The following is a 102032-nucleotide window of genomic DNA, read 5'->3' as shown; positions in this document are numbered from 1 at the left end:
TCATAGGATGAATTGAAAAGGTACTCAAAATATGATCCTACTTTCTTTTCTTTTCCTAGGCAAAGTTGTTAATGGTGGTAACTTGTACAGGTGTGGCTGTTAAGATTTTTGTTGATTATTCTTCTTATTAGGCATAGTTTGTTAATGGTGGTAACTTGTACATATATGGCCGTTTTGATCCTCTTTTTTCTACTTATTATTATTATTACACGTTATATCTGGTGTCCTGAAATATATTTTTCTTCTGTTATGCAGTTTGGAATTTCTAGTGAATAAAATGATAACTGGGCGGTGGTCAAGCCCTACACTTCATGGGAGGTTTTCCTGAGATGGGTCTCAGAATAAGATGACAGTCAAGGTCGTTCATTAGCATAGATTTCACTGAATAAAATAACCCAGATTGATTGCCAATTCTCATTCTGAGACGTGTATCAAAAAATCTCCAGGAACCATGCACTCTATGGTTGGTTTTGACTCCATCAATAAGGTGTTAGAGGAGTAAACCCCATCTTGGGACGAGGCAGATAATTGGATTTTATTCATTTAGTTCCTGTGTCTTTGTTAAGGGTCACTTTCTACTACCCTTTTCGTATTAATTTTCTAACAAGATTGAGGAGGTCCTCTAGCAGAAGCTAAGTTTTCAATGTAACTTGTCAAACACTTTCAGCGTACAAGATATCTCATCAAATTGTTGATCTTGACAGTCAGGTTTATGTTTTCATCCTGAGGCAAATCAGCTGCAAACGAAGAGGGATGTTGTTGGTAGAGGCATCAAGAAGAGTGGGAGAATCTGTTGGATTGAGTTGTCTTCCGAAGAAATCAGAGGGGGAAATCCGTCATGGTTATCCTCCTAGAGATTTTAGGAGGAAATCTTGTAAATTTATGTATAGCCATAGATAGGCTTCTCAGTATATAGATAAGGATTGGTGTAAACGAAGAGATGAAATATACGAAACAATTTTTTTTCTCCGGTGAAAGTTATCAAAATCAATCACTGGATGAATGATTTCAATTGAAAACAGATTGACAAATATTTTTAATTCTTTATCTTATCCTTCCAATATCATCGTATAGGTTACATAGGTTACATGATAACAGGACTTAGTTTGTTAATGGTGGTAACTTGGAGTGATTACAGGTTTGTTTTTATGGGGAAAGATTTTGAATAGAATGAGTTGGTGTAAATGAGCTATTCACTGAGTTAGACAAACCTGGAGTCTGGTGTGGCAATAATGATGTATCTTGGTGATGAGATGAGTCACTAAGTGAAGCCTGATCATATGACTTTATCATAATATCTCCCAACAAGCTGAGCAGGTAGTGAACGAGGCCTAAGCTTGAGCACTAAGCATGAAAAAGTGTTTGATGAGAGGCTTTGTGAATAACCTAACAAGCTGGTGAGTAGATGGAAGATAGCAAACCAAGTTTACTATGAGAATGAAACATTAAATTTGCAGAAAGATAGTTTACACTTAACATTATCACACAAAGTAGAGGAGGAATGAGAGAAATACTTTAAGTGTTTTTGAGTTTGAAGACACATAAGTTCAACACATGTGTTGACTTAAGTTGACTCAAGTCTCTAATTTTGATGACAACAAAACTTAAACTAGTGAACTAATATTGTAACAGGAAGAAGAAATGCATATTGCCTTCAAAAGATACTCAACACAATTAAATCAACACAAGAGACTTAATGAAAAGGAAGAACAAATCATCTTGAAGAAGCACATACAAAGAATAGAGATTGAAGGATTAGGGATTTGGAGTCCAAGTGTCTTAGAAATTCTCAAAAACTCGAACCATGTAAGTAGATAACCAGTCAATTTCCAAGACTTGAGTAAAAGTATGATTGGAGCATTAGGGCATCAGTTTTTTTTTTTAAATCATGTTTTAAAATATCAAATTAAATTAGAAATAATTATTTTAGCCCTTCTCATGCTTAGAACTTATTTGAATTTTTTGCCAATAAGTCTGATCAATCATTGTTTTAAATGTAAGATGGATCATATAGAAAGCAGTTAACCTTCAAGCACAATGCATGATCGATCATACAAAAAACAACAAACCTTCTAGCACAATGCATGATCGATCATACAAAAAACAACAAACCTTCTAGCACAATGCATAATTGATCATCCAAAATACTACAATGCATGTTTTGTAAAGCATGATTGATCATCTATAATGCATGATGTATCATACATAATGTTGCACATTAGGTTTTTAAAGTCTGATCAGTCATTATATATAAAGCATGATCGGTTATTGTCTATAAAACATCATTGATCATCAAGATTTGCAAAAAATTATAAAATGCATGATTGATCTCTAATCAATCATTAGGCCATGGGGATTCAAAAAAATATAATCGTTGTAGCTCAATGATCGATCATTTGAAAGTTATGATCTATCCTCTTATTAAAGTAGATTTTTTTCTAACTATGTAAAGCGATGAGTTTTGCTAGCAAACGTATATATAGATGATGTAAGCACATCCCAAGGCATTGAATGAGCTATCCTAATTTCTACAAGAGAATATGCTCAATCGTCCAACTTTTTCAAAATCTTTGCATTCCATCTTGGCATTCATAATTTCAATAATCTCCACATATTTTATTAAATGTTGAATTTATGAAAAAGAGAAATATTTTATTAACTTATTATAATTAGAGTACACGAAACTCTATTTATAATAGAGGAAGGTAGTAGAGCCCAATTATAATAAAGCTACCTTTGTCCCAATTATACCCAAACTCTAACACTTAAAGATAAGTCATAGCATAATTAAATAACTCAATATAGATAAAAGACAAACATAACTCAAACTAAAACTCTTCTAGGACGTAACCATAGGATAAAGATGCCTTTGTGAGTCTTTGATCTTCCAACTTATATGATAAGGATGCCAGCTTGTGGTAATCATGGTGGGTCCTACTTCTTATGTGCTTGGGCCCATCTTGTGGGCTTTCCTTGGTCGTGTGGCCCATCTTGTAATACTCATAGATATGTGGGTCTTCCTTGGTCATGTGGCCATGGACCTATCTTCCAACACTTCCCCTCAAACTGGGGGTGAGAGAACAACATGAACTCCCAACTGCTGTAAATGATGTATAAAATCTATTTGTATAAAATGACACATCTTCTAATATGCCTTCATCTTCCAACACTCCTCCTCACGCTGTTGCGTCCTTCCATGAGGTCTTGCTAGCATAATATAAGTGAGAGTAAAAATCACTCCTAGCCGGTAAGACATTGCTCCATACTCCAGTCCTAATGCTGGATGTAGGGCACACTCCGTCTTCTGTAGGTAGTGTCTATCGACATTGCTCTGAAGTGTCCACCACTGTGTCCCTCCACAAGACAACAACTCTCAAGTGGTAGGAGTAATAAAAGCCATTACAAGGGGGGGGGGGTGTTATTGGGTTTATTTATAATGGTGTCCCAATTCGGACACTGACTCTCATGGTATCCCAACTGTTATATTTTTTAGAGCTAAATTTATCATGGTGTCCCAACCGTGATTATTTTTTAGAGCTAATAAATTATGGTATGAGAAAAGGTACTGGGGCCACCTCTTTTTCAATAATAATGTCTCATCCAAATAGACATAATACCAGCAACTGTAATGTAACACGACCATATTTCAACACATATAACACGAACCAAAATAATAAACCTTGTAGAAGGACCCATGAAATAATCATAATCCGATATAAATATTTTTTCTTAGATGCAGAAACTTCATCTTTTATGTACCATCTTTCTTGAATATTTTGGTCACATAAACTTAACCACAACATATGGAATAAAATACTCTTTCTTGTACTTCTTCTACTTCTCCCCCTCAAGCTGGGAGGTAATGGCAGTGATCCCAACTTGAACCAAATATCATAGATGTAGCCATAAGCCCAAATAACAGAGATGTAAAGATAAACCCTCAAACCAGGGAGAAGTGAGATATTTTCCTGATATATCAACTCGAAAAGTGATGCAAAACAATGGGCTTAAATTCGGATTTTTCAATGCAGCAGAATACCATCATGACATTTGATTCTTCCAATAATATATCTTTAAATATAGATCAAATGACATAAAATTTTCTTCGTTTGAAACTAGACTTCAATAGATTTCATCCAAGTATAACTTCACTTCATAAAATATAATTTTTAGAAGATAAATAATCTGATATATTTCGGTCTCTGTCATCTGGCCGAACTAAGTACTGTTTCTCCCTTTTTTCCAGAATGATCATTGACTCTTCCAAGATCAATGTCTCCTTATAAAAAAATCATATCGAGAATTGGTTGAATAGTTAAGAAAATAGACTTACATATATTTCTTTTGATATATAATTCTCCATATAAAATCTCTTTGTTTATAGCATAAAATACTTTAGAAGTTGAAGTTTTCTATTGCTGCTCGAACCTCTTCTCCAATCTGACCTTTTCTGCTTTAAATATCAATTTCTCTTTGTAGATAACTCAGATAAAAAGTTGGTTGAATAGGTAAAAGAATAGACTTACATATTTTTCTTTGGATATATATTTATCCATAGAAATTTTAGTTCTTGATAGCATAAAAAACCTCGGAAGTGGAAGCTTGTCACTGCTGCTCGAACCTTTTTGAAATTTGACATTTGATCATTCAAATATCGATATCTCTTTGTAGATAACTCCGATTGGAAAAAATCATTTTTCCTTGAAAATTAGACTCAAATATATTTCCATCAATATATATTTTTAAATATGAAAATCTAAGTATAGAGGTAAAAAATGCAAAGCAAACTACAGGTGTAGGGACTGAAAAAAAAATAACTACAAACGTAGACTTAGGGTTTAGGGTTTAGAGAATAAAACTCTTGAATTATTCTCTTAGGACAGTTTGAGACTTATTTTTTATTGTCAGTGTTATAGTCCAAGATACTTGTCGATGCATTTCGAATGCATCTTCCTGATTTCCCTGAGTGTTATATTGTATACTCTATTAACTAGTATGCATTATGTCTGGTGATTGAGAATAATGCAAGCACATCAAAATATCACATGAGGGGTGTAGGGATATGTTGTCGAAATTTTGACAAGTGTCATAAATTGTAACCCCACAATAGTAAACAATTTTGAGGCTTGAATTGACGAGGTGGAATCACAAATTCAAGTGATCAAAAAAGTTGGATGTGGTATAGGACTCATAGTTAGAGACTTCTCCCTTAAAAAAATAAGGATCTCAAAGTTGGTTCTTCTTTCGTATAGATGGTTGTCACTGACGACTAATTTGTATGCAAAACGTATTAGTGTTAAGTAGAAAATAGACAAGTGTTGGACGAAGATTGTTCACAACAAGCCCTTGAGTGAAGAATACAAAAAAGGGTTAGAGGTTTTCATTCAAATGATTTACAAAAAATCTATGGTAGGTTAATATAACAAGATTTGTTGTCATTGTAGAGTATGTGGTAATAAGGCTTTTTCAGGATTTACGCCAAATATATAACCACCTTTACTTTAATGACCTACTATCAAGTTAGACCCGATGAATATTTCATGGGGAACAAAGTGATAGCTATGAGGGGAGTCACCGAAGGCGGCATTCTATAGCCTATTCTAATCATTGAATAAGAAGTGAATGTAGTATGTATGATGGAATTCGTGATGTCATTCATGTTGTAATACAACTTGAACATACCTTCCTTAATGATAGTCAACCAAGGCCTAGTAGTCATACCCAATATTCCGGAATTAAAGCAAGTAAGGTTGATAAATTTACTCACTTGTTCATGGATGCCAATGGGGAGTTATATCTAGGTTGTTACTTTAACCTAAAGTTTCTTGTTTTTTCGTTCCATATCAAAATAACATGTAACCTGATTAATAAACAATGAATGATACACTTTTTATTATGAAAAATAATTTTGTCTAGATGAGTCATTGCATCACAACTACTATGAGGCTAAAACTCTTTTAGACTAGTTGGGATTTTTTTATGAGAAGATACATGTCCATACAAATGATTGTTTATTATTTTAAAATAAATAAGTGAAGGAAGAAAGTGCTCACAATGTCATGAGCCTAGGTATGTATGATACAGTAACAAATGGAAACCGGTCCCTCACAAAGTCTTATGCTATTCCTGCTCAAGCCACCACTATGGCAGATGTTTACATCAAAAGAAGTAGCTAAAGCAATGAGGTGGTATGTCAAGATGCATGTGAATAAAACAAATACATTGAGACATCCGACATATTTAGAACTTTAGTATGAATTTGACAAAGAGTTCTTGTGGTTTGTTGTGGACTTATGGAGTGTACATCTAGACATTGCAAGAGATTGTTTCAACCCATTTGGTAATATGAGTACGTCCTACAACATATAATCATTAATGTTGATGTCTATGTCCCCATGGAAATGTATGGTAAATCATTATTTTATGACGAGTTTATTAATTTGGGGCCAAAGTCTCTAGGTAACAATATTGATGTCTATTTACGCCCTTTGGTAGACAAGTTGTAAGAGTTATGGGAAGAAAGTTTGCATACCTTTGATGCTTATACAATAGAGGTTTTTACAATACATGTTGGACTTGTTTGGATTATAACTATCTAATTGGAGCACTAAAAAAAAATTGGCATGTCCAAAGTGTACGAATCAAACCTCTCTGTAAGGTTGCAACATGGAGGAAAATAATGTTATATGGGTCAACAACATTTTTTATCTATGGAGGATAAGTAGCAAAGAGATAGAAAGTTTGATGATAAAAGAGATAGAAAGTTTGATGATAAAAGGAGCACCAACCCCTCCCCTCCCCAGTTTAGCTATCTAGATGTCAGATTGAGAGATACTTGTAGGATCTCCCCTATATGTTGTTCCAAAAAATACAAGCCAATAGGAAGAGAACATGATCTCCGACTGAATTGAATTAGAAGAAGACTAGTATCTTCTTTGAGTAATGTTATTTGTGAAGTTAAGATTGAAGCACAATTTGGATATCATGCATATTGGGAAAAACATGTGCCACAGTATTATAGATTTTTTTTTGAATATCAGCAAAATGAAAAACTGTGAAAGTCATGCTTGACTTGGAAGACAGGGGGATAAGAAAGGAACTACACTTAAGAGATGCATATTCAATTCACATACCTTTTGCATCATAAACAATGTCTCAACAAGAGAAATAATGATTATGTGTCTAACTTTGTAGCACTAAATTTCCAATGTTTTTGCTTCAAATATATCATGATGCATCAAGGCCTCCATATGTATCAGGTCTAAAGAGTCATAATTGCCACATAATGATGCAACATTTGGTTCATGTGAGTTTATGTGGTTATCTATCCAATAACATATCAACACCAACTATTGGCTAGGAATATTCTTCAAAGAGTCATGCGGCAAAACACTTTGGGTTGATGTATTGAAAAAATTACATGGCGACATTATGGTAATTTTGTGTAAGATGAAAAAGATTTCTTCACCATCCGTTTTTATGTGATTGTCTATCTAGCAATATATCTACCCTGTGAAGCATTACTCTGTGGTTTAGTACAATATCGATGAGTACACCTAATTGAGAGGTTCCTTCACAAATTAAAAATAAAGCCCGTCTAAGATGTTCAATTGCCAAGACATATATTGACAATAAAGCTTTGACATTCTACTTGTCAGCAATGATTCCCGACGGTGAACCAAGACCACTGATTTGCTACGGCCAGAGTTTACACTCTGGTTTTCACGGGAGCGAGAACGAAGTGCGTCGGATGGCAACTGAAGGCACAGCGAGAGCTCTCAGCTCTTATGGCGGTGGACGGAACCACCACCACCTCACGGGACTGATGGGACAGTCCAGACAGAGAGCGTCGCGCTCTCTAGTCTCTCGGCGAAGACGACAGCGTTGGAGAAGATGCACTGTCTCTCTTAAATGCTTTTGTGCCTTCCTCTCTCTTCATTAGCTATTTAAGCTTAGGTTTTAGAGATTATTACAAACTGGCCCATGGGCCCAATACAATGCCCCCCACCCATTAACCCTACTCTAAATACCCTATTTACATAACCCAAATTGTACAACAATTATAATCATAAATTCTATCTAAAATACAATGCAAGATATGGTAACACTACTCTATGTTATTGGATGAAGTTAAGACAAGATTTAAAAAGACAAATTAGAATGATGGAGATGTCAAATGGCTCAAGGATAAAATGTATATTTTTGCACACACTGCTCATGAGCTGAGCAGAATAACAAAATTAATTCTTTACCATCTTAAATATAACAATTGTTGTGGGTTATTTTGAAAGACTGCAGCAAAATCGAAGATTATCTCTTGTGAGTATTTGTTGACTTTCTCTTTAAAGTTTAGTTACTCGGTTTGACTTTTAATTATTTAGTATTTATGACAAACAATGAATAGAAAGATTTTTTTTTGCTAAGAGAGGGTACAACAAATCTTAAGCAATGAGCAAAGAAGAGATCACCCATTGGTTTAAGGATAAGGTTTGTTGTGTCCATAAGTATATGTGGGTTTCAAATGCAAGGTCAATTGCTTGTTAATGTCCTTAAGGGTATCTAGTCTATTACATGTAAAAACTTTAGCGACTTATTGCCAAGTTGATGTAAACTGTGACATCAGCCACCTTGATATTTGTCCTATATTAAGCAACAACTAAAAAATTTGTATTGTTACCGGCATGCACATTTGTATCGAGCTATTTTAAAAAAAATTGTATGACATAAAACAATGACATCATTGTAAAGGGGTGCAACAAATACAATTACCTTGATTATATGTAGTTGTCACAACAAGAAAATGGACTTCAACCAACAAAATTTTCCAACGAAAGTCTAAAATTTGATGGGAGAACATCTTCCTACGAAAAAATTGTTGGAAGAATCCACTTGTGCATTTTCCACTGGTAGAACATCTGCTAGTGAATTTGTAAATTCATTACTAGAAATTAAAATCTCTTCCAAAAAAATTTGAAAATTCATTGGCAAAGAATTTAAATATTTGTAATGAATTTATAAATTCGTAGAGAGAAAGTATCCTCTTTGTTAGAAAATTTTCACTTTCTCCCAACGGATTTTTAAATTCTTTAGTAGATGCTATTTTATCAATTTTTATAATACTTACAAAATTTCCAACGAAAATTTGAATTTAATTGGGAAAGCATAAAAAATATAATTTTTGATTTTTTTAAATTGATATTTTCTCTATTTAATATATCATAATAAAATAAAAATAGTAATAATAATCACTTGAATTATAAATTAAAATATATAACAAGAAAATGTATACAATAAAATCCCAAAAGTTTTACGAATTATATAATTTTTTTAATATTACACAAAAAATTATATAAATTATATTAAAATTTTAAAAATTACACAAAAAACTATACACCATTTGTTGGAAGATCTGGAGGAGTTTGAATCTGAGTGTGCATCTGCCAGAAGAACCAATGCATCTTATCCTTGATGACCTTCATCTTATTTTGTAGTCATTTCGTAAATTATTCAGTCGCTCTTCAACACGATGCTCAGAGTCCTTAGTTCGACATTGTATATCTCTCAGTTGCTTATGTGTTGGGGTCAATGCCTCTTGAATCTATCCCAGTTCCTCCTCCATATGTGTAGTCAACAAAGAATAAGATAATCGAGCCATTTTGGGAACATGAGGTTGATCTAAACACAACCCCTTAATATACCTAGACCTAGCTCCACAAATGCTTAGCAAAATAGCATTGCTCACCAACCTATTATGCCTCTCATATCAACCACTACATTTGCTTCTGTCAGAAATAACAAAATACAGTTATAATTATTTTAGCTTAAATAAAATGTATTTTTATAAGAAAGTAAAAGTTATAATTTTACTTACACATTATTGTTCTGATCTCACAATTCACCCGTACTTGGACTAATGAGTAATGTAAAATTGCTAAATATATATCGAAGAAATTTTTACGTTACACATTTAAAAGTATATATGCATGTAAATGTATTACATTAGTAATTTGAAAACAATAATACTCCAAGTTAAAAACACACCATCTCCTCTCATACACATTAAAGTCTTTGATCATGTAGTATGTCGAACCATTTGTTTGCTAATATTTTTTTAACTCAAGAATGTCTCTACAAATGAAAATTAGACATTAATAAAATAAAGATAATTACAACTTTGAAACACAAACCCTAGAAATTTAATCACTTGTAACATGATCCCCTGAAATATGTTCACACAAACCACTGCCAGCCCTCTAGGGAAACCCTTATGTAAGGAGTGGACAATGATGTAGAGTAACCTCCATGCTCTTTGTACTAGGTATGCATGGTAGTCCGTTGTTTTCAAAATGCAACATTCCATATATAACACGACAACTTAGGCAATGGCATCACTCTGGATATCAATATCAAACTTCTCCTTCAAAAAAGGAAGTTAACATTATTGAACTTAACATTGTAAGCTACTGAAAACTTTTAAAAAGTCTGATTGATCAATTTGTAATATAGGGATACATAGAAGTTAACTCATTATTAGTATGGGCCTTGAACTTATCTACCTATACCTCTAAGTGATTCTTAAAGATATGGCTCACCTAATGAGTGAAAAGTGGACTATAGTATCCCAACGCCCTCCTATACGAATCTCTAAAATCCACTAGGATCCTCCTACTAAGCCCTCTCATAACATTATCCACCATGGAGCCCTTGGTCAAGGCACATGCTAGCTTGTCAATGAGGGAGATGACATGAATGGAGATGATGTGGAAGGAGAGGGTGTGGATGGATCTATACACACAACGTAAATAAGTTACTATAGATATAATTTAACATAAACGAGGAATCATAATTAGTTAACTTTCATACCCTGACTCTGGGACTTGTCCCTCGAAGTAGCTCATTGCCCTGCATCTCCGATAGTGGGCTCCATTGAATCCACGTGCTATGATGATGTGAGATGTGAGACTGGTGGTTGCCTAGGTGGGCAAGGAGACATGATATCAAATGAACTTGCATAATATATTCCTAACATAAATGAGTGAGTTGGGAAGAGCTAGATGTTTGTTTCACAAAAATATTCTTTAAGAGTGCCATTTATTATGTCAAACTGAAGATTGACCAACCATTCATAATAGAGAAGGTGACAACTAAAAATTTGTTTGTAATCTTACAATAGGATAAAATATTTCATCATAGTCTATACGACCAAGTTGGCAACAATGGGAGCTCTCTCCTACATGTTTTGTTTTTTTAATTTTTATTAGTCTTATTTTAAAATATAATTTTATTATAAATTTATAAAAATATTTAATAAATTATTAATTTTGGTATTATGATAATTTAAATAAATAATTTTTATTAATTTTAAATTATTTATTTTATGAATTGATTTTTTAATATTTTATTCATCTTTTTAAAAGTCAAAATTTATGTTTTAATAATTTTACTTGTTGGAGGGTCTTCTCCTTCCTTTTTTTTTCTAAAAGAAATTTGAATTTAACTTAGTTTTATCTACATTCTTTAAAGTGCTCAACAACAAAAAAATTATTATTTTATTAAATATCAATATTTGTGCATGACTTAAATACTTTATAAATCGTGAATATATTTTAGATATTATTTAAATATTTTAAATCTTTAAAATAAAATTAATTAATTTATTAATATAATTTTTATATTTTCCTCTATCAATCTTTATTTTTAATAATAAAATTTATTATAAAATATTATTTTTATTTAATTAATAATTATAATAAAATATATTTTAACTTTTTAATATAATATGTGTATAATTGACTATTGCAAATCAATCTTCAGTCTCTATTTTTTCAATGTAGCAACTGACTAACTACATCACTAGAGCAACTGGCTTGCTCCTATGATTAGTGATAAGCATATGTTATCCAAGTTGCATAGAACAAATAGAAAGCTTTCCATTTTTTACCATAATCTTTGCCCCATCTCTAAATGATCAGGACTATACATTCTATTTTAAATAGAACTTTTAATAACCGAGCTAAAAGAATTATTAGTAAGACCACCTTCATATTCGTCAGTACCAATGTGGAGAAAGAACACCCTAAAGTACAATTTTTATTGTAAAAGAAAATAGTAGAAAGGGCACCACAACAAGAGGGACACAACCAAACTTCCAATGAAACACCTCTTTGTTTATAACATTCAACTAGTGGAGGGTAAGAAGTTGGTAATAGCAAGACCGATTCGACAAAGCTGTTCAAGATTAAAATTTTCACTCGACAACAGGGAAGCATGTCCTGCGTCTTCCTTCCACGAATCTTCACACGTCACTGCACTGTCTAATGCATTTCCCATATGCACATTAGCATCATACAAATTGTTCGTCTTGAAAGCAAACTTTGCTTGTTTTGTTGCAGAGAATGCTTCCATGTACAACTCCTTACAATCGTCTTGCTATGTCATATGGATTCTGTTGCTTTGCCAACAATGCATCAATTTTTATCTGTCCATACGCTGCTTTGGCCTTGGCTAAGCTCGTTATGATGATCCCTAACCAACGAAGATCTGCAATGGCACTCTTTGGGGAAGCATGTAGAGATTTGACACAGAAGTCGTAGTTTAAGGTGGGATTGGATTGTGCGGCTTTGTTACAGGTTTCTGTCACTAATGTGTTGTCAGTGGCACCTTCAGAAGCAATGGTTTGGTAATAGAGGACAATGATCAAAATGGAAAAGGAAATTTTCATCATAGAAGACCTCATTTCTTTTCTTCTCTCCCTTCCTCTCTTCTACCTCGACTTGATGGGTCTACACCAAGGATTTATATATATGCAACTTGGTTGAAGATTGTCTACTTTTTTATAGTTTAGCAAAAAAATTAGGCAACTACATAGGATCGGATTGTTTGATGGCTATAGAAAGAAAAAGTAAAAACCCAAATCTTATTCTTGATTCCCTCTTTTTGCGATAGAGATACTCTAAATTTGGCCAATTGATGCTAACCTTTTTTTATTGATAGTTTTTTTTCGCAATATTGTTATCATCCAATGGCCCCAATTCTTGAAAATGAAATCATGCCCGAGTCTCTTGTTGTCACTTTGGAAGAGAAAAGAAGGATAAAAATAACACGAGTCTGCAAACTTGGCATAAAACCACACAAACTCTTTTTCATCCCATTATAAGATAAAAGTGTATTTTTGATAATATGAGGGAGATTGATGCAATATGAGGGAAAGGCCTCTATTGCCCATCTTGCCATCTCCCTCATATCGAAGGGAGATTGATGCAATAGAGGGGAAAGTTTACCTTCTAATGGAGCCATGAGAGCCCTCTCCTACCTATTTTGATTTTTTAGTTTTTGTTTTTGTTTTAATTTATTTTATTTATTTTATAAGTTTATACAGATACATGATTAAATATTTAATTTACGCACTAATAATAACATGCAAGAAATAAAAAATTTAATAATAAAAAACTATTATTTTGTGCAATTAAAATAATTTTATATTTTATTCATAATTTTTTAAAATTCAAACTTTATGTTTTTCATCATTTTACTACATGGAGGGTCTTCTACGTCTTCTATTTTTATAAAGGAAATATAAATTTGATTTATTCTTTGTTGGAAGACATCTCGAAGTAGCATCAAAGTAAATACCTTTCCCACATCAATGAGGTGGCAAAAGAGGTATTTAAAAGGATTTCTCATAGGGATGACACAAGGGTGTAAATAAAAAAGATATTGTGTGTCTACTTTTATTTTTTCTTTTACAAAGTTTGTTGCTCTAAGGGCTTTATAGTCATTGTAAATCTCTTTCCATAACTATAAGTAGAGGCTCAAGGTATGAGAAAATCATTAAGTCTTCCCTCTTCTCTCTCAAATTCGTCCTTAGACTTTTCTATTTTCCCAAGCCCTCTCTCTCCATCTCCTTATTCGTCTCTCTTCTTTCTCTTTAATGTTTTCTTCATCTATTTTCTTCTCCTCTTATTCTTCCTTTCCTCTCTCACCACCTTGGTCGAGGACCATGTCATGGGATCCTGAATGTAACATTCTTTAAAGTACTCAACAATACAATGTTTTGTTACTTTATTTAAATATCAATATGTGTGCATGATTTAAATAATTTATAAATTTTGAATATATTTTTAGAAATTATTTCAATATTTTAACTCTTTAGTATAAATAAATTAATTAATTTGATATTTTTATTTTAATAATATCTAAATTAATTATTTTATTTTTTTATGATTCTGCAATAAGTTGGGACTTTCGGATATAAACGTTCCAAGTTGAGGAGTGTTAGAAAATACATTCAAGGGTATTTTGATTATTTGACTCTCCCAAAAGTATTTTGGTCATTTTACTACTTCAGTGGTTAATTTTCTTTATATAATCTTATTATGCATATTAAATTATATCAATAGTTAATTTTTTTATGCACATAGGATGTGTAGTTAGGGAGATATACGAAAATTAAAGTTTATAAAGTGTATAAGAGTATCTTCATAATTTGTAACTCAAAACACTTATTTAAGAAGTTTAGGAATTCATGCACAATTCATAACGAAAACCTTTCAAGTTCTTTAGAAAGTTCTATTTCTCCTTTCTCATTTTTCTTTCAATTTCTCTTCCTTCACCTAAATCTTGATTTTTACAGACATAGTTCAGTGTTGGCCTATTTAAAAAAAAAAAATTGACTGGTATTACAGCTGATGAATTCATAGATGATGCAGCTACTAGGTACCTGACACCATTACAGTGAATTTATTCCACACCTGAAATATTGTTTTATATGTCCTCAGTCTTTTGGTAAAGAAAATGTTTGAATGATAAGAAAATTCAAGTTGGATTCATTTGTTCTAAAAGCAGATCATAGATATCAGCAAATATACTGAAAGACGACAACAATAAGAAATTGCTTACCCCCATTAATAGTAGAGTGTTCTTGGTAAATAATGTATGTGTAACAATCATAATCAAAACTCGAAACTGGCAAAATTTGCTGAGGCATGGCTCACTTCCCATTCCTCATTTGTCTCTCTCTTCTCTCTCTTTACCTTTTTAACTACTGAGATGCTTCGTCTCAACATTTTAAGCCACTCTCTACTGATAAAATTCAGTAACAAAAAGACTGCTCGACTCGTTATTAATGTTCTCCGTCGATCACCTCTCCAGCTCCTGAAGAAGGGACGGCCTTCTTACAAATCTACCCTGCGACGAAAACATAAGAAAGAACAATTTTAGAATCTTAGCACGGTTCCTGTTAGAAACAATTCTGTGAAGGTAAAGAGAAAATCTAAAAGAAATCTTACTTGCCTTCATTCTGGGCCTTCTATCGGCGTTCATTTTGCGAACTTGGTACCGGATTTTCTTGGAGAAAAGCCTGGTTCTTCTCTTCTCCCTGTACCGCAACACGCTCGCCTCTCTCACCCCTCCATTTTCTTCCCCTTGTCTCCAATCTGGACTTAAATCAATCTGCGACAGCCTGGCCTGTTAAACATCCAAACGTTAGTCCACAAAAGCCTCCATCACCGCTTCTCATTTCGATCAGAAGGTCCAAGCAACCACGCTTAACGCGGGTCCCCAAGACAAACGACTTTAAAAGGGAAGACGCAGGCGCAGCTCGCGTCATCTGGCTGCATCCCCAGTTCAGAAGAGCTCCTATTTTGCTTCGCAAATAGGAACAGTCAACTGAGAATTCAATCAAGGCGTTGACACTGAGAAAAAGCGCTGGTTGTTCACAGCACGGCGAGCTTGTTTCTCTTTTGAAGCTGTACGATGTACTATCTTATCTCTAAATTTTCTATCCATCCAATCCCTGACGCCCTTTTATGGCCATTTTTCAGTGCCACGATTGAGGTACTAGAGAAGGAGCTTTCACAGACTGACAGATTATGTTTGGGGAACCAGAGCCCCAACGCTGCCCTCTTCAATGGACCCATCGGGAAGCCTTGTATGAACCCGGGGACCATCAATAGTTTCCGACTAGGAAACCATCTCACCTATAAAACTGAGACGAGCAAAAATTTTCCTGGTTTTTAGTTTTTTAGTTTTTACTTCATTTTGTGACGCTATCCCATGGCGGCAGATGGGGGCCATGGAGCGATTCTCATTTCTCGCTTCATTGTAATTTATTAAACTGATGGAATCGTTGAACTAGATTAAACTATAAATGGAGGCCGGCTCTGGCGAAACCGGTTTGTCTTTTCGCCAGGGAGGTGAAAAAAAGGGCTAATAATATTTCTTTATTTGTTAGAGGGAGTTAGAAACGTACAATTGCATCGGCGGGAGATTCCGGTGAGAAATCCTCGGCGTAGGGGGAGCCTCGAGGGGACCACTCGTCCAAGACCTCCTCGTGGTTCAACTTCAGGCCCAATTTCTGTCTCTGGTTCTCTACGGGGTAGCTAGCTTCATTCGGGCCTTGTGACTGTTCGCTTTCCTTGGATGCCCGTGCAATTTCCTCGACCTTTTTCTTCTTCTTCTTCTTCTTCTCCGCCGGTTTGAACTTGGGAGTGATGTTTAAAACTTCAACCGTTGGAGCTCTCCACCATTCCCCATCGTCTACGCGCCTCAAAGCCCTCACATTCGGCAATACAAACGCGAACTCGAACATCCCACCTAGACCCAGACCCATTAAATTGGCGTAGTATCCGGCGGATTGAGGCTTTTGGTCATTCGCTTCGTCGTAACAATCGTTGTCCACGCTCAGATTACCCATGATGCTGTCGATACCCCCTTCAATCTCCTCGTCGAGGATTGATTCAGCATCGAAGTCGTCATCATACTCGGTACATTGGCTCGGCGAATTCATTTGAAATTCGTTCTCAATTGGACTGCGGCAAGTCTTTTCATAAGCATCGACATGCTTGGCCACAGATAGGGATATGGGTTTTTCAGGGATTCCCTCGTAGAGTAAAAACCCGGCATTATCGAATGCTGGAAATGTTGGTAACAATTCAGGTGACTCAACGAAAGAATCGTAGGATTTAGTGCGCTTACAGAGCTTGCGCAAATTCTTGGTGGAGAAGATGTTTGGGTAGATTGTGGAGAGTAGTGCCGCAGCTTCGGTGTAGGTTTGGTTGGGCCGTTTGCGTGGGGTCCGTGGTTTCCGAGTTGTGATTGTCAGAGGAGAGTTGCTCGACTCAGAGAGGGTAGAGGAAGGAGAAGACTGGGACGAGCGAGATGAAGTAGATGGGGATTTGACAATGTCGAGGTCGAGGCTGTAGGTTCGCCCCGCACTAGTAAGACAAGTAGACATTTCGAGCTGAAGCAGTAGCACAAGCTTCAGAACTGCGGAGACCTAAGTGGAACTCTGACGTCAATCCCAATTCCTACCCGCAGTGTTTCAATTGCAGCAACAAGAGGGGAGAAAACAGAGTAACCGATGCCAATGCCTAGAAACGAAGAAGATTGCACCGGATTCAGAGCAATAATGAGAAGAAGGAGGCTTCGACTCTGAATTCAAATACAAAATGGAAAAATTCCTCAGAGTATCTAAAACCCTAAAACCCTGAGCTGTGTAACTTAAAATCACACACAATAAATTTCGGTGTCAATACAAACAAAGGAAAATCATTAAATGATTGAAGTCGCTTCGATTCTAAGAGAATCTTGCAGAGAAAAAACTAAACCCGAATTCGGAATGAAACAGAATAATACTCCACAGTCCACATAGAGAGCTCACGCAAACGAAGAACTCCTATTCTAACTAAACGAAGAACTGCCGTTCCAGAAAACTCCCATCAAAAGCTCAGCTCCAATTTCTCACAGAACCGTACCATCTAAAAGCTACTGAACTGCGAAAAACACACCATTTAGACCTAAAACTCCTAACAGTACCCAAAAACGTACATAGTCTCAGAGGAATCCCAGAAAACTATCGAAAAACCGGTGGACCAACTGAAACAAAACTCGAACCGAGGAATGACAGAATGACAGAGAGGCTGCCAAAATGGGCACGAACTTGAGCGAGCTCCAAACCCAAGTTATAGAAATGGCATCCTTTGAGAAAGTTCACGAGTCGAGAGCAGACGAAGAAGTCGGGTTAAAATCTGAAGAAATCGCAGAAATCTGTCGACCGGTTCAAGAAATGTGGAGCTACTGAGAAGACAACAGCGGAAGCGACAACGTTCGTTTTCACCGTCTCCGCTCTGCAGTCTGGACCACTGATTTACCGTGCACCCAAAAATTTTAATTTCAATTTCAATTAAAAGACAACGGCGTCCTTCAAAAAACTCCCGTGCTTCAGCGGTCGCTCAAGGGTAAATTAGTAACTGCGAAATGCCGCTCCTCATTTACTGGATTACAGGTTGGACTTTTGCTTATCTGCTGATATGGCGTTCTCCGATTGGAAAACATGGATTTTTTGACAACGTGGCATGACCTTTATTGGTTGTCGGATTTTCACGTGAACCCAGGGAAAAAAACGGGTGAGTAATATATTAGTTTTGTGGGATCTCGCGTGGCGCAATGATTGAGGCTCTTTTGGACTTTTCCACGCCCTCTCTCTGTGGCTGATAAGCGTTCTACGTTTGGCATTTTAGGTTCAATCGCTCCTGATCAGAAGGATTTGACAATTCCTTCTCCGTAAACTCTTTTGCTTGGACTCTTTTCTCTTCGCCTTTTTAGCAATTTCTCGGTAATCATCTTGAATCGAGTAGATCATCCTGATGTGATTTGATGTTGGATTGATTGTTAATGGGACTGACATTCAGATGTCGTACGTGGAAGATTTTATGCCATTTGTTAATGGTGCAGTAAGTGGGCTTTGTTCTTATCGTTCATCTAATTCTGTTTTCTCTTTTCTTTTCAGATTCTGGTGTATTCTCTGCTGTGTAAGCGATTCAAACTGCTGGAAGTTTTGGGGGGGTCTAATAAGAATCTTATTAGGCTGGAAGATCGGAGCTATCTTATCCTTTCAGAACCCAGCAATCCTTTCTGACCGTTCGTGACTATTGGTACCGGACAAAAATTTAGGAGAGAATTGCATGGATAAGATTGTTAGAAGAGGATTCAGCCATAAATGATGAATGCCTGCTTTCAAGACGAATGGGCAGGCCTTATCCTCTTAACGATCAGCAGACTTGGAAGCTTGGTAGCCTGTTAAATCGGATAAACTCGAGTTGAGTAGAGCCGCATTGGTGAGAACTGGAGTGTACAAGCCTTTTCACCTTTTAACAGCTTTACGGAAATCTCCAGAGGTATTCTCTCGAATGGAAGAGTACCCATCATCCCTAAGCTTGTACACACTGAGACGGAGACGTCCAATCTTACCATGAGACGTGGAGTGGCCCATGCCTGTTAGAAAGGGTGTGTCTTATGGGAGACTTATCCTGTATTTGGAGCCGAGTGTGCTGCTGAGCAACCAAAACAATTAAAGAAGAGTGCACCAGTAACATCACCAAAATAAAGTTTCCAAAGTAGTAAGGCAGCCCCAGTCACTATCGTCACTATAATGCCCACTCACGGGTTAGTAACACCGGCTCAGAAACACAAAACAGCCAACGCTTAGGCCGTAGCGAGGTATTGCAACTTCTGGTAGTTGGCTGGATAGCTAGCTGTTCATTCGAAATTTTAATTTTGAAATGAGACTCACAGAAATAGATTGAGATGATATCTTTTTTGGATTTTTGAATAAATGGGTGATTATCTTGCTCAGGTGGTAAGATCACATTGGTCATCGTATGATAAAAAGGATAAGGGAGTTTTATCCTTATTTTGTTTATAAGTAAACCTTGTAAACTATGTAAACCATCTCATTTTTTTTTGCGAATGAGTTCCCTTTACATTTCAAGAGTTTGTTTCTCTTCAGTTGCTTTATTTTTTTTCTTGTTCGTAAAGGCTAACTAGCCAACTTTTCTTCTAGAGTAAGCTAAGGCGCATGTTGAGGGTCTAGAAATGATTCATCACTCAATCTAATGGGTAACAATTGGTATCAAAGTAAAAGAAGTCCAATGATGGCATTCTCATAACCAACTTTGGAAGTACAACATACTAAAGGCAAGAAGAAAGTATTCAAATTTGAATCCTGTTTTGCTTCTTTGGAGTCGAAGCACAAGAAAGTGGAGTGTCAATGCTCGAGTTGGGAGAAGAAGATCCAAGAAGTGGTGGACGTCCAATAACATAACCTTGGAGATTCATGAGCCAAAAAACGATATTCATAGCATGATTGCAATGCTAAAAATGGACACCTACAACAACTTAGACGAGATCTGGACCAAGTTGGAAGAGATGCATATGAGAATGGTGATTTTTTAGAGAGTCATTCAGAATAAGGGAAGTCTTCCTTCACAAGTAAAGATTAAGGTGTCAGAACCTAAAGTGTAAAATGGTTTACGAAAGTCAAAGGTGTTAAAAAATTTCTACAACAAGTAGATCAATACTTCAAAGTTTCCAAACTCACAAATGAGGAAGTAAAAGTTAATACCACTTTGATGTTTGTTATTGATGATGTTATCTTATGATGGAATCGATCCGCAAGTCAACTGAGTTCCTCCTAGACTTACTAAAAAATGATCTTATGAGACACGAGTTCATTTTCCCGTCACCCACAACTTTTATACCACACAATCACTTGGCATGGCCACAAACGTGCCAACTTTGGAAAACCAGTCCTTTGTTTGCCAAACGATGATGTGAAGAGAAGGATGAATCCATTTTCATCCACTCCCTCAACCTGCATCTAATGTTCTTCAAACTCCTTTGAAGCAATGGAAGGTGATGCCAATGTGTGTAGTCTCACATTGATCACAATCAAATGATCATCCTCCCTGTATGTAGGTAAACTCTTTTTCAACTCCTCTGACAAGAAGTCCTAGAACTTGTTGCGAAGTTTCTCCTCTTCATCTAGCACAAACTGACCATTAGTCAGTTGTTCGTCTCTTGTCAAAGAAACAAGAAGAATAAGCTACTCTCCACACCTAGGACCCTTCTTAAGCTAGAAAGTTGAAAGTATAACAACTTTCCCTTGTACATAACCCCCTATTGTGGAAATCATACAAGGAGCCTTCTCGTCAGTAATCCCTACCATTTCCATTAAGGTATTAAAATCGTCCTTTTGAACTACCATGAAATCAAGAAGATGTGCCCACCTTACAATGTTGACCTAAGTGTGCTAGGCTACATCAAACACTATTTAGCTTTAGAATTGGTAGCTTTCATGCGATTCTGATCTGGTTCCCATCTCAAGTGTTGTCGCCTCATCTTTTTCTTCGAGAAGAAATTTTGGGTTGCTCTCATATCGATCATAACTTCACTTTACTATCATCCAACAACACATCAAGATAAAATAGCTCTAGTTTAGGTCTTATTGATGATGTCATAAACTTTTTGACAAGGGCTTAGACAAAATCGAGTAGAATTATCAAACCCATCCTAGGTTAATTACTTGGTTGTTTAATAACTTCATCCCCTTTGATAGTGTTTAGTACCTTCTTTTTTGGACAATCTCGCATTATATGATCTCCATCACAAATAAAAAGATTTGAGCTTTCGGTTGGTAGAATTACCTTTATTTGAATGGCTCTTTTTATTTACTTTGTTTTTCAAGTTCTGATCGTCATTCTTGGAATTTCTATTCCAAGAAAATCTTCTTCTTGTGGCAATCATTTTATTGTGTGGACTTGGTGGCACTTTCATCAAATTTCTTCTTGAAATCACGTTACAATATCGTGGCTAAGGCTGCTTCAAGTCTTGCTCAACCTAAGGAAGGAGTCCTGCGAAAAAGGTGAATAATTGATCGTCATCTATCATGTTAGGAGCACTAAGCATTAAAGAAATAGAGAACTGAATATACTCATGGATCATCTTTTTTTTTTTTGTCTTAATGCTTGCAACTCCTTCCGCATTTAATAATCATCATCTTCGAGAAAGAAGTGACACTTCAACTCGTGCTTGAAATCCTGCTTAATGTCTACCATCACAACCTATCAAAAGAGTAACGTGATGATGATGTCTATATTATTTTTGGGAGACCATGATACACCGACGGTCTCGACATAGGTGGCACAACCAAAGAGGGGTGCATCAACATTGTCACCAATGCAGGGTTTCCAAAATGGTATGACCACCCCAAGTCACTAAAATGCTCACTTAGGGTAGTAGTTTAGAAATGCAAAACAATGAGTGTGTGGACGCTTGGCCCATTAGCTGGCTGACTAGTTGTTTGATTTGAAATTTTATATTCGACTCATCCAAATGGATTAGGATGAGGTTTTTTGAAAGATCTTAGTCTATGTCTAATAATGTAATATTTAAATTTAAATAAAGGGATAAGTATCTTGCTTAGGTGCATGATTTCATTGATGACTGTATGATAAAAAATAAGGGATTTTTACCCTTTTTTTGCCTATAAATAAGCCTTGTAAACTAATATAAGTCTTCTCATTTTCGTACAAAAAATGTTCCTCTCATATTCTAAAGGTTATTTTTTTATTTACTTTTTTTTTCTTGTTTGATAGAACTCCTACTTTTCTTCTAAAGCTAGATTGCATGTTGAAGTTATAAGAGTGATTCCTTACTCAATTTAACGTACTATAGGGAGGGTTAGTCAACATTGAAGTTGAAGTTGAATTTAGACTCCAAATTCAAGGTAATGATTTGATTCAACTTCAACTCTTCCTTGGGTGTTAGTGTAGACGAGTTCAAGTGCACTTGAAAACAAATTCTAGTGTTAGTGGCCCAAAATGAAAAATATGATATAAACAAGAGAATAAGTAATTTTTATCATATACTTAAATAAAACATATACCTAAACAGATAATTAACTAAAATAAACATGGTTACTACACAAATAAGTGATTTAATGTAGTATTAAAAAATATTAATATACTAATTATGAAATACTATATTATATGAATTAATAATTACAGTTTATTATAAAATAATATAATAATTACGTGTGATTGCAATAAATTATAAAAAAATAAAAAAGTGAAAAATAATAGAAGCGAATATAATAAATAAATAAATATTATTTTAATAACATAAGATATATTTTAACATTAAAAATCACTAATTTAATACAATAATAAAAATAAATAAATAAACAATTTATTTTATCAATAGCATAATATATATTTTTACCTATTATTAATTAATAATATATTACTAAAAAATTTAAAACCATTGGTTTAATTAATTATAGCAATGGGATAATTAAACCAAAATAATTGATCAAATGTTTACTTTAATAATATTTTAATTAAGACTATTAAATCACTAATTTAATACAGTAATTACAAAATGAATATACTGAATAAATAAAAACAATTATTTTATTATTAAAAGAAGATGAATTTTTCACGTAGTATTAATTAATAATATATTTTTACAAAATAAAAGATAATTAGTTTAATTAATTATAAAAATGGGATAATTAAACCAAAATAATTGATCAAATGCTTTCTTTAGCAATATTTTAGTTACCAATCTTAAATTTCTAATGGCTGGAAAATAGGTTTTATTAAACCAAAAATAAAAATAGGTTAATTAAAACAAAATAATTGATCAAATGTTTGATTTAATAATATTTTAATTAAAACTATTAAATCACTAATATAATAAAGTAATTAAAAAATAAATATAATATATAAATAACACTAGTTTAATTTTTCCTAACTTAGAAAAAATTAATCACAACGTCGTTTTCCTCGCAACATCGATAATGGCAGGGAGACAAGCCTAGATTCAAGCAGATGAACACAAGGAATCAGCTGTCCCTGACATAAGACATTTTTAATGCTTCAAACAAGTTGAAACCCTTGATTTTTTTAGGCTCTCCCCTCCTTAGAGCGTCCCTCGCATGGGCCTCTCCAAGATCCTTGCATCTCTGTCACTTCCTGTTCTGAGGGTCAAGATGAATCAGGAACTGTAACTCTGACTAGCAAACAACGGTGACAGAGGCGGCGCTTTGACAGTACACCAGAGGCAACGGTATGTCGGAGGCCCTGCAACAGACGCTCTGCGACGAAGGCTCGGTGATAGCGATTTAGCGATGAAGGCCGAGAGAGGGAGAAGGGAGAGGGAGTGTGAAGACGAGAGGAAGAAAAAAATAATTCGAGGGAGGAAGACCGAGAGGGAGAAGAAAGCGGGAGATAAAAAAAAAAATTTAAGGTGTCCTGAACGATGGCCTCAACTGAATGATTTAAAAAATTGGGCTGAATCACAATTCTACCATTTTAGCATGAATAAATTACCTGCGATTTTCATATGATACTGTACTCATTCACCACTAACCACCTAATTAAATTAACTAGCGCATGAACTTTATTTGAACTTAATAGTTGACAAACCCCCCCTATAATAATAGAAAAATAAAATAACTTAGAATTATTTCCTGTGAGGCCAAGATTTTTGTCGAGCATCAGGATCTTAAAAAGGAGGCGGTGTTGTGCAAAAGGCACGTGTCCTGCGCGCGCTTGGAGTGGCGCACTGCAGGCAGGAAATCGGGAACTCCATGGATGCCACTGACAACTGTAACCTCCAAAGGCAACGGAGTCACCGCCCAACTTTACCACCGGTGGCAATTGAAAGGTGGGTGGGCTTCTTCCTTGTCGGAGCAACTTCACGCTAACAGTGAGCAATCCACCAAAACCCACTCGGCTCTTTGTTAACGATCCATTATCATGTTGGGCCTATTTATCAACATATATTTTTTTATGAATTTGACATGAAATGCGCCTATTTAATTTAATTTAATTTAATTATATTGGTATGAGCTAAAAAAAAAGTTTAAAAGGATAAGGCCTGGCCCAACATGGGTGCAGGAGTGAGGGATAAAAATGTTATATCCACCCATCTGGACACTCTGCACATGGAGCAGCTCCTCTGGACAGAGCTTCCATGTTCACCATCATAAATATTGTGTCAAATCGTGAAAGGTAATGAGAGTTCAGGCTTCAATAATATGTGGTTTGTTGCTGTTCCTCGCTCCGGCAGCTTTCCCACCGCAAGTGGCTTCAAACAAACAATCTAAGCCCAACTACTACCTCCCAAAAGCTGGTCCAGCCATTGGTTCTCACGTTCTGTGTCCAACCTGCCGGTTACAACAGAGCTTTCTTTCATCTAATGACTTCTGTGCTCTCTTGTTAAAATTGATTGGAAACATGATATGATCATCGATTCAAAGGCTTAGTTGGGCGTCGCTGGCCAAATCATAATAAATATTACATGCTTACATGGGTTTGTCTCCCTGACTTGCGCGACCACATGTCTTTGGCCTCGTCACTGTCATGAGCCAACCTTCCGGGTCAACCCTTGAATCCGGTCTTAAAATATAAATTAAAAAAAAAACAGCTACCCTTCTCCGTTTGAACTTCTGAGTTCTGAGTGTGTCACAGTTGAGGCAGCCATGGGAGACTGGAAAAATGCAAGTACTTTTAAACTGAACATCGTCGTCTTTGTTTATTGGTTCAGAAAGATCGTGGGGACGTGAAATGCTATCAGTAATGGCAGAAAAGAGGATCTCTGCAACGACTGAAAATCGCACAAGGATAGAATTATCAAATCCTATTGGCTTCCACTGGTACAGCTATACGCTTGTCACATCACTTCCCTCTTCCTAAACACCGCCGAGAAGGAGATCGGGTAGGGCCTTTCTATTCCTGAAATGAAGACTTGATGGTTGATACCGCCTGTCACGGCATTGTTTCCACTGTCTTCCCTCATCAGTCTCGTCATGAACTGGGATTTACAGGTCTAATGGATTGGTTTCTTTCTTTTATTTTAAATTATCTAGTCAAGACACCTTTGCTGCTCTCTGGAGAGCATCTTTCGACTTTAATGGAGATACTGGTTTTATTCATTTATTAAACAAAAAAATATGTCACCCATTTACACCCATTATTCCACCTCCGCTCAATATCATAAGGATTATTATCATCCCTGGTCTTTCCTCCAAATCCCTTTCTCCCTCACTCTCATCTTCCCAATCTTTCTCATCCAGTCACTGGAGCGGAGACATTAACTACTGAAACTGGAAATATCGTTCCTGCTTCCCTTATCGAGTGCCCACACTTGTAATATCCCATAATGACAACAAAAGGCCAATTCTAGTAAACCCTCTGCTAAAGCAATCTACTGAAAAAGCAAGGAAAAGACACTGAATGCAATGGAATACCATAACTGATCCCTTCGCACTGAAGCTTTCTCTCCTCTGCAGAACGCGCCCCCCCCTTTTAAACGGCAAAAAACTAGGGCTTTCTCCGACCCGGCCCTCGTCAAATTCTTCGACAAATCCCGAGCGCCGCTCGCTGTTGCAGAAAAAAAATTAAAAAATGACGGCAACTTTGATTTTCGTGTGGGATGTTTTTCTGAGTTTCTTCATTAAATGCCAAATATTCCTCTTCGAGTCCCTCCCATTAAATGGGGCTTGAGGGTGATATCTGGAATTTTCGCCGCTCCACCTGCTCTTAACAGTTGGAAAATGACTAGGCTACTAATTTTTCATGGGTGGGTGAGGATGAGATGAGGATCGCGACGGTGGAGCTTCAATCCGTTGGTGAAGAATAGCAAAGCCTTGCAGAACAGGTCAAGTACTTGTGCTCAAATCTAAGCACCAATTGAAACTTCTTTATCTGGAAGTCAATCATTAGTCTTGTGTTGACTGTTTTCATATTAGGAACAACCTTTAATCTGAGACGCTCATAAGACTTAGAATTTTGTACCCTATAGCGGAATATATATATATTTTTATTTTATTTCAATTTCTTTGTGTTACTATGAAAATTTAAACTCCGCTACATTGGCAAAAGTATATTTTGTTGCTACACAAAAAAATAAAAAATATAATAAAAATCAGAATTTAAAAATTTGAATATTGATTCTATTACTTTGGTATGTCTAAAATTCGAGAATCTCACGCGCTTCTCACGTTAAAGCCGAGGAAGATAAACCGTCTGAACTAAGTAACTGGGGATTAATCGGATGCGGCCGTTCTCCCATAGAGCTTGGTTAACACATCGTTATCTTGTGGGGACGACCCAACGGCGGTGGCGAAAATCAATTGTCCAGAGTACCCTTATCTAACTTAACCCAGGTTCGATTTCCCCATCTCAGGCGAAATTACAAAATCACCCTTACCATAACCCAAGCGGTCAGGGGACAATAGAAAATCTACTTCTTCTATTAATTATTACTTTCTTTTAAGAAGTCCTTTTTAAAAAATTCATGCAATAATTTTTTATGATTTGTTCTCTAGTGAAACACTAACAAGTGCAATTTCCTCTCTGTAAGTGCAGAAAGAAAAAGGTGAACCAGACCCGCTCTAAGCCGTCCTCCCAAAAAACGTGAACCGGCCCAAAGCAAGGGTGTCTCTGTCATAACACATTATTACTTTCGATCGAGTTTCCTCGATCCAGCGACAAACCCAAAGTTACGAGGAGCCCGAATCTGAGGAAGGAATTGTATTTTAGGAAAAGTTTTAGGGTACATTTGTCATTTCGTTCGTAATGTAGAAAATGGAGTAAGGAAGGTGCGGGGTGTTTTTCGCTTTTTATTTTTTTCTTTTCTTTTTAATTTTTAAGTTTTTAATTTTTCGCTCTCTTCTCTTCTGAGCTGTTGCAGGTGGAAAATACGCAGTGGAGGAGATCTCGCTGCGATGGCGATCGGTCGCAACTTACAGATACTTCTTTCTGTTATTTGATCTGCCATTTTCCAGACTCGAATGTTTTCTTGTTTGCGGAAGGTAGGGGCATATCTGCTGGCGCGCTCTTTCTACTCCTCTTGTACTGCTTCCCCTTGGTCACTGAAGCTTGAACTAGGGTTTAGATCCCTGTCACTTCCTGCGGTGTTTGAAGGAAAACGATAATGTGGTCTTTTGTTTCGGTACTCGTGTTGCCGTCTGTTTTCGGCTTGTGATTCTATGAGTCATATGGTTTGTCGTTTGTTTTTTTTTTTCTTGGGGGTGTTGGACCCGGACGGAACGGTTGCTTTGCTTGTTCTGGTTGCTTTCTAAGGTAAATTATGAAATGTAGGTTTTGGGGGGTTTAAGGTCTGGTCTCGCTCTCCTTTTAGTTGGAAATGGTAGGGTTTGGGTTTCTTCTGTTGCAGGAACGCTGATTAGCACTGGGATCTTCTACATTTGACTTTATTTGGTGGCCATGAGGCAGAATGTCGAAGTTAGGCTTTGGAGTAAGAGTCGTGTGGTCTACATGTTGAGAAACATAGGATTTCTGGGTTTTCTCTGGAGTTGAATCTGCATTGGAGTGCAGATCTTTTGCATTTTGCTTGCTTGAAATGCAACTGAATTTTGTTTAACGTAATCTGGAATTTGGACGAGGAATGCTCATAGGTATTTGATTATGACGGTTTTGTTCTGAATCGCCATTTATGGTTTTAGATCTTCTCACATAAATTTAGGGGGCGTTCGAAGTCTATGACCAAGTCGTAATATTGATGGTTCAGTATTAGATCCCAAAACTTTCGACGTTTTAAATTTAGGTGTCGAAGTGATAAGTGAGAGTATTAGATCCTTTAGCTTCTTTGTTTTAGAAATTAGGTTACTTCCTTCTCATCATTGTGTCTCACTTCCGTTTTTACTTTTTAAGTGTTGGCTCATGTCAGGGACCGTCCAACTGATTTTGGTTTTCCTACCCGTCCAGGATTTATTTTTCCTGATGATGTGTATGGAAATCAAAATATGGCATGTTAGCACAGATGGGTGTTGTGCCTGACCTGGAATCTGGATCCATCGGACAATAGTTTTTTCCGATTTTCTTACTGTTCACTTTGCGTGTTGAATTTTAGATGTAGATTCCATGAAATTATATTTTTCTTCCTTAAAACCCATGATCCCTGTTAGGTTCTTTAAATAAAGAGGTTAACAAAATCATTTAATTACTATCATTTTTAATAGTTTTAATTAATATTATTAATTGCAATTCTGAGAGATGCTTCACCGGTTTTATCATTTGATTTTAATTATGGCTTGGCATGACTGTATTTTGGTTTATCTTTTGGAGTTTTGGTTATTGGTATTTATGTTTCTGTGTGGGAACTGCTAGGAATTTTGCTTCTCTCTCTCTCTCTCTCTCTCTCTCTCTCTCTCAAGTATTTAGGAGTGTGATGTTGTGACTTTCTTTTTACTTCTGTTCTGATAGGTGAGTCCGGAAGGTTTCTGATCTTTGTGTTCATAGACCACTGTTGTTTAACAGTTCCAGTTTTGTCTGTAAGGAATGTGGCCACCTGGGGGTTTGAGTTGATATTATGTCTCTCTAGGTTTTGATGCCTACTAAAGGATTAAATGGCCTTTAAAGGGTTGTGTCATTGGTTTAGTTCAACCTGCCTGTTGTTAACGTATTGTACTTTCACATTTCTTTCTTTCTTATAGTCTGTTAATATTAACCAATGTGATTGCTTTTTTTCTCTGATATTTGAGCTGTTATGAGTGTATATCTTGCAAATTCTGGCCTTGAAATAATCTTTATTTTTGTGCCAGATCCACCATGAGTGTGCCATGGTTTATTGGTGTTCTAGCAAATTTTATTTTTCTTTCCTTCACTTTACCTGATCTTTGGTTGGTTCACCATCATTTCCTTCATGTGATGAAGTTGCACATTTGGGTTAACATCAAAGATATGTCTTACTAATTATGAGCATCTGAAAAGTATGAATTTAGTAGAGATTGAACTTTCATCTAAACTTTCTTCTGAGAATTGCAAAACTATTTGACTGACAAAGGTACTGAAAAGTTCCCTAGATTAGCTGCTGGATATGCCTGTGGCTTCTTTCAACATAATTTAACTACTGCTTTGTAAAAATCATTTATCATTTTTTATATATATATATATATATATGTCAACTGATGATGTTTATACGTTTTCATCTCCAGAATGCCTCTGAGTGCGTTTTTTCTGATCTGACAGATGCACATTCACATTGCTGATTGCTGGAGTTTTACATAATACCATATCTAAATACCATCTGGATTTTGAGTTATTAAAAGATCTTTTTGGTATCTGGTGATCATATTCAAAAAATTCAGATAAATCAAGGCCTCGGAGGTGTCCGGTTCATCTAAGAGCCTCTTGATCTTTTAACGGCACCTGATGGGTTCCCGATTTCCCTCCCATCAGCTCAGCAATGGCCTTTACGTTTCTGGCCGGCCTGAACAACCAAAGGAGAGGCCTGCCACCATGAGCTCAATTGCTATGCCCTATACAGGTGGAGATATAAAAAAATCTGGGGAGCTTGGAAAAATGTTTGATATTCCTGTTGAAGGCTCAAAATCAAGAAAGTCTGGACCCATAACTGGTGCTCCATCTAGGACAGGATCATTTGGTGGGGCGGCTTCTCACTCTGGACCCATCAATGCTGCTGCTCGGTCTAGCTATTCCACTTCTGGTCCTGTCTCAGCTGGTGGAATTTCAGGCTCTGCTTCAATGGTCACTGGAGGTTCAAATAGACAGAAGTCCAATTCTGGCCCTCTTAACCGTCATGGTGATTCTGTTAAGAAGGCATCAGGTCCTCAATCCGGTGGTGTTACCCCAGTTGTTCGTCAAAATTCAGGCCCTCTTACACCAGTACTCCCAGCCACAGGGCTCATTACATCAGGGCCAATTTCTTCTGGCCCGCTGAATTCATCTGGGGCTCCAAGAAAGGTGTCAGGTCCACTTGATTCTCATGGGTCAGTTAAATTGCACAGCACTTCTATTGTTCACAACCCTGCTGTGACTAACTTGAGTCAGGAGGATGAGTATTCCTTCAAGAGGAGCTTCCCAAAACCCATACTTTGGTCTGTGATTCTTCTGTTTGTGATGGGCTTCATTGCTGGTGGATTTATACTTGGTGCAGTCCACAATGCGATTCTTCTTATTGTGGTTGTGGTGCTTTTTGGGATTGTTGCTGCGGTTTTCACATGGAACACTTATTGGGGAAGGAGAGCTGTCACTGGTTTCATTGCTCGTTATCCTGATGCTGAGCTTAGAACGGCAAAAGATGGACAATATGTCAAAGTTTCTGGGGTATGTGACATGTTGACAAATAGTCTTGATCTTTCTAGTCTGGAACACTTATTTCGTAAACTGATTCTCAGAGGGTATTTAGATTTTGGTTTCATGTACTGAAATAGCTGCATGTGCCAATTGTGAAGCCGGTGCAATCCTTCCCACTCACTGAAAATATTGTGAATAGTGAGCTTAGCATACTGTGGCTGCTGGCCAGATTTCTTACCTTGATGTGACAAAATTTAGAAAAAGATGACAAACATGGAAAAGTTGGAAGATCAGCAATCATGTTTGTTCCATTAGAGGCTTAGCCCTGGAACTTGTCGTTTAGTTGGTGATTCGTGGTTCTTATGATGCCCAACTCTATTTCAGAAAAAAAAAAAAAAAAGGATGTCAAACCTTTTTTTGCCTTGTTATAAGTGTTCTTTTCCAAACAAATAATTATACTCTAGGAAATGTGGTGTATGAAGGCAAGGAAAAATAATAGATCACTTTCTGAAACTCACTGCAATGTCTACAATCTGAGATTCAGTGCTCAGCTAATGAAATGAGAAAGATTAAAAAAATTGATGCATGATTTGTAAGATAAAACTGAGAGGGAAGTCTGCTTCTTGCAGAGCAGTTTTATGGAGCATATGTTTGCTCAAAGTTGTTTCATTTTCTGTTCCCTGTTGTGTATGTACTTATTTCGGCAATGGATTCATTAATTAATTGTGCCCAAAATGTATGCTCTGTAATTCTAAGTAGTGTAGGCTGTAATGTTTCTGAAGTGCTTTTACCCTTTTCTCAAGTTTCCTCTTACCTTGCCTTTGCTTTTTAAGTTTTGCATCTTTAAAAATACAAAGAATTTCATTTTCTTTCCAGGTAGTCACTTGTGGAAATGTTCCCCTTGAATCATCCTTCCAGAAGGTCCCTAGGTGCGTGTATACGTCGACCAGTTTATATGAGTACAGGGGATGGGATTCTAAAGCTGCCAATGCTACACATAGACGCTTTACATGGGGACTCAGATCACTGGAGGTGTGTCTCCTTTATGTAGACATCTTTTGCATTTTCATGATGAGAAAAGTGAATATCCTGTAGTTGTGTTCTTGATGGGGGACAAGAATGTTGGTTTTATATTTTTGGTCTGGGTCACCTGAGTTTGTGATACCTTAACTAGGACTTGCTGATGTAATGGTATCTCTTTTTAATGCAGCGGCACGTTGTTGAATTTTACATCTCAGATTTTCAATCTGGACTGCGAGCATTGGTTAAGACTGGCTATGGTGCTAGAGTGACTCCATATGTTGATGAATCAATTGTTGTTGACATCGATCAGAAAAACAGAGATATGTCTCCGGAATTTGTCCGTTGGCTGGGCGAGAGAAATCTTTCTAGTGATGATCGAGTTATGCGTTTGAAAGAAGGGTAAAACTTTGCAAAATCATATTTAATATATAATATCTCTCAAATGTCCTCACATGAAGGCCTGATTTAGTTTCAATTCGTTCATAATTCTAGCAAAATAACTATACTAGCTTGTGGATGAACGAAGGTTTCAAAACATTTAGGTGATGTAATACTGTTTTTGAGATGTTTCAATGTTCATCAAACTTTCAATTTTCAATGGGTTTAGATACGGATATTTTGGTTTTGGCAGGTACATCAAAGAAGGAAGTACTGTTAGTGTGATGGGAGTTGTTCAAAGGAATGATAATGTACTTATGATTGTTCCGCCCCCTGAACCGCTCTCAACGGGTTGTCAATGGGCTAAATGTATCCTTCCGGCGAGCCTTGAGGGTATTGTTTTGAGATGTGAAGACACATCAAAGGTTGATGTGATACCTGTTTAGGTGGGGATCAGTTTGTGTTGATTAGATATGCAATTTGCAAATTGTTTTTGTTCGGTTATGATGATGGGTTTAGTTGGTTGAAGGTGGTGTTTTCCTTTTTTTTTTTTTTTAATTCCTTTTTTTGTTTTCTGAAAACACTTCTGTTGTATAGCTTCTGATGCTTTCTTTTTTAAGCTTTGAAAGCCCTTGTAATGAGGATTGTTTGATTATTATAGTTGAGGGAATGTTGTGTTGGAGAGGAGGCTAGGACTGCTTTTATCTGTGAAGAATGTCGAGGTCTAAAAAGAGTAAAATGATTTGAAAAAATTGCCACGTTGGTAAGTCCTATGCTGGTCTAGCACTAAGGTTGCTCTCAGATGTTTGGCCTGTGTATGTTCTTTTCTCAGGAGGTTTCGGTCTTGTGATGGGAGCTTGTTCTTTTCCATTTCAGTTATTGAATTCATTCTTTCATGTGTCGTCTTATATTAACTTTCGTTGATTTTGGAAGATGAAGAAACATCAAGCATGCAGGTAGAACTAAAGTTGAAGAACAATCTAGTATGATACAGATGCTAAAAATAAATTGAATTCAAGTGTGGACTGTGATGAAGGCGCGGGAGCGGATTACCTCATAGGCTTAAATCCTCTCAAACTCATTTAAGTAGTGGAAACACAGCAGACGTGCGACACTACTGTTGAGCTCAGTCGCTTCTTGTTCTTTCTGAAGCATGCCCACATTAAATCTGTTTACAAATGTTTCAGTGGATGCCATTGTCTCCTTTCAGTCGCTTTTGCCAATGTAAAACCGTTTTAGGAGAAACTTGTTATTTCATTTCGTGATTGTTCTTATTATTTGTATTGTTTTCTTTTATTTAGCATGCTTTCTTTTTCCACTTCCGTTTGATGGTTCAGTATGTCATGATTTTGTTGAATGGAGAGTTCAGTTTCCATTGGGGGGATAGGCCCCAGTTTGAACGGCAAACTCACTTCTGCCCTTGCTGATATTACCAAACTCTCCATTGAAAGCTCCAGGATCCATATCAAGTTTTATGAAGTTGAGTTGAGCTCTGGAACAATTTGAGTTTATTATTGCCTTGATATCTTTGTCTTTTGTATTTCATACTTGTATTAGCTAGAGTCTCTTGTTGTTTCTAGATGCTTCTATAAGCAATTTATTCCCATCCCTTTAAGTAGGTGAAGTGAATAGAATCTGCTCTTAATTTGTGTTTTTTTTTTTCAGTGCTATCTGTCTATTATCATTTTTATTTAATTTTCGAAACTGAGGCCAAACGTCTGTGGAGTTGAATAATAAAGGCAATTCTGTAAAATACAGAATTTTAGACGATACTGGTTTCTGTTGCTCTCTTTCTAGGCAAATGAATAGATTTGCTGGACAATCATTTACCAATTGGCCACACTTGCTAGTTTTCTTTTCTCCGTAGTCCAATTTTTCAACAAATTACTGTTCACGGTGGTATAGTTTTTAAGAGATTTGTTGAACAATAGACAATGGCTACAACCAAAACTAGAGTGGGGGCATACTGGTAGGACATCACTGCTGCTGTTTGTTGGTCCCTCCTCCGTGGGATCCAGAGACCCTTCCATGCTTCCCTTAGCAGCTTGAATTCCCATTTTGCTTCCTCTATTGTATACCCGAGTTATCAAAGGTCTATCAGAATACTTCACAGTTTGAACATCTTTGTCACTTTGTTAAGCTTCTGAAATCTTAAACTAATGAGGGGAGGTGAAAGTTTTTGCAGTATTAGATTATTATTCTTGCCTTTGATGATTAAGTAACAGCAGCCATTTCTGCTTAAGTACAAGAAGGTAAAATTCTGATACTAGTTTTTTTTTATTGTATTTCATACGTATTGATAATGAGTACAAACACAGGTAATACTTGCCTATCAAGACTTTTCATTGCCTCATTTTCCATGTAAATATCAAAAGGAGATAAAATTTTTAGTTCATCTTTGAGTTTGAGTTTTCCTATTTTCTATCTTATTATCTCTCTAAGCATTGATGTGAATTGAGCTTCTTTCTCCTAAAATTTGAGTTTTTTAGCCAAATTTGTCTTCTAATCAAAGAATTTTGGTTCGACTTAACCACTCCATGATGTGCTCATTTAAGATATGTAATATATTACATCAATGTTGTTTTCAAGTTGTATCTTTGTTACTTGGTTGTATATCTTCCGCATAGATAACTCCGAAAAATTGTAGTCACCTAAAAAAAGTTATACTTAATCAAATTTGTTTAGTTATTTAATTACTACCATTACAATCTCCTTTCTTATTAAGGTGGTGGTTGTAACCCTTTACTTGGTAGCCTTTCTCCTACTAGTTTTTTTTTACTCTCGTTTATCCTCTTTTTTGCCTACCTTTGGGTTTTTATCGCCGTCTTGTGAGTGACAGGTAGTATCCACTTTAATGATTATTATCATTATTTTTGTTCAAAATCCTTAGTGTTGGTTTTGACTTATGTTTTTATCACTCATTTTTTACTTTTGAGAATTTGTATTCAATTTTATACTTATCCTTGGGACATCTTACTGGAGGAGATCATTGCAACAATTATTTTTTTTCTTTCTAGTTAGGATCATGGTCATTACCTCCCAACTTGAGGGGGAGAATAGAAGGAAAAGTATGAGGATGAGAATGAAAGTTAGTGTTACAATAGTTGTACCTCCTTCTAAATTCCACGTTTGAGAAGTAGTATAATCTACAAGAAATAATTCTACATGATGCGATAACTTTTATGTGACTAAAATATTCAAGAAAGAGGGAGCATAAAAAATGAGGTTTTTGTATTTATGAAGAATTTTTCAGCAAAAGAAAATTAAAAAAATCATTATCATTGCAAGTTGAAGTTATAACTTTAGTTTGAGGGGGAGTGTTGAAGAGTAGGTAAAGTAACGAGTCACATGACTCTCACAACGAGAAGTTTTATAGTGTCAGAATTATTATGGAAGAAGGTCTGATAGAAAAGTTTAATTGTAATTAGATTCTACTTGTTTTCTCTACTATAAATAGAAGTTCATGTACTCAAATTACATCAAATTAATGAAATTTTTCTCTTTTCCAAAAATTCAACAAAAGTTTAACATTTTAGAGGTGATACATATACCAAAGGTCTACTAAGTATGTTTGATGTCTGTAATTTGTGATAACTTGTCTGGACACGGTGGTTCGCAAGTCAGGTACATCTGCCTTCATGGTTTTCGAAGTAGAGGAACTATCCTTAAACGAAGGCTGCCAATGACTTTTTTTTTGTACAGAATCGACTTCTCCAGTGAATTTCACTTATTTACTGTCTTGATGACCTTGTAGAGGGGGAAAAGGGAAACTCGGAGATGGAGAGGTTGGAAAAAAGTTTTATTTTCAAAATTCAAAGTGAAGGAACGAGTGTGATTCTAAATTGGACGTTCTTTTCAATCTTCAAGCATTCTAGAAAAAACCAGAGAACTTTGAGGAACAGAAAACCGAAAAATATCTGTCAACTTCAGTGATTGTATAGATATCCCAGTTCAATTTCAGCGTGGGAAGATGTATAATATATGATCCTTTCAATCCAACAATGTTAAATCTTTATAAAGGATTTAGCTTCCAGAGCTCATAAAATTCCCACGCAGATAATCTTAACACTTGACTGAACTTGCAGAACAGCAGTTCTCATGGAGAAAAACGTAAAATCAAGAAAAAGATTATAATAAAGTTTCTCTGCAAGTGTAGAAACTATAAAGGGAAACTACGTTATTCCCTTAATTTTGTTACAAGCATATGCAACTCCAGTAACAGCTAGCTTCTCAATCAAACGCCTGAAAATAAGTTTACTTATTGGAGCAGTTGGACTGGACAAATTTCGTCAACACTGCTCCTCCACAAGAGAATTAGAGATTACGCGTAACTGTGACTCCTAACTGAACAGTAGCAAAGCATTCACAAATTCTTGCACTCCCATTCATGGTAGAATCACCTCATTTCACAAGCAAAGCTAATATCCCTCTACGATACACTAGAGTATGATGCTTCCAGGTAGCTTTCTTGGTCCCCAATAAGAAGAGAAGACCATTTCTAACTTCTATCCATGCCGATGACAACTCTGCAGACTAATAAACTAAAGCAGCAGCTTTACCAGATACATGTCTCCATCAAATCTCAACCCAACTGCTTCTGCAAGCTGAGTCGGACCATCCACCATACCCCCATAGAGATATATACTCTGTCCAGATTGATTTGCACAAGCTCTGTGGAATGATCTACGACTTGGCAGGTGGCCCTCGATTTTCAATCTTTTCCACATCTTTCTTGACGATCTCTTCAAGTTCAGTGCATGGGATCGTGTCCTGATAGCCAGTATAACACTAGGATCCAGCACCCAAAAGTCATCTTTCCGGTGCATCTGGGAATCTTCTCCTCCATAGATTAGAACTTGGCCTCCTAAAATAAGTGTTGCCGAGTGTCCAACTCGAGGATCAGGCATAGCCACAGGCACATTAGATGTGTCACACACAAGTTTCACCCATTCAGGATATTCCCCTCCAATGTTAAAGAGCCATAAATCATTATGCACTTCATAACCATTTCCTCTCCCTCCAAAGAGGATCACCAGAGTACCACCAATCCATGTTAGGGTATGCCCTGATCGAGCTGGGGGTGACACAAGAGCAATAATCTCATGCCAAGTGGCTGACCTCCCACCATCTCTCAGATCCAATAACCATGTATCATTTAGACGGGATCCATCGATGTCAATTCCCCCGTGTATCACCATTTTCTCACCAACACAACATCCCGCATGGGCCCCACGGGGTGGGGGTGCATTAGGGCCCACATCCAATAACTCCCATGAGAGGTTAATTGCTTGCTTTTCATTACAAATGACATGGCCAATCCATGTATCATTTTGCCGCTTTCCCTTGTCATTTATCCCACCAAAAAGAACTAGTCTGTCACCAATGACACTGCAACTCTGTCCAAAGCGTCCTGTTGGGCCACCTGAATTGATCTGTTGCCAGAGTAGTACATGCTGGAAGCCATTCCCAGTGTGTGTTATCCATGTGTCATCTAGATGACGTCCTGCAAGAATCAATTTCAGTCTTGAGAGAAATCTACATACAATGAGCAGAAATATCCCCTTGGAAGTTTCCCAGATCAACAGAATAGCAAAAAGAAGGACAGGCAAACAATTTCACTCGAAGAGGGGGAAGATAGGAAGATAATGGGGTCCTGAACCTGCAATCAGGCTTCAGATCAGGTCCTTCCCATAGAGCAGACGAAAGCTCAATGCTGTGCCGATTAAGCAAGTTTCTGCAACTTCTCTCCACAGAAAATATGAAGTCAACAATAACAGGTCTCAAGAGTATAATCATCTTGAGGACCATTCATCAAGTCATTTTATACCATCCTCAATTTCTCTGACATCATTTTTGCAGTTTTTTGCTTTCATCATAGTATGATGTAATCAAAAGAGAAATGTTGCAAAATTGTAGAAATTCAGGGTGATGATAACCTTTAAAAGTATATGTTACCATCTTTCGAGTGCATGCAAAAGAATCTAGAAAGCAACCATTCCATTAACAAAGTAACTTCTCCATAACACTACTCATCCGTTACAAAGACTTCATCACTTATGTGCTGGCCTTGGACAACTTTCAATGTTGTTGTGTGGCACTATAGACAAGCAGAAACCTCTGTTACTTCAATGAGGGTTCTCCTCCCTCTTTGCCTTTAAAGTAGAACTAATGTAACATAGCAAAAAGCTAAGTTAGATGCAGTAAGGTTCAAGCCCATTTTTCATGTTATGCATAAAAAAGTTTGAAACTTGTCTGTGCAGTCTGTGATCCCTCATAGATGAAAGAGTGACATGCTTCATGGCATGTGAATATTTTGTGCAATCCTCAAGTACTAGATAAATATGGTCTCGTTTAAAAAGCTATTATACTCATCCCTCTCAGATTGGATAACAGATTCTATGAGATAGAAACTCGTGAAAAATCTCACTTATGCTCTTCTTAGCATTCCCATGAATGATAGGCCACCTCTAGTTTATCTTACAACCTAAACACTTGTACTGCCATATCAGGTCTCACTTTTCAGTATTTACTTGTGCTACAAAATCTGGATCCATGAATATGATACTACAATTTTAGATTTTCACATTCTCTGGTAACCAGCATTTGATACACGGTTTAGCCAAATGTAGAAGATTCTTTCCAAGGCCAGCAGTTACATTTCTTCATTTTTCTGTACTAGCTATATTCGTTATGTTTTTACTCTTCTCTGGAAATTGGAAGTAGTACATATTTCTCAAGCCCTGAGGGGATAAGAAGTGGAGTCAAGTTTCATTTTTTTTTTTAAAGGATCACACTAATAAATTTTTTAAGTTCCTTAAAACCAAAAGCAACACAAAAACAAATTTGAGACTTCAACATCCTCACAGCTGTCCTTCTCCCCTTCCTCTACAACCCCATCCGAGCTATGCAAGCATAAGCACGGTTGGGGAAAGTTCTATGGTTTTGAGAATTAGCATACGCATTGGCCTACTGTATCCCATATTCTCAGTGGAAACAAAATAAAAACACTAATCCAATAGCCAAGACAGACCATAACACCAGGCAGATACTAGATTTCTTGACCGATGGAAAAGCAAATAATCAAACAGGTTGCAGGTGGTCTGATCAACACCTGACGCGTGCCCCACTCCACAAGAAACTTCCATGAGGAAGAAACATAGCCAGAATCTATGCGGTCAAAGCATGGAATCTCTTAAGATTCCTAGTACATAACAAACGGAAAAACCATAAAAAATACCTTTGCCAGCCAGCGGATGGGTTGATCTTCAGAAAAGTTCATGAGAGAGAAACAACGATATATACAAAAAGCACATGGAACCCATCAATGAATTACAAAGAAAATGTAAGACTTAAAGAATCAGAACAAGAAATCAACTTTGATCTCGTACTTCTAAGATAACATCGAGGAAGAACAAAGAAAAAAACCAAATTAGAAGCTATACTGAAAGGAAACATGCGAAATACTTGGGGAGCTCATCAAACCGGCGATATGATTTCTATATATAATGAGTGAAAATTGATGGTAGAATTATCATGCGTTGATCAAATAGACCAGAGACAGACCCAAAAAGAAGATCAAGTACATATAGATTCTTTATCCTATACTTCTGTCTTCTAGTAACTGTAGATAGACATAATTCATTTGACATTAGAAAAGGAAGAAAAAATAATAATCAAGCAGAGCCGCATTAAATAATTAAAAAAAGAAAAAATAAAAGAGACACGAATTCAAGTCGAAACTCATTGCATCTTCAATCCACTCTCCAATCCAATGGGAAGAAGAGAGAAAACACTAATAAGAAGATTGGCAAATAGAAGAGCAGAAGATGGGTATTGCAGAAACTGACCTCCTTCACACCCTCCACCAAACAAAACTAAACAATCTGCGACACAATTCAACGAGTGGGAAGCTCTTGGTATCGGAGAAATCCCATCTTTACCAGCTAACCTGACGCAAGAGACGGAACCGAACTGTGAAACCTGCTGATATAGTTGCTTCCAATGTATTATTCTGCATTCAGCCGCATAAGAAGCTAGAAGACCATCAACGGAGCTGCTTCCGAAATCTCTCCTACAGATTGACTGCCAGAATCCGTCAGAGGACACTGCAGTTCTGAATCTTTTGCAAGTCATAGAGAAAGAAAGGATCGACTCTATAGGAAGCAGGTGGAGGATGTAGAAGATGTGGTCATGTGCAAGGCGGGTTATGCAGGACTTGATGTTTTTAGCTTCAGCCATGGAGTTCAGCAGTATCGTCTCTGGAGCTGGTACCTAGTGATGCCTTGACTTACTGATGAATTCATGAGAACAAAATAGCAACGTCCTCATTATGATGAATGTGAGTTGGTGAGAAAAGAGAGAGGGACGACATGGGTAGTTTCGACATTGCCTTCCGGCATTCAGAGTGATCATGAAATACCCGACAGAGACTGCACGGGTAATTTGGCCCGCCTCGGAGAGAACAGAAGTAATGGTATCTAATAAAGACTTGGATTATTGTAGAGCGAATTGTCGCATGCAGAAGAGAGTAAATCGACCCTGTTCCGTCCGAAAAAAAATAGGCATTTTCTGTCATCCTATTGGTACCGGAATAAATCGGATAAGCAAGGTAACTGAGTTCTTCAACCATACGGGGTGGAGACGGTGAACAAGTAGCGCAATAACCGATGAGCGAGAGGAGGAGAGAAGAAGTGGGTAGGAAGGTAATTTAATTATATACAGAAGACAGAACAGCCAAGGATGAGAGTAGAAGCAGGAAACATTCAAAACATGGTTTGGCAGTTTGCATCATTTTCTGCTCCACGTCGGAAAGAACAAATTTCCTTCTTTCTCTTTGATTGGTTTATTCCACGGAAGATAGGATTGGCACCATCCTCTCGCTTCAGTAATCCTTTCCAGGATCTTACCAAAAAAATAAAAGACCAATATTTTTCAGGTTTGCATCAAATGATATGATCTGTTCATCATATGGTCATTGACATCAGTGCATTCGTCATCTGAAGAAGCTTTTTTATTTTTTATGATCAATCTAAAACGAACTTTTTGCAGTCCTCTCCTCCCCTGATTTCTCCAGAACGCAGCTTCTGATGATTTCTAATGCAACAGGAGAAGAATAATACTCCTAGCCCGAGTTAATTGAAAGCGAGCATCAAAGACGAGTAGATTACACAAAAAATGTTAAATATCTCAACCAAAAACTGAAAGAAATAACAAAAAGTTTGATTGTAGAGGTGGGCAGAAACCGCAGAACCGCAAGACAAATTTTATGTTGGAATTTTTTTGTTGTTCTGGTTCACGGAACGATTAAATACTATTATTCAGGAAATGATAAAAACACAATTGATAAAAAATACATATTCGGACCAATTACACAGCACATAAATTTGCTGTTTACCTCAAGTCAGCATAGAAAAGCAGAAACGTATGATCCGTGGAGACCCCGGCCACATCAAACATGGTTTATCTCATTCAGAGCGCTTTTCTTGTTGAGCTTTTGTAAGATAAGAACAGAGGACAGTGGCCTCGTCATTTGAGAGCTCAACAGAAGCCCTTCTTCACTTTTGATGAATCGCCTCAGTAATTTCAGGACATGCATTAAACACGAACAGATCACAGAATTGGAATTCATATAAATAAAAGGTCATAAATAAGATAAAGAGATAGGACCAAACTATATGTTCCACGGCCTTTCAGAACAGAGATTTTGCTGCACTACCACACCGACAGCTTGTTTCAATTGGTGGAACGATTCTTTCCTGCTTGCTATTCACAAAACTTGCAAGACCACCGCATAGTCTCATTAGTACTTTTCTTTTATAGGTTAAGAAGCACCTTTAGTCCACATGAAATCAACTACATTTACGACAAGGAAATACAAGCTTATTGCAAGTCTCATGCACCACAGCCCCCACACATTAACTAAAAATGGCCTCACACAGATAATCAAAATGAAAAAAAAAAATTATACACCTTGATCTACAACTCATAAAGAAGTACTGAAAAAACAACTTGAAAATTAGTAATGAACTTTTTAATTCACAAAGTTTGACAATCAATTCTCCTTTTCTCCAATTTCACATGGTATCTGGAGGCAACCAAATTTGGCAATGTCTAGTAGGTTGTTTATGATTTGATCTTCTATGCTGTGTTAGAAAGGAAAGGAGAGCACTGAGAACCTTGTAAGTAATTCAAAAATTTTGCCTGGACCCCTTGCGTATTAGTTTATGAAGGGCAGCCTTTGCTTCCTCTAGGGTTTCAACAGAGTGACCCACATCGAATGACAGCCTCTGAATGTTGATCTGAAAGACAGCAAAATTTAGATATGCAAAAACACCCCAACTGGAAAGATTGGAGGAGAATGGAAATGGAGAGAAACCTGTGCTCCCTGTCGAACTCGAATGTCAGTACCCTTGCTATCAATTGATATGAGTGCTGCATCATCTATCTCTGTCTCGCTAGATAAGAGTTCTTTAAGTGGCTTTGAAAAGATAGCATTGAGTTCCTGGGCATATTTTATGAGTAACAGATATAACTTTCTTATCTAAGAGTCCCCCTTCAAACAGTTTCTGTCGCATCATTTCATAATATCAAGCACAAAATGAGAAGCAGTATGACCAGGTGCTCACCTTCAAGTACTGTTCCCCTCCATCAACTGCAATTTTGTCTGGCCTAAGGGCTTCATACTTCTTGACATCCACCCAGGCAACAGTACCAAAACCTCCAATGAAGTATATGTCACTGATCATAAAAAAACAGATGAAACACTCTCCTTTCATTGGCCAAACAGAACAACATGTATTGTAAATCCTTACCAGTTCACTCTCCAGACAAAGAAGTAAGCAATCATGGATTATACATTCTTAGATGTAGTTGATCTTCTCATACATTCTTAAATAGTTGATCTTTTCTTCAAAGAGAGCACAAAAAAGCTAGAAAAGAAAAAACAAAAACTCTGAATTTTTTCCATAAAAAATAATAACATATTGTACATGTAAAGTAACGATGGAATATATTCAATACAATTATTGCATTTAGAAAAGAATTTGGAAAAAACAAAGATATAAACATTAGCACAGTGCTCCAATAAAAACCCATAGGCATCTTTCAAGTGCTTTTCAGTGACATAAACATTAAGAACTGATGGATGACAATATTCTACATATTTAATATTTCACCCTTGCAATTTGCTTCAAGAAACATATAAAGTAAAATTAAAATAGGATAGAATTTTTTGGTAAAATTAAAATGAAGGTTCTCATGAATCTAAGAACCTTGTTGTTTACTAGGGATGGACACAGGTCGGGTCGGGGTTGGGTTTCCTGAAACCTGCACTCTAACCCAAAAAAACCCCGAAATATCAAACCCGATCCCGACCCGATTACTTTCCCTGCAAACTCGTCCCCGACCTTAAATCTGAAGGGTTTTTTTCCCCGCCCTGTCCCTGACCCTTGGGGTGAAACCCAAAACCTGAACCTGGGGTTTTCGGGTCGGGTTCCTCATGAAATCCAATCCTATGCCCACCCACATTGTTTATTTTGTTTTGCTCGATTCTTTTACATGAAATATTATCAGTTCATGAGAACAAAACTTCAAACTGGAAACCAAGCTCAACTTGCCCACCACAACTGCTGTACTTACAAAACCAACCTGATGTTTTCCATCCTGAAGTAGTAAAAGTTGCCCCATTGTTGGGATGGCCCCTGCTGGTGTTTAGCTATGTACTGTTTGTGGGCCCATTCCTGATCATGAAAACTACAGAATATAAGGTCTCAAACATATTAGGCTCTAGGTAAAAGTTATACCAGATTGAGAATGATCCATCACACTTTTAAGTGAAAACAAACAGACAGTTTTTTCACAAGATGTGTGATTGTTGCATCTCACTAGTCCATCTAAAAAACTCTAGTACGTTCAACATCTCCAGGATATGCTCATCGTATCAAGTGATAGCTCTATGAGGTATCTAACATGACCAAGACAGATCCAGATTCAAAGACATCCAAGAACTAGTAGTCAGACTTACGGAACAAATAATATCATTTTTTCTACAATGACATTTTATAAAGATACTGCACACTGTCTAAAAATTTCTGTTTATGAAGCTTGACTACCATCAGGTAAAAATTCATGACTAACATAATTTTTTTGAAAAACTATAGTTCTTTTCTTTATAAAATGGAACATGGATCATCTGGCTAAAAGAAAGGTCCATAAAACAAATTAATTACATTAGTTATCTTATTTAAAAAGGAGTAAATACAAAACACACACCTGTTGCTCCTCAGGGAGTGGAAAAACATCACCAAATATTGTCACTCTTGCGTTCGACAATCCACTCCATCCTGGTATCTACAATTGCGAGAAACTATCAAAGAGGTTATTTTGTGTTAAAACAATGAAGAAGAAGAAGAAGAAACATACAAAATAACAACTAGAAGGCTAAGAAAAGACCTGCACAACAAGCGTGCATCTTGGATCTTCCATGAGATTGCGAGTGTGGATAGCCAAAGGTGAAAATGAAAAGATTGGATCTGAAACATAAAAAATAAAGCACAACGGCACAACATTTTATCCCAGATTGTTATTCGAAGAGAAAGAAAAACTCTCCCAAACACAAATTAAAATAATGACTTACGGCCCATAGAATCAGGAGCAAAGTCAACTATGGAACCAAATGGATAGCCCATTCTGCGGTGATGCATCCGTGACATTACTGTTGACAAATGGGCAAACCTGGCCTTGAATCATTCACAAAAACAACAACCACCAATTATGATCTAGAAAGCTAATTTAATGGAGACATTCTTTCGCTTGTCCTAAGAGAATATAGTATTTCTATTTTTTTTAATTACTCATTGCACCTTAATAGAATAACATACCTGCTCCATCAGATTCCGGACTGCCAGGGCTGGGTGAGGCAGACCATGAGCAGAGGTTGCACTCTGCACCCCACCAGAAATTGGAGTTCTAAAAAGACCAGCCCTGGTACCACCAGGAATTCCATTTACACTGATCGATATTGTGTCCATCTGCATAATTTCATGTGTGCGACTTCTTCTACTCTCCTTCTGGTATAAATTACTCTTCAAATAAAAAAATAATAACTGTAATGATAATATCATAACAAGGCCAAAATATACAAGCTAGGTCATAGTGTGAGTCAACCAGATCTTTTGCTTGTTGTTAACTTGAGGGGAGCATGGCTCAAAATAATGCCAGTCTCACTATCAATAACCTCTCCTACTCATATTCCACATGGATAGATAATTTATTTTACTGAAAAATGATTAAACTTGTATAAACCAACAAAACAGTCGAGCAAAAAAGAAAACTTAATGGAAAATTGAGATCAATAAAAAAAGTATTCCAGTACTGTTCAGCACACAACTAGTATAGAGAAAAAAATTGGTTAATTATAGAGAAAAAAATTGGTTAATATAAAATTAAAAGACGTAAGTTCACATAATATGTTCAAAATAAAAAGTAAAGACAAAGTTAACATAAATTAACAATACAATATCAGAAGTTAGATGTTGTGGAATAAAACTAAAAACAAATGCTAGGACATTATGTTAACAGAAACAAAGTACAAATCATTGGCAGTTGGTTGATTGGGTTTGACTTGACACAACTGATCTATAAAGCTGACGCCTAGGTTAAATATTAGAGTATAGCCTGTAGCATTATCGAAGTTCACACAGAAAAATAAGCAGATGTCTGTTTTAGGAAAAAATTCACTTCAGATGATTCTATATTTGACTCATCATGTCTTCGTTATCATTTGCCATCAGCCTTTGGGTATTGAATTGATTGTCTTCTCGTTTTATTCCTCTTTTTGTTCAACAAAATATCGACATCATAGAAAGAAAAAACCTGGGCTACTCAATCCGTTGAGAAACATTTGATGCAACCGACGTAAATGCGAGCTCGAAGCTTAAAGCAAATTTCAAACAGTACCACTCTTAACGCATTTAGAGGTGAGCTTCAAATATACCGGTTAATGTTTTCTCAATCGAACTATAGCTCAAGGATATGTGCAAGCAGGGTCCGATGCAAGTTTTCACTATTCAATCAGATGCATGGAAGGTGAAAACACGGAAGGCCCCTGTGGCAACAACTACAGGAAACACAAAATAACTCCTAAAAACAAACAAATATATCACTAAAAATAAAAAGAATTGTAGAATTCTACCTCCAACGAAGATGAATCCTCGTCAGAAATCAAACGAAACCCGTTACCCGAAGTCCCTTCTTCTTCACTACTATCTGAAACTTCACGTGCTTGCGCACGAACTCTAGGACGGCATATAAAAAGTTTCCGAGACTCCAGATTCTCATTGATTTTAACATGCATGCGTAGTTGAACGGATTTTTTTATGGCACAAGGAGGTGTCTGAATGACAGGGGAGGTTTCCGTTAATTTGTTATGGATAAAGGAGCTCGGAACGACTTCCATTTGTGAAGAAGGAACAAAGTGGAAAAGAGAGGAGGACGGGCAGGGTTTTGACGGGGTTCGGAAGGGACAGCTGGTCGGCCGCTTTTAGGAAGAAAAAAATAGTTTTTTTTTAATGAAAATAAAATTAATAATATTTAAAAATAATAATTTCTCTTCCATTTTTTTTTTCTTGAAAGTTCTCTAATCTTCACGGATTAATTGATTTAAATACTGTATACTCGAAAAGTAAAACCACTAAACCGCACGCGAGCCCAACAACTTCGGTCGGATTCAGGCCCACTGGACAGGTTCACCTACGACCACCTCTCATTGACTAAACACTATAATATGCTTGTGTGTGTTCCTGCTCTGGCCCTTGCTTTTCTTCAACGCCTAGTGCTCCAAATCATCTCCTCTACAGCGGAAAATTCTCGCATGTGGCCATGTCCGACGCAACGGTTGAGTTTAGGGTGCTCGTCGCCATGTTCGAAGCCATGCAAAGGAGCAAATCGTCCGTTGAAAAGCGAAAGAAATTCAGAAAGTTTATCGATTACTGTTATCAGTCCCGTGAGTATTTCACCGCTATCCGTCTCATCCTCCCGTGGCTTGATCGTGAGCGTGGTTCCTATGGTTTGAAAGAGTCCGTTCTGGCGACCTGCCTCATCGATGCGCTTGGGATGTCACGAGAGTCCGAGGACGCTTTACGACTCATTAATTGGAGAAAGGGTGGTGCTAAAACGGGGGCTAATGTTGGGAACTTCGCGCTTGTTGCTGCTGAGGTATAGCACTGGAATTTTAACGTTGAATTCTATGCGCAGCTGGGATATAAATGTGTTCTTCTTATTTTCTTCACATTTCTAGTAGATTTTTATTTTTTTTCTTTGTACTCCGTCTACTTGGATGTCTCTTGCTGTCATGAAAAATGAGTTTCGTAGACTATCTTCTACTTGATAGTTTCTTATGTTCATTTTCTGGATCGTGATTCCTATTCCTGTTTTTTGCTCTGAGCGACGGGCATGTTTTGCTGCTGCATTTATTCCGGTCAAAGACGAGTGGTAATAGTAAATAGTTATATCTATATACATGTGTATATATGTTTTAACCAATTTAAGTATATATTGGACAATGCTGTTCCTTGCTTTTGGACAATGCACTCTATATAACCTGTTTTTGGCCTTAACTATTATACATAGAGACCGGGACTTGGTTTAGCTTTGGCATTCAGCGTATCCTTTGCCTCCGGCTGAATCTCTAGATCTTCTCATTGAAGCAAGTTAATCGTGAGAGATAAACAACCGCTTTCATTGCTTCACTTTCGGTTGTAAACTTCAATGTAGGTGCTGATAGCACCTGTTTTATTCCTGAAGACATTCTAACCAGAAGACACTTTGCTACAAATAAAGAACTTCCTTTCCTTTATTCATTCACCTCATTATTTTTTTTCTGTCAGTTTTATATTTTTCTGGTATTGTGTTCATTGTGTACAGGTGCTGCAGTGCAGGCAAGGGACGGCTTCTGCTGGATTAAAGATTAAGGAACTAAATGATTTACTTGATCGGCTAGCTTCTAGTGAAAATAGGTATGCATGGCATTGTAGCTTATTTTATTGTTAGCATCTTGATTGGCAACACCTCATGATGATACGTAAAGATGAAATAAACTGTGTCTATCTTTGATTTTCTATCTATCGATCAACTTTATATCTGTGGGCATGTGTTAACGGGCATCAGTCCAATGCATTTACAGTATTGGTTCAGTTGTATGTTTTAATGGTATCTTCAAGATTGCTCTCTTCATTTGCTTCACAGTCTCTGTCATCTATGCCCATGCAAGGATCTGATTATGGAATGTCATGAGCTTTTCTTTTCCTTTTAGGTTATTAGAGTGAGTAACTTATCTGTAACAGGGGGGAAAAGATTTCTATCCTATCAGATCTCATAACGAAAACGAATGCAAGAGAAATGAAGTGGATTCTCATGATCATTCTCAAGGGTGATGCTTTTGTTTGACATGCACAGTGATTTTTTAAATTTATTTGAAGTATTTATTTAGGTTTTTCTTTCTTGGCCTCTTTTGTGGTTTGAATCTTCACACTATGTTGCAGATTTGAAGTTGGGAGTAAGTGAAAAGACCCTTTTTCATGAATTCCATCCAGATGCTGAGGACTTGTTTAATGTAACCTGCGATTTGAAGTTAGTTTGTGAAAAGCTAAAGGATCGAACTCAGAGGCATAAGCGGCAGGTGTGGCAAAGGATCTTATTTTCAATCTTTGCAAGCAAACATTAACCCGCACATGCCTCCATAGGATGCATCTTTCTTTTTTGGTTATATTTTTTGTTACATGGAGACCCAGATGAGTCATTATTGTCAATGTCTGCCTGTGAAGAGTTACAAGCTTGCCGTTTTGCTCATGCTATTTCACTATTGAGGGGCAGTAGAGTAAATGCCATGATCAAGTAGCTTGTAGTCTGGCATGGCAATTTGTGATAGGTGATCAGCTAGTTGAAACCCCTGCCTTGTAAATGTAACAGATTAAGTTTTCCCATGTTTTTGTTAATAATCAAAAAGGCACACTTTGGTGTTGAAATAGCAGGCCTGGTTTTTGGTAGTTAAGACTAGTAGTACATTTTCAATGACCAGCTTTCTTCAATTATTAGGATAACTTGTTTGCTTCTCAGCTCATAACAAGGTTTTCAAACTTGACCCAGTGATCGACCTGGTCAAGCTATCAGAATGGGTTCAACTGATATTGTATATTTGTAAATACATAAACATGTATATAATGTATAAAATGAATTTAATAATCTTATCATCATAAAACTAAGATATCAAAAACACAGTTACATTTCTACTTATTTTACAAGACTTATGATGACTGATACATTGCTTATGCTTATGGCTGGTACTTGACTGCCTATTGTTAACTTCTCCTATTGACTGCTGCTTGTGTTCATTGCTTTTGAAGTGATGTTGTTATGAAAACAGGTCATTTTTTCAAAGCATGATAAAAAAACTACAAAAGTGTAAAGTACAAGTGTGATTAGATAACCCAATCCTTGCTGAAGTTGCTTGGCAAATGTTTTGGTAGGGAACTTACATGTATATGTTATTTAGTGTTGTATTCCAACTAGAGTTTGGATGACATCAAGTTTAATAATTTTGTCATCTGTAAAAGTAAAGAAAGGTAAAAAAGTGTGGGAAATGATTAATATGATATATTATTTAGTCTTTTAGGTCACATGAAGTTCAATGAAGTTTGAAGAAGGAAAGCTAGGAAAGATGAAGAGAAAAGGAACTGGTGAATACTATATATTACTTAAGCTTTAATGTTACAATCCCAATTGATGACGTCAGGGTCATTTAAGTTTGGAAAAGAAGCTCGCATGAGCCAGCGGGTTTGATTTGCTGGATTTTGGTTGGACTGCACGGTCAGGTTCATCAGAAAATAGAGAAAATGGACTATCCAGTACTAAAAAATCCAGTCTTGGTTCCGGGTCCCACACAAACCAGTTATACCAGCAAAACTGGACTCAGTTGAAAACTCTAATTTGTAATGCTGACTAGCTTTCACCTATGAGTTGGCAACTTCCATGATATACATGTTATTGCAATTATTGAGTGGCATTCACTGTATCATATGATTACTTATGTTTTTTTATTGTTTATCTGTTGAGAAGTTCAGTTTTCTTTCAACCTTGCTGCCCATGCCTTAGTGCCACAGACATACATGCTCATACCATCATCACAGAAACGCCAAAAAAAAAAAAAAAAAAAAAAGTAAAATTGACATAGCCCTCTGTGCATCTTTCATCTGTGCAGGACATAGAAGTGGGGAAAGCTGTGAGGCCTCAACTTGCCATGAGAGTTAGTGATGCTGCTAGTGCATGGAAGAAGGTGACTGGGAACCCAAATGCTATAGTTTCTAATCTTGGTTTCTTTGCATTTTTAAAAGAGACATGAAAATCTAAACATGTAGAAGTTGAAAAGTCTAGGCTATTGTGCTCATCTATGGTTTTTTTTTGGGCATATAGATTAGAATGGTGTCATTGCTTGCTAGGTGTAGAGAATAAGCCAAGAAAATCTCTTTGATATCCTGTTATTTTGCCAATGTTTTGTTTTCTTGAATTGTTAGTCGTCATCATTCTTGCCTTATCCTAAAAAATGGGATCTGATGAGTACTCCATTCTGCCTTGTAATCATTTTGTTATTCGTCATTTCATTATTCAACGGTAGATTTTTCTTTTTTTGGAGAGCAATGAGAAAGATAATTCATTAAGTAGGCCCATATAGGGCTACAGAGGTGCACAAGAAGGGGCAATACAATTGAGGAAACAAAGCAAAAGCAAACACAAGGAGGATCTGCCCAGTAGATATGCTATTATACAGAAGAAAAAAAAATTCCACGAGTTCTTTCCTGGTCAACATTTTGGAGAAGAAATGTGGAGATCTCTGAAACTTTTGTGAATTGATTGGAATAATCTGTTGTTCTTTTTACCTTAGAAACTTCTTATTGATGATTCTTGTTATTGCCTTATACTCAGGAGCTTTTTTGAGTACGTACATGCACCAAAAAAAGAGGAAAAAACAAACAAAAGACAAACTTTTTCTGTTTAATATTGTATTTATGTTAAAAAAATTATTCAAGTATTGTCTATAGCTTACTTAGAAATTAGTGAGTGCTTGGCACTGGACTTTCTTGTTTATATTTGGAAACTTTGTTAACAAATTATTGGTTTACATATTCTTTTTCCTAATTTCCAGCTCCATGGGAAACAAGTAGTTGTTGAGTGTAAATTCGATGGTGACCGTATTCAAATACATAAGGATGGAGCAGAGATACACTTCTTCTCAAGGTATGGCATCTAGATTTGTAACTTTCACGTCAATGATACAAAATATTTCTTATATAAAGCCTAACTTGGATTGTTTTCAGATGATTCTTCACGTATTTTGGCCAGTTATGGATAAACAGGGTATATACCAGTAATTATTGTTTGAGCTTTTCTTTGTCCATATAGGAACTTCATTGACCATCCTGAGTATGGGCATGCTCTGTCAAATATAATTCTTCAGAACATTCTAGTTGACAGGTTAGCATTTTTATATTATGTCTTCCTGCATCATATTTTTCTCTTATAAGGTGATAGTGTTTTCATAATGCTTCTACAGTTTGAGGAGAAAGGTGTGGAGTACATTCTCGCATTAATTGCTTGGCAGGCTTTTGAACAGCTGATTGATACTTGACTCGGTAATTTTGCAGATGTATACTTGATGGTGAAATGTTGGTCTGGGATGCTTCTTCTAATCGTTTTGCGGAGTTTGGTTCTAATCAAGAAATAGGTTTCAACAGTTATTATTTTATTGGTCTGTACTTTGTTATTATGGGTTTCTCCACTTGCCTAATAGTTTTGTTTTTGCCTCTTCTCTAGCAAAGGCAGCGAAGGAGGGACTACAGACAGATCGACAGGTTGTCACTACTGTTTGTTTTTGTATTTGAGATTTTGTTTCATATTGCTTGTTTGCTAATTCATTTGTTGTCTGCTGCAGTTATGCTGTATCCTTATGCTCACTCAAAGTGCTTGGGAAACTGGGAAAACCTATTAGTCTGAGTGACAACTTGGGAAAGGACATTCATGTGGCTTATGACAGAACTGATGTTTATTGTGGATCTTGACAACTGCCGTGTTCAGATGTTGCATTTGATATTCTTTATGTGGGTGATACTAGTGTTATTCACCAGACTCTGAAGGAGCGGCACGACCTTCTCCGAAAAATCATAAAACCTTTCAAGGGTCGATTTGAAATTTTGGTACCTGATGGTGGTCTGAATACAACTCGCCTTGTCGGTAAGATTAGGGGTGGAGTGGTTTGTTATATAACTAGTTCAATGGTTTTTTTCTTTTCCTGAAAAATTTGTTTTCCTTCACAACATATACATGTTGTTGGTGCTGGAGTGGCATTTCTATTCTCAATTGCATGCTCTGTAATTCTCCAAATTTTATGTGATGGCATCTTTGTTTTGTTCTAGGTTTGATTTTGTTGAGATTGCACTCAGTTCCATCCCAAAATGACTAGCTTTTTAGGAAGCCTATTGCCCAATTTTATAACCAAATTACTAGTCATTTTTAGATGTGGGGCTTTTTATCCACACTAACACCCTCTTACTTCCAGTTCTTATGGAATGGACAGAGAAATGGACCTGCTAAGTAGGTTGAATAGATGGTGTACAGAAAAGGTTAACAGATGGGTTTAGGCTCAAATTTAGCTCTAATTTTGTGTTAAGACTGGGTTTTCATATGTCTTGTACCCATCGAATAGACAGATAAATGAACCTTGTTAAATTGGGTCCAAGGCCCTATCGCAAAATGACTAGCCAACTTAGGAAACCTTTTTCCCAACTAATAAACTCAAGATCTTTGTACTCACTAATCCTTGTGGGACTATTCCTTAAAACTCCCCTTCACGTGTAGACCATCTTTTGTGGCTCTACAAGTGGATAGTTTTAGGTGTAGGCCCTTTTTTGTGGCTCTATAAGTGAATAGTTTTAGGTGTAGGCCCTCTTTTGTGGCTCTACAAGTGAATAGTTTTAGGTGTAGACCCTCTTTTGTGGCTCTACAAGTAGATAGTTTTTAGGTGCAGGCCCACATTTGAGTACCTGCTCTGATACCATATTAAATTGGGTCCAAGGCCCTATCCCAAAATGACTAGCCAACTTAGGAAACTTTTTTCCCAACTAATAAACTCAAGATCTTTATACTCACTAATCCATGTGGGACTATTCCTTAACAAACCTGATATGTGGGCTGTATAGATGGGTACAAAAAAGACAAATGTATGGGCTTAGGCTCAAATTTAGCTCTAATTCCATGTTAAGATTGGGCATAGTGCCATTCCAAAATTACTACTCACTTAGGGGCTTATTACCCAATCTTATAAATCAATGGAATCTTTAGGCCATTTTCAAACATGGAACTTTTTATCTCTATTAATAAATTGAAATATAACATTTTGTTGGCAGTTGTGCTATTCTTTTAGATGAAAGAGGAATCTCATGTGTCTTTTTTAATGCCTCAAATTTTTTTGGTTTACAGGGGAACCGTGCTGGTCTCTCATTGCATATAATGTGGAGGATGTTGAAAGATTCTTTAAGGAAACAATTGAAAACAGGTTGTTGACATTTTTGCTTTTTTATTTTCCTTCATGTGTTACTGGTAAAGTTTTAAGCAATTTCAATTTTTCTTTTTTAATTTCTTCTTTCTAGTTTAGGTAAAAGGTCTTTACTTATGTTGGGTTGAGCCATGTTCCATCCTAAAACGACTTGTTACTTAGGAGGCCTATTGCTCAACCATATAGCATAATCACTTTTTTTAGCACTTACTAATGTGAGACTTGTAGGTTTACACTTAACGGGCATGAGATGTGGCCACAAACTCCCAACGGAGCCCACAACACGCATACTCAACACTCCTAACCATATGACAATGCTCCATAGCACCAGTCAAAACGGTCAATAGTCTGACAATGTTTCGCTCAATTCAAAGGTGGAAAAATGACCGAATATTAGGACACAACAAAGAGATTATTTACTTTTTAAGGGTAGCTTAAACACAAATCACCTCTTGGGTGAAGAATAAAAGATTTGACTCGAATAGGATGTTGGATGCACTCCTAACCTTTTAGGTAGTGGGTCTAAGCATTACTCTAAAGTGATGACAACAAAAGATGATAAATTGAAGAAGTGCCAGACAAAAACAACTTTAACCTGTAGGAGGTGACTATGCAATACTCAATACTTCTAAACGAATCTAGAATTTGACCTTCTTTTTTTAAGAAAAAATAGGGGAGTCTTGTAATAGTAGAACTGTAAAAATAACCTAACAAACTACTTTGACCAAGTATGACCTCAAAAAAATTCTGGGGGTGAGCATAATTTTTGGAGATGACAGTGCAAAAGATGCATAACCAAGTAACAAAAATGCAAAAAAATGATAACAACATCCAAGTAAGATATAACATACCTTGAATAAGCTCATCATGGAGTGATTAAGTCTGATCAAAACTCTCTGATTAGAAGAAATTTTTGCCTGAAAAAACTAGGACTCTAGGAGAAAAAGAAACTCAATTCATGTCAATGCATGGAGAGGTAATATGAGAGAGAATAAGAAATGGAGAGATTTTTGGCATAACTGACTTTTGGTACTTCTAATATCGATATCTCCCACAATATAGCTCCTAATCACAAATTGTTTGTTTCTCAAGAAACTAGATTCAAATATCTTTGATTTGATACCTAATTTGAAATAAAAAACTCCATTTGTCAATTTGTTGTGACTACTTGATTTGCTTTGTTTTGTAACATGACCATTGCCGAATCAAATGAGAATATCTCCTTACATATAATCAGATTGACATGAAAGTTGTTCGTTTTGGAAATAGAATTCGATATCTTTCATTCAAGTATAATATTTATTCATGAAATATATTTTTCTTGAAAGAAAGAATCTGATAGATTTCAAACTCTGCAATTTGGCCGAATTGGGTACTCTTTCTTCTTTGGCCAGGATGATCATTGACTCTTCTGATACTAATATCTCCCTTTAGAAAACTCAGATTGAGAATTGGTTTGATAGGTTAGAAAATAGACTTATAGATCTTTCTTTTGACATATAATTCTCCATATAAAGTCTCGTTCATGATGGCATTAAGTGCCTCCAAAATCAAAGTTTTTTGTTGATGCTTGAACCTCTCCTACTGTTTGACCTTTGTTGCTTCAAATATCAATATCTCTTTGTAGAAAACTCTGATTACCAAAATTATTTTTACGCTGGGAAGTAGATTCAATGATCTTTCCATCAATATGTAGTTTGCCATATGAAAAGTTCGGTATGGAGGTGCGAACGCCAAGGAAACAATAGTTACTGGAAAAAGAAAGGAAGAAAAAGGTAAAATAAGAATCTAAACTACTAGAGATGATAAATCAGAAAGGGATTACATTATCTCTGTGATTTAACTGAGTCAACTCACAGATACCGCTCTAATACCATGTTGAATTTATGAAAATGATAAATACTTCATTGATTTGTTGTAATTTGAGTACAATGAGTCTGTAATAGAGGATACTAGTAGAATCCAATTACAATCAAACTACCTTTGTCCCAGTTATATCCAAAGTCAAACATTAAAAGATAAGTCTTAGAATAATTAAACAACTAAACGTAAATAGAAGACTAACATAAATAAAACACTTTTAAATGACTCTTTTGTGAGACCTCCTTCCATGAAACTTTTCTTAGACTTCACCATATTAATTCTAGCTCTGTGAGAGTCATGTAAGACTCTTCCATTCCTGCTTTTCAATAATACTCATACCAGTTACAGCCATGAAACTGTAATAAAAATGATAAAAATTACATCATTGGACCTTCCTAATTAACATCTTGCTAACTAGAAGACCAAGACATAATGCATCATAATCAAGTTACTAAAATTCCCCTGAACTCCAACACTTTGAATAAAAAAAAAAATCATGGGAATGGATCCTCTTGTGTGATATGCTTTTGGCTGTAATTTACTATTCTTTATCTTATTTATATGTTTAGTTAATTTCTCTTTGTTATTCATTGCATGCAGGCTTGGCTTGTACATAAAACTTGATTGTATGATCTTTACCTTTGATTGCTTATCAAACTTTTTTCTGGCCATTTCATCTAAATCTTTAAATTATTGTAATGTGTTTTGGATCTCTTTAGAGATGAAGGAATTGTACTAAAGGATCTGGGCTCTAAATGGGAACCGGGTGATAGAAGTGGCAAGTGGTTGAAATTGAAGCCTGATTATATACGTGCTAGTTCTGATTTGGATGTTCTGATCATAGGTACGGTTGAATTGAGTTTTATGTCATACATTTTGGTAGACTTCTTGAGTTCGTTTGTTTTTTACCTTGTTTTGCTGCTTCTAATAGGTGGATATTTTGGTTCTGGGCGTCGTGGAGGAGAGGCAAGTCGCTGATTGTTTTTTGGCTGACATCATAATTAACTCATCTCTAAACTTTATCTTTGCTAAGATCAGGTGGCTCAGTTTTTGGTCGGTCTTGCTGAGCGGTCAACTCCTAATTCCTATCCCAAAAGGTGACTAGAGTTTGTAGAGCATCTTTCAAACAGAAAATTTCAGTTCCTATATTTTGGTTGTGGGGAATGTATTTGTATGCTTAGATATCTGTAGAAGCTCCAGAAATAAAACTTTGTATTCCACCTAGCTGTACCAATTGATGTTTTGATGTTCTTTACGAATTTGCATCTGTGACAGCTGCATTAGTTGACATTCCTTCTGCTTCTTTTCCTGTCAGATTTATTTCATTCTGCCGAGTGGGTACTGGTCTCTCTGATGATGAGCTTGATACACTAGTTTCCAAATTGAAACCTTATTTCAGGTACTAGTTATTGCAGTTAGGATCTTGCTCTTGAACATAATTTTACCCTGAAAATAATATGAATCTGTGCCATTTTAGAAGAGTTGAACATTCACTGCTGGTATTTTATGTATTTTTCGCTGGAACTGAAGCTAAGATTAAATTTGCGGTGGATGCTCTATATTTAACTACATAATACCTTGTGTTCTATCACTTCAGGTGACTTTGTAAAATTTTAATTTACCCATGGATTTGAGTGGTGAAAAGCACAATTATTGTGTGTGTGCAAATCTAATGACTGCATGAGAAAACTGTTCCACCAGAATAGCAAATTCAGATGAATCCTTTGTTTTTGCAGGGATTCATTTCCATTTAGTACAAAAGAATTGAATGTCAGTGACTCTTTGGTTACTTATAACCTCCTAGCTGCATATCTCCCCCCCTCATACTTTATTGCACCTGCTAATATGAAGACTTGACCAGTTTATTTTTTTCAAGATAAGGTTTCTTATGACAATCTTATTTGTTTTCTTCATTCATTAGGGGTCATTATCTAATATGTGTGTAAGAATTGATGTATTTGGATTGTTGTTTTTTGTACAATTTATTAAAGTCAAAGTTAGTATCATTAAAGAAAAGAAGTTAGTTGTAAGAATTGATGTATTTGGATTGTTGTTTTTTGTACAATTTGTTAAAGTCAAAGTTAGTATCATTAAAGAAAAGAAGTTAGTTGCCAACAGACATGTTTTGGCCTTGTACAATCTCAAGGGATAATTGGGTGTTGAAGCAAAATGTCATGGAAGTACCTGTATGAAGTATATGGATGATAGAGAAGAAGTTTATTCATTGAAAATGGAAGTTAAAGATGTATTATTTTAAACCATCCACTAAACTTGAAGCTTCTGCTACCATCTGCTCTTATAGAAAAAATAAATAAATTAATATTATATCAGTCTACTATTTGGAAGGAGGCTAAATGATCAGATCTGAGAATTGCATGAATTAGACTGTATGTCTACCTTTGGATGGTTGAAGTGTTGAAGGTTCTAACATATCCACTGTGTCCACATGATAATATATCAAGAAATCCCGATGTGCTTAATAGAGTTGATGAATGTCATGAGTGAAATTTAGACTTGATGTGAGAATAATAAATTTTCAGTTTTGATGATTGATAGTCTATATATTCTATACTTTCAAAAAGAAAATTTATATTTCTGGCTGCATTTTATTCAAGTTCATGCACTTCTGTTATGGCAGGAAGAATGAAAACCCGAAGAGGGCTCCAAGCTTTTATGAAGCAACAAATAACTCAAAGGAGAGACCTGATGTTTGGGTTGACAGCCCTGAAAAGTTAGCAGCATGTCCTTCTCTTGTATTTTTATATTGAAAACACAAGATAAACATGATTGAAAAAACTAATTTGTCATTTTATAAATTTAATTTTTTAAACTTCCAGATCAGTTATTCTTTCCATCACCAGCGATATCCGCACAATTAAGTCAACGGTAAGGATCTTCGACTATTTGACAAGTGATTGAATAATTTTCAACTCATTGAACTGTAACTGACCATATGATTATGCTTTAACATGTTCTTTGAAATCCCCCAAAAATCATGGTAATCTTCTCCAAGAATGCAGCTGCTTATTTTGTTATGTATGACATCTTCAGGCAGCCTAAACCCACGTATCATGATTTTTGGACTATTTTGCTGGTTTAAAATCTTAGCTGTTACATTCTCATAACTATTGTTATAAAAAAAAAAAAAAAACTTATAACTATTTGTCACTCTTATCTGAATTCTCTGCTTAAGAAGTCATTGATAAGTGAATTGGTTAAAAATCTAAAGTCCCCGATGATTGGGGGAACTTTTATATGTCATTGGCTTATGGGTTTTTAAATAGTTTGAGTCTTCCTCTTGGTGCAATTCCTCTTGGGACTGACATGTTATTCCCCTCTTAGCGCCCTTTTGTGTTCACTGAGCAGTTTTAAGTCATGCACCTTGTGTTTCTTAGGTTTTTGCTGCACCATACAGTTTGAGATTCCCTCGTATTGATCAAGTGAGGTATGACAAACCTTGGTATGAGTGCTTGGATGTGCAATGTAAGTGTCCTTTTTGGTTCTAGACAAACTCTTTACAATGAATCTCTTTTGCTTTGTTTTTTGTTTTTTGTGGAAACATAATGAGACTGTTGTATTCAGTAGAATATTTTTTTCATGTTCCAGCCTTCGTAGACTTGGTGCACTCAAACAATGGGAATGCACAAAGACCAACAGATCATGGAAGATTGCAAGATCATAAAGCAAAGCATGTAAAGGCTTCAAACAGAAGGGGGAAACAGGGTGTTTCTGTGGTTCCTTCTCATCTCATTCAAACTGACGTCTCCAGTATTAAAGGGGCAACAAACATATTTTCAAACATGATCTTTTGTATCCTCTGGCAAGTGCTGTTTGCTCTAAAAGACAGTATATGTAATTTATTTTTCCTGCTAAGCTGTAAATGGAATCACATTCCGCGCTCTGTTAATCACCTGGCAGACTCCCAGGCCTAGGCGAGCATTTCTCTCCAACACTTTGTTGTGGAGTCAGGCCCCCAAGGCTAGGTTTGTAATTTTCTCCTTTTTCTTATCAATATACGCACTAATCATAAAAAAAAGGATGCATGTATCAAATTTAGCTTGTACATTTTTAGTTGTACTTATTTATTTGACTTCTTTAAACAACTCTTATGTGGAATAATTTCTGTTTTCTCTTCCTTGTCTGCAGTCTTCCTTTCATCCTTAAAATTCCTCTTTAAATTGGACTGCCTAATCATTTAATTTTTCTTTCCTGACCCCCTATATGACTAGTTCAAAATGCCCATACTTGTATTCTTTTTACATCCAGTTTGGCGGCTGAACTAGACTGTCAATGTGATTATTTCTAGTGGAACCCAGTCTGATCATCTTCTTTAGACCAGTTTTTGAAACACTGTTTATAAATTTGAATTACTGTTAATATTTCATAGAACTGTATTATGGGTATTTCAGGTTCTGATTTTCTTGTTTGTCCATTTGAATGAGATTGTTTCCTTTAACTTTCATAGATTTTGTTAACGTTCCACCATCCCATTCTGTCGAATCTCTCCATAAACTGGTGACTGAGAATGGAGGAGCATTCTCAATGAATTTAAATGCAACCGTGACCCACTGTATAGCTGCCGAGAGAAAAGGTTTGCATGCAAGTTTGACTATGTACTACATGGGTGTCAAGTAAATTGTTACATGCGTCTGCCTGTATCCAAACATTTTCATGTATATATTATGTATGTATGTTCATAAACAGAGATTCAAAATCATCTTTTGGCAGGGATAAAATATCAAGCTGCTATTCTTCGTGGTGATGTTATTCACTACTCATGGGTCTTAGATTGCTGTTCACTAAAACGACTCCTACATTTGCAGCCTAAGTATTACAACTTTCGTTTGCCACATAATGCCCAGGATGTATAGGATTCTTTGAATTCTTTCTTTGGGATTTCATGTTAATAGATTGTTTCATTTTGAAGGTACTTTCTCTTCCTCTCGGACTCTTCAAAGAGCAAGTCTCAAGAAGAAATTGATGAATATTCTGATTATTATTACTGGGACTTGGATGCTGTGGATATTAAACAGGTATTTTTTTTCTTATACCTTCTCGTATTTTTAATAAATTGCAACATTATAGAATAACTAAGCAAATGAAAGGCAGGAGTACTATACCACTGAACATGAGCAATTGGAAAAGAGTGAGCAGGGATCAAAAGCGTAAGGCAAAGGATAAATGTCTAGGGGGAACAAATATCTCAGTGTTACTTTCTACCTGCAAATCAGACCCTTGATTGTATTGTCATTATTTGAAATAATTTTATGCATGATGGTTTTTCTTAAAAATGTTATCTATATTCTTGATAACTTGACTGGCTCTTCCAGCTTTTATGCAACATGGATAGATCGAAATGCTTCACAAGCAATGGTTACTATAAGAAGAAATACTGTCCTTCAGGCAAATGGAATATTTTTCAGGACTGTTGCTTTTACTTTTACTGTTCGTTAGACAGTATGTAAGTTCCTGTGCTCTTTCCTTTTTTCTTTTCTTTTTTTTGTATTTCTGGTGAAAAATACATTGTCCAATACAAATTACCAGTCTTCTGCACCATTAATTAAGCAAAGGAACTAGAGAGGTGTAATGTCATGTACTTGTGGAGCCAAAACTGGGTATGGGTGTCAGATTGGTGTAGTCTAGTATTGAATAGGTTCTAGGCCAACTTTCTGCTTTTTGCTATCTCTGGAGTATTTCAGAAATTGGCAGGGAATTAAAAATTTAGCTGGCCTGATGATCGATGCCTCATCTGCCTAGAACTGGGCAAGATCTAGTTCAGTCTAGAGATCAAACATAATGATAAGCTGTCTAGGAAATGGATTTTATCTGAGTAGGCTGGTCTTGCTCTAGATCTTGGTTTTGCTGATCCTGCTCTAGATCCTGTTTTTTCTTTGCCATTTCTCTCTTTTGTTTGTGTGGGCACATCTCTGTGTTTGTATGTGCACGTGCACGTGCATGTGCATGTGCCTGTGTTTGAGTACATGTATGTGCATGCATGAGTGTATTGTGTATGCCTTCATGTACATGTCTTCACTTTTGATTTTAATTTTCTCTTCAGTCATTTTGGTTACTTACTCCAACTGTTGTGTGATTGAAGAGATACGGACTGCAAGATTCTAATGCAGTTTGCTATGAGGAGGATGGAAGTTGACATTTCCATGCACGGCGGTGAATTCATCAAGGACCTTTCAATTGCTACTCATTTTGTGGTCTTTTCAGTTTTTGGGATAGATTTGGATTTCGATGACATCTTACAAAGGTAGGTCTTGGTGTTGATGTTCTTCTCTGTCTGTAGTGCCACTGCTTGGCTGCCTGAAAAGTCTGTGGGTGTTGATGTGAAATGAACTCAAGTATTATGCCATGTCGGAAGCACGGTTTTCTTGTGTATGTCTTTCCCTTTTGATACTATTACTTAATTTTCCAAGCAAAGATGAGAACCAAATAATTATGAAATGTTTGCATTTATAACTGTTACTTGTTGACTGAACTTCATAGTATTGGCCATGTTGGACATATTGGTTGATACATCCCGAGTATGTTGCTAATATAATAGTAACAGGGATGATACTGGGAATCTCTGGACAAATGGGGTTTGTCTTATCAGTAAATGAAGAATAAGGCTAACAAAACACAAAGGAATCAGTGCATTTTGTTCATCCACTCAATTTCAGTTGTTTCTTTCTTGTCAACCATTTATGTGCCCATAAGGTCATGCAGGTGCTGGTTAGGCATGTTATATTTCTGTCCTTCTGAATACCTCTGAATGCGGTGTGTATGATTGAGAAAGAAGGATTACTTTTGTTTGTTACTTTAGATACTTACTTGCAAAGAGTATGGCCTAGTTAAGTTTTTCATAGTCAAGAATCTTCACGATTGGTTCTTAGCTAGCTAATTGTGAATACTTGGAAATCTTGCTTGATGTTTCCTATTAAACCTGTGAAAACAAGGATTTAAGGGTTGGAAGAAGAGGAGAAGGAAGAGAGAGAGAAGAGAGATCTGAGAGAAGCTCCAAAAGAGAGTTCGTTGGGGGTCATGCACGACCCTCAACTCTATTTTCTTAAGAGGGTTTATAGAAATTATAAAAATGCTCTTACACAATAATGCTTCTTCTTCTTCTAACTCCCAATCTATGTATCTTATGTACATGAAAATTAAATCATAGACATAATTAACTCTACCGAAGTAGTGAAATGACCAAATTACCTCTGGACAATTTCTAACAAAACCAATTCAAATTCTGTCTCATTCTGTATCCAGCCTATCAACATTGTGGTCTATTCTGGCTCGACTTTTCTTTTGGTGGAATTTGTGGCACGCATGCACCTATTTGTTTCCTTCATCTTTATTTTGTTAACAACTAATGATTTAGAGCTGCTAGTTTTACATATTTAAATTTTGTTTTTTTTGGTGCTCCAAAAGTTTTCCAGCTGCAAAGAGATATCTTATATTCAGTAAAAATTTGCACATTGTGAGGCATCAGTGGTTGGAGGATTCTTTGGAGATTGGTGTCCGATTGCCACTCCATGCATACTCATTGAAACCAGAGGACCTGGAAGAATCAACCATTGTGCATAGGTAATGTTGTTCTGGGCATGTGATTAAGCATGTCTGGTATTTACTGCTCCTAAAAGATGTTGACTTGCACCGGGCCGACATGTAGTACATCCAATATGACTTGCTTGGCCCGATATGTTTGGCTGTAGTTCATTGATCTAATTCTTAGGCTTCTACCTTGGGTCTGGGTTTGTGCACATGCATCTATAGTTCATGATTTGGCTACTTTTGAGGAAACTACTGCATATGTGCATTTAATTTCATATGCGTGTGCACACATATCCACATGCTTGTAGCAGTGGGGTGCAAACAGCAAAGTTGCATAAACCCGGACAACGACCCTGCATTTGCTATTTGTTACAGCAGGAAAAAAAAATGGTATTAGCCCTTCTAGTTGGCAATTCAGTATATACTAGGTTTCCCTTCTTGTATGTATTTTTTTTTTCCATGTGTTTACTGGATTTTTTCCTGAGAAGTCTTACTGCTGAATTTGATGTGTTTCAGCCGATCCATTCTAGATGGTGCCTCTACCCTTGAATATATGGGAGAATACAAATCCAGGATATCACCTAACAGAGGTGAAAAACGGAAGAGAGGCAGATCTATCCAGAACAATGTGAGGAGAGGAAGAAAAACTATTCAACGGAGCAGAACAACACGAGCTAGGCGTGGAAACCAATCAGCTAAAATCGATCAAGGCGATTCAGAGAATGGTGATTCTTCAGATGAACCCAGTGATAAGAATGGGCCTGAATTAAGAGAAAAGTCATATGCCAATGCTGGAAATGTAGTAGAGGGTGACACCGTTACTGGAGAGAGTGAGAGACACAAACAACAGCAGAGTTTTGGAAATGATCGGAGGCAAGAAGGGCCTAATAGCAGGCACAAAGTTGAAGCAGAGACTGTTAGTGCCCTTACCAAAGAAAAGGCTGAAGAAACTTTTACTGTGATTGAAGAGCATGAAAAGAATACTTCCAAGGAAAAAAGGGATTTGAGGATTGACCCAGTTCAGGCTTTGTTATTCGAGATGGTCCCATCTCTTCCCCCAACCAGTGGTAAAGCAGAAGAAACTGGACGAGATATTGAAAAGAGTGTAGATAATGATCAAAAACCTCCACTGGATCATAATGCAAACACAGTGAAAAAGAAGGTTAGCTATAAAGATGTTGCTTCTCAGCTGCTCAAGGATTGGTAGACTTTGAACCGATAACTGTACTTGTGTGTAGATATGCCAGCCAGAGTTTCAATATGCTTGTCAACAAAAAACACAAAAGACATTGTTGCATCTGCATCTGTAAGGGAGATATTGCCACATTTCATGTGGGATTGTGACATTTGTCTGCGTGCTACTCAGGGGACCCACCCACAGATTCATACGCAGCTGAAGAATCGAATGTTTGTCTGGAAACGTTGATTCATGGCCTTACTATGTTGCGCTCTGATTAAGCACTTGGAAACTTCAAGATCCCGTAGCGCATCTTTGTTTTGTTTTTTAGGTGTAAAGTCCAAATGGTGTGGTGCTCAGCCGTTTTTTTTAGTGACTGCCCACTTCAGTTCCGTAAGATTGAAGGAGTCTACTTCTCCACTCCTGTCAACCTCTGAGATTGCAGGTTTCTAGTAGTGCTCAACAGTGGACGTGAGAGAGGTTTCCGCCGTGTATGCGGCTGTAGAAAATAGAAAGAAGAAGGTAGTAAGTGCGGCTGAAAAGGCTGGCAGAAGTAAGAATATGAATTTTTTGGTTTTTTGTGTTTTGAAAACAAGAGGATCTGAAGATTCCTCGTGTCTGCCTTTTTAACTTTTTCGATTGGCACGGGACGGAGAGTTGGGATTTACTTCAAGAGATTTTTTCTTTTCTCAAGAGATCTCATGCTGATGGTATCTGACTGGACATGTCTTACAGGTCAGAGTCAAATGGTCAAAGCAAAACAATGTTGAATAATTCCAGTTTGGTGATATTTGACAAATGAAATTTCGCGAGAAAAATAGAGATTAAGAGTCAAAGTTTAGGTCAAGGACGAACAGAAACTGGCAGCGAAGCTGAGTAGCGTTGTGGCCTGAGGGCGACACGTCTGACGTGGGGGCACTTCAGTAGATGATGGATAACATGTTAAAGCTCGTTTTGCGAGACAAGTACAGACTTCGTTTGTCCATTCTTCTCCTCAAAAGTCCAAACCACCCTCCTCCTCTACTACTATGACCATGAAGCCCTCAGCTTAAAATGCCTACCCCCCCAACTGGAACGCCCGCGAGATTGCCATTGACGCTGGAGCCCGGGGAGTCAGTGGACTCCTTTTGTTAGCTTATTACTGAAAGTAATTCTGTGGTGAAGATGGAAGATTCCAGCGAAGAATTCGACGTAGTGGTAGTCGGCGGCGGCATCATGGGCAGCTGCACGGCGTACGAGCTCGCAAAGCGGGAACTCAAGGTTCTCCTCCTCGAGCAATTCGACTTGCTGCACCACCGCGGGTCTTCTCACGGCGAGTCCCGCACCATTCGTGTAACCTACCCGGAGGAGTACTACGCCGCCTTGGTCCTCCAAGCTTGGCGCCTCTGGGAAGAAGCTGAATCCGAGATCGGTTACAGAGTCCTCACGAGGACTCCGCATTTGGACATCGGTCCAGCGGGCAACAAGAGCCTCCAGGCCGTCATCGCCGGCTGCCGATCCAACTCCATCCCTCATCGGGTTCTCGACTCGACTCAAATCGGCGATCATTTCTCCGGCTTGTTCCACCTGCCGGAGAGCTGGATTGGAGTGTACAACGAGCAGGGAGGAGTGATTCGGGCCACGAAAGCCTTATCCATGTTCCAGACGCTGGCGCTGAAGAGAGGCGCCGTGCTGCGGGACCACATGGAAGTGAAGGAGATCAAGAAGGATGAACTCAGAGGCGGGATCTCACTCTCAATGGCGAACGGTGAAAAGATTTGGGGCAAAAAATGCGTAGTCACAATCGGCGCTTGGACGAAGGAGTTAGTTAAAACGGTTAGGGGAACTGTTCTACCTATCCAACCTCTGCACACTACCATCTGCTACTGGCGGATCAAAGAAGGGATGGAGGAGTGCTTCTCCGCCGGAGGAGGTTTTCCGACGTTCGCCAGCTACGGAGACCCTTACATCTACGGTACTCCGTCGTTGGAATTCCCGGGCTTGATCAAGGTAGCGGTGCATGGGGGGTACCCCTGCGACCCGGACCGGAGGACGTGGGCCACAGACATGGACTGCGTAAAGAGATCGATCTGTCCATGGATCGAAGGCAGATTTGCGGGCGGCGTGAAATCCACTGAGCCGGTGGTGATTCAGTCTTGCATGTATTCAATGACGCCAGACGAGGATTTTGTGATTGATTTCCTAGGCGGAGAGTTGGGAAAAGAGGTAGTGCTGGCAGGAGGGTTTTCCGGCCACGGGTTCAAGATGGCGCCGGTGGTTGGGAGGATACTGGCGGATCTTGCAGCAGGCGGCGAGGCGCCGGGGTTTGATCTCAGATACTTCAGACTGGGCAGGTTTGAGGAGAATCCAAAGGGCAATCCGAAGGAGCATGAAGACCAGGTAGGCGCTCAGTTACCTCCGTAGAAACAGTGAATTACCAATTTACCATTTGTGTTGTTGGAATTCAAAAAATTGGATCCATATTTCAACCCGCTGCAATTACCGCCACTATAGTCTGGCTGGACTTTCGGAAACAAGAATTTTAGGCCAGTATAGAATAAAAAATAAGCCCAGATCCAACCCAAATCTACGTTGTTGGGCTCTTGGAACGTTGGATCTGATGACTTCAAGGTTTGCCAGAGAGATCATCCAATTTTTTTTTCTTTTTTCTCGTTATTGATTAGTCATTACGGTATGGGCTATACCCTAAAGCGATTCGAATTTTTGTGATTGTACCCTATCTCTAATGCGATTGTGACAGTTGATCAAACCTTCGTTGTTTCTTTCGATGGCTTCCCCTCTTAGATTCTCGCATTAAACAGCAACAATGAAGATGAATTGTTCATCAATTTTAATTGAAAGATTGAAACGATTAAGTAACAAAAGAAAAAGCACGAGCAATTCTTAAATCTTAATCATCTTTTTTGGTAATGCAGTAATGCTTTGCCGTTGGCACATCTATTTCTTTCAAAAGCAGATCAACTTTCGGTGTTAATCGTTTTCTTCTACAACCATGGCGTTCAGCTCTGGCCTTCCTCACCGGTAACGGACCTTAAAACGACTAGATCATCCCCAACAAAATCTGCAAATATCATTTGCAAGTCTAGAAAGTTCCAGTGACGATCATCCAGGTCCAGCCTCTATTCACCGATAAAACAATCTCTCACTTTTCCCACAGTGAAATCAGATCACTGCACGATATTCAGCCGCCCCAGTCTGAAAGTCCGTCTTTTTCTCCCGTTTCTCCCTCGTTTAAGCAAAGTTTCAAATCTTTGCGGCATAGTGAAACAGATTGCGTAACCAAACAAGAGTTTTTCGTCCAATAAACCAACCATTTCTACCAACTGGGTCAATTCTTTTTTGTCATTTTTCCTTATCATGGCCTGCAACGATGACTAAATCTACATCGGAATCTACACACTTCTTTCTTTGCCTGCTTTAAACAAAGGGTTGTTGCGTGTTTTTTTTCTCTTCTGTCTCCTTCGTTTCTCCGTTTCTCTTGGGCTTCCTTTGCGTTCTGTTAGTTCTCTGGCTCCTCGATCTCCCCACTCACAGACACTGATCGAGTCGATTCTAGCAGAATTTTTTACAATTGTTTATGTACAGAATGTACCTTTTTTTTTTTTGCATCTGGTAGATGTACTGGTTGTTAGCGGATACATTGGTCTGTCTGTGCTTTCCTTGACAAGCTTCCGTTGCCGAGGTCTCTGAGTTACTGTTAGAATATTGAGGAGTTCCTCATGGGTTGACAAAACTTGGTGGGGCAAAGCTTGGTCTGTATTTTTGTAATCAAGCTCGAGTTCAGAAGGGTGGAATTTTTCGAGTTGTGTGCATTGATGACCGTACCCAGATCGATTTTGAGGTCTCCAGATAAAGTCGGGGGATGAGGTAGACGAAGACGGATCTTTGCGTGGTTTGGATTAGCCATGAGGACAATCAAACTATCAGCTTGTCTACAGGTAATTTCTCTGGTTATTTTTTTTCTCACAACCGGTTTACTGGTATGGGCAGTTTTCTCTAGCTCGTTCCAGAATGGTGGATTCTCGAATACGAAGAAACAGCCAGAGATCGTAAAGAAAGCGCCATCAAAAGGGTCTGGCTACCCACCTGTATTTGCGTACTGGATTTCAGGCGCTCGTGGTGATAACAGGAGGATTCTAAGGCTTGTGAAAGCTGTCTATCATCCAAGGAATCGGTACCTTCTGCATCTGGACGCCAGTTCCACAAGTTGGGAAAGGAACAAGTTGGCGCTTTCTGTGCTATCTGAACGGGAATTTAGAGCTTTTGGAAATGTCGATATTGTGGGAAAAGCCTATCCAGTTAACCAGATGGGTTCATCCGCCATTGCTGCCGTACTCCATGCTGCTGCAGTGCTGCTCAAAATAAATAAGGACTGGGATTGGCTCATCACTCTAAGCGCTTCTGATTATCCCATCGTAAGCCAGGATGGTAACGAGCTAGACTCAATAAAAAAAAATTTCTTTCTGAACTGTTCTATTCTAAATCTTAAATAAATTCACAATGCGAGCTGATCATGCTGGCATTGGTGCAATTTCCTTGCAGATCTCCTTCATGTTTTCAGCCCTCTGCCACGGAATCTCAACTTCGTTCGTCATACTAACAGCATTGGATGGATAGAGTAAGTAGCGTCAAAAGCCAAAAACTTCATTAAGATTCTGTTCGCGCACCATTAATGCACCATTAATTCTTGCAGGTCTCAAAGGATTAATCAGATAGTTATAGATCCAAATCTTTATATGGAAGCAAACACGCCAATCATCCAAGTTAGAGAAAACCGTCAAACACCACCAGATGCTTTCAAGATTTTCACAGGTCGCAGCTCATAATTTTAGAGAAAAAAGCAAGAATTTTTTTTCTTCTGCAAAGTTGACTTAGTTCTATCTTTCTTGGATTCAACAGGTTCGCCATGGTTAATCCTGAGCAGGCCTTTCATGGAGTACTGTGTCCATGGGTGGGACAACCTCCCAAGAAAACTACTCATGTATTTCTCCAATGTGGTTTTCCCTCTTGAAACCTACTTCCAGACAATCCTATGCAATTCTCCTGATTTCAGAAATACTACAGTGAACAGTGATCTAAGGTATGCATTGTGGGATACTCCGCCACAGCTGGAGCCACTGTTCCTAGGGAAATCGCATTACGCGGAGATGGTCAGTAGTGGAGCTGCCTTCGCCAGAGGCTTCAGGGAAGGTGACCCGGTGCTTGAGAAGGTGGATCGGTATATTTTGATGCGTCCAATGGATGGAGTGGTGCCTGGAAAGTGGTGCTTGGATCCATCTCCGATTGAGAGCACCGACGGTTCACAGGAGGATTCCTGTTCGAGCTGGGGAGACATAGATACCATTGAGCCAGGACCTTCCGCAGAGAAGCTCCAAAATCTGGTATCCAAACTTGTTGCAGAGAAGGTGCAATGTGGCCAATGCAATTTACGATGAAGCAACATGATTTGGTGTCATTACAACTGGCCTGAAACATAGCCATAATGGAACTAAAAGGTTAAAATGGCTGGCCTGAACTATCTGGGAAGTTAATATACATATTAAGATGAGGTCATTCACACCAGCAACCCATCCTTAGTTGATTCATTTGTATCTCAGAAGCATGTAATTGATATTACAAATACCTAGTGGACTCAAGCCTCTGTTTTTCCATTGACCTTCCAAACACCAAATTAACATAATCGCTCTGGTTTTCAATTCACTGAGAACAAAAGTTTTCAGTAAGCTACCTGTAATAACCTGATTCAACTGAGCTCTGAAAAGGAAATTATGTCACAGAAGAGACTGGCTTAAAGCTGCTTTGGAGTTTGGGAAAAACAGGATTCTTGAATAAATGAAACTATCCATCTTCTTTTGGGTACATAAATAAATGAATTTTTGAAAAATAAGTTGAATGACAGAAATACACTTTGAGGACAGGCATAAATATAATCCATGAAATCCTCTACAATCCACCTGATTCAACCCTATAGTGGATCCTCATTTCCCAGGTCAAGAGTTGCCACCCTTGTTTCGGCTCAAAGGGTGTCAAGTTCTTTCACCAATTCATCTCAACAGAGGTGATCATGATTTTTAGTTGGGAGAACGAAAAAAAAAAGGGAAGTGATAACAAGTTTAAGAAACTTTCTGGAGATTTTTTAATTTTTTATTTTGTTTTCTGAAGACAGAGAATTTGTAAGTTCAGAAAGAAATAAAACTTTACTCAACAAAAAGAAAGCAATTACATACAAACACATTCTCTAAGACAGTTCCAAATTTCTATTATGCTGTGGGTCCCACTCACCACCCGTACTTTGCTTGTGTCTCGGCTTTCGTAAGGAAGCCCCTGGCCCGCCGCTCCGAAAGTTCCATCTCTTTCTGCTTCATATCATAGTACAAAGACCCTATCTGATGCTTCCTTTTGTGAATTTTTGAGGGCTTTCCTTTGGCTGATGAAACAGGCTGCAACCAAAATTGTTGTTTTGAAATCCATAAGCTATATATCAAGGACTCTCTCACAACAAACATATAAAAGGAAAACCTCCCTGGGAAAATGACAAAAAATAATCCAAAATGTTTGTCTCCAGACCATTTTCAAGTATACAAAGTAAGAGATTACATCATGCACCGTTTTTCTTGACGATGAAAATACTCTATCACATAGACTTTCTGGAATTTGGAAGTACTCTCTGGAGACCTAAAAGCCTTAGACATGATGGAGGCACCAGAGATGATCTCATCTTTCCTAACACAAGCGATACGCTTCAGAGAGCAAAATTGTAATGCTGTATCATTTTAAAAATAAATAAAAAAACACATAAACAGGTCATTGTAAACCCAGATTCACTTTTTTGCCCCCTAATGATGGACAGGCTTAATTAGACCAACAACCCCCATCCGCCACCCATCCACACAAAAATCAGCTTTCTACTTGCAAGTGTCAAGGCTTTCTGTGGCAGCAAATTTCAGTTCCAAATCATGGATGTGAAGCTTAAATTGTGTGATTAGCAGTCATCCACAGCCATATTTCTTTTCAATAATCAAGATGATTCAATTTGCATGAAAGCTTGAAAAGAAATCAAGAAAGGATAATAAGTGATTCAACAGTTTACAATGACTTTTATCTCTTTTGGTCCCAGAGACCGGTCTTATTCATTCGGGAAATGGCAAAAAAATCAAGAAAGGATTATAAATTATTCCACTACTTGAAACTTATCAGTTTACAATGACTTTATCTGTCTGGTCCTGGAAACTGGTCTTATTAATTTGGGAATGAATGCCAAATGGTATCTTGTGCAGACATTTAGAGACGGACAGGTATAAGCTAACACTGCAATGATTAAATACTAGATGGCTCGGTAGGTACTTCCCACCAGGACCAAGATTTGGCCTTCTCTTTTCTTTTTTTAATTAAAAAGCAAAATCAACTTGGAAGCTGGAAACTAACCTTGTTAAGCAACAATGGGTTCCTTCATATATAATGCACATTTAATTCTACATTGATGACAACGAATATGAAAATCACAAGAAAAATATCGTGGAACATTTAAGAAGAGGCTTGTCTCTTCCTAATGTTTCTAAAGAGGCAATTTAGATATGTGCCTTCAAGTAGCTTCAAGGGTTCATCTAATATGACTTACCACAACATAAGTGGATCACAGAGTTTTTTTTTTTTTTAAATGATAAGTGGAGCACAGAGTTGTCAAGGGAAAGAGAAAATTTATAAGTGAAAATTGAGAGAGACAAGAAGCTCAATAGTACTAATTCCAAAAATGAATCGTAGAAAAAGCATACATGCCCCCAACCACCTAGATTTCCCTTAACTTGACTTAAAAGCCACACAAGTGAAATAGCTCATTTCAGTGATACCTCACAAGTTTCATCTAAGGGATTTTGATTTTTTCAACAAGGTACAAATTGGGCGTTTGGCTCAACGATCACTAGGGGTTTGATGCCTGGGTCCAAGTTCCACCGGGGTTAGGAGTATAGCAGAATGTGCAATCAAAATTCAACAAAGGAAGAATGTACAAAAACAAGTAACTATATAATAAAGAAGGTGTTTCCGAAAGCATCTAGATAAATGCTAAATGCTAAATGAAGGGAGAGAAATATTGTCAAGAATTGGATGTTCCAGTAACTCTAATCAGGTATGTTTCCTTATTGTCATCTGCACATAAGTAGTTCATCATCTAATGAGTTTATCCTACCTAAAAGATGATAGGTAAATGCTAGCAAATGGCTATATCAAAAGCTCAGCGACAACAAGTAGGGGTGGAGGGCGGATAGGAAATATGATATGAGTGTCTAGTAACTCTCCGTTATTGTATGCAACTCTCAAACAGCAGAATATCAACGAACTTTGAAAAATCCATGAGAAACACCTGATATGCCGGTCCAAAAGCAATCCCAGTCAACTTAACTTGATCCTCCCTAGGTCTATTGCTGATTAAATCCTCCTGTTTCACCTCGACAATGTCTGCTGGCACCTCATTCTTCCCTCTCTTCCCAGAATTTCCCATTAGTGGTCTTACACTCTGAATCGAAGGAACAGATGTCGTTGCCATTGACCCATCCCCATAAAAACCCTGATGATACCCATAATTTTCACAACTACTATAATTGTCGTTGGCCGAACCCCAACTGGTTGTATGTGATGCTTGTACGTACGGAGCACAGGACTCATAGTTCCCATAATTACCATAATATTGATTGCCTGGAACCTGGTTAGATGAAGGGTACGATGCTCCATCGACAGAACTTTGCTCATAATTGTCGAAGTTTTGATTTCCCAAAGCCCCGTTACACGTTTCCTGGCCACCAGTAACCTCATTACTGGTCTTACTGGCCGTTGAAGGAACATCCGCCTCAACGACGATCCGTCGAGCTGAAGAAGACGGTGGAGGGGCCAAAAAGAAGGAGTGCTTGGGAGGGGGAAGAACGAAAGGTTTAGATCCTAGAGAGTTACCGTCGCTAGAGGAACTGAAGGCTATTTTGGCTTTCTTTTTCCTCTCCTCCTCTTCACCGTCATCGTCATCGTCATCGTCTAGATTAGAAGGGAACGGGTTTAGAGGGGGTCTGAATTGGAAGACCTTTTTAGCATTGGCATCAGAATTTTCTAACTTAGAGATATTGGATTGGTGAGATTTAGGAGGAGGAAGAGATAACAGATTCGAGGAAGAAGATGAAGAGGAGGATTTGGGAGGAGGAAGAGAAGAGAGTATGGAAAAAGACGAGGATTTATCCGGGGGCAGAAGAGAAGAGAGTATCGAAGAAGACTTGGTTGGGGCAGGCAGAGAAGATGAGAGAGAAGAAATCTGACCTAATTTGGCGGAGGAGGTAGGTTGATTGATCAGAAATCCGGCTTCTTCGTCTTCATCCGAAGAAGCATAATTGGCTAGCAGAGAATCCATAAGCTCGAGTAACTCCTACTTCCAGAGGAAAAACAGGCGGTGGGAATGTTTGGGGTACGGTTTCTCTTCGACTGTCAAGTGTTCCAGGATCGCAGCGTCGAGAGCAATTAAGCACAGAAGGCTAGGGCAGACCGGGGACACAGCGAACATTAAAAGAAACGCGAGGGGACTTCCTTATTACCAGAGACAGCCCATTATGCCCACTTCCAACGAGGTAGGCTTAGAGGAAGGCTTATAGGTGGGCCGTCATCCTCTATCATCATCCGAAGTTAATAGCCCAACGCAAGATAGACTTGGGCCCACTTCGATTTATCTCTACCACATGGTGAAAACTTTAAAGCGACTTAATGGGCTCCCAACGGGGTACTGGTTTCTATCTATTATACCTTGCCCGGAAATCATTCAATTTTTCAGGTAAAAATTTCCTAGTCGTTCGTTTCTGGAAATATGGGAGACTAATGATCCCGAGAAACTTATTTTTATCAGAAAATATTTTTCTAACATGAACGCCCAAGCAGCTAACCATTCGACCGATGCCCTCCACCAACATCTCCCCTCATCTGCAATGAACGTGAATTGAAGTGAATAATTGAATTGAACTAAAATGAAAAGATTCAATTTCAATACATCTTGAGGTGTTAGTGTAGACGACTTCAAGTGCACTGAAAAACAGATTCCAGTGTTAGTACCTCCAAATGAAAAGTATGATATAAAGAAGATAATTAGTAACTTTTTATAATATACTTAAATAGAATATATCACTAAATATATAATTAACCAAAATAAATATGGTTACTATACTTATAAGTGATTTAACGTGTAGTATTAGAATATATTAATATCGTAATTAATAAAAAAAATATTATATTACTTAATGATTATAGTTTTTATAAATTCAAACAAAAATTACGTGTGACTAGAATAAATTATTAAAAATTAATTATAAAATTATAAAATTATAAAATAACATAAGAGAATATAATAAATAAATCTAACGGTTTAAATAATTATATAAATTGGATAATTAAACCAATTAATAATTACAGTTTATTACAAATTAATATACTAATTACGTGTGACTAGAATAAATTATTTAAAATAAATTAATTTTTTTTAAAATAACATAAATGAATATAATAAATAAATAAATTATTATGTAATAACATAAGATATAGTATTATATTAAAACTCACTATTTTAATACAAAATAAAAAATACATAATAAATAAATATATTAATTTATCAATAACATAATATATATTTTACATATTATTAATTAATAATATATAAAAATGAAAAAATAATGCTTTAACTAATTGGAATTAAACCAATTAATGATTAAATTTTATTATAAATTAATATATTAATTAAGTGTGACTAGAATAAATTATTTAAAACAAATAAAAAATAACATAAGCGAATATAATAAATAAATAAATAATTTTGTAATAACATAAGATATATTTTGACATTAAAACTCACTATTAAATACAGTAATAAAAAATATTTAATAAAAAAATATATATTAATTTATCAATAACAAGATATATATTTTTTCTTATTAATAATTAATAAGATATTAACACAAAATGTAAAACCATTTGTTTAATTAATTATAAAAATTGGATAATTAAAGTAATTAATGATTACAGTTGATAATAAATTAATATACTAATTACATGTGACTAGAATATATTTTAAATATGTGAAAAAAAGTATAAAATAACAAAAGCGAATATAATTAACGTAAATTATTTTTATGTAATTAATAAAATATTTTTATTAAATAAATATAAATATTTTTAATAATTTTTAATAACATATATATATATATATATATATACAATTAAAAGTTAAAAAAAACATGCTTCAAAATGAGCCGAGTTACTCCTAATAGTCCTCAATTTACAGCATAAAAGCAAACATTTATGCCTTGGATTATAACAATGAGTTTGTGCGTTTAAAATCATCAACTTACTAGTTTAGTACATACGAACGACAACATACATGTTCAAAAGCAATAAAGTATAACCATTAATAATCACTCAACATACTAGTCGCTATGGCATCTCGAAATTGTGCACCTCTAGTGGATTCTAATGCACGGCGCCTCTGCATGGTTGTTGATAGTTTGCCTTCATCCCCAAGATCATCGCTATCATCGCTATCTTCATCCTCATTTACACGTGCTAATCAGACCTCATCACCTCCTCCAAGAATAAAACATCATTTAGACAGCTTGGAATAGAGTTCTAATAATGCGGAAACATACAAAATGTTTTACTGTACATTTTAATTTACTAACCTTGATATAGTCTTGCCATACAAAATGACATACAGTAACTCAATGTGTGGTTGCATCCCAAACGAACTCACTAGTGTTCAGACCGCTCATTATTGCTTGGTAAGTTTTCTTTCATGATCTTGTTCGATTCTTGAGCTGCCCAACGGTTTTTTTATTAGTTGCATCTTCATTGAACTTATTGACACAGTCTAAATACACTTCATGCTTCCAAACCCCATTGGGCATCCTGTTCCCAATATTGACTTGCTCAACCAAGAGATCGGGCATTCTGTTGTCATCATCGAAGGTCCAAATGTCATATGATCGAGGAGTTTGTTGTCTTCTTCTAGCCATTTATAATCTAAATCCGAGAAGGTCCTCATGGAAAAAAAATTATCAGAAAACCATTACCCGTCGTAATAACTAGGGACACACAGAAACACAACCAACAAAAATCAAAATACCATGTGGTGGATATTTATAACACCAAAATCTCCTCACTACATGGCAAAAATATTCCATAGCACTTCGAACATATTCAACAACATTCAAAAATATTTCAAAATTAATCAGACTAATTTCATTGCAGATGACTAGAACAATGCAAAAACAAACTCATCAAGTTCAAATTCACCGAACACCCCTGGTAGAGCCCCATATGACTTCGCAGTCAATACAAATCGTACCTCATCAGTGATGGGGGTTGGGTTTCGTTGGCTAATGGACACCTGTGTAGGCGACTCAGCCTTGTTTGAACTGGACTAAACCCCTAAATCCTAAACCCTAACCGAGAACCCTAACAAATTAAAATAAACCCTAAACCTTAGACCTTAACACCCCTAAAAGCCACAAACCCTAAACCCTAAAGTCTAACCGAGAACCCTAATAAATTAAAATAAACCCTAAACCCTAGTCCTTAAAACCCCTAAATGCTAGACCTTAAAACCCCTAAAAGTTTCAAACCCAAAGCCCTTAAAACACTATCACCCCAAAAACTGAGAACCCTATTTTTTTAAAAAAAACCATAAACCCTAATTACATACCTAAAGACTAAACCCTAGACCTTAAAACCCTAAAAGTCCCAAACCCCAACTCTAATTCCTCAAATTAAACCCTATCAAGACGAAATTGAACCCTAAATCCCACAATTAGGCCACAATCAAGATAAATTACACACATAAATTAAAATTAAATCAAATAAAACACTAAATTAGTTGAAAAAAAATTAGGGTTTTGGCTTACCTTATGAAATTTGGAGAAAACCAATGCCGAATGGGGAAATCTAAGCCCATCAAAGAAATTGACACCTAAATGTTGAAAATCAAAAAAAATCGAGCGATGATGAGAGAAAGTTGAGAGTGAAAACGAGAGATGAGGAGAGAAAGAAATGAAAACAGAGAGAGCGAAGACAAGAGGAAGAAGATGGGGCGAAAAAATCATTCGAAGACGAAGGCCGAGGGAGAGGAGAAAGGGAAATGATGATAATTTTTTCCTTTCGAGGGGGGAAAAAGCAACACGCGTCGAGCGAGTCAAGTGGTTGATTCAGAAAATCGGGCTGAATCCAAATTCCCCGATTTTTGCCTAAGAGAATGAAGTGAGGTGATTCACTTTTTATTAATTCATTCTACACTAACGATGTTATTTAATTAACTAAGTAATGCGGGGAAAAATTCTTTCCACTTCATTGCAGACCCCCCCCCCCCCCCCCCCCCCCAAAGAGTAGTTTGCTCTTTGCTCGAGGTCCTCGATGACAAGCTTAAATTAAAGCGTGATGAGTGACGCGTAAATGAGTAGGCTAATAACTGTAAAAGAAGATATACATCCAAGGAAGATGAAAAAATTAATAGAGATAAAGGATAGGGGTTGATCGAAATATAAGTTTGAGATAAGACTCAAAATGAAATTTGTATCCAGCTACGGCACGTAGCTGAAGAGTTATAAACACTACAGCCTTTGTTATAGATCTATAAATACTTCATATCTCATCAATCAAATGCTCGAAAAATATTTCTTTTGTCTTTCGATTCTTCTACATAGTAACAGAGCCACCGACCTTTTTGAATCCTCCTTCCCATTGTTGAATAACCAAAGTTGCAGCTCTCTATCCCCCCCATTTGTCGTCACCATGAACGTCTCTACAACAGTGCAACCTCTTAACGCTCGTCTAAATCGCCGCCTTCAGATGACCCACACTGAGGGACCACAGTCGTAGCTCTCCATCCCTCCCTCTATGTCGTTGTCGTGAACCTCTCTGAAACCACACAACCTTATTGCGCTCTTCTAAATCGCCGCCATCAGGTGACCCAACTCCGGCGAAACCTCCAAAAGTCGCTGACAACCTACCGTTGCTAAGCCACCGCTAGGCCTTCCAATGCCCCGCACTAGCAGTCCTGGTGAAGATCTGATTTCGACTCCGCCAAAGTTCGCAACCAGATGATCCGAGCAAGGTTGAAGACGAAGTGCGCATCGTCTGTGTGAAGTCCCACACGTGCAAAAAATCACACTACTCTCCCTTCTACATTGACGACTCGGCAAGTTCCAACTTGATTTATAAGGTACATCATATTTATTTCGACGGTCTTCTAACTCGTCAATAGGAACTTATAATTTCCTTGCCATAGAGCCTGCACTCATGGCTCTTGAAAAGACTCAAACAACTATTCTTAATGCCCATGACTCAACCACACCACTTACAATGATCAACATCCACAATTCTACGAAACTCACATCCACCAATTATCTTTGCTAGAAACTTCAAATGGAAGTCATTCTTATCGGTTATGATCTACACAAATTTGTTAATGGTTCTCATCATGCACCCTGAACCACAAAGACTGTCAATAATCTCGTCGCTCTCAATCCTGAATACCATACATGGCTTTGTCAAGACAAGATGATTTTTTTGTACTCTTGTTGACTCTCTCATGCAATCTTTTATTACGCTTATCATTCAATTAAGGACCTCTCATGAAGCATGGAATACGCTAGTCTGAACTTGTGCTCGGCCTTCACACGTTCACATCAAGTAGATCAAGGAACAACTCAAACATGTCACTATTACTTATTATATGCAGTTTATTAAAACATGTGTTGATAAACTTGCGGCCCTAGGAAAACCTACAGATGCAGATGATCTCATTGAGAAAAATTTGGATGACTCAATGATGATTACAAACCACTTAATGATATTATCAATGGTCGTGACATGCCAATTTCTTTTGAAAAACTGTATGAAAAACTCAACAATAAGGAACTCTAGTTGCGTATCCATCAAAGTCACTCCTCTCCACTTCCAGCTTCATCAAATTCAACCAATTCTCGCTCCAATTCCAGCAAGTCAGGTAATCGTCGTCAACGACAAATTGAGGCATCTACCTACCGCCCATCGACACCTCATATCTCACCCACAGCGTCCCATCGAATGGCCGATCTAAGCTCGACCCTACCTTGGTCGTTGTTTGTGGTGTCATGAAGAAGGACACACCATTCTATAGTGCCCTATCTTTTGTCAGATGCAACCGCTCTTGCCATCAGCCAAAACTCCTCGCCAACCTCCTCACTGGCAACCTCGCCCTTCTGCCCCATGGCAACCACGAACACATCTTGCAACCACCAACTCTCCTACTGGTTCTACTTGGCTTCTAGATAATGGAGCATCATACTATGTTACTACAAACTTGATCAATCTCTCTATTCACACTCATTACGGCACTAATAACATTGTGATTGGTGATGGCATAGGTTTCCATCAACACTAGTTACAAATCTCTTCTACACCCTCACGCCAATTTTCTTTAAATAATGTTCTTTGTATTCCTACCATGCAAAAAAATCCTAATTCTATTTCTCAATTCAATAAATCTAACAATTCTTCCACAAAATTTTTACTGACCTCTTTTCGTGTAAAAGAACTTTGCACGAGGGCAACATTTTTGTAGGGTCGAATTAAGTATGGTTTGTACGCCTCGGTCCAGTTGTCACCAATATCGCATTTTCGTATATCAAGACCACTTCGTCTATATGGCATCATCGCTTAGGTATCCATCGTCAACAATTCTCAAGCACATGACATCCACTTTTAAGTTAGATTTATCGCAACCTCTGAATTTTAATTTTAATTACAATTCTTGTCAATGCAATATGAATCACAAATTACCATTTTCACTCTCTTCTCTTGTCTCTTCTTGCCATCTTGATATTATTTTCTCAAATGTATAGACCTCTTTCATTACTTCTTTTGATGATTTTAAATATTAAGTCATCTTTGTCTATCACTTTACAAAGTATATTTGATTTTACCCTCTCAAAAGAAAATCCCATCTGTTTGATATATTTGTTTGGTTTAAATCTTTTTTTGAAATTTCTTTGGTAAACGGAGTTAAACACTCTATTGTAATAATGGGTGTGACGGCCACCAATGGTATTTCTCATCTCATGTTTTCTCCACACACCCCTAAACACAATGGATATTCCAAAAAATATTATTATCATATTGTTGAAACAAGTCTATCTCTCTTTTCTCATGCATCCATACTTCTATCTTACTGGTCATATACATTCTCCATTGTTGTCTATCTCATCAACCGTCTACTTACTCTCATGCTTAATCTTATATCCCCATACGCCAAACTTTTTGGCACCCCTCCTAACTACTCTAAACTTTGAAATTTTGGTTGTCTCTGTTATCCGTGACTCAGGTCATACTTATCCCATAAACTCACTCCTTGTTAATCCCCTTGTATTTTTTTTGGGCACTCTACCACTCAAAGTGTATACCTATGTTTTAATCTCAATACATCTCATCTTTGTAAGTCACGTCGTGTTAAATTTATTAAGTCTATCTTTCCCTTCGCTACACTTTGATCTCACCTAGACCATCTTTCATCTAATGCACTCTCCCACTGGTGTTCTTTTGTGTCCTTAATTCCGACTACTGATACATCAATCACATTTTTTATCCTTGTCTCCTTTGCAAACTCCATTCAAGACCTCGTACCTAACCCCATTCAACCACGAAACCCCACTCAACCACCAAACCCACTCCAACACCTAACCTTGCTCACACACCTCCCTCATTCGTTGACCCACACCTATCATCCTTACCTACTTCATCCCCTCCCTATGTTATTGTCACCAAATCCAAGAACAACATTTATAAGTTCATCCAAAAACTAAACCTCACAGTTCAGGTTCTTACATCTCAGACCCATGAACCAATAATTGTAACTCAAACTCTCACCAATCCTAAATAGCATCAGCCTATGTTTGATGAGTATGATGCCCTTGCTCGGAATGGCACATGGAAACTTGTTCCATCGGATCCCTTGCAGAAAATTTGGTTAGTTGCAAATAGATTTTTCGTACTAAATTTTTATCTAATGGGTCTATTGATAGGTACAAAGTTCGTTTAGTTACCAAATGGTTTCACCAACACCCTGGGGTTAAAATTTTAGGAAACTTTTAGTCTCGTTGTCAAGCCTACCACTATTCGCATTGTCCTTACCCTTGCATTAAGTCGTGGTTGGTCACTTCAGTAACTTGATGTCAATAATGCATTTCTTCAAAGTACCCTGTCTGAAGGTGTTTTTATGGCACAACCACCGAACTTTATTGATCGTGATCATCTCCACCATGTCTGAAAAACTTCACAAAACCATCTATGGTCTCAAGCAAGCTCCGCGTGCTTGGTATCATGAGTTATGTTAGTTTCTTATTACCTTTGGCTTCACCAACACTCATGCAGACTCCTTTCTATTTATCTCTCCCACAGATATTGTTGTATTGTATACTCTGGTCTATGTGAACGACATTATTATTATAGGAGACAATGATCAAACTTTAGCAATGTTCATCCACCTTCTTGCTCAGAGATTTTCTCTCAAGGATCTTGGCTCTTTGACTTATTTTCTCAGAATTGAAGTTGTACCCCATTTTCAAAGATTGCTTCTATCCCAACCCCGGTATATTTCTAATCTCATTGCTCACACACGCATGACAAATGCAAAGCTTATAACTAAAACTTTTTGCTACTTCATCTACACTCACACTTCAGTCTGGCACGACACTCTCGAATCCATTTGAATATCGAACTGTTGCTAGTAGTCTCTGAAATTTGTCTCTTACGCACCATGACGTTACTTATGTGTTGAATAAGTTATCTCAGTTTATGTATTGCCCTACTACTAACCATTAGGATGTTGTAAAGTGCTTATTGCTCTATCTTTGTCGGACTCTGGATCATGGTGTTGTCTTACATCGATAATCTCATTTTGTCTCTCCATGCGTTCTCTGATGTTGACTAGGCAAGAAACAAAGATGATTTCACTTCCACGTAGGGGTGGCATCGAGCCCAGTCTAGCCCAAACCTGCCTATGTTCGAGCCGAGTTTGATTTAAATATTTTGAGCCGAGATTCGAGCCGAGCCTCATCTCGAGCCTAAAATTGTTATCGAGCTCGAGCTCCAACATACTTTTTAAAACTTTTCAAAAAATATATAAAAAATAAATTGTATATAAAATTATGCATATATTTTACATAAAATTGGGTATGACCTCTACATAAAATTGGGCATAATCTATATATATAATACATGTATAAGATTGGGTATGACCTCTACTTAAAATTGAGTATAATCTATGTATATAATAATTATATAAAATTCGGCATGACCTCTACTTAAAATTGGGCATAAGCTATATACATAATACCTGCATAAACACTCCATAAAATTGTCTATACATTCTATAAAAACTCCATGAAATTGTTAATACACTCCATAAAATTTTCTATACATTCCATAAACACTTCATGAAATTGTTTATACACTCCAAAAAATAGTCTAAACACTCCATACATTGCATAACATTATGATTTATACAATAATCAAACACAACAAAATTAAATGAAATATCACTATCAATTTACAATCACCCAAATAAAAATAATAAATCATTTAAATAAAATCCTATTACTATTAGAGACTTACTAGAAAATTACAAGAAATATTTTAAATTTTTCTTAGGAAAGTTAAATAGACCTCTTATTGCCTTTTCTAATGAAATAAATAAAAACTAATAATTAATCTAATATATTACTATACTTATAGATAAATTTTTAATCAAATAAAATGTCAAACACAAAATTGCTATGAAAATTGCCTCATGCTAAAAATATTATACCATCAACAATCAAATACTTATTCAAAATTTTTCTAAACGATTTTCTAGTCCATCTTGGCAAGAAAATCTTACTTAGAAAATTATATGATTTTTTAACAAGAATTTATAATTAGAAAAATATTTTCAAAAAACTTGAGGCAATAATGGTCCCTATATTTCTACTAAAAATTTTTTTTCAACATTTATTGAAAAAACCACTAATAGTCTCTAGAAACGTATTTCTACTAAAATATCTTTTCAATTTCTTCAAGAGCCATGAGGAAGGGACAAAGAATTTTTTTTTCCTTTTTTTATGATCTCACACGTACGGGTGGCTTCAAATAAATTATATAAAAAATTATACATACATTTTAAAAAAGTGATAGGGGAGGTTCAGGATTGAATTTCAATACTGGATTAAAATGAACCAATATTAATCTTTTTTACTCTAATTGTTGTCTAGCTTGTTTTGTAATTTTTGAATCTGGCTATAAATTTACTATGGCCTTCTTAGTGCCCCTAGGTGAAAATTTGTATTCTAGGAAATACTAGAAATATTTTCCTATGATACATATTCCCAAAAAAAATCTTTAAATAAAATCATATTACATTAGTGACTTATTAAAAAATTACAAGAAATATTTTAAAATTTTCTTAGGAAAGTTAAATGAACCTTTTATTGCCTCGTCTAAGGAAATAAATAAAAATTAATAATCAATCTAATATATTATTATACTTATCGATAAATTTTTAATCAAATAAAATATCAAACACAAAATTGCAATGAAAATTGCTTCATGCTAAAAGTATTATAGCATCAACTATTAAATATTTATTCAAAAAATTTCTATACAATTTTCTACCCCATCTTGGTAGGAAAAACTTACTTAGAAAATTATATGATTTTTTATAAGAATTTTCAATTAGAAAAATGCTTAAAAAAAACATGAGACACTAATAGTTCATAGAAACTCATTTCTATAAAATGTATTTTTAATTTTTTTTTCAAGAGCTATGAGGATGTATTTTTAAATTTTTTCAAGAGCTACGAGGAAGGAGAGTTTAAGGAAAGTTTTCTTTCATTTTTTTTATTTTATGATCTCGCACGTGCGAAATCATCTTCATGTGAGGGAGGGGGGCTATTATTTCTCCCCTAATTTCTCCCCAGAACTTACTGGTTCTGGTTTTCCGTCAAGACGATGCAGAAGGAAGGGGGTTATGGCACCGAGGAGGACCTGCCGTCAAGGATAACAGCTGCGACAGAGGCGATGGAAGCGGCGCCGACGGAAACAGAGGTGACGACGAGGAAAGGAAGAAATCGAACAGACGGCCACAGAGGCGGCCGGCGAGCAATTGTCGACGGCGGTAGGGGCGGTGACAACAGCCTACAGGAGGGGCTCGTCGGTGACGAGGGGGGGGGGGGGGGGGGGGGGGGGGGGGGGGGAGTGAGAGGTTCGGTTCGTCTGCTCGTGAGCCGGCTCGAGGTGAGTCTCCAAAATTGGCTCGAGCCTCCGAAATTGGCTCGAGCCTCCGAAATTGGCTCGTTTAAATTAACGAGCCGAGCTCGACCGAAGCCAGGTTCGGTTCGTCTGTTCGCAAGCCGGCTCGAGGTGAGTCGGGATCGGTATCGAGATCGAGATCAGAATCGTGAGCGGGGGAGCGGGAGCGAGCCGACTCTATTCGAAGCCACCCCTATTTCCATGGAGGTCTATCATGTTTACCTATGTCGTAATCCTATCTCTTGGAGATCTAAGAAGCAACAAATTGTAGTTTGCTCTTCTACTGAGGCAGGATGTCGATTTTTTGTAACCATTGTAGCTGAGATCCGATGGATCTACTCTCTTTTCACTGAACTGGATGTTTTTCTTCCACAACAACCTGTACTTTATTGTGATAATGTCGGTGTTATAAATATATGCTCTAATCCAATATTTCACTCTCGCATGAAACAAGTTGTGTTGAATTACTACTTCATTCACAAACAAGTTAAGATTGGTGTTCTTCGGGTTACTCATATCTCCTCTAGTAATCAATTGGCTGATGCTCTCAGAAAAAAAACAGGCTTCTTCTTCTTAATGGCCAAGATTGGACTCTACTCTCAAAGTTCTATCTTGCAGCCTTAATTGTAGATCTATAAATACTTCGTAGCTCATCAATGAAAAGCACTGAAAATATTTCTACACAAATCACATAGAATAACGATAATCTCACTATCTCAGTGGCCATAATTGTAAACTTGTCATTTGTCACTTTTGTCTCTTTCGTCCACGGTAAACCGCTCAAATGCCAACTGACGGTCTGTGCGCCCATACTAAGCAATTAGTAATCAAACACAGCGAAGTCCCAGCCGACGAGACACAGGACGTTATTTCTGGAACGAAATATCCGCGAATAGCAATGCACTGTCTGGAAGACCCATATCCACGAGGACAGCAATACAAGTGGCCTTCTCCTGTCCACTCTTAGGTCTTCTCCTCTTTCTTGAAAGATCAGATCATCGGTCCTTACCAGGTACAGAAATGGGAAATTTTGCAGGATCCATTGACTCAGAATTTATGATTCTGTAACTCCAGGAGATGCCTCCAATTTATTACACGCGTTCCGCATCGAATCGTCTGAATCTACTCTAAATCTGAACTCGCGATTTTTTAATAACTTCAGTAAAAAGAAAAACTAAAAACATACCTCAAGGCGCAGTAGCGCAGTAGCGCAGTAGCGCAGATAGAGAGACAGAGAGGAGAGATCACGATCCGCTAGCCATTCCTCCCCTCTTCTCCGCCATTGTTCCCATTACCGCTTTAGGGATCACAAAAAAAGGCTTCCCACGTGGATCCCGCAATCTTGTCTCGAAGGAAAAGAAAAATCCACCAACGCCGGTCCGCGGAGCGACACTCGACTCTGGAGTCTCGAGTCACATCTCGAAGACAGCGCAGGAATCGAATCCGTCACATGCTTTATCGTTAAGAACCTGTACTTTCTCATTGTAAATGTGACCGCGTCGTCTATCCACAATTTTCATGGGCCCACATACCGAACGGAGGGACAAGAGAGGCCGATTTGATAGCTTGATAGGGAGAGGGGAGAAGCGAGGGTGTCAGCCATTCATATTTTGGCAAAAAAAAGGACGGTTAATAGTGAATAACGACAAAAAAAGAATGGGCGGTGGTAAGAGCAAGAGAGGAAGGAAATGGATGGATGCAGATTTTAAATTCCTGGGCAACCACGAGATGAACGGCACAAGCCTGAACCAACACCGGAAACTATTTTACGGCGAGTACTCGACTAAACCCAGTTGTCTCGTCAAGCTGGAAGCTTGGAAAAAGACTGCCCAGCTTTCCCTCCTCTCACAGGTCACTTCGTCTTGTCACCTTTTATTGACCTAATTCAGCGTGTAGTGTCATCTCCGACTTCCTCGCTTAGATGCCGCTCCTGACCTTGCTGGATTTCCTGGTCTTGCCACCATCAGGCCTCGGCGATTTCCTTCCTCTCAATTGATTACTATTAAATCCGGTGCAGACTCCAGACAACAAGAAAGGAGGGAAATCATGAAATGATTAATATAATTCGCACTGGACCAGTGTGAGAGAGGAGTGAACGAACGAGTGGACCAGAAACTACAATCCACGACTTGATTAGTGGCTCAAGCTTCAACTCCATTAGAGAATAATTCTCCTTTCCAGCATGAAATATGAGGCTTTTTTCTCTTCTCCCCTCCGAATATCCATCTACAGCCATTGATTTGCTTGCCGCGACTTTAAACCATGACCACAAGTAGTCCCAAGGGAAATAAATCGAAGCCTTAAGTTGCAGCTACCGACTTTGTTTTTATTAATTTGCATTGATTCGCGGATGGATTTTTATGAGGTTACCAGTCACTGTCCACAAAAGAAATCAAATCACAACAACTATTGAGTGTTTCAAACACGCACCAAGAATCTCATTTTGTACGTTCCAGTTCGGCACATTTGTATGGCTGAAGATTGAGACCCTTGGCCAATAAAGATTTTCCATCAAATCAGAAATCCATCTATTAACTTGAAAGAGTAAGCAACTGGTTTCCAAAATAAAAATTGAGATTCCTAAGCAAAAGAGATAATATCCAAATTAAGAACAAGCACTTCTTTAGCTCTCAATTCTCAAACAAAGGGAATAGGTACATTTCTGTCAGTCTGATCACCCTCTGTACAAGAAATATCAATTTCTTTCCTTTCAGAGCATTCTCATGACTATTGTCGAGCACATTAAAGAAGAGAAAATGATCTTAGAAAAGCACAGACTGATACTAAGCTTTGTTTTACAACCATATAACACTAAAAAGAGGCCAGTGTTTCCAATGTCTCACTTCTGGTTTTCTTTTTCTTTCTTTCTTTTTTTGTTTTTCTTGGGTATTCAGATTAGGGTTTTCACTTCAACACTCCGCCCAACCTTCTTCTTCTTGAGTTTGTCGTTTCAGTGTCTTCACCCTGGGAAGCCTTCGAAGCTTGGATTCCGCCAATAGGATCAACTTGGCGGGCACACCAGAATATTCCTCCAATCTCCTGAGCTGAAGCATGGAGTCCCGACGTGCATGGCACACGTCGGCAGCAAACCAAAGAGACGCAGCAAGGCAAACACGGAAAGGGAGAATCTTAAACGTGCGGAGGCACGCCTCCAGCGCCCGTAGCGCAACCGACCGAAACAAGCGCGAGCTCCTCAATCCCAACCTCCGGCACCAATGTTCCAACAACCGCTCGCCCTTCGCGTCTACATACGCCGTCGCCCGTCCTCGATCCAGGGCAGAGAAGGCCGCGACTGAGGAATTACGTCTCTGGCGGGTGGCGCTAAATTTACTCGACCTGGAAACGGTGTCCGTGCCGGAAGACCTGGAGCAGGAGATACACGTCGAAGATGACGAATCGGAATCCGACTCGCAATCCGAAACCTGAGAGGCATCCGATGCACAAGACCGACACAAAAATGATCCGACTGCCGAAGATCTAACACCGGAGAAACAAGCGCTATCAAGCTGTTTGCATCTCCCACACAAGATCTGTCTCCCATGTCGCGCAACGAGAAAATTGGCACCGTGAACGGTAGTATCACAATCCCAGCAAAGAAAAGCCGAATCCGAAATGCAATAGACCGAAGCTTCACCGTTGCAGAGCTCACAAACTCGAGGCTTCATACTCACCATTAAAAAGAAATACGAAAGAAATGGGGGAAAAAAGAAAAAAAAACACACGAACAAAACCTTACCGAAACCGCAAAAAGGTGACGGAAACCTAAAACCCTAAAAACAGCATGTTGGTTTGGAGAGAAATCGCAGGTGTTGGGAGGAAAAGATTAGATCCGATCGCGAATCAAGCAAGATTTGGGCGAGATCCAGGGGCTTAGACGTTGAGGAAGGAAGGAAGAAGCGATGGCTTTGGTGAGCCAGAAACGGGGTCCAAACGAAGAGGTTAGGAGGAAGAGAAGGAACGAAGAGGGCGACCTATATACTTTCTCCCTCGGCTTTCTCTGTCCACAAAACCTCGTCGACCTCGAACTTCTCGGAATTCAAAAAAATCTAAAAAGCAGTCGAAATTTAATAATCCTGAAATTCATTATTCAGTGGACGGACGAGGCGAGAGGCGGAAAATATCTGGAGCAGAAGATGTGGGCCCTCTAGGGTGAGGAAGATTGGCGAGAACTTCGTAGTCCACGTGTCAGGTCTATAACGTGTTTGCGTCAACAAGAGGTGGAAGAGTCATCAGAGTCGTTTGAGAACGGAATTTCAAACTTGGACCTTCAATACGCAGACCCTCTTTTCCGTGATATGGCAAAAACATTTAATCGTCAGGCAAATATCTAAAATTTTATATATATAATTTCTAAAAAAAAAAATCATTCGCTATAAAAAAAATCCAGAATTAATTTAAAATTTTCAATGAAACCAGATATGGGACCCACTCTCTTGGGTCACAACAGAAGAGAGCATTGAAGCCGCATCATCTACGGTAGATGCTGCTTGGATAATCGTAGAATTTCTATTTTTTGCGGCAGAAGAGCCCACCCAGGGGACACGAACCAGGGGATGATGTGAATCGTTTGCCACGTTGCCGATTTGACACGCCTTGGTATGTGATCGTGGCATGATGCGGCGCGCCGCTGACACGAACCAGGGGATGATGTGAATCGTTTGCCACGTTGCCGATTTGACACGCCTTGGTCTGTGATCCTATGCACAGGAATGAGTAGCGGAAAAGTGATAAGCGAAGCGCGACACATTAAAGTCTGCGTGGCAGCACTTGAAGGCGACACGCTAACAGCGTGAAATAGAATGAATGCAGGGCCAGAAAAAAATCCCACCGCTTCTTCCCGAACCTACCGATATACCCTCCACACATTGGCACCGAGCGGTTGGTGGTGGGTTGCGCTACCCCAATAGGTAAGCTCTCGCAATTTCCTACTCTGGTTTTATATGTATTACACGGGATATTAACATGTGTGCTACGTAGGGTATGGCCATGTATAAGTCAAATATTACATCCACCCTAGTGTCCTCTAATAATTCATAGAACAATTTGGCTGTCCGAGATTTTTGAGTCTTGTTTGGGTCCAGTGTCTACAACGAGGCGAGAGCTAGTGTTGCTGGTGATTTCTTCTCACTCCCTACGCAACTGATACACAAATTAATTTCATATGGATTATGTGCACGCATCAATTAGATGAACTTGTCAATAGACGTGAACCCATCATTTTCACTGTGGACCGCGGTATGTCCACCAAGTATTCGTCACAGGTGGCAACACAGCACAGTCAAGAGCTTGCACACACCGTCTAGTCTGTCGGATCACTTTTCAACGTGACGCCTAATATAATATATATATAAACTCTACGCCATTACAAATTCCTTTAAAGAACAAACTGCAGTTACATAACTATAACTCTCTTCCTACAAGAACTTAAACGCTTCAAATATGTGTACGTCATACTCAATGGATATACAAGGTTAAGGATCATGGACTGACGAAGAATGAGACCCCCCATGTTATCCAAGGAAGACCACCTCTGGATCGCCGCATGCTCGTTTATTGAATGCAACCAAGGCAAACTGAGATTTATAAGCGCAAAAAAGAGAAAATCACAGCTGCCCAAATGGCCAAAATAATTGAATCACCTGTTTATGCCTTAAATCTATATAAAAAAAAAAAAAAATGGTAAATCTTGTATAGATGATCTAATCACCCTTTTCTGAGGGTCTGGGCAAGATCTCTCTGTGGGATGCTTCAAGATAAAATACCAACCAGAACAGCAGAACTGCAAATTGGAAATTCATTGGTCAGTGAACACCTCACTTTATCTCCAATTGGCATAAACAAAATTATAATAACAAGTGGAAAATGGCGTTTAGAACATCCATTGCACACCAACCAACCAACCTTCTCTACACTACGTACGCAGCAAGTAGTCCATGCAAAAGAATCCAATAGATCACAACTCCAAGCCGCAAAGTAGGTTCTCTCATAAGCATCCTTTCACCCGAAACCCTGGCAGATTGTATTCGTCATTCATCAGGTTGGAACAGAACTAAACAAATTTATTCAATAAGAATGAGTTGCAATTAGAGTGTACCATAGCCCATCTATCCGGTCTGCTATGGATCTAGTAAATCTTGGAACAATTCTTGATGTCACAAGTGATTTAAAACCATGTGCTGCAGATAGACAAAGGAGAAGGATCACAGTTAGAAAATACTTAAAAAAAGTATACCACTTTCAGTAACCTAGTAAAGACCATGACTTCGAATTACCTTTGTCATCGTCCTCATCAACTAATGTACCGTCACCAGACTCTATATCCATACGTACTGCAATCTGATCACTGTTGACTTTGCGCCCACTGCGTACATGTGTTAATGGGCCCAAAGTAGTGGCTCTCTTGTTTCTCTACATGAAAGTGAATAATAAGGTCCATCAAGACAGCTGAAACCAAGCGAACTTTCATTAAAGATTAAGGGTAACAAGAGGTACTGTTTCCACTAGATGAACCTATAGAACAAATTGTAAACATGGAAGAACAAACTTACCAATGGTTCAACTTCCAGGGTCTCTACAGTGTTGATATCAGAAAGTTGTCCAGATTCATGAATTCCTTGAATCATTTCTAGTTGGAATTTCTTCTCCCGAAGAGAACTTTCAAGTAAGTCTCTCTGAGAAACCAGCTCTTCAACTTTACTTCTTTCAGTCTGCAACAGAACATCTCTGCTTTGAGCCACTGACCGTAGATCATCTAACTTAGAAATAGTGGATGTGATGTTCTTCTCAAGAATCTCAGTGTATGCACGAATTTGACTGCCCATTTGATCACCAACATGTATGCCTTGAACCCCAAAACGCAAAGCCATCATTTCCAGCCAACTCAGAAGCTCAAACATTTCAGATGAATACCCCTTGCCGCTCTCTTGAGAAACCAGAAGATCCTTTGTACACCTGGTTACCTTCTGACGTAAGAATGAGATTTCTTCATCTCGACCTTGCAACTGTGTATGAAGGTTCTCAATCTCTGAGAGAAGGTTCTCAGACAATTGCCTCAATTCATTAAATTTGCCCACTGTTGTAGAATATTTTTTAAGGGCATTTCCTCGAGATGCTTCAAGGTTCTCCACTGCCAGATTCTTCTGCTGAATAGTTGTCTCCAGTTCTTCAATCCTGCTGGTCAAACTTTCCATTTGTGATTCTTCTTCATCCAGAGCTTGCATAAGTGCTTCAATCTCTGCATTGTATAAACATTAGACCTCATACATCTCACCGAGTAACTGACTTTGTAAAAAGCTAAAAAAGTATTCTTTAGCTAATAACTGACCTTGATCTTTAGCCGCTATGATATCAGATAAGGAATCAACCTTCGCCGGCAGCTCTTTTGAGGCAGTTTCCTGATTGTTCAATTCATTAACTCTTGTCTGCAGAAAATCTTGTTCACTTTTCATTAGTTCCACTTGTTCTTCCAGTCTTTGTGCCTGAGCCTTTGCTGACTGAAGGTCTACCAAGTAGTTCTTTGCAGTTGCTTCTGCTTCCTTGATTTGGTTAACAAGTTCTGCACAGATCCTGTTTCCTTGAATGTCTTTCTCTTGAATTTCTTTCTGCAAATTGAGAATGGTTGTTTTCAGCTCCTTTTCATTGCTCACTTCAATCTTTGATATTAAAGTCTTCACAGATAAAGATAAAGTATCTGCCACTGTCCTGATAAAATCCTCCGTCCAAGAAACCATGTCCTCACTGCCAGAGTCTTTTCCACCAGGGAGCACTGGAAATTTCAGGGTGACCCCAGTGTCACACACTTTTTTATTCTCAATTTCCATAATTGAACCAGCACATGCTTCATAAAGTAATGAAATGCTTCCATGCAATAAACTGACTTCAGCATTCTTTTCCATCAACAATGTCTGAAGCCTAGTAGTGTCCCTCTTGAAAGATTCCATAGCTTCTTTATGAAGAGACACTTCTCCAGCAATGGCCTCTATAATTTTAGGTAGCTGAGCAGCTTGTCCATCAAAAGCTGTGACGAATTTCTCACATTTTTCGATCATAAGATCAACTACCTTGATGCATTCTTGCAAACCACAACCAACAGCAGCAAAAAGGTCAGTCATAAAGGTGCCATCCTTCGGCTTCAGTTCCATGAGAGTACTAACATCTGGAAACTTGACCTGGAAAAAGGAAAAAGAAAAAAAAAATGATTTCGAGAGTGCCAAAAAAATTAACATAAAAAAGAATGTTCACACTAATGGAAACATTAAATAACCTTGGAAAATCAACTCTTCCATATACATTCTACACTAAGCTGAAGTGGCAAGAATCATTCTGGTTTTTTATACTCATTAACAAGGAATTAAAAAGATCAAGGCAGAGAAGCAATTTAGGATAAGGAAACAGACCAAATTTCAAAGTCCGAAAACCACCTAATCTGGCAAATGCTGAGGCCTGCAGCATTTGCTGAGTTCTTCTCTATAACTACAGGAAAAAGAAGTGCTGGCATCATAGGTGATGAGAGCAAGGAAAGTTGATGAATCACTTCACAAGATTTTATGATGGTTAATGCCAAAAATAGTATGTAGTGCTCCACTTGCGACAACCATTACAAGGACTAACTGATAATTAATTTTGATGCTTTACTTTGGCTTCAAGCTAAGGGATGGAAATTTGGGTTATTTCTTTCTTGGAAAATTAAACTGACTAAATGCTTCAAACTACAGATACATCAGATGTCAAGGCTGAGAACAATTGCCTTATAACATGCCAAATAATTAGGACTATGAATTACAAAAACTAATTACCATTTCAGCACAATACACTGTACTTCAAACTTCAGTCAATCTATTATAAGTTTGTCATTTGGTCATTGTAATTCCAACTCAATATGGATAGCTACGTCATCCACGGTTTAATAACTAAAAACAGGTATATATGAAAAAAGGAAAAAACAGACAGCTTACTGTTTATGCAAACTAGGTTCCATTCCGCCAAACATAAATTTAAAAATGCACTATTTCATTACTAAAACTTCCCATGAGCTCTTCATTGTCTTAAAAAAGGAAGAGGAGAAGTGTAGTGATCTCCATCTCAAACATAAGAACTGGATTTTTGCTCACAGACTAAAGTGGAATAGTGAGAAAAAGAAACATACAGCACCCTGGTGATGTTTCACAAATTATGGAAACGAAAACTAAATAATTATATATATATATATATATAGAGAGAGAGAGAGAGAGCATTTGGCATAACTATAAGGTGAGTACAGGCATACCTCATCAACTAGACTAGCAGAAGATGAATGGACAAGAAATCTAGTCATTGTATTACTATTTGTCTGCTTCAAACAGGACACTAGACTTGCTTCAACATTATACAAGAACTCCACATCCTTGGAGAAAACAGCACCCAGCAAATTACCGAAACCAGAGCATGCCTTCCTCAGGTGGTCCATAACTGTTACTAATTCCATGAGTTTCACATGTTGTTGTTTCTTAAACTGCAGAAAATTTGAAAGAGCTTCCTCTTTCACTGCTTCAGCCTGCTCTATTCTCACAGAAAGCTCAGCAATTTTAGCATCTGCTTTTGCCTGCTCTTCGTTAAGGATGTCAATTCTCTCATGAACCTCATCCAACTCAGTAGCAAGCAGTTCAGCAGCTCTTTTTGATCTCTTTTCCTCCTGCTCAGACCGTTCTAGAGAATTTCTTAGTGATGAATTCTCAGATTCTACAGCAAGCAACTTGTCTGACAAGGTCATCACATCCTTGATTTTCTGGTTAAGCTCAAGCTTCATTTTGCTCAATTCAGCACTCATCTCCTCAATGGTCAGTTTCAGACTATCCCTTTGTTGCACCAGTCCCTTCCCTTTTCTGACTGCAACATTTAACTTCTCTCTAACAGTGGCAGATTTCTGCTCCTCCTGATTAAGAAGTTCTTGCAAGTCATTCCTCTGTTTACTAATACTATCCACCTCCAAAGCCAAAGATTGACACCTCTCCAGAGCTCTCTCTCTTTCTTCCATCACAAGAGCCAAATTACCAGAAGGTGCAGCAAGCTCCTCTTTCAAGGTCAGTGATTCCTGCCAACTGGATTCAGGGGCATTTTTTACTGTTTTTACTTCAGAATCCGCATCAGCTTCTTCAATAAGGAGTGCCTTGATGTTGGCAGGCATTGACTTCTCCAAAGTTAAGGAAGTATAGTTACTGATAAGCTTCCTCAGTAACCTTTCGAAAGACTCACTCCTGTTTTCACAGGAAGAAGGTTCTTCTATGTCATGAACTGGCAAAGCATCACTAACTAAACCCTGTAATCTCATAATCTCACTTTCAACATGGGAATACTGCTGATGCTTTTCAACAAGTCTCTCATGTAAATCAGCCACTTGTCTATGGAAATTATCCAGTTCATTTTCAGATTGAGCTGCTTTCTCCAAAAGTTTTTTGTGTTCCTTGACAAGTTTTTCTAATTTTTCAAAAAGAAGCTCCTTCTCATTAGAAACATTCACAAGTGTGTCTTTAAGGTCAGATATCTTCTCATGTAACTCCTTTGATTCAGATATAAGTGACTGAGAAGAAGTTTCAAGGTCTTCAATCTTAATTAGGTAAGAATCTCTCTCTTGCTGGGTCTCAGCAAGGGCCCTACCTAACCATTCTAGCCGATCTTCTGGTTCCATGGATCTCAAGTGCAAAGGTACATTGATATGATCCAAAACTTCCTCCCACCTCTGTAAAAGGTTGTTCCTCTCCATCAAAGATTGTTCTAGCATCTCATTGTGCTCAGCCAAGCCATAAAACTTACTTTCAAGCTCATCATATTTTCTTTTAAGATCATCCAACCCAGGTTGACTTAAGCTGTTCTGTGGATCCTCTCTCCAGTTATCCATCACTATGAACCCAGCATCTGAATAAGAACCTCCAACAGAACTTTTCTGGTCCCACTCAACTAATGGAATAGAGTTACCACCAAGTGATCTTGCCAGCCACTCAACCTTTTCAATTATGTCCCTGGAGTGGAATTGATCAGGCAAATCTAAGTCCTCTAATACCTCTTCAATCCTTTGAAGAATAGAATCTTTCAGAAGGAAAGATTCCCTTAAGGCAGCAGCTGAGTTCCTTATGTATGACAACTCAGATTCCAGAGCCTCAACTCGCTCCCCAGACTCCGATGCCTTAAGTCTTGACTCAATCTCATGAAGCTTGGCATCTTTTGACTGCAACTCCAGTAAGCACTTCTCAAGCTCAGAACATTTCTCTGAAAATGACTGCTTTAGACTGTCTCTTTGTGTAATTAAGCCTTTACCCTTTGCAACAGCAATGCCAAGCTTCTCCCTCACAGATGCAAGCTTCTGCTCTGACTGTTCAAGATCAGTTACTTTGGCATGTACCTCTGAACGAGCCACTTTGATGGCTTCTTCCATTTTGCCTATGCTATCTTTCAGAAAATGGATCTCTTCATCCTTTTGGAGATTGGAAGCAGTAAAGTGGAAAAGTTCTCCCTGCAATCTGTCAACCTCTTTCACTAAATAACCAAACTCTTCCTGCACCAAGGTATGCAATTGTCCTTTCCAATAATCTGAAGGAAGTTCAGTTCTTGTGAGAACTTCTCTTAGGTAGGTTTTTGATAATCTGACCTGCTCAATAGCGTCTTTGTGCTTTTGAAGAAGGCAAATGACCACAGCCTCAAGCCGCAGCAATGGGGGCATCTCTGCCTCCATAACCCTGTCATCCAGCTGAATTGTATCCTCAATATCTTCAACCAACCTCATCATGTCCCCTACATGAGTATTTTTCTCCTCATTTTCTTCCAACTTAACTGCCAAATTAAAACATTTTTCCTTCACCTCTTCAATATCTTTGTTTCTGCTCATCAATTCAGAAATAAGCTCATCTCTGGAATGCAGAAGGTCCTTCCTTTCATCCACTAACTTCTGTAAGTCCTGAATAAGCATTTCAAATTTGTTGGATTGAAAATCAAGCAGTTCCTCCGCATTTAAATCGAATTCATATTCCTCTACTTTTCCAAAGGAATTTACAACGAGCTCCCTGAGGTTTCTATAAATCTTATCTATTAGACTAAAACCTTCTTCACTCCTCCTGTTCATACCACTAAATTTTTGATCAAGTTCCGTATAAGAATTATGGATCCTCTCTTGATCAAGATACGCTGCTTCAAGTTTTAAATGCAGACTCTCAATTGCTTGTGTAGCAGTATCAACAGCTGAAGCCAAATGTGTTGCAACATCTGAATTAGTAGAAACAGATAAACTGGGAGCGACAAACAATCTAACACAGGTATTAAGCTTTTCAACTTCCTCTGAAACCACAACAACAAAAGACTGCCAATCATGCATCAAAACAGATATCTTTTCATTCACTTCTTTCTGTAGAGACTCCAATTGGTCTAGCATTGTAGCTGCCTCTTGGTCAGCATTGCTATGTACCTTGTCAAATTGATTCAGCAAATCACCGATCCTTGTTTCATATTGAGCCACTTTCTGTAACAGTTCACTGTTCTTAGTTTGATGATGGATTTTTTGCTGTTTCTGACATTCATACTCTTCTCCAAGCTCCCTTAAAGCCACTCTAGAATTATTCTTCTCTTCTGTGAACATTTTATGGAGACTTTCCAGTCCCAACTCAAACTTCTTTAGAGTGTCTCTCAGACCTGATATTTGAGCCTGGGCTAACTTAAAGGAATCTGTTGCCACTACTTCAGACGAAGAACCTTCTTCCTGACCAATTTCATCAGTATGTGCTTTCAGTTCAAAGGTTTGGATTAATCTTGAAACACCATGTGAGCCTACTTTACCAGGCCCACTTAGTGAGGCAGAGTGAGAATGCATCCCTTGGATTTCCTTTTCAAGTCTCTGTAACATTTTCTCAGCATCTTCTAACTGCACTTTCAGGAAAATAAGTGCCATAGTATCATCAGAGATTTCCTGCTGAAGAGCTGATACAGGTACCGGTCCATGGTCTAAAGATTCCTCCGCTATTGCAGAGCCACTATAATTTTCCATAGCCGTCGGAGAATTTTTGACAGGCTTGTTGCTAACTGCAACTGATTCCCTCGAACTTTCTTTCTGATAATCCCCGCTTCTATGTTCAGAAAGTAACTCCTGGTACATGTCATCAAATTCTTTTACCTTTGCTTTGTGCAAGTCCAAACTGTTGGAGAAGTAAAAATTTTCTTCAGTAAGATGTTCAAGGAATACCATTGCTTTCTGTAGATCAGACTCCAACTGAATTTGTTTATTGAGTGCAGCAGTAAAGTTTTCCTTTTGCTCAAACAACAATGCTTCAAGTTTCTTGTTCTCACTCACAAAATAGGTTTTCTCCCCTTCAAGCTTCTTTCTCTCTTCCATGGCTGAAACAATTGCATCACTTAAATTTGCATTTTCCAACTGTAAAGTCCCAAGAGAAGCATTGCAATCTGCCATTTCTGTAGTCAAATGTTTTGTCTCCCTTTCTGACATCTCCAGTTGATGCTGCAACTCATTGACACTGTTGTTAAGGCCGTAAATCTCACCCTTTCCGGACAGGAGTTTGGTGTTGAGCTCTTCATTGACAGCCAAGACTTGGTCAATCTCCTCTTGGGACTTTTCCAGCTTATCCTGTAACTTGCACGCCTCGGCACCAAGGTCCTGAATCTCTTGTTTTGCAACAAGGTATAGGTTTTCCAGTTTTCCCTTTTCTGCTACGATATTGTTCATCTCAGACCTGCACCACACAAGTTCTTCACTGATGCTTTTTTTGCTGTCCTCAACTTCTTTAATCAAGACTTGGAGATTCAATACTTCATGAATCAGATGCTGATTCAGAGAATCAGATTCCATCTGTACCTTTATCTGCTCAGAAAGCTGCAAATGGAAAAACTCTTTGACGACATTACTCAAGTAAAGCTGCTGCTTCACATCTTCCAAGCAATTAATATACCCATGTCCCTCTTCATGAACATCCTCTAATACTTGTCCCAGCCTATGAAGGTCAACTGTGTCAACGCTATTACCAACCTCTTCTGAAATCTTTACCTCAGTAGTGGTAGCATTCCCGATAGCATTCTGCTCTTCATAAACTTCATTATCAACTTGCCCTTCTCTTTCAGTGCCTTGACATACGTTATCTTCAAGTTTGGTAACAAAATTTTGGAAGTTTTCCGCACTTTCCATGTTAGAAGTGTTTACTTCTGAAAGTTCCAATGGCTCAAAACCAGGGGTTTTTTTTGCTTCCATAGACGAATTCATCATAAGAGAAGATCCATACAGTACTCCAGCATCGATAGGTTTGGCACCAAGTAAAGCATGATCTTTTGGCCCAAATTCTGCCACGCATTCATCAGCAGGTAAAGATCTGCCACTCTTACAGCCCACCCCATCACATTGATCTGAACCAGTATGGTCGTCCTCCTGCATTGGCCCTACCCAGCAACAAATGAGCACACAATTATACATCAAATTCAAATTAAATAGCAGTTTGTTGGTCAAAAATGTCTTTTAGTTAAGGAACAAGGCAGAAAAAACACTCCTTACCTGATCCGACAATCTATGAGATCCCACATCCTCATGTAATGGTTGAACTTGATGCTCAAGTTTACGACCTTGCTCTTCAGAAGATAGAGGATCTTTCCCATTTTCCAGGGTCGTTCTCTCTTCTTTAGCCCCTTCACAGTCTGACAGTAGCATCTCACATCCTCCCTCAGCCACCTTAGTCAGATCGGGTGCATTTGAAGTTGACAAAGTAGCCAATATGACTTCTTCCTCAGGCATATTGAATGTGCATGCTGCATCATGTTCCAGGTTCTGCCCCTTTTCTCTAACCCCTTCACTGGCTGTGGGTGCCAGACCAGGATCCATTTCAAACACCTTTGTTAAGACTGATGTATTTGATGGTGTCAGTGATAAATCAGCTTCAGCAATCACTACTTCTTCCTCAGACAATTTGGATACACTTGCCACATTATCATCTGGGTTGTGTCCCTCTTCTCTGCTCCCTTCACTGGTTTTTAGTGCCAACTCAGCTCCTGCTTCAGCCAAATTTTTTGAGGTCGGCAAACTTTGAAGCACTGATTCTGCATCAGCTTCATTGAGCAGTATTACTTCTTCATCAGGCGGACTGGTTACAGATGATATATGATAGCCAAGGGCGGGTCTCATGTCCTCGTGAGCTGAAGAGATGACGGGATCTGATGCTACCAAATCATGAGATGTGGTACCGGTATCACGGTCTATGGATTGAGATATGGACGAATCAGGAGGCACTCGATCAGCATGTGCTCCAGGGATGGATTCACTATTCTTACTGGAGGGCTTTCCATGACTACCACCACTGCTTTTGTTATCCTTCTTTTGTCTGAATTGTTGGAGCTAGTGAAATATAAAAGAAAATTTTCACAAATTAAAACACAATCCATAAGGATAGCTTAATTTGCATATATAGAGCAAGTAGAACACTAGAAAACTTCAGTACATAACAATTGGAAAGAAATTTGGGGATTCGAACAAAAGAGAAGACCTTTTTCCGTCCAGCAGCAAGCAGATCAGTTCGGTTCTTATTTTTTTCCATCCGATCAATCTCTACTCGAACCCACCGACGCTCCAGTAATCAAAAGCCCTGCACTACTGAAAACTATTACACATTCAATAAAGAATAACTGAGAGAAGGCAGCAGAAAACACCCAGTTCAATCCAATATTTTCAATTTATCTTTACATCCCCAAGTCAAGAAATCCAATTACAGACAACAAATGAAGTCAAAAAAAAAAAACGGAATACTCTTCAACTTCCACTAAATAATTCTGATTACCTAGACGCGGAATCCCAAGATTACAAAGACAAGGTAAAAACAAATCAGATAAACAGTCAGATCAGGGGATGGGGATAAGGAAAGAGACCTGTAAATGCCGTGGAGAGAGAGGGAGGCAAACGGATCTTCTTGTTCGGGCTCTTGATCTTGTTTTGGGGGTTTTTTATTCCTGTCTGGTTTCCTGAGATCGTTAACGTCGGCGTCGTCGAGTTTCATGAAGGTTTTTGCGCATCCTCTACGCGTAGATCTGACGCCAGTTTTGGAGGACAGGTGAAAATTACACAATGAGAAACCTTCCCCCCTAAATCGGCCCAACTCGAAAATAAACCATCTTGTTCAGAAACGATAGCCCGCGAACCCTTGGGACGATCCCACAACTAAACCACTGAGAAATGGTAAGTAGGATTCTGTTATTTGTATTCGATCGTTTGCCCTCAGTTATAGAAGATTAATGATCGCAATAGATACTGACACGTGCTCTTCTTAATATAAATTTGTGTTATTAATTTGAATTTTTTATTTGCATCAGAGTGTCATTGTTCTAATTTTTTGTGCACATGATTATTAAATTATTTTTTTATATTTTCTTTTCTTTCCCTATATTTTATATAAGTTACTCTTTTTTTATTTTGCTTGTTTTGTTATTTGATAAATAAAATAAATAGTACATAGAATATAGAATAAGTTGTTTATAATTGGAATAATATATAAAAATATTTGTATACCAGTTTAGATCCCTTAAGGCAAGGGAAATGACATGTCTGGACTCTGATCAAGGATAAGGGGGGGTTAGTCAACTTGTAGGGTAAAATGAAGATCGGTTGCATTATACTGTTCATTAGTTTACGTCATTAGTGGAGCACCAAACTTCATGTCATCTGGATACTGGAGATGAAGCGGAACATCATTTCCATGTTATAAAAAATAGAATCTGATTTCCGACCATTTTTGCTAATCATTCGGATGAAGGAAACGCGGGGGTTCAAACCCTCGACGTTAATTTTTTTCCCCTCTCTCTCCCTGCACCCCCCTCTCTCGCTCTCTTCTCACTTTCATTTTTTTTTCTCTCTCTCTGTCTTGCACCCCCTCTCTCATCTCCCTACGCCCCTGACATCTCTGCTCCCTCTCGTCTCTCAGACTCTCCTCTCCGGCCTCCATCTCTCGGTCTTCTCTCGAACTCGCCCTCTCTCGTCTCTGTGGCTCCCTCTCTTCTCTCGGACTCACTCTCCGTTTTTCTCTCTCGCTTCTCTCTCTCTCTTATCCCTCTCGGCCTCCCTCTCTTCTCCCTTTCAGCCTCCCACTCCCTTCTCTCTCTCGCTATTCTCTTTTCCCTCAAAATACCTTCCGATTTTCCTCATTTCCCCCATTCTGATTTTGTTAAATTTTATTACTATATTAAACTTCATATTTAAGTCTATGGTAAATAA

At 37.7% G+C, this 102032-nt stretch overlaps 11 protein-coding genes across 22 annotated transcripts; 4 read left to right on the top strand and 7 right to left on the bottom strand.

The window, feature by feature from the left end:
• Nucleotides 1-12177: 12177 nt before the first annotated feature.
• On the bottom strand, nt 12178-12736 carry LOC137940933 (putative invertase inhibitor). Its single transcript, XM_068786047.1, has 2 exons — nt 12420-12736; nt 12178-12310 (listed from the first exon to the last, which is right to left on the bottom strand). The coding sequence occupies exons 1-2, from the start codon at nt 12734-12736 to the stop codon at nt 12178-12180; spliced, it is 450 nt and encodes a 149-aa protein (XP_068642148.1).
• Nucleotides 12737-14883: 2147 nt separating this feature from the next.
• On the bottom strand, nt 14884-18027 carry LOC137940565 (protein CHLOROPLAST IMPORT APPARATUS 2-like). Of its 3 annotated transcripts, none has more exons than XM_068785704.1 (3): nt 16250-18027; nt 15288-15465; nt 14884-15186 (listed from the first exon to the last, which is right to left on the bottom strand). In XM_068785704.1, exons 1-3 carry the CDS (start codon nt 17231-17233, stop codon nt 15182-15184), a joined length of 1167 nt encoding a protein of 388 aa, XP_068641805.1. In that variant the 5' UTR covers nt 17234-18027; the 3' UTR covers nt 14884-15181. The 3 variants fall into 3 exon arrangements, with proteins under 3 accessions (XP_068641805.1, XP_068641803.1, XP_068641804.1); XM_068785702.1 differs by having other exon boundaries at nt 14884-15181; nt 15292-15465; XM_068785703.1 differs by having other exon boundaries at nt 15292-15465; nt 16250-18025.
• Nucleotides 18028-27504: 9477 nt separating this feature from the next.
• On the top strand, nt 27505-33181 carry LOC137941410 (uncharacterized membrane protein At1g16860-like). 2 transcript variants are annotated; one of them, XM_068786803.1, is made up of 5 exons: nt 27505-27658; nt 29838-30935; nt 31782-31937; nt 32116-32327; nt 32560-33181. In XM_068786803.1, the coding sequence occupies exons 2-5, from the start codon at nt 30021-30023 to the stop codon at nt 32750-32752; spliced, it is 1476 nt and encodes a 491-aa protein (XP_068642904.1). In that variant the 5' UTR covers nt 27505-27658; nt 29838-30020; the 3' UTR covers nt 32753-33181. The 2 variants fall into 2 exon arrangements, with proteins under 2 accessions (XP_068642904.1, XP_068642905.1); XM_068786804.1 differs by having other exon boundaries at nt 29804-30935.
• Nucleotides 33182-36420: 3239 nt separating this feature from the next.
• Nucleotides 36421-40674, bottom strand: LOC137941793 (F-box/kelch-repeat protein At1g51550-like). The gene is made up of 2 exons (XM_068787375.1): nt 40154-40674; nt 36421-37809 (listed from the first exon to the last, which is right to left on the bottom strand). The coding sequence occupies exons 1-2, from the start codon at nt 40542-40544 to the stop codon at nt 36848-36850; spliced, it is 1353 nt and encodes a 450-aa protein (XP_068643476.1). The 5' UTR covers nt 40545-40674; the 3' UTR covers nt 36421-36847.
• A 1433-nt stretch (nt 40675-42107) lies between these two features.
• On the bottom strand, nt 42108-46799 carry LOC137941784 (uncharacterized). 2 transcript variants are annotated; one of them, XM_068787364.1, is made up of 9 exons: nt 46498-46799; nt 45185-45388; nt 44941-45043; nt 44757-44836; nt 44577-44654; nt 43953-44044; nt 42932-43043; nt 42682-42807; nt 42108-42604 (listed from the first exon to the last, which is right to left on the bottom strand). In XM_068787364.1, the coding sequence occupies exons 1-9, from the start codon at nt 46759-46761 to the stop codon at nt 42494-42496; spliced, it is 1170 nt and encodes a 389-aa protein (XP_068643465.1). In that variant the 5' UTR covers nt 46762-46799; the 3' UTR covers nt 42108-42493. The 2 variants fall into 2 exon arrangements, with proteins under 2 accessions (XP_068643465.1, XP_068643466.1); XM_068787365.1 differs by having other exon boundaries at nt 45185-45373.
• Nucleotides 46800-47133: 334 nt separating this feature from the next.
• LOC137940173 (DNA ligase 4) lies at nt 47134-64524 on the top strand. The gene is made up of 27 exons (XM_068785106.1): nt 47134-47519; nt 48228-48319; nt 48647-48732; nt 48845-48981; nt 50560-50634; nt 51502-51593; nt 51759-51830; nt 52001-52080; nt 52170-52207; nt 52288-52294; nt 52431-52586; nt 53832-53907; nt 56490-56614; nt 56702-56736; nt 56809-56867; nt 57086-57169; nt 58409-58501; nt 58608-58656; nt 59166-59253; nt 59377-59580; nt 60236-60361; nt 60499-60598; nt 60698-60803; nt 61101-61231; nt 61868-62029; nt 63190-63345; nt 63829-64524. Exons 1-27 carry the CDS (start codon nt 47184-47186, stop codon nt 64517-64519), a joined length of 3456 nt encoding a protein of 1151 aa, XP_068641207.1. The 5' UTR covers nt 47134-47183; the 3' UTR covers nt 64520-64524.
• A 1127-nt stretch (nt 64525-65651) lies between these two features.
• Nucleotides 65652-67089, top strand: LOC137940174 (probable sarcosine oxidase). Its single transcript, XM_068785107.1, has one exon. It carries the CDS (start codon nt 65654-65656, stop codon nt 66890-66892), a length of 1239 nt encoding a protein of 412 aa, XP_068641208.1. The 5' UTR covers nt 65652-65653; the 3' UTR covers nt 66893-67089.
• A 381-nt stretch (nt 67090-67470) lies between these two features.
• LOC137940584 (beta-glucuronosyltransferase GlcAT14A-like) lies at nt 67471-70260 on the top strand. Its single transcript, XM_068785733.1, has 4 exons — nt 67471-68917; nt 69032-69107; nt 69183-69301; nt 69389-70260. Exons 1-4 carry the CDS (start codon nt 68395-68397, stop codon nt 69922-69924), a joined length of 1254 nt encoding a protein of 417 aa, XP_068641834.1. The 5' UTR covers nt 67471-68394; the 3' UTR covers nt 69925-70260.
• A 341-nt stretch (nt 70261-70601) lies between these two features.
• Nucleotides 70602-74006, bottom strand: LOC137941036 (uncharacterized). 4 transcript variants are annotated; one of them, XR_011110354.1, is made up of 3 exons: nt 72849-74006; nt 71096-71212; nt 70843-70929 (listed from the first exon to the last, which is right to left on the bottom strand). XR_011110354.1 is itself a non-coding variant. In XM_068786253.1 (3 exons), the coding sequence occupies exons 1-2, from the start codon at nt 73875-73877 to the stop codon at nt 71124-71126; spliced, it is 1113 nt and encodes a 370-aa protein (XP_068642354.1). In that variant the 5' UTR covers nt 73878-74006; the 3' UTR covers nt 70843-70929; nt 71096-71123. The 4 variants fall into 4 exon arrangements, 3 of the variants coding, with proteins under 3 accessions (XP_068642353.1, XP_068642354.1, XP_068642355.1); XM_068786253.1 differs by having other exon boundaries at nt 71096-71207; XM_068786254.1 differs by having other exon boundaries at nt 70853-70929; nt 71087-71207.
• Nucleotides 74007-87422: 13416 nt separating this feature from the next.
• Nucleotides 87423-88747, bottom strand: LOC137941831 (B-box zinc finger protein 32-like). Its single transcript, XM_068787423.1, has one exon. The coding sequence runs from the start codon at nt 88489-88491 to the stop codon at nt 87727-87729; it is 765 nt and encodes a 254-aa protein (XP_068643524.1). The 5' UTR covers nt 88492-88747; the 3' UTR covers nt 87423-87726.
• Nucleotides 88748-90327: 1580 nt separating this feature from the next.
• On the bottom strand, nt 90328-100881 carry LOC137940212 (trans-Golgi network-localized SYP41-interacting protein 1-like). Of its 5 annotated transcripts, none has more exons than XM_068785152.1 (10): nt 100694-100881; nt 100315-100421; nt 99333-100166; nt 94083-99209; nt 92142-92985; nt 91366-92051; nt 91090-91225; nt 90912-90993; nt 90719-90826; nt 90328-90596 (listed from the first exon to the last, which is right to left on the bottom strand). In XM_068785152.1, the coding sequence occupies exons 2-9, from the start codon at nt 100363-100365 to the stop codon at nt 90724-90726; spliced, it is 7863 nt and encodes a 2620-aa protein (XP_068641253.1). In that variant the 5' UTR covers nt 100366-100421; nt 100694-100881; the 3' UTR covers nt 90328-90596; nt 90719-90723. The 5 variants fall into 5 exon arrangements, with proteins under 5 accessions (XP_068641253.1, XP_068641254.1, XP_068641252.1 ...); XM_068785153.1 differs by having other exon boundaries at nt 100315-100418; XM_068785151.1 differs by having other exon boundaries at nt 100315-100413.
• Between the last annotated feature and the right edge of the window lie 1151 nt (nt 100882-102032).

The sequence above is a fragment of the Aristolochia californica genome, unplaced genomic scaffold, assembly GCF_029961685.1.
Source record: "Aristolochia californica isolate CCGP_79_NKW_82.1479 unplaced genomic scaffold, dmAriCali1.0.hap1 SCAF_9, whole genome shotgun sequence".
NCBI lineage: Eukaryota > Viridiplantae > Streptophyta > Magnoliopsida > Piperales > Aristolochiaceae > Aristolochia > Aristolochia californica.
The sequence above is the reverse complement of the archived record's forward strand: the minus strand, read 5'-3'. Positions and strand labels throughout refer to the sequence as shown.

Coding starts and splice junctions, on each gene's coding strand:
- LOC137941793 (XM_068787375.1), bottom strand. CDS start 40,544: ATGGCTGAAGCTAAAAACATCAAGTCCTGCATAACCCGCCTTGCACAT. Junction 37,810..40,153: donor TGGTGGAGGGTGTGAAGGAG/GTCAGTTTCTGC, acceptor TGATTCTTGCAG/GACGTCATCTAGATGACACA.
- LOC137941410 (XM_068786803.1), top strand. CDS start 30,021: ATGGGTTCCCGATTTCCCTCCCATCAGCTCAGCAATGGCCTTTACGTT. Junction 30,936..31,781: donor AATATGTCAAAGTTTCTGGG/GTATGTGACATG, acceptor TTTTCTTTCCAG/GTAGTCACTTGTGGAAATGT. Junction 31,938..32,115: donor GGGGACTCAGATCACTGGAG/GTGTGTCTCCTT, acceptor TTTTTAATGCAG/CGGCACGTTGTTGAATTTTA.
- LOC137941784 (XM_068787364.1), bottom strand. CDS start 46,761: ATGGAAGTCGTTCCGAGCTCCTTTATCCATAACAAATTAACGGAAACC. Junction 45,389..46,497: donor AGGATTCATCTTCGTTGGAG/GTAGAATTCTAC, acceptor TTTTATTTGAAG/AGTAATTTATACCAGAAGGA. Junction 44,655..44,756: donor GATGCACGCTTGTTGTGCAG/GTCTTTTCTTAG, acceptor TCGCAATTGTAG/ATACCAGGATGGAGTGGATT.
- LOC137940584 (XM_068785733.1), top strand. CDS start 68,395: ATGAGGACAATCAAACTATCAGCTTGTCTACAGGTAATTTCTCTGGTT. Junction 69,108..69,182: donor AACAGCATTGGATGGATAGA/GTAAGTAGCGTC, acceptor TAATTCTTGCAG/GTCTCAAAGGATTAATCAGA. Junction 69,302..69,388: donor TGCTTTCAAGATTTTCACAG/GTCGCAGCTCAT, acceptor TGGATTCAACAG/GTTCGCCATGGTTAATCCTG.
- LOC137940565 (XM_068785702.1), bottom strand. CDS start 17,233: ATGTCTACTTGTCTTACTAGTGCGGGGCGAACCTACAGCCTCGACCTC. Junction 15,466..16,249: donor AATCTCCCGCCGATGCAATT/GTACGTTTCTAA, acceptor GATGTTTAACAG/GCCAGGCTGTCGCAGATTGA. Junction 15,182..15,291: donor ATAGAAGGCCCAGAATGAAG/GCAAGTAAGATT, acceptor GTCGCAGGGTAG/ATTTGTAAGAAGGCCGTCCC.
- LOC137940173 (XM_068785106.1), top strand. CDS start 47,184: ATGTCCGACGCAACGGTTGAGTTTAGGGTGCTCGTCGCCATGTTCGAA. Junction 52,587..53,831: donor GAATACAACTCGCCTTGTCG/GTAAGATTAGGG, acceptor TTTGGTTTACAG/GGGAACCGTGCTGGTCTCTC. Junction 62,030..63,189: donor TTCGATGACATCTTACAAAG/GTAGGTCTTGGT, acceptor GTGCTCCAAAAG/TTTTCCAGCTGCAAAGAGAT.
- LOC137941831 (XM_068787423.1), bottom strand. CDS start 88,491: ATGGTGAGTATGAAGCCTCGAGTTTGTGAGCTCTGCAACGGTGAAGCT.
- LOC137941036 (XM_068786252.1), bottom strand. CDS start 73,877: ATGGATTCTCTGCTAGCCAATTATGCTTCTTCGGATGAAGACGAAGAA. Junction 70,930..72,848: donor CTTTTGGACCGGCATATCAG/GTGTTTCTCATG, acceptor TTTTGGTTGCAG/CCTGTTTCATCAGCCAAAGG.
- LOC137940174 (XM_068785107.1), top strand. CDS start 65,654: ATGGAAGATTCCAGCGAAGAATTCGACGTAGTGGTAGTCGGCGGCGGC.
- LOC137940212 (XM_068785152.1), bottom strand. CDS start 100,365: ATGGAAAAAAATAAGAACCGAACTGATCTGCTTGCTGCTGGACGGAAA. Junction 92,052..92,141: donor CATAGCGGCTAAAGATCAAG/GTCAGTTATTAG, acceptor TATACAATGCAG/AGATTGAAGCACTTATGCAA. Junction 91,226..91,365: donor CCCTGGAAGTTGAACCATTG/GTAAGTTTGTTC, acceptor ACTTTCATGTAG/AGAAACAAGAGAGCCACTAC.
- LOC137940933 (XM_068786047.1), bottom strand. CDS start 12,736: ATGAGGTCTTCTATGATGAAAATTTCCTTTTCCATTTTGATCATTGTC. Junction 12,311..12,419: donor TATGACATAGCAAGACGATT/GTAAGGAGTTGT, acceptor TGCATTAGACAG/TGCAGTGACGTGTGAAGATT.